This window comes from Vanacampus margaritifer, chromosome 17 (assembly GCF_051991255.1).
Source record: "Vanacampus margaritifer isolate UIUO_Vmar chromosome 17, RoL_Vmar_1.0, whole genome shotgun sequence".
Taxonomy (NCBI): domain Eukaryota; kingdom Metazoa; phylum Chordata; class Actinopteri; order Syngnathiformes; family Syngnathidae; genus Vanacampus; species Vanacampus margaritifer.
The window spans coordinates 7,087,194-7,207,272 of NC_135448.1; the positions used below are offsets into that span (position 1 = coordinate 7,087,194).

The following is a 120,079-nucleotide window of genomic DNA, read 5'->3' on the forward strand; positions in this document are numbered from 1 at the left end:
AGAATAGACTATAATTAGATTCTCCCCCTTTCTGGTGATTAATGTATTTGGTACCAAAGTAAGAAATCAAAAGAGAGCTTCGATATGGGAAAACTGTCATTGTCTCAGTTCCTGTAGTCTCAAAGAAACACTAATTCATCATGTGCTTTGCAGAGATGAATAACATGAATCACGCCATGATGGATTATAACATAATGGTGATTTACACCACTGTTTTACATTCTATCAGGCAACATGGAAATAAAACAGGGTGGTATATAGCTCCAAAGAGGTAATTGACTTCTATGAGAAACTATAGCATATCATTCACGTTCTTATCGAGATGAGCAGCCTTAGCATATTCACAAAATAAAAGTCTTCCCTTTTTTTGGCATTATAGAGAACAGCTGTGCCATGTTCACATCAGGCTTGAACTACTTCCCTGAGCCCCATTGACTGTTGGGAGAAATGAGGCATGCTTTGAGTGAAATGGGCTGTCACTGATGAGGGTGCACAGGTAACCCCTGAACAACAACCTCACCAAGTAGTAGCTCATTACTCATTACATGTGTTTAATCCTTTGACTCGACTCAAGGCACAGAGAGCCATTAAAACCTAACTACAAATTACTTTGCGGCAGTACTGACAAGACATTTGATTGTTAAAATGTCATGTGCAGTGGAACCCCTACAATGGAACCCATTGCCATGCTGTAAAATTACTGCTCCGGTTGGGATGAGAAATTGTTGTTGTTAGCTAAGGCAGTGTGTAAGCAGGTGTAAAATCCTACACTCACTTACCATGCCACTTTGCATTCAAAGCAATTACTGTTTTGACATAAGTTGTTGTGGTACTTTGTTCCTAGTGCCAGGTCATGTTGATTGGGGTCTAAGCGTACTATTATATGCATGAGAAAGGCGGGGTGCACCATGGACTAGTCACCATTGCCAGAGGTGGCAAATCCATGTCCAGAAAGTAGAAACCCAGCCACAGTGAGGCTTTAGCCCCAGGTGCTAGCTAGCGAGCTCCTAGCAAGCTAATTGGGTGCGCATTTACTTGCTAGGGAGCTAGCTAGCTATCTAACACCTGGGGCTAAAGCCTAACTGTGGCAGGGTTTTTACTTTCTGGACTTGGATTTGCCACTTCTACCAATTGCAGGGCACAACCGAACCTTCACGTTCCCAATTATGGACAATTTAGAGCAGGGGTGCTCAAGTTCGGTCCTCGAGAGCCTCTATCCAGCCTGTTTTCCATGTTTCCCTCCTGCAGCACAGCTGAATCTAATGATCAGCTAATCAGCAAGCTTTGCCTGATAACGATCCTGATCAAAAATCTGAATCAGGTGTGTTAGTGGAGAGAAACGTGGAAAACAGGCTCGATAGGGGCTCTTGAGGACCAAACTTGAGTACCCCTGATTTAGAGTCTTAAGTTAACCTAAATTGTGTTAAAATTGCAGAGTTAAATTTGCGAGAGTTAATTTGAACTCACAAAGTGTAGTTTTAACATGTTTGGGTGTCCAGAGTAGACATTTTTCCAGTTTGAGACAGACAAATCAGGTTTTGTTAAATGACAGATATACTTTTGATCACATTGAAGTTATTTACAAAGACTGAGCCGCCCGCGCTGGTTGGATGGCTCAGTGGGTAGTGCCGCTGATTTAGGATGCATGGTACATTGATGGTACATTTTTTAAGGAGTCAAGCTAACACTGACTCAGAGAGAAAACAGATGTGTCTGAGAAGAGTTACTCGTCTACTCCTGTAGCTTAACTCTGCTTAGTGAGTTCAAATGTACTCTCTCTGCAGGGTTGAAGGTGGACGACATCTTGAAGACATTGATGACTATGCAGCCTCTACCTAAAAATGTAGATCACGTTATTATTGTATGATTCACAAACCATTTGTGTATTTCTCATTGCATACGGCACTTCAGGGTATTTGACTGGGTTGAGAGGTTTAGGTTCCAACACATTTTCTTACATTTCCAAACAAACTGGCTAAAAATCTTGGTGAATTACATCGCAAATCCTTTTGACCAACTATTGCTCTTCCGTGTCTGAGAAAGAGCTACAGAGCAAAGTGCAATGAACATTTCTTGCCAAGTATCTTAAGGTTTTTTTTTTTTTAAAGAACTGGCCTTTGGCAGAGTAGAGCAGTATAAACACCTTAGAATGCCAAGTAGAAAATTGGCTGGTGTTATATGCTGTTGGGGTGCAAGCACAAAGGCAAAAACCAATGCAAATATTCAAGTCTTTGCCTTGGAGACGGCGAGGAAAGACAAAAGAGCGACGCTGCCTTGCCCATTAATTTTGCCAGACTTTCATCTGCGTTTGGCATTTTGACAAAACACGCTTGAAGCAACTGTCGTATTATAATCTGAATCTGTACAAGCATTCATGTATTTGTTTCATGATCACATTTTATATTCACACTGTTAGTATTATCTGTGTCTGTGTGAGAATAGGCTACCTTTTGTCTCCGTGAACTGTGAACTGTAAACTCCAGACTTGTATCCACTTTTGCCAGTCCTCTCTCCGAGATGACCTCCATCAATTTTCATAATCACTCTTATCCGCCTTTCATCTCCCCATCTCTGCAAAAACTGCGTGATCACCGTCTTATCTCCCCGTACTCTCTCCAGACTATAGCCCCAATCCACAGCTCCGTTAAGCCGACTAACTTTAGTGCAATTTTCTCAACATGAATATTTCATTTTAATGTTAAATCATTTCGTTTTTGAGGAAAGGGGTTGGCTGTAAATATTATTACTGCAAAGTAACGATGGGTGAGCACATTGAAAGATTAATGGCATTTTTGCTGCACAGGAAAGAATGTAACCCTACACGCTGCTGTAGTGGTGCACATTTGCACAATTTTGAAACCAACTGGTGTGTTAAAAGTATCAGTACTATGGCGTATCAGAAAGCGTTGCAGCAGGCATCATAAGGAAACTAAACAGCTGCTTGGGGCTCGCTGGCTACTAGGGGGCCCCCAAAAATCGTGAGATTATTAATGTTCACATGAAACCGACAAAAGAACACTTGAAAGGACTCAGAGGATGACATACATAGGTGGTTCTTTCTAGAATACGATTCTTCTTACAACTCCATTTTAAAACAGTACAATCTCATCCGTTCCCACAGTCAGCATTTATTTTCAATGTTCAAGAAAAAAAAACATCGTCCATTATGGCCTTTAAAACCTTTAGGAAAATTGTGAATGTATACCCCGATGAATTCTGTGTTCTTTTATGTGCTGACAGGCATGATACATGGTGTGACACATCAATCTTTATTACCAATCCAATCTAGAGCATCCAAGGGCACCAAAATTATTGCATTGCGGGAGAGAGCATTTATCTTCACATGACTGCTAAAAGGATTTGGTGCGATTATTAATATTTTTATCTGTGTAAGTGGACAACTCGTACAAAAAAAAAATCGTATTTTCCATTATGTTTAATTGAATGACAAATGTCTTTATTAGCAGAGAGCGCCAGACTGACACAAATTCAAAATCCTCAAAGTTGGCTGTCAACGCTAAATTTGCCTCCATTTCAAATGGTGGACTGATTCTGTCAATCTAATCAATGCTGTTCTCCCATTGGTCAAACGGCGCACGGCCCCGCCTTTTAATACCTGTCGATTTGTGACAGGCCGCGACTGCTTCCGGTAACCCCGCCCATCACATCTCTTTTCCCTCTTTCCACCGGTGCTGTGGTGTGAAGCGTCGTGTGTGGATTGACTGTTGCGGTTTCAGTGCGTAGCAGGCGTGTGCATCACGGGATGTAACGGCCACCAGTTCAAATCTCAATCGAAAACGATTACAAATTCCAAAGTAGGCAGCGGCTAGGGTGGGAACCAAGGGAACTTACAGCAGCACGGAGCGGAGGGAGATACGGTAGTTTTGGCTGGAGGGGACTCTCTAGCAAACCTACTGACGCCGCGCGCAGAAATGGCGGAGCACCACGCAGTCAGCGACGGCAAGCACAAAGCGTCCGCTAATGCCGGCAGTTCGGTGCACGGAAACAGCCGAGCCGGCGCCGCGGGTGCTGCGGGCGGCAGAGGAGGCCTGTCGGGCGGACTGACACAGCCGGCGGGGTGGCAGTCGTTACTCTCGTTTAGCATTCTCTTTCTGGCCTGCCTGGCCGGGTTCAGCTCCAGACTTTTCGCCGTCATTCGGTTCGAGAGCATCATCCACGAGTTCGACCCGTGGTAAGTCAAGATAGTGTTGGTTATTATTATTATTATTATTATTATTATTATTATTTTAAACACTATTAATTGTTGCACTAATGTCATGTTTTAGACTGTTGTCTCGTTGTCATAATGGCCAAAAGAGGCATTTGCGTTTGATGATCACTGTCTGGACGTGTAGCATTTAAAAGGAGCGTTGACATTTAAACATGACGCTTCGTCTTATTTAGCTAGCCAGGCTAGTTTAGACTTCTTGTCTCGTGCTGATTTTGCAGTTTTCTTCCACACTCGTGGCCCCGTTGAGTCACACGAGGACTGCACTTTACTCAAATAGGAGGCGTAAATAACCGTGAGAAATGAATGAGTGTTTGCTTTGTACCTCTTGAGTTTTTATTAAGAGGGGGAGTATGACGTTGCACAATGTGGAGAGAAATCGCTACGGCCGTGACCGCTGTGATTGATAATAAGCTGTTGAGTCCCCGGGGCGAACTCTTATCGTATAATTTGTTTGTAATTATTCTGTGGAATGATAAAAGCACCATGGATACAAAGCTTTCGTTGACTTTTCAGCCGGCGCTCGTCACCACTGCGGACGGTTTGTAACCCGGAAGCAGATGGAGTGGCTGTGACCTGTCATTACAAAGCCGTATTCAGTCCACTTGTGTCACGTGGGTCCTGCACAGAACTGACTTCCTCTCTGCGTTCACAAACCCTAACGTTAAAATAACAATGTCATTAAAAAAAGTTAAACTATTAAATTACTAATTAAATATATCACTGATATCCACAGCGTGTTTGAAAGGGATATATTATGGAAGTGAGTGGCAAATAACGGCTTGCGCAAATGTATTGGTATGAGAGCTGCAGATCAAATTATAATTTATAGTATTTTTTTCATCCCTGTATGCTATATGATATATTTCATAACATAAATTAATGAAGATTTAGTTACCAGTTTAGTCGATAGCATGTCAGTAAATGGGCAAAAATGTTGCTCATTGTTTTCCTAAGTATAAGCAATGTTAGCAAATGTTTTATTTTGGTTCAACACAAAGATAAGAAGTCGGCTTTCATGGAGGACTAAAGAAATCTGAGAATATTTACTGTTTAGGGGCAGAAATTCTGTTCGATTTGGACAATTTGGAATTAACAAAGGTCTCTGACGATGAATAGATTATCGATTATTTTGAAAATTGATTAGTTGTTGATCATTGAACCGTTATCATTTTATTGTAAGAAACAGTGCAAAGAAACTGGCTGTACGTATGAAGATTAATTACTGCATTTCCCTTTTAAGGGGCGGAGACTAGGGAGTGACCTCAGGAACTAGGCGGTTTAGTCTGTATGAGTCTCTGAGCGTGAGTTCAGCCTTACTTTACCTCCTTTTTTGTTTGAGGTGTTCAAGAATTGAATGCCAATTGACCTCTGAACTGTGACTTTTGAAACATCCTACTAGGAAATGTTTAACTATAGGCAAGGTTTTTAGCTATATCACTTGTGCAAGTTTTTACCTTGTGTTTGAACAACTTAAAAACAAATCAATTATGTAATAACATGTACATGACCAAAAAAGAGGATCTCAGTCTTCTAAATCTTAATCTATGTTTTGTAATTAATATATTGATTTTAACAATTTTGTACTGGGCATCCAGGACAAGAGTGCTTTGCTGATATACCACTACTCCTAGTCTCCTACTTTTTTTTACTTCCGGTTCTGTGGGCATCATCATCACATAGTTCCCGTTTGCCCTCACTGGTATGGTACCCTTTTTAAAAGATTAGCAGTGGACAGGCCAAGTATGTTGTTAACTTGAAAAGAGTCTGACCATTTCTACTTAGAGCTTGGAATTTGCCCCGAGGAATGACCTTAGCATTGTTTCTGAGTGTTAAATACTGGTCGGTGGCTGCTTTCTCTCATTAGAGCCTGTCCACGTAGCATCTGGGTGGTCACACAAGTAGTACACTACACTGCATAGTGTACAGGTGGATTATTATTTTGTTTGCCCCACTTCAACTCTTAACTCTTTGACTGCCAAAAACGTTAAATAACGTTTAGTAAAATCCTACGGAGGAGCGCCAAAGACGTTAACTCTTTGACTGCCAGACGTTTTCAGAAACGGGATGTCGCCAGTGCCAGCCGATTTAAGCATTATGACTGATCTTTCAAGGTCCACAGAAAATGTTGTTTGGACTATGGAAACACACATACTACCAAATGAAAGATTGAACTCTCATCTTTCATCAGAAAAAAAAGTTTGTTTCTACCTTATTCCGTTCTTCAGTAATCAACAATAGGAAATGGTTAGTTTCACCGAAATGCTCTGTTTTGAAACAAAAAGCGGAGAAAAAGAGCTTTTTGTGAAACGATGTTATTTCATGCACTCTAGTGAATTCTACACTTCTTTTTGTCCATGAATGATGCCACAAACACCTAAATAGTGCTTTACTTCTGTAATGCACCACCACCAACAATGAAAAAGTGTTTTTGGATTGCAAAATACGTTTATTTCCATTCAACAGTGTAACAATTTGACAAAACAATTTCGCAAACTATTTACAAATGTGTGCAACTGTGGTACTATTTACAATTATGTGGATGTTTCAAATACAGGTTTTCTTTTTGTAACACTGCCCTGCGTGCAAGGAGAGGGAGCAGGATTTGCACAACAGATACGTTTCACTTTGATTGTCCGTTTCGCGTGCAGACGTTACACTTTCTTGACGGCCTTTTTTTCCGGGGAATAGCAAGTAGCAGACTGTACCCACTCCTCCGATGAATATGCATTGGACCCGGGGTACTCTCCGTCGTCCGATTGAACGTCCGCCTGAGCGTCCGCCTGAGCGTGCTCGGTTGTGCTCCGTGTTTTCCGGTGTTAGCATCGCTAGACCTTGAACCTTTATGACGTCGTCATAGCCGCCGCGTCAGCGCTTCCAACTTCGGCGTCAACCTCTTGAGTCACCATCATCATCGATGATGATCATCGTCGTCATCAATGTGCTCTTTAGCGTTGGTCGATGCCTTTCGTCTTTGAAAAAAATTCCCATGTGTGAGCTGCTTGCAACCGCCATTGTTTGCTTCCTCAGCCATCTAGCTCCGCCTCACGTCTTCTACTGCCGCGTCAAAGCTTCCAACCTCGGAGTCACCATCATCATCATCGATGATGATCATTGTCGTCATCAATGTGCTCTTTAGCGTTGGTCGATGCTTTTCGTCTTTGAAAAAAAATGCTTGAGCGTGAGCTGCTTGCAAACCGGTCGCCATGTTCTCTTCTCTTCTCTTCCCTTCCCCAGCCATTGTCCCCTCTAGCTCCGCCTCACGTCTTCTACTGACGCCTACCCAATCTTGTCAAAACAGTCATCGCTGCCCTCTAGGGGCCAAAAATAGTCATTAGGCTCACTAGACCTGCTTGAAACTTTCACCACAGCTGGGCAAGGCTTTACTCCACCCGTTTAAAAAAAGAAAAAAAAATGGGTGGACGTCTTTTAACGTCTTTGGCGCTCCTCCGTAGGTTTTTGCAGAACGTCATTTAACGTCTTTGGCAGTAAAAGAGTTAAAAGACGTTCACCAAGTTTTTAACTCTTTTACTGGGGGTGGAGGAAAGCCTTGGCCAGCTGTGCTGAAAGTATCAAGCAGATCTAGTTAGTATAATGCCTATTTTTGGCCCCTAGATGGCAGCAATGACTCTCTTTGGACAAGATTGGGTAGGCGTCAGTAGAAGACGTGAGGCGGAGCTAGAGTGTTGAGGGGACAATGGCTCAGGAAGCCATAATGGCGACTGGTTGCAAGCAGCTCACGCTTGAGCATTTTTTTTAAAAGACGAAAAGCATTGACCAATGCTAAAGACCACATTGATGACGATGATGGTGACTCCGAGGTTGACGCCGAAGTTGGAAGCGTTGACGCGGCGGCTATGATCAAGTCATAAAGCCTCACCGGCTAGCGATGCTAACGCCAAAAAACGCGGAGCACAACTGAGCACGCTCAGGCGGACGTTCAATCGGACGACGAGTCCAATGCATATTCATCGGAGGAGTGGGTACAGTCTGATCACGGAGAAGACACTGGTTCTGGACTACGATGCCACCATGAATGTAGTGGATACGATGGATCAGAACATCTCTTACCACCACCCGGTACAGGAACAGAAGGACATGAGGAAGCCAGACGTAACACCACCGTAACGTCACCGTATCATGATCCTGAGAGTAGACTTGATGGCAACATGGCCAAACACACACTGCAGTATATACTTGCTATTCCCCGGGAAAAAAAGCCAGCAAAAAAGTGTAGCGTCTGCAATTGCAGTGGTTTTGACTGGCACTTCTGTCACGTCGCATTCCTCATTTACAGTGCATCTGGAAAGTACTCACAGCGCTTTACCCACAGTTTGTTACAGCCTTATACCAAAATGGATTAGTTCATTTCCCCATCAAAATTCTACACTCGACACCTCTTAATGACGTTTATAAAAAAAAAAAAAAACACCAAATTTCCACTGATCATCCTTGATGTTTGTACAACTTAATTGGAGCCATTTTGTACAGTTATTTGACTGGAAATGATTTGCAAAAACGTACACCTCTATAAGATCCTGCTGTTTAAAAGCACACGTCAGAGCACCAACCAAGCATGAAGTCAAAGGAAATGTCTGCAGACCAGACAGGAAAATTGCTGCTGCTGTGAAGGTCCCAATGAGAGCTCTATGTTCTCAATTAGCCAAATATGGAAGAATTTGAACCACCAAGACTCTTAGTAAGGCTTGACACCCGTCAACTGCGCAATCGAAGGAGAAGCGTCTTATTTGGTCGGGGATGTGACCAATAACCCAATGGTCACGCTGCCAGAGCGCCAAAACGACAACCATCTCTGCTGCAGTCCACTGATCAGGCAGACTTGGAACAAGTGGCCAGACAGGAGATGCTCTTTAACACAAAAGCCCATCTAGAGGCCGCCCAAAGGCACCTAAATGACTTCATGAGGGTGAAGATTCTCAGTTCTGATAAGACAAAGATTGAACTCTTTGGGTGGCAGGTTGCAGGCAAATTTACAGGTGGAAAATAACCCTAAACGTCAGAAGTACTTGATTTTGTATATATTTTCATATTTATATTATTTTCATAATTCTACCCCTGGGCGTTATTTTATTTTGAAATGGCTTGGTCAGAACCAACAAAAAGCCAAAAAATGGTCAAATAACGCCCAGGGGTTAATAATTGTAAATATAAACTTAAGATATTCTGAATTTGTCCCAAAGTGCAATAAGTCTCATCTTAAATATAAGAAAATACTTTTAAATTCATATGAACAGTAAATTTAAAGAAAACAGTAAGATACAAAAGATGCATAATATAAAATGGAAAAAAAAGACCAATATTTTGACTAGAATAAATATTCTCAATGTCAGACGCAAAATGATTTACTTTAATGCATGTAGTTAAGTTTATTGCTCAAATACAACCTGTGCTCCCTTTAACATAACCATCCGCTGTCAGCTAAAGGATCATCTGCGCTCAAAATTAATAGTGTGATTAATCTGTGTTAATACATGATTAATGCAATATTTTTTTGTGATTAATTAATTAGTTAATGCTTTAACTTTGACAGCACTATTCATAAATACTGTGCAAAATGTTCAGACAACAATGCACACTGATTTTAATTCAGTTAAAAAGAAAGAACATTCATAGCTTGCATAACTTGCTTAGAAGCCCCAATTAAATAGTAACTACATAGGATATGACGGGTTATATCTTAAATTTCACCTGTGTCTCTAGACACCACAGTTTTGTTTTTTTCATTCTTTGGGATTGGTAGTCTAGTCTGACGAAGTGAAGATGGAAAAATGTCAATTAAATTGTCTGGGGAAAAAAAGTCATCTTGAGTGATATTCTTAATATATTAATTTGGCCTTTTTAATTTGCAGTCTTTGCCACCTTGGTATTTCGCCTTGTTTATACCTGTGCATTTATTGTTAAGAGAGTCTTGAATATGCTCTCACTTAACGCAGCGTCATGTATTCTTAAAATATATCCTCTCAATGCTATGCGCGGGGCTTCGGGGGTAGAAGTGGGGAAGAATGAAAGGCTTGAATCTGGGCATACTGACAGGTGTCGGCATGCAGCTCCGTGGGAGACCACATCTACATTTGGAGAAAAGATAAAAAGTGTAGGGGGGAGAAATTGTGGAGAAGGGTGGTAGGCGGTGTGCAGAGGGGGAAAGGATTTAATACCTGTCAGGCATCCAATCTAAGGGAGGTTCTGTAGATACAGCCATAGAGATGTCATTGTTTTCATAGATTTTTTTTTTTGTCATGTGTCTTTGCTTTGTTATGACGTTGGAGAGTTTTTATCTGCCTCTCTCGCAACTGTGTAAAAAGTGTGTTTGGCAGTTAGACGTCTTTCAGAAGTGCTCATAAAATAACTGCTGAAGACTACCGGTAGATTGATTTTTGAGCAGCTGGGTCTGTCTTTGGGGGGGGTGGGGGGGTTGAATTCACAAAATTCCAAAGTAATTTTGCTATGTTTTTGGCTTTTAAACATTGTGTCTTAGTGGACATGTGATCGAATGGTCAAGGATGCGATTTGTGTTTGTTTGAGAAGGATTTTGGTGCGACCAATATGTAGCTGTTGTAAACTTTTACTGCTGCATGGAGAGCCGCTCTGCTGCTTATGTTGTCTTTGTGTGGGTCCGCTACTAGATACTAGTGCCAATTTCCTTTGTGGTAAGGTTCTGAAAATACATTGCCTCAAATGATTCAAGTATCAACCGTCTCAGTGTTAAAAGTTTGGGAATCGAGCTTAACGGTATCAGCTCAAGCAGTATCTAGCGATCCCTTTCCCTCCCAACAGGCATAATGGCCATTTTGTCGCTTTCACGGCATCTTTTTTGTTGTCTTAGTGTGTGTTTCGCCTTGCAAAACCTATGGTATGGTCATCACTCGCCAGGATCTTCTGAGTTTTGGATTATGCTGCGAAAGGATTTTAATGGGTCGCGAACTGACTGCGAGCATGGTGAATAATCAGGTGTCCACTGAACACCTGCTGTCTACTCTCATTTCCATGCTACTCCTTGAGGTAGAAGGCAGAGTATAATATGGATACTCACAGAGGGTCAATTGCTTGTGTTAGCGCTGGACATTACTGGCCTGTAAGCTTAACCGGCTGCAATAAAGTCTGAGCAATGTCTGTAATAGAATGATGTTCCAAGCAACTCGGCAGGATTTGCTACTTTTGTTACATGGATGTGAATGTTAAAACATTTTGAGAATGCTTATTTGACATGTTTTAAAGGAATGTCCCAAGTAGGGCATTTCTTGCAGAGGGACACAATTAGCCAGTGAGAGGATTTCCATAGGGGAGGAATACACAAAAAGAAAAAAAGATGCCCAAGGTTTGGGGTCTCTTAGAACTTCCAAAAAAACAAAAAAAGTTTTATGTATGTGAGCTGTGGTCTCTTGGGGACTGGAACGGAACACAGAATTTGTGTGTGGCACTACAAGCTGGTGCACTGCACACTACTAAAAGGTAGTGTGCCTACCATTGCAAGTTAGAATGTCCTCAATTGTTTGTAGACTGCACAGTGTAGTGAATTAATTTTGCAAATGATGTTTATAAGTGCTGCTCATGGTTTGGCACTTTTTAAGTAAACTAGCATGGAAGCTAACGCCTCGTCACCGCACATCCCATCACGACTTTTCGAGCCCTTTTAAACTTGTCTTGGTACGTAGCTTCTTCAGCTATCTTAGCTAATCTTAGCATAGCTTTCTGCCTGTGTCTCTTAGCAGTGAACAAGTTTGTGTGTAAAGTGTCGCGATTATTGTGGAAAAGTGTACGAAAAACAAATGAAGACCCAGCAAGCGTGACAGTCACAGCTGTACCATTTGTTCCACTGCCAACAGGCCGTCGAAGCAGCAATTAACGGACGCAAGAGACACTTGTGAGGCAAGGGAGCGTGACAGCAGATTTAGGTTTTAAATGAAAATGTTGTTTACTAAGTTTGAAGTGAGTATTGGTAATATTAGGCCTGTCAGTCAATTAATTGCATACATGGCCGTTTCTGCTGCGTTGCAACCGGAATTCCCCAAATAAAGGGCTTTCCAAAAAGGTGGCATGTGCTAATCAGGGTTAAAAGAATTGGCTGCATTAAAGTAACAATCAATAGGCAAATTCATTTTAAAAATATTTGTTTTTGACAGCACTAATGCTAATCACGTTGTAATGTCAAACATGTCCAATTGCATCTTTATGCAGTAGTCCGACTCCAAAATAGAATCGACCCTGTCTGTGCAGTCTTAAAGAGACGACAAATATAACATGTTAACGAGTTTGATGGACCATGCACAAGTGTGACAAATGCATGTGACTGAATACTGTTGTGATACATGTCAAAGGGTAATGCTCTCCAATAAACAAAAACAGAATGCCGAAAAGAATTGTACTGTTTTCAGCTAAACGTGAGGATGTATGTATGAAAATGGTGCTATTAAGACAGTCACACAGATGCCAGGTGCTTTCAGCTGTATTCATTGGATCGCTCACAGCTACCAATTACTATTTGTTACGTGATGTGCGTTTATTAAAATGAACTGTGTGTCAATGGTGACTGACATGCAGAAGCTCATTAAAACACCATATTATTACAGTGGCTGTGTCGTTGTCTCTTTTAATTGGTCTTTTGTTTGCTTCAGCTGAGAGGATTCATCACTACTTGAAACCTCAGTTTGAACCAACAATATGTATAATTATTAGTGTCTTCTACCACAATATAAAAATGAATCTCCCAATGTTAACAAACTTGGCTGACTTCTTGATAGATAACTTCAAGGTCGCAAATGTCTGGCGAACGTTTGCGACCTTGATCGAAGTAGTGGTGCAGATTTTGGTGTACGATTATAGTCTGAGAAAAAAATGCGGTTTTACGGTTATTCTTGTATACATTAAAGAAAAATCACATCCACATTCTTTGAAAATGTTTATTTTTAACAAAAATAAATAACTGAAAATACATTTTTAGCAAGTGGCTGCTACAGAATACAGCAGAATAGACAGACATTGCTCGTAGGCTCTTACAATAGGGCCTTGGCACTGTATAACAAGTGAACGGTATGGTATGTACCGTCTTTTTCTTTCATCTTAAAAAAATAATATTTTTCTTTCATCTTTCAATTTCAACTATACTTACAGGTGAAATGTTCGCCCACAGCCTTTAAACTGGCAATTTGTGCAGTTTACTTCTACACATGTAGGCATTTTGCAGCCGAGATAAGTTTTTGGGGGTTCCAAGATGGCGGCCCCGCGCCTTCAAAAGTCTCGGTCAATGGCCTCTCCCGCATGCGGCCGTGGATTAGGGGGCTTGCGGGAGCTCCCCGCCCGGAGCGGAGGCCCTACCGTCGCGCCCTGCGGGGCCGCCGCCTCGTTTCAGCCTCCCTTTCCCCACGCCCACTCCACCTGTTACATGTAGGTTCCATGTTTTTATAGCAATAGAACACAATATTCTGTGGGCCTTGCAAAATCAGTGAAACTCCAGTAAAACAGCTGGGAGTGAAGGGGGTTGCATCAGTGAAAATGGCTAGGAGTGAATGAGTTAAGTGTTACCTAAACACCTTGTGACTCCATGCTGTCTGTGTCTGCTTCAGTAACTTACAAGAGAGCTCGGAGGAATGATTCCCCTATTGTCACTCTGGGCTCCAGTTCAATCAGGAGCCCCAAAGTGTGTAGTCATCGGTCTCTGTCTTCTTTTCAATCATCTCGTCCAGGCTCTCATGAACATAGACTTACATGAACAGGGTTGAATGAAGGAGCGTTCAAAAGAAGTTCTCAGTGAAAGTGAAAATGTAACTGTCAAGATGGTAGTGTACCGGTTCACTAAACTGGCTTCCATGCAGCTGGCGCACGCTCAATTCCCAGTGAATGCTACAAACATAAACGCCCTGTGATTGACTGGTGATCAGTCCAGGGTGTAGTGCACGTCACACCCCAAGTCATCTGGGATAGTCTCCAGCTGCTCAGCGATCCTGAACAGGATTATCTGTTTAAAGAACTAATGTATGGACTTTTATGATTTAAAATCACTTACCGGGATTGTTATTTATGGTTTCAAAATGGCATAAACTGACTAATTGTGTCACTCGCTTAACTATTTACAAATTTCTGCTTGTCAACAGGATTTTTAAAAAAGCTTTTTAGTCCAATTACAGTAATTTCTGGACTACAAGGCGCACCTTAAGCCACGCTAGCTAAATTTGGGGAATACTCTAGTTTGTTACACATATAAGCCGCACCCGACTGTAAGCCGCAGGTGTTTTAATGTTGCCGCTGCTTTCTTTTCCATAATGAGGCCGCAAATTGTCTCTCTATTGTTCTGTCTCTTGTACTGTATTTTGGGCTCACTTTGTTTGTTTTGCCTCTGCCTGATGCTTTTGCGTTTCCTTTATAGTTCACCCCCTTGTGATCTGATGGATAAACCGCACCTTTGTATTAGCCGCAGGGTCGAATGCAAGTGAAAAAGTAGCAGCTTGTAGTCCAGAAATTACTGTACTTAAACCCCCAACCCAAACAGTATTTTCAGTTCTAAATCATGCTTTTTTTTTTTGAGCCAACGTTTGCGGCTAGACAAAAGCTGAATTTGGCTACAAATGAAGCACTCTCACGCATCTCTTGACTCGCTGCAATAGGCTGTTGGATGTGCTTCCCACTCTGCGATTTGGAGATTTAAGCAAGAGGCAGAGGTTAGTCATTCAAACTCTGTAATCTGTCAAGTATGGTGGAGCGTGAGCAGTATGAGGTCATCGTTGCCTTTTGTGCCTTTGGGTTTGGTTGTTTATCATAAGGTTGTGGGTGGAAATTGAAATATTAGATTGATTGATCATGAATAAATTCTGTTGACTTGTGTGGTATTGATTATTGCTTTATACGGTAAAATAGTGTGCACTACTTGTCAGAAATCTGCAGAGCTGCTTGTAATTTAGCCTAAACTAGTTTGCCATCTTGAAGTGGACTGTCTTTTTGGCCTTCCTGTTCATCGTGATACCTAGATGTAGTTCACAATGAGTGAAGCCTTAAAGATATTTTAACATGGAAATAATTCAATTCAAGCCTAAATTCCATTGAAGTTGGGATGTTGTGTAAGATATATATAAAAAATAGAATTTTCAGCCTATATTCAAATGAATACAGTACAAAAACAAGATATTTGAAAAGGGTCTATTTTGCCAGGATGGCCCATTTTTCAATCAAAAACAATTTTTCGATCAGAATAATGAAACTAGCTTGCATTGTTTTGAGAAATCAAAGCCACACCATCCTTTCCACCATGCCTTGATGGGAGTCAGCGGAGGAACCAGACAACTTTTTCATTTAAACCCAGACAACTTTTTCATTTAAACCCATTCTAAGCACATCACTTATAATGTGAAAAAACGGCGATCAGTCGGCACCAAAATGTTTATGGACATTTGTACTTTTGTGCACTTCAACCTCTGGCAATATCACAATGATATAAGCAATTTCATACTCATGTCAACCTTTGAAAATATAAAAGCGAATAATTAATAAAATTCTATAAATGTTTTCAGTGTACAACAGAAAACTGCAGTGCCATTTTTTTCCTGTGCTCCGGGTACAAATTGGGTTATGTCACTGTAACTCATGCTACATTTTAAGACGCACGGATAATTTATATCAAGTTCAACCCCTGTGACTCAGTTAGGACCTTTTTAAAAGTTGTACTGCATGCTTTCTGTCACAGAGAAACTAAATTCTCTGGGTGCTGAGATTAATTTGGGTTTCCTCTGCCTGATGAAGAGCAGAGCATAAACTAGTATCATCCGTTTAGCCATGAGCGATCCTTCATCCTTGCCACCAAAGCCCTTAAGTGTGAAAACTCCCCCATAACTGGGATGATATAATTGGACGAATATCCAATGCTTGATTTAGCACAGGAATTTCGCCCCCCACTAAACAAATCGGTGTCCCTTTTCTTCCACTAAATTATGCATGCAGAGTCACAGTTATAATAGTGTAACTTTGTGTTTTACAAAGACAGGAAAGCCCCCTTTGGAGTTATCTGTATTCTGCTTGGTTGCTCATTAAATTATGTGGATAACGGCTGCTACATCAAACGAGCACTGCTTGGGGCTTTCATGCAGTGGGATCACATTTTTGGTGTCGTTTGTGTTCCTCTCCAACTTTTACACACACACAAAATACTGACCAAGCATGGGTTGCACTCAGTAATATGATGTAATTTGTTTTTAGTATTCGAAATTCCTCATAAATTGCTCAAACTAACCAAGATAGTTGACCAAATTGTTTTTTTTTTTTTTGGCAGGTTGTTTTGTATGGATGATTTAAAAAAATAAATCTATCAATTGTATTCGAAATGGGAGGTGGCAAAAGACTCCCACGCCCTACCGGTTTTTATAAATATGGACAATCATATGTTAATCTGGTCCAATAAAATAAAGCTAGACTTGTAAAAAAATAATTATTGTCAGTAGTTCAATTATTTTAACTCATTCACTCCCAGCCATTTTCACTGAAGCAACCCCTTTCGCTCCCGGCAGTTTTACTGGATTTTGACTGATTTTGCAAGGCCCACAGAATATTGTGTTATATTGCTATAAAAACATGGAGCCTACCAAAAGATTAGAGTCTCTTCTTTCCTCAGAAAAAAAAATATTTGTATCTGTTTCCGTTTTGCATCAATTAGCATTAGAATATAGCTAAGTTTCACTGCAGAGGCACCCTACTAAAAGCTCACTGCTCCTCCAGCTTTAGCTTTTCCGCCAACAACTTTATGGAGTCTTCTGCAGAGACTGTGCAACATTGAGTGCTTGTTAATGGCAGTAAACAGGTTCAACAACAAGCAAAAATTTATAGTGATCTTTGTGTTCTGCAATGGTGGTCAGTGTATTGAATAAGCAATTTTACCATCCATTTGCTGCAACATCGACTAATACTGCCTCTTAGCTCCCTAATCAGGGAAAGGTTGTGTTTAGATCTTCCTGTGCAGTGAAGTCTCTCCACATCTTAAGTCACTACCAGCGTGACCTGTTACAAAACGACAGGCGATGCCAGTCATTTACCATGAGCCCACTTGGATCTTGAAAGGCAACGCGAACGCTTTCGTTCGACACTAGTAAACTGAACAATGTTGACTTTCCTTTGAGTTTTGGTACATAGGTTTTTATACATTATGGTTGTCAACATTTCACTTATTGATGTGGATTTTATCCTGTACAATACATCACATGCCTGCAGCCATGTACTTTAAACGGAACTCATTTTGATTGACCCACTTTTTAGAAGACTTAATGTTGAAATGCTTTGTCACCATTTTAGGACTATTGTTCTTCCATTGTTTTATTATAGCTATGTAGATTAACCCAACTCCAATTTTTTTTTTTTTTACAAAATGTACTATGCAGCCCCACTAGTTTAAATACGGTATTCTGGTTTATAATGTGTAAGTGGAATATGAGTTAAGCAGCAAAATCCATCTGTTTTTATCCATAATAATAATGCATCGGATTTATATAGCGCTTTTCTAGACATGCACTTACACATTCACACTGTGGTGGCGGTAAGCTACTTTAAGGCTGACGAAGCATGGCTGCCAATGTGCGCCTACAGCCCCTCTGACCACCACCAAACATTTGCACTTTCCATAGACCAGTGTGATTAGCACTGGAGGCAATGTGTCTGAAGTGCCTTGCCCAAGGACACGACGACACGTGACTTGGAGAGAGCGGGGATCAAACAGACAACCTTCTGGTTACTGAACGACCGTTACACCCTGACCCACGGCCGCCACAACATCTCAAGGGGGCGGCCATTATGCCACTTGCTGTCGACTGAAGATGACATCAATGTTGCTCAGGGCTCGGGCAACGATCAATCACAGCTCACCTGTTTTCCTGAAGCTGAGCTGTAACTGGTTGCTACTTGAGACCTGAGCAACATTGATGTAATTTTCAGTCGACAGCAAGTGGCAAAATGGCGGCCCCCTAAGATGGATAAAAATGGCTGGATTTTGCTTTATAACTCATATTCCATAAATGTAATATTAATCAAAATGTCATGTTTAGACTAGTGAGGTCTAATACAACATATTATTGTCAAGAAATGTTTAAGGTTGACTTCCACTTTGAGGACACATACAGTATGTTATTGCTCTCTGCTGGCTTTTAACCAAGTCTTCATGCAGCTATTGCAACTTTAGACCAACAGTAACTTGTGTGATTTAACACACCGTCTTTATGATTTAGTTTGCGAGAGGCTGCAAAAATGTCAGTATCTTGACGGTGCTTGCGCTGATTTTCAGTTCATTGGGTTTGAGATATATTTCACACGCTCTCTTAGTGATTTTGCACTACATAGTAAAGCCATTATGGTCAAGGCAAAAACAATAACTTATTTCAATCAATTGCATGTCTGACAGCTTTAAGTGTCCACAGCTGTATTTTCATTTATCGTACCCTTTTATGATCTAATGTGAAAAACCTTTTTGCTTACCCGCGGCAGGTAAATATTTGGACATATAGTCACCATTTTTTTGCACTGTCAAGTCTATAAGATGAGGACTGAAGTCATACTGACAGATGGTAATACAAATTCTTTTGAATGTTCTCAATAGGCGCCACTGTCAACTGATGAATAGGCAGACAACTTCTTCTGTTTGCCTTTGTCGTGTCCCATTAAATAGCCACCCACCCAAACTGTTTTGTGTCAGTAATTAGTCAATTTCTGTGGGATTTCAATATGCTGTTGTCTTCTGCTCCTGTCTGGTTCTCCCAGTGTCTTACCCAATTTTGCTTGATAGTAAAAAAATGCATTTATTTTGGGGATAAAAGCAACTCCTCTGAAATCCATTTCCTTTGAATCGTATGCCACCGGATTTATTTGTTCTGTTAATGTCTTTGTGTATAATTTTCGTCTTATGATTAGAATTGGCTACAATTTGAAAGACACTCACTGACTTGAAACACCATTCGATTTAGCACTGTTTAGAATGAAAATTGTTCCATTTTGTTAACATAATAGCTGCAGTGAATTGTGTTTATTAGATTTTTAATGAACTTATTTACTAACAAAAACCTTAGTGTATCCAATTTAAATTCTGTTTGGGAAATAATTAGCATGTACCTGCACAGAATGAAGGCAAAACCGGCTCAGGGTTGCGTTTGTGCCTAGTGTGCCCCCCATCGGGCTTAGCTCAATAGCAAGCTGTTGTCCATATTAGCCAATAGCCACAGTTGGTTCCCACTCATTTCCTTATTGGGCACACTAACACGTAATAAAAATGATAACCTTGATTTGCTCAGATATTCATTCGGCATTGGCTTTTGTGGCACATAATAAATTAAAATGTATAAATACAGGAATTCTTTTTATTAACCTTAAAACGGAATGATGAAATGTGTGATTCATATAGTGCCATCCATTAGTCATGTTTGCATGTCTGTAGATCAGGAGTGTCAAGCTTCTTTTCATTAGGGGCCACATCAGACTTGGGGCGCGCTCACACCAGCGCCCAAGCACGCTTGCTGCTGTAGTCCGGTAGTGTAAGCGCAATCGGATCTGCGCCTGAGTCCGGTTCGGATCCCCAGTTTAGCACGATTGGGAGAGGTGGGCCAGAGAACGGCACGGTTGGCCGCACATGCGCACTCGCCGAGCCAAACGTAACCCATGACGTCATGTACGTACGTGCAACGTATATAGCGAGGGACCTGAACTGTTGACCATAAAACAACGAGAGCGTCCCTAGCAAAGAGATGGCAGCAGCAATGTGTTAGTCTGATGATGAAGTGCTATCCCTCGTGATGACGTCGTCTTCTTGCGTGAATTAACGTGATGACCACGGTTTTAGTAATGGGTGCGGGAGCAATCGGGCTTCGGTACGGAAGAAATGGCCCTAGTGTGAGTGCACCCTTGTACTTTGTTTCTGAGGGCCGGTTATAACTGTGAAACTCTGTAAATGTGTAACTTTATCATGCATCAATATATTATGGATTATTACCTTACCAATAAATTGATAACCGTTGCAGGTTGCAAGCAGATACTCAAATACGAGTATGGCCAACATATAGGTGAAAAATATGCCCTTAGAATCTGTTGACACTGAATGTTCATAAATGAGATGCATAAAGATCATCACTGTTGAAGCATATACCTAGCCCTAGTAGTAGTAGTAGGGCTGGGTATTGACAACAATCTCATAATATAATGCATATGACAATGCAGGGGTCACAATACAATAAGATACATATATGTATAGCTATACACAATGCATCTGCATACATGTTTTTCAAGGCAATATGGAGAGATTTTACATGCATTTTTATAGAAAGTCATGTAAGTTCAAATGATATTTTTATTATGCCGGATGGCAATACTGTATTTTCTTCTAATGTTAGCACCGCTTTCATTTTACGGTACGGTACGGTCTTTCTGAACCACTGTAGGTTGTTGCATTCTATTAGTTCACCACTAGATGGCACACAATTTTACACAGTGTCACTTCAAGGTTGTTGTTTTTTTCCCACTCTTGCCAGAGGTCTCTAGTCTACCCCTTTCGCCAGAGAATAGTGTGGGTTTACTGTAGCACCATGTTGTTGTTTTGTGCCCACCCAAATTTGCCAACCAGCACTTATTGACAGTACTTAGTATTTAATCTTAATCTCCAGTTATTAGAAGCACCCTTCTAATTTTTCCATCTGGTGTTTGTGTAGTTCAGTGGCTGTCACTTAAACACTCTGTTGCAAATTAATTCTGTCAATCAGGCATTCTCACAAGGAGGATTTTAGCTGGCATCCTCTTTGGAGTAGTCCAGTATGTGATTATGGATGCCTATGTGTCTTGTCATAGGATTATGGATGTGCCCTTCAAATAGTCTATATGGAATTTTAATAAGGTTCACGTCACATTCACAGTACTCCAAATGAGAGACACCATTTTACGTGTGGTTTATCCAATTCTTTTCAAGTTTTTACATCCATTTTCAAAATTATTAGTCCATGTCTTGGAGCATTTTTTTTTTTGTTCCTTTATTTTTATGACAGTCATGTTGTTAAAACACCTGGGCTAATGTTTTAAATGTACAACAACAGCTTAATAATTCCACTGTGAAAAGCTACGGTTTAATTTGCTTACTGTTCCAAGTATGTTCTCTTACAATAATTTTTAATTATTCAAGGTGCTGACCGGACCTTTGAAACAAAAAGTATATTGAACAGGAAATGATCACGTATCTGATCACAGAATTGAGAGTGAACAGTCAAGTCTGTCTCAAGACCTTCCCGTTTGTCATGGTAGTAGCAACGTGACAAAAGGCCACTTAAACCTGAATACAATAAAGCAGGAATGCTTAAAAATTGGATTAAGGGTTTTGGAGAAATTGATCTAAACTACCTTTTACTTTTGTATTAGTTTGCCTATTGGAAATCTGGTCAGAAAAGCACCTTCAAATTAGAGAAACAATTTAACGTCATTATTTCTCAATGTATCTCTACAAAACCAGACTCCCTGTATATGTTGGGATAACTAGCATAACTGAGGTTTAATTACATAAAATTATGCTTGCATAATTAGATGTTTAACTCTTTGACTGCCAAAAACGTTAAATAAAGTTTAGTAAAATCCTACGGAGGACTGCCAAAGACGTTCACTGTTTTTCTTTTTTTTTGGAAACTGGTGGAGGAAAGCCTTGGCCAGCTGTGCTGAAAGTATCAAGCAGATCTAGTGAGTATAATGCCTATTTTTGGGCACTAAATGGCAGCGATGACTCTTTGGACAAGATTGGGTAGGCGTCAGTAGAAGACGTGAGGTGGAGCTAGAGTGTTGAGGGGAGAATGGCTGAGAAAGCGAAAATGGCGACCGGTTGCAAGCAGCTCACGCTTGAGCATTTTTTTTAAAGACGAAAAGCATCGACCAATGCTAAAGAGCACATTGATGACCACGACGATGATGATGATGGTGACTCCGAGGTTGACGCCGAAGTTGGAAGCGTTGACGCGGCGGCTATGATCACGTCATAAAGCCTCACCGGCTAGCGATGCTAACGCCGGAAAACGCGGAGCACAACCGACGACCGGTTACAAGCAGCTCACGCTTGAGCATTTTTTTCAAAGACGAAAAGCATCGACCAATGCTAAAGAGCACATTGATGATGATGATGATGGTGACTCAGAGGTTGACGCCGAAGTTGGAATCGTTGAAGCGGCGGCTATGATCACGTCATAAAGCCTCACCGGCTAGCGATGCAAACGCCGGAAAACGCGGAGCACAACCAAGCACTTCTGCACAGGCGGACGTTCAATCGGACGACGAAGAGTACCCCGAGTCCAATGCATATTCATCGGAGGAGTGGGTACAGTCTGATCACGGAGAAGACACTGGTTCTGGACTACGATGCCACCATGAATGGAGTGGATAAGATGGATCAGAACATCTCTTACCACCCGGTATAGAAACTGAAGGACATGAGGAAGCCAGACGTAACACCACCGTAACGTCACCGTATCATGATCCTGAGAGTAGACTTGATGGCAACATGGCCAAACACACACTGCAGTATATACTTGCTATTCCCCGGAAAAAAGGCCAGCAAGAAAGCGCAGCGTCTGCACGCGAAGGGGCAATCGCAGTGAAACTAATCTGTTGTGCAAATCCTGCTGCGTCCCCTTGCACGCAAGGGAGTGTTACAAAAAGAAAAACTGTATTTGAAACATCCACATAATTGTAAATAGTACCACGGTTGCACACATTTGTAAATAGTTTGCCAAATTGTTTTGTCAAATTGTTACACTGTTGAATGTAAATAAACGTATTTTGCTATCAAAAAACACTTTTTCATTGTTGGTGGTAGTGTTTTACAGAAGTAAAGCACTGTTTAGGTGTGAAAAAAAAGGTGTCAAATTCACTAGAGTGCATGAAATAATATCGTTTCACAAAAAGCTTGATTTCTCCGTATTTTGTTTCAAAACAGAGCATTTGGGTGAAACTAACCATTTTCTATTGTTGATTACTGAAAAACGGAAGACGGTAGAAACAAACTTTTTTTTCTGATGAAAGATGAGAGTCCAATCTTTCATTTGGTAGTATGTGTGTTTGCATAGTCCAAACACAAAATTTTCTGTGGACCTTGAAAGATCAGTCAAAATGCTTAAATCGGCTGGCACCCACAGCATCCCTTTTCTGAAAACGTCTGGCAGTCAAAGAGTTAAAATGGTGCTGAATCTTAGTTTTTTAATCACACAGTAGCTTGCATGTTTACACCAAGGAATCTGATGATTAGTTTGAATTGCGAATCTGAATAAGCCTTGCATCTTTGGTATACATCTCTGGTAATCAACTTCTCTTTATTGCCTTGACATGAGCTTGCTTTGCATGTAATAGCTTATCACATCTGCGGTCGTTTTTATTTGAGCTTAATCGAGCCACCTGAACAAACTGCGTTGGAATGGCAGACTATCTGCAACATATCCAGTTTTTTCCTCTTAGTGGTAATGGCATAAGTCTGCAGTATTTCATTCTGGTGCTTGACTGTACTTCAATTCACTCATCTTAACTTGCGTACTTTGAGAATTAACACTTCAGAATTTATTGTGGTTTCGTTTTTTTTTTTTATATTAAAAAATCTTTTACAATACACAGTATTTCTGTTATTGCATTTGGTATGTTCACTTCAGCATGTGTTATTGATTGCAATTAGAATTGTCTATACAGGATGTAAACTTTATTCTGCTCTCCACATTGCGCATTTTTCGCCGCTTTTTTTCCTGAAGGCTGACCTTAGCAATTGGCATCACCGCAAAGGCTCTGAGTGAATTGAAGCCTTATCTTCCCCCTTCTCACAAGGGGAAGCCACTGCACTTTGCCCATTGTTTCTGCTTCCATAAAACCCATTCCTTTTCGGAAAAGTGCTTTTGGTCTGTCAGCTGAAATAGCAATTTGGCAAGCTACGACAAAGATGAAAATGTCATGTGGCATTATAGCCTTACACTTAACTCGATCCTTTTGTGTCTCTTTAGGTTCAACTACAGATCAACACATCATCTCACAACCAATGGTTTCTATGAGTTTCTTAACTGGTTTGATGAAAGGGCATGGTACCCGCTGGGAAGGATTGTTGGTGGCACAGTAAGTACCTCCATGGCAAAATGAGGTCATGCTCTTAGTCACACATGTCTGCTTTGTCCACATTCCCATTCTTGGTACTCATTAAAACACGTTTTAACAAGAAAAATAATGACACCTTTTTGGCAATTTTTTAAAATTATACCTGAATACCATGAGTTGCACCCAAAACGTCAAAACAGTATTCTATTCGCTGACAAAGGCACTTAAAGTGATTCCTAAGGACACAGTCGGCTTGCTCCATTGACAGACTTGTACTCAGCTAGGTCAATAGACTGTTCTTGATTTGATTGCCATTTAATCATGTCATTTCTATTTAAATAATGACTATGAAAATGAAAAACATCTTGTTATAGTGTACTGTACTTCAGCTAATCGGTCCTAAAGCATCTGATGAAGGTGGTTCAGGAATTAGATCATGAAGCTCTATTTGGCTGGACAAAAAAGTGAAGTATTTACTACAGCTCTTCATAAAAATAAAAATAAAATACACGGAAGGCTTCGGATGCTGCAATTACAGCAGGAAAACTGCAAATGACACCAGATGCTTTTCAATGAGAAATCTGTGAGTAACAAGGGCCACAAAGTTTGAACCCCAATAAAGTGGGGGTTATGTCTTGAATTTTACAAATTCAAGCAAAAATAAACTGCACAAGTAACCTCTCTGCAAACAAATCTCACCACACATTAGGAGGCATGGATGGGTGGGAGAATTTTTATGTGGATAAATGAAGTATATTTATAGCCTTACTTGTCTATCATTTTAGATATTTTTGAAGATACAAGTATTGAATTTCAGAAATTGGTGAATACAACATAACCTTAACTATTTTTTTCTCCCCAAAACAAATAAAAAAATCTATTTTAAATATTCCCATGGTCCCCAAAAATGTATTTATACGTTTTTATGATTTTTTTTATGCTAAAGAAGGCTTTGATGCAGCCTCTGAACTGAAAAGAAAGGTTGAAACAATGGTAGTTATTACACAAAGCGGCCAGCAGGTGGCAGCAGTGTATGAGATCAACCAGGGCCGTGTTGCAAAAAAGCTCTTTTGCCCAGTGTTTTAAACACATTTTTGAATGATGATTAAACTTGTCATATTCTAATGCTAATTGTTGCAAAATGGAAACGGATAGAAATATAATATTTTATATTATATATATTAAATATAATAATCTTTCTTTTGGTAGGTTACATGTTTTTATAGCAAGAGAACACAATATTCTGTAGGCCTTGCAAAATCAGTCAAAATCCAGTAAAACAGCCCGTTGCTTCAGTGAAAATGGAAGTTAGTGAGTTAAAAGCCTCTAATCTGGTATTGAGAAGGTCACTTACTAAGGAAATATGTCATGGTTTTTGGTCAGTAGAGCTGGGCAATATGGCCTCAAAAATCTGATTTTTCTTTCACAATAAGATGATATTGATATGAAAATAAAACTGATTAGCCCTACCCTGAAAACCCTCTCTGATGCGGCACTTGAAGGAGGGATGGAGAGGTATTTTTCAGCTATATTACTCAGGCGCGTGAAGTTTATTTCATGCTGCGCTGAATGGATCAACAAGTTACGAAATCATTTTTTGTTTTTTATTGTACAAATGCCTTTAGTAATGAGTTTGACTTCAATTGCCTTCCATCAAGATCCTTTCTGTCATACACAAAACAATGTAAAAATAAGTCAGCTAATGATTTGTTACTCAGCAATCCTTCTGTCTTCTTCCAAGTCACGCATAAAGGCAACATTTCTCCTAATCTGGTACCTGTTTTTCTTTTTCTAAACCCTTCTTATATCCAGGTGTAGTAATCATATTCATAAACAAATTGTCGGTACAATACATAATTCCTTCACAATTTTGACCTTAATGCTTTGTATTAAATCCCTTATGTTTGTGAGTCAATAACAACTACTTAATCATTTCAAATTGATCTTATAAGAAGTTTCTTCTAAATAAAATTAACTGGTGAGTGAACTGTCCGAAGTGTACCTTTCCTTTTGTCTGCTTAGCTTGGCCTATTCTCCTATTTTTATATCAAATGTGCTGTGCCTAACCGTTTTTGATTTTAGGGTGGCACGGTGACTGGTTAGCACATCTGCCTCACAGTGCAGAAGTCGTGGGTTCCCATCCAGGCTTTGGACTTCCTGTGTGGAATTTGCATGTTCTCCCTGTGCCAGCATGGGTTTTCTACGGGTACCAGTACTCTGGTTTGATCCCACATAAAAAAAGACATGTATCGTAGGTTGATTGAACACTATTAATCTTCTATAGGTGTGATTGTGTAATGATTGTTTGCTAATGTCTGCCCTGCAATTGGCTGGCAACCAATTCAGGATGTACCACGCATACCACACGAAGACAGCTGAGATAGGCTCCTGCACGCGCGACTCTAGTGAAGATGAATGGTTCAGGCAATGGATGGATGGATAGTTTTCATTTTGCTTTTCTTCATCTGTCAAAGCAGTGAATTCTGAGCTCATTACAAAATTCCTCTGTACAGTTGCGACAATGCTTCAAATGACTTTCAGATACCATTATCATCGCAGCGCCCACTGTAGCAGATGGTAAAGGGCAGATGCTTTAAAAATTACAGATAATGTTTCAATATTGTAGTCTGTAATACACAAAAGCACCTAGGAATGCCAAAACCCGTATTCACTCTTCATATGTCACGTGTAGTTATTGTCAGAGGCTGCGAAGTGATAGATGACAAGCCAAGCTTGTAATACTGGATGTGCAGGTTGTGCTACAATGCTCATAGCTTTTGGGTTTAGACCTTGTGCATAGTGTGGGATATGATTAACATCATTACAACACCAATTCACTTTAGTCGTCTGTGCTTCAGTGATGGGATGAACGTAAATCGTGTGATGACATCTGGTTAGAAATTTCTGGTACAGTTTTGCAAGCTTACTGAGATTATTTTGTTGTCTCTGTGTGTCCCTCCATTAGCAGAAAAAATGAAGAATGTCATCCTGTTTCTTTTCACTCTGTGCCTTCATGTTGAGTCGGCTTATTTTCCACCTTGCCTTATTGACTGGATTTTGTAAGCTTACTCAAACTGTGTTTTCCAAATGTAAACATGAATCCAACAATGCTCCACCCAAACTGAATTGAGTAGAGCTGAGATTGTACTGTGCAGTGGAAAAATGTGAGAAAAAAATCAAAGCTACAGTCCTCAAATAATCATTTTAATGATTGCTCTGGTCTGTCTGCAAATATGCATGCATGCAAAAACATTATTTTATTTTACAAAAGGCCAAGAACAGAGGTAATCACCAACCAAAAACCCATCTCCTACATCGTGGATGCGCTCCCAAATAAACTCAGAGCACTTAGTGCTTTACTTCGACTCTTCGTAAACTCGAGTGCTGTTCAATTGCCGTATGGTTATGAACTCATTTGCTCCCAAAAACATATACATTTGTTTTATTTAAAAATATTACCAAACACATATTTATGTTTTTTTTTTTTTTTTTACAATGCTAGAACATACAGAAGTCTTTGATGCAGCCTCTAAACTGAAGAGAACGGTTGAAGCAATGGTAGTTATTACAAAAACTGCCAGCAGGTGGCAGTAAAAAGCTTTTTCCCCCCCACAGTTTTAAACAGATTTGTGAATAATGATGAAACTTGGCTATATTCTAATGCTAATTGCTGCAAAATGGAAACGGATAGAAATATATATTTTTTCCTGATAAAATAAGAGACTCTACTCTTTTGGTAGGTTCAATGTTTTTGCAGCAATCGAACACTATAATCTGCGGGCCTTGCAAAATCAGTCAAAATCCAGTAAAAGGAAGTTGCTTCAGTGAAAATGGCTAGGAGTGAATGAGTTAAGAGCACCCAAAAAAGGAAGTGAAATTCCGTCAGCATTAAGATCTTTTACTTATACCTTCAACCCGTTAGTTAGTTTTTCTGTTGTACAATAATTCCCTTTGTCTATTTTTTTTCAACTTGCAACAAATCTTTTATTAATCTTTTATTAGCATTCCTACAGTGCTGCCACTGCATTTTTCCACTCTTTTCTCATCCTGACAATGCTGCCATCCCTGCCTTTGTCCCATCCTTATATCAAGCTCTGCTGCCTTTTATTTTTATTTATTTAGATCCAGACTTTTCTCATGAATTGTGTATGATAACATTAAGCATCCAAGCACTCAGGTGGTTACGCCGTTTAGCAAATAGATGGGCCTTTATCAGTTAACGTGACAGTTTATTTCGAAACCGGTCCAGCGTATTTCCATTTCACTACCACCCATCATGCATTCCTCAGAGAACTGCCAGATATGCTTTCTCTTGAAACTACAGATAAGAAAGTGTTTCTTTAATGTGATGGTCCAAATAGAGCACAATAAAAGCAATAAACCAAACCTTGTTACTACCCTCAGGACGTTGACACAAGTGCATCTTTGATGAAAGCTTTTGTTTTGTACATTTTGTTTTTGAAATGAGAAACCTGCTTAATGCATCACAAAATGAATGCTTACTTTAGAAATGTTTGTAAATAATGTAAAAACGTTCTTTGCAAATGTGCTGCTATGATGAACAATTTAGATCATCTCAGCAATACAGAACCAGTTCAAATGAGATTAAAACATTGTAGAATAACAAGTAATTATCACAGGTGCTGTCTGAAGGGAAACGGATGCATTAAGTATTTTAAGATGCTGATAAGGTTTAGTTTAGGTTCAGACAGTTTAACTAAGCACTTTAGTCAAGACAACCAGTGTACTACACAACACACAATCAGTTTTGGATCAGACAGGCTTTGCTCAACAAGGCCATAATTCTAATCCGAACTGTAAATTTGGTTATGTTTTTGATGAATATTGAAAATAAGTCACACAGAATTAACATCAGTCATTGGTGTGCAGCTGAGTTGTGCCAAATGATACTGATACAGATGTTATTTCTCATCTATGAAATCCCAAGAAGCTGCTAAATAGATTCCACAATCCAAAACAATTCACGAACAAAACCATTCCTGAAGCTAATGTACTCCAGCACACCACAGTGAGAGCTACTCTCCACAAATGGCAAAAACATGGAACAGTGGTGAACCTTCACAAAACATTACCACAAGAGTGACTACTTATCTACCATGAGCTCACAAAGGAACTCAGGACGTTCATTTGGTACTTGGCCACATAGACATATTTACTGTAATAATAATAATAATAATAATAATGTTTGTAGCTGAGGCTGATCATATATGGCCCAAAATGTACCTTCTCACCTGGGCGGGAATGTTCGTCAGATTATGATGCAATGGGCCAAGATATAACCACAGATGTCAATCATGGCTATCGAAAATACTTAAAATTTCAGTTGTTGCTGCTCAGGGTCGCATAACCCGTTATTAGGTGTGAGGGCCTTACTCTTTACAAAGGGCCAGGTTGCTTTGAAAAGTATAAAAACTGCATTTTACTTGGGCTATCTATCGTTGGTGTTAAACAGTAAAGTGGGGAAACTATTCATGAATTTTAGTAGTGTGCTATACTTTTTTTCATGGCACTGTATATTTTCCATTGTCAAGTTGTGTTCACGACAGCTTTTTATTTCATCAAATTTTTTTTATCCCTCTACAGTCATTCTATTTTTTATTTTTTTTAACCATCTCTTCCTCTCTCTGCCCACCTACACAGGTATATCCAGGATTAATGGTGACTGCAGGACTCATCCATTATGTGCTCAACATGCTTCACATTACGGTCCACATTCGGGACGTGTGCGTCTTTCTGGCGCCGGTGTTCAGCGGCCTCACAGCCATCTCTACGTTCTTGCTGACGCGGGAGCTTTGGAACCAGGGCGCAGGGCTGCTGGCGGCCTGCTTCATTGCCATTGTCCCGGGCTACATCTCCCGCTCGGTCGCTGGCTCATTTGACAATGAAGGCATCGCCATCTTTGCCCTGCAGTTCACCTACTATCTCTGGGTGTGTATGCTTGATTGAATTTTTAGTAATTGGTTGATTAAGAATGTGAGGCGGAAGAGCTGTACTGTAGGCAAGCATGATGTAACAAAGGTGAATGTCTGCATATTGTTATACTGTAAAAAAGGAACAAAATAGAAAGAAAAAACTCCACTTGCAAACCAGATAAATAAAAATTATTAATTAAAAAAAAAATAAAATTGTTTATATTCCATATTTTTATAAACATGCAGCTTTGTCCCTAAAGAGCATCTTCAGTCCTTTGTTCAGTTTCAGAAAACACTCTTTGTTTTACTAGAAAAGTGGCCCCACTTTGTTGTTTGGCCTCAGATGATGAATTATAGATCTGAAGTCTTAAAAGGCATAGAGGGTTTCTATGCCGACCATGTGGCTGCCAAGTAATGGCAGACCCTCACAATAAAACCTTTTGGAAAAGCAAAGAATACAAAAGGAGCATGTCAGGTTTTACCTCAACCAGATGTACTGTATGCTTTTAGTATATTTAGCATTTGAAGTCAACATTCTATCATGTTTTGCTAGTTGTTTAGTCTAATGCCAGATAATTTGTTTTGTATATCAAGCGTGTTAAAAAGTAAACAGTGTAGTATCTTCGTTTTATGCCTTTTTTTTATTATTACCAGGATTATGCTGTACAAAACTGTTGTCACTGTGTTCAAATACCAAAGGAAAAAATAAGTAGTTTAATACATCATGCCACTGGAGAGAAATTCATTGGATGTAATGCAATGATCTTCATGGGATTTACTTTCCATCGTGGCTACTTCATTACATTTTTTTTTTTAAATACCTATAACAGTGCTTGATTATAGGAGCACAGGGACTGTTAGACTCCAAGACTCCACCAAATTAGATTCATTCGGAATTTGAGTCATCCACCATTCGTAATGTTATGGTTTAAATCTTGAAAAATGCAATTTTGTATTATGATGGAGCCACACTTTTGTTTGTTGTCAGCATTGGTGGTGGATTGTGGCAGCAGGCCGCATTGTGGAGTTCAAAATGTTAGTGTTTAAAACCCGCATGCCAGATATTCATTTTATTAAATTTTTTGTAATACTTGGATGTTTTGTTTTTTTACATCAAAGAGAAAGCATAGGGAAAAAACACTAGGGATCTAAATAATCCCCCAGATTGCTAAAACAGGCAGACGTTCAAAATGGCACTGTGCCGTCATTTGGAGTTGGAGATTTTGAGTGCGCAAGGCTTGAATTACATTTTTTTTAAGCCATTGACACTACATATGTATGTATAGGTCTGATGCTAATGAACATTTTGAGACTAGAGACCCAATATATATTTTTTGCGGCTTTTGAATGACACTCAGCCCAAACATAAAACCGCAATAAATTAAAGTAGTAATATTTTTTGTGAGTTTATTTTTGTGAAAAAAAATTGCACAGAATGAGTTCTTGCACTTGATGTCGTTTTGCTGTTCAGCAGTTTACTTTAACAATTTTTACAATTTTTATACACATAAGAGCCACTTGCACGGGGGGAATCACACTATGTGCATTATGTGGCCATTTTTAATTGTTTAAATCCTAGCTTTTTTTAATCTATTTCATTATTGCTCTTTTGTATTCCATTTTTTTCCTCAAACGGCCATAAACGCTTGTTTATTGAAATCCTCAAGTCACAGCCCTCCCTTTGATTCATTATCTGACAGTCTTTCATTTTGTCCACTAATGGCATATTCAACTTGACTCCCTTAATCTGTTTATATTCAAAACACAAGCGCACACACACATGCGCGCGCTTCCATAATCTATATACCAGTAATTGGATCCTTTCACTCCCAGGGAAAGTACCCTCCAATATATGCATGCTCACACACACACACACACACACACACACAACACAATATTCCCTTGTGCTACCTATAAGAACCAACAGTACAACTATTTTCTTTTTATTTTATGATCAACAATAGGGGTGTGAATTGCCTAGTACCTTTCGATTCGTATCACGATTCATAGGTCGCGATTCGATACCGATTAATCCCGATATGAATCTATAATTATTATTTTTTTTACTCTAATTTGGAAAATACTATTCAGTAAACTTGTACATGTACACTGTAAGATTTGTATGAAAATGTATTTATTTATCTGAAAATTCAGGCTTATAACTGAGCATTTAGCAAACAGGTTGCGGTCTGTTTCATGTTTGAACAGCACTAAAATAAAATATTAAGGCTTGATGTTCCATTAATATAACATTCTTCCATGCTTAATGTATGAATCCTAACCCTAAGTAAGACGTTTTGTTGAATATTCCCCTTAAAAAATTGAGAATATTTGATTCGAGAATTGCGCGCTGTAATATCGCGATATATTGCCAAATAGATTTTTTCTAACACCCCTAATCAACAATTGGGAAGACTGTAACAGATAAGGGTGCTAGATCTTTTAACATGAAAGCTGGCCACAGTGTCTCTTTCTGGTTTGTGGTCAGCCATTTTAAAGCAACTGTAATGTATGTGTACTATTTACAGTCAGACTAAACCTCCTAACAGTCCTTGTTAGCTACCTTACAGCAATAGAACTGCAGAGCTGCCAATATATATTGAATAACCACCGATGCATTTTTACCTGTAGCCACAAAGTGTTGTTATAAAAGGTTTTAATTTGAATGATGGGCTATGTTGATGTTGTGTGTATGCAATGCAAAGTCATTATGATGCCTATTGGAATGGGATGTACGTCAAAGAAACTTAAAGCCAATTAAATATTAATAAACACAAATAAGTGGTAGATTCACCTGTGATAACGTTTTTTTAAGTTGCTTGTTATTTTGGCTCGATGAGAAGTTTTTCCCACTGGTCATAGATCAAGAGATTGAATTGAAAATCACAGCAGTCGGCTACACTGCAACAGCAGCAGAACACATGAGGTTGAGCTCGCAGAAAAATATTTTGTATTTAAGCTTGTGCGTATTACAAGTTTCTTAATTATGTTAATGTGTTTGTTTCGTCTTATTTGGGAAGATATATCCCAAGGTAAGAGAGTTGAAATGATGTATTTACCATTATAATATGTTTGCTCTATCTTTTATTTCTTAAGAGATTAAACATCCGTGTAGGTCTGTGGCTATTCTGCAGTAGTACATGTCAACCTTTATTGAAAATCCTCAATAACTAAAGGCGCACACAATGTCAGAATAATCAGATCAGATAGGCTGCAGCTTACCCACGTTCCTTTTGAGGGCAAACGCTGTAGAATATGAATGGGTGGGCAACCAGGAGAAGCATACTTTTTTTTTTGAAGTCCAGTCAGTGCTTCTTTACAGTTTATCGTATGTGGCAAGCCCTCTTCTAATCTATTCAATGTATTTCCCAGGTGAAATCTGTGAAGACGGGCTCTGTGTTTTGGACTATTGGCTGTTGCATCTGCTATTTTTATATGGTAAGTATCATTCCGCATAAACATTGACACTGCTGACATTTTGATATGGTTCACCCCATGGCCACAGACAGCTGATATTTGTTTTATCCCATGACTACTGCTGATGTTTGTACAACCTAACACAGGCACAAACTGTGGTTTAGTCTTTGCAGATAGTATATAACTGACAAGTTTGTTTTTGAGCTCAATAAACTTCCAGATAGGTCAGAATGACAAATGCTTTAGAATGACCCAATTCAATGAAATCATGACTATAGACTTGATCTATTCAATGTAGAGATATAGGAGGGGACAGTAAAGCCATTGTCATTTCCTCCATTAATTTAAAAAATGCTGACTAACTCACCAAACGTTTGGCAGGAGAAACTATAAAGGGATGGGAAGAGATGTCCATTTCTGACAAATTGTATACATATTAATGAAAGAGGGCATGTATGCTGTTTTGCCAGGTCCAGGTAAAAAATCTTTGGCTCAGTTTTTTTCTGGCTCGAAGACAGGCGTCCAATAAAATAAATTCTATTTCTCCTGCTTCATCGATCACAGCATCCAAGAGGGGCCATTTTGATAGATGGGCTGATTGAAAGATTGATATTACTGTCTCAGAATCAATTGAAACTGTAGAGACAAAGGAAAAGAGTTGTGGGTGTCGGAAGACAGGGTATACAAGAATGATAAAGGAATGCACAAATGATGTATTTCTCTGCACATGGCTGGGTTACTCATGAGATGATACAAATTCAAGCCTTCTGTGTTTCTCATTTTTATTATTGGTGTGTCTCCATTCTCCATCATGCTCTCTCTAAATTGGTAATAAGTCTGTGTACTTTTATCCGCAGCCCTCCCACTGTTGTTGATACAGTTGCCCCAGCAACAAAAACAGCGTTTGGTCATGAGGCTAAAGCACAGCACAAATTCAAAGAGCCTTTTTTTGTTTTTTTGGTCACAATCCCGCCAACCTATGTTGACACTTGATCGCGGTGTAACTGAATGTGACAAGTGAGAGAGTCAATGGAAAGCAGAGCATTGATCTTGAAATCAGCTTCATCAGAGAAAATGCGACGAGAAGGGCAAGTTAAAGAAAAAGGATCAAAGCAGCAGGCTTCCCTGACGGACAGGAGCTACAGCAACCACGCTAGTTGCTGTGCAACATCCTACTTCATCCAGTTAGTTGTGTGCGAGGGTGGAGAAGAAGCATTATGCATGAATCTCTACTGCTGTCATGCTCATTCTCCAAGTAATGTATTTTCATTAGCTCTCTGTCTAAACAGTCACTACCCACTATCATCGGGGAGCAACGTAGCTCATTTTGCCCAATTGAGTATTTAAACTGCTCGCACCAGCCGCTCTGTTATTCTAATTCACTTACGCAACTCTGGAAACAATTACGAGAACACTGCAAAATGATCAGTTTCTCTGGTTTTGCTGTTTGAGGAAAATGAACATTTTCTATTCCAAACTGCTGACAACACAACCTCCAAATTCCAAATACTGTCATTGAGATTATTCATTTTCAGATAATGCAGACTGCTTAATAGTTTTAGTAAAGTAAAATTTGACAGTGAAATAAGGAAACGCTGGAACATTTATAAATGATCACACTAAATATGATTTATCGATTTGCTAAAATGCATTCGTTATGCACCAAAACGCACACTACATGGGCATGTTTAACCTCATTGTGCCCAATCACATTATCGGACGGTCGTTCATTCACCATAGTGTTGGCATAGACAGTTTCACAGTGTACCCGGGATTACACCGCATGCATGCATGTGCGTTGCGTCTCGTTTCCATTTTATCAGCTTGTTCAAATTACACCGGCTGCGTGCCGCCGCACGGACGACACATCCGTCAAATGGCAACCTAGTACAGAACATTTCGAGCGGGACAGGAAAACCGAAGCAGTTTCAAAATAAAAAAATCCGGTTACATGTCAGCAAAACGCTTAATTCACTGCAGCGAACATGGACAAGGAGAGATTAAGGAAGTGGATTATATATGACACGGCACATCCTTTTTATTTGGATTTAGCTGTGGGAGTGGATGGTGAGTTCAATCAAAGGATTCCATCTCTATTTCTGCTTCTCTGTTGAGCAGTAAAGACTTTGTGTGTTTTTCGTTGTTTTTAACGCCACAATACGCGCGTGATCACGCAAGACGCAGCGGGAAGTTGTCGGCGGCGGAGCTGCCGGACCGCAGCTGTGCGCAGCCGGTGGGTTTTGTCCATAAAATTGACGTGTCCGGAGCACGCAGTCAAGACGCAGCGGTTTAATCCCGGAGTACTCGCAGACGCGTGTGTCTCTATCAATGATAAATCAAGTAGGGGTGGGGTTGATTTTGTTTTATCACCAGTCTTAAATCCACACAGATTTGAACACATAAATGCGCCAAATCCGCATGCATCAGAGTAACAAACACAAACTAGAATGGGAGCTAACCTGCCAGTATTTCCAACAAACACGTAGGAGATGTTTGGTTCTTTTGGTTGAACAAGAAAACATTAAAACTCTAGCCGCTGTCCTGCCTGTTTTCCATGTCTCCTTCCATCAACACATCTGATATTAACAAGATCATTATCAAGCTTCTACAGAGCTTGCTGATTAGCTGATCAGTTGAGTCAGCTGTGACTCAACACATGGAAAAGACATGGAAAACGGGCAAGACAGTGGCTCTAGGCGAACGTCGAGCAAACGTTGCAAACTTAACTCTTGATAAATCAACATTCGCCAGTGTTGCAAATATTCCCCCCTCATTGGGACACATGCTTAATAATTCTAAGTTTAGCCATCGCATTGTTGAAAATAGGCATGGGTGAGTACTCGGGCCAATACACGGCCTCTTTTCAATGTGTCAGTACTCTCGACGGTGGCCAATACCATTAATCGGCAGCCCTCTTGTAAGTGTTTTACGGTCAGGAGCTAGAAAAGAGAATAGTCATTTGCCATTAATTTAATGCAATTTTAAGTGTTATTGCTATTTTGGGATCTATAGGTCTTCTTTAAAATGACCTGTCATTGTTTTTTAAGGACATTTTATGTATCAAAAGTATTGGGGTATCAGTGACTAAGGCCTGACAGATGTGCGTCTTTTGAGGCTGATGCCAATAGATTTTTGGCATAAAAATACAAGATTAATCTGACAATTATTTAAAAAAAAAAAAAATATATATATATATATATATATATATATATATAAATAATGCTTAAAGCAATGTTTTAAAAATGAAGCACATTTTCTATTTAAATGTACATTGTGTTTAGTTTTACACAGTAAACTCCAACTGGATGTCATTAAGCATTTCAATAGACAATTAGGAGAGACAGAATCAAATACGCTACACGCTTGCTACGCAAGCAAAATGGTGCATTCAGGTTACTTTCACAATGTCGGAAACTTAGCATATTAATTTTTTCAAAGGAAATCATAGGGTTTGCACTTTACACCAATGAGGAAAAGGCAGGCATTAAGCCCCCAAAATAAAATTGGAAAAAAATGGGTTGCAATATCACCTCTGTACACACTGCGAACCACTTTTTCCACTCTGTCATGTTCGCTATATCTCTTCTGGATAGCCCTGCGGGTCAGCCTGTGAAATTCAGAGGGAAAAGACTTTTCTCCAACCACTGTTTGATTCTCGCCCTGAGCTGTTGCCCTTTGGCTGTTGGCCACACTGTTGGCTTTTAGATCCATGTTCTCACAAAAAAGCTTGAGTGCACACTCGGGTAGGACTCTCTAGATTCCTCACGATTCCATATAATAACGATTTAAAATGCTAATTTGATTTAGATTACTGATTTGTGCACATTGCCATAAGATGAGACCGCTCCATGATGTGATGCCATTAATGCGAGTTTGTCATCTTCCTCAGAGCCACAGGCAAAAACTAAACACGAAACTCAAGGAGAAATATCTTATTTAATAGTTTTACTGATTTGTGTTTTTCATGACATGATGGGTTTGACTTAAATACGTATTCATTGTGCTAGTGTGAGGAGCTATGAAAAGTAGAACTTTTAAGCAAGTGCTTATAATTATAAATTATTTTCTCTTTTCCAATTATGTTGTAATATGTCTTTAAAAAAACATCCACTTTTATTTCATTTGTGTTTTCCAATATAGTATATAGCAGTCTTCAGCATGTATACTGTTAAATACATAAGAAGAGAAACTATTGCTTTAAAAAAATGATTGCACTGTACGTTTGTGTCAGATCTGTTCTATGCAAATCCTCTAGTTGAAAGTAATATGAATTTCGGGCTTTTTCCGGCTGTCAGAAAAGCAACAAGTAGTTTTCGCTTTCTGGAATGCTAATGCTGAGAACAAGCAATTTGCTAGTCCGTATAAACGCGCAAAAACATGGCATGATTTATGCATCTTTGTGCCGGCACAGGGAAAGGGGCTCTCAGGGGAGGTACCAAATGTTTCTCCTTCCCCACTGTACACTGCATAACAAGCAAAGCCCGACTGGAAATTAAGCCAAAAAGCGGTCTTAATTATTGCTGTGTATGGCGAGACATTGCTCAATCTAATGCCACCTTTCTTTTTCAAATGCGGATGAGAGTTTCTCTAACCATTGAATTCAGTTATGAATAGTTTATTAAACTGACATTGTTTGTATATGGAAACTTGAATTTAAAAAAATTAAAGATTTGTCCACTCAAAAGTGCACTTGTCTCTTCCAGGTATCGGCATGGGGAGGCTACGTGTTTATAATCAACCTGATTCCCCTCCATGTGTTTGTGCTGCTGCTGATGCAACGTTACAGCCGAAGAGTCTACATTGGTATGGTGCACACGTTTATCGTAATAAGATGTTGTAGGGAATGGCGTGATGTTTACAATTGGATTGGAATCTGAATGTACAAGTATGCAAAAAAAAAAAATGTCTTCCTCCAATAGAACCTTCCATTAGATGCTAAAAACTCAAAATTCCCATTCATTCCTTTGCCCATCTCACAATCGTAAGCAATTGGCCGTGTTTTCTCAAATAAATTCTACCTCCTGCTACAATGTTCGTAGAGAATATATTTGCGGTCCTGAAACAATCCCTTGGCTCAGATCAGCCCAACCTTTCAACATCCATGGAATTAAACCATTTCTGCAAAATGAAGCCAAGCAATCAAAATTGTCAAATCATTTAGAGCTATTGTTTCAAATTATTCAAATCGTTTGATTTCAGCCTCAGCAGTAATTATTATTCTTGGATTTCTGTAGCATTTCGTAAAAGCAGATAGATTATCTCTAGTGTTTAACTCATTCACTCGCAGCCATTTTCAGTGAAGCAACCCCTTTCGCTCCTAGCTGTTTTACTAGATTTTTGAAAGATTTTACAAGGCCCGCAAAATATTGGGTTCTATTGTTATAAAAACATGGAACCTACCAAAAGAAAGATTAGTCTCTTCTTTCATCAGGAAAAAATATATATTTCTAAATATAGACTAAAAAGATTCAGAATTGTCTTAAAGTGCAATAAGTCAGGTCTTTCATGAATAATAGGAAAATACTAGGAAAAAACAATTAGAAAAAAAAATTGGCCTTTAAAATTGTATTTTCTTAGGAGAAAAAAAGAGCGATTTAAATAATTGAATAGGAAAATCGATTCAATATTGATTATTAAATTAGAATTTTTTAAACCCAGCCCTATTATTTACACGTTTGTACATCTGCAACTTTTTTTTTTCTTTATTCACTGTGATGTATAAAGCAGACATCCTTGAGAGTTTTGCAATTAGATCATAGCCATTTCACAGTGAGATGATTTTGCTCCAGCTGTACATAAGGGGGAAAAAAATGAAAGCAGACATGAGTCTACATTTGTTGAAATATCTGGCATTGATGTACCTTTGGGAGTTTGAGCTTGTGGTTTGATAGATTCTAAGTTATTTTCATGTCCTTATCTCTTTACAGCCTACAGCACATTCTACATTGTTGGACTTGTACTGTCAATGCAGATTCCGTTTGTCGGCTTCCAGCCAATCAGGACCAGTGAGCATATGGCTGCTGCCGGTAAGTCAGATGTGACTGATTTGACATTTCCATTTTCCGACAGAAGTGCAGTGCATTCAATTGTTTACTTTGTACATGCCAAATTCTATTATAATTATATAAACCCATACATAATAAGGTGAGTATATGTGCTAAGAAAATGTCGAAGGTGGACAGTATTTCACTTTACAAAACTGTTGTCTTTTGTTATTTTAATATTAGGTGTTTGGTTTCTTGTATTTAAAATAAATAAATAAAATAAAAATAAAACAGTCCTCATAGGTAACTTTTTACATTTCTTTTTAGCAATATTGTGGTAACAGTGATTACATTATAGTTTTTGTCACTAACCATGAAATTGTTGTAGTTTCATTTCGTATAGTAAAATATCTTTGCAGAATTGACAGGCACTCACAGAAGATTTGGCTTTCACCATTCAAGATTTCACATTTTAGTCAATAGCAAATCAGTCACAATAGGTGTCTAAAATTGTCGAGCATCTCTCACATTAGCAGGGTTCACCAATTCACCGGTCCAGAGTCCTGCAGATTGTAGATGTTTCCGCCCACTAGCACACCCGATTCATAAATTCAGCTCATCAGCATGCCTGATAACGATCCGTATCTTTAGTATGAGGTGTGTTGGTAGGCGGAAACATCTAAAACCTGCAGGACTCCCGACCGGAATTGGTGATCCCTGCATTAGAGGTACACAAGGGAAGAAATGATAATCTCCTCGAACTGAAGTGCTCTCAGTGGCGGTTACACTGCGAGCACATCATAAATATCTGAATAATGGTCCTTATTTAATCTACTATCTGCTCTCCTTTACTGGCCTACTTTGAAGATTTAATGATACTCTTGCTTTGAAAGAGGTGCAAAGTTACTGAATCAGTCTTCTTATGTTGTTTTTTTCTTCACATTTAAACGGCTAATATATTACGGAAGCAAAAGGGACCTTTAGTTGTTGTGTAAGTTAATGCATGTAAAAGCTGGGGAATAAATGTTGAAGCATATAAATCGACATATTTTTGTATGGTAGTTTTAGTGTTTATTAAATACAATGTAATCAGTGTCCTGTCGCTGTCATGACCCTTTCAGGCCATTTTACCACCATTTTGACTTTTAATATTATTACATTTAGTCAAATGCCCAGCACCCCAGCCTTATTTGCATTCTTAAAATATCAGTATTGTTTTTCAAGACCGTAGCTAATAGGGGTGGGAACCTCTGGGTACCTCACAATACGATACGATATGCGGTACATGGCTCACGATAACGATTATCTCACGATATGACGATACAGCGATTATCGATATATTGGTCAGGTAATAAATCCTCAATGATCTACGATTAAACTACTCAAGACATAAATTTGTTTTTTTTTTAAATAAGAAAATAGTTTATTTTTGTACCATCACTGAAACAAAATATTAAAACTGGTGTCTTCTTCACGTGAGTACTTTGGTGTATTTTTTATTTTTTTTTCAACAAATACAAATGTCTTAACAGAGACCACTTTCTGTGAACAAATTTGTGTCTTTCGTAAACACTATTGTCATGCAACATGTCAGTCAGTTAGTTACATAGTGAATTGTTTCATTTTATAAACTGTGACGATTTTTTAATGTAACATTGCAAAAGTAAATAAATACAAACATTAAATCAATATTAATATTCCTCAGAAATTATCATAACATGTTTTAAAATGTTACGTATGCAAAACTGAGTCAGTTGCTGGACAGATAATAAATGTCTTACACAAGTAAAAGTAAGGTCATGAGTCTTCTTTGCCTGAAGACTTCCATACATTTCCCCGCCGCTCTTATGAGGCGCTCCCCCTAGTGGCATGCCAAGTAATTGCTCAATAAGTAATGAACAATGGAGCCGTTATAGTGGCTGTATATTAACTACAAATATTGCGATACTTGCGTAGGCGTATTGATCATTTATCAGGAGACAAAGTATCACAATTTATCACGATATCGATATATTGTCACACTCCTAGTAACTAAGCAATGGTGTGGTAACCGCATTGTATTGTTTTCTTAAAATACTGAGCAAAAATCTTGCTATTATTGGACACTGACAGACGGTATTTTCTTTATAAACGTGCACTAGTGTAGAGTCCCTAACAATGAGAATCTTATATATACTTTTTGTTTCCAAGCAACGCTGCAGCAGTATATTCATGTGAAGGTTTTTGTTTTTTGATGCACGCAAACGGCAACCAGCGAGATGTTAAGCAATTCACCACCAGAAATATCTGCTACTCTGTTTTTAGCTTTGCCTTCCTGCTTAAGTATATTTTGTGTTGCCCGTGTAGCAGCTGCTCAGAACATCTGGCGGTAGCATTTAAGAAGCACCACGGGAGACGGTAGAGTGACTGAGCCATGGATTTGTTGGGACGGTGCCCCCTGGGGCACGTGGGGAGGTGGGATAGAATTTTAGCACCATGGCTGCTCTCCAAGAAACATTCAGGGGCTTGAGGGTGGAAAGGACGGTGGGCACGGTGAAGAACAGGGTGATGGTTTGTCAAAGAAAATGCTGGAAAGAAGAAGTGTTTAATTTTTTTCCCCCTCAACAAATTCAGCTGATGTTAAAAAGAGGCCAATTGAAGAGCTCTGCACGATGACTATGAATTGACAAGACAATGCAAACACATTCCCGATTTAGTCTAACACATTTGAAAACTGTTGTTCTCCACCCCCCTACTTTCAGGTGTGTTTGCACTACTCCAAGCGTATGCCTTCCTGCAGTACTTGAGAGACAGACTGACCAGACAAGAATTCCAGACGCTCTTCTTCCTCGGTGTTTCTCTCGCCGCTGGCGTGGTCTTCCTCACCGTCATCTATCTCACATACACAGGTATGAATACAATATCCTGGCTGGCATGGTATCAACATGTACAACATGATATGTAATTTACCATTGTGAGCCATTGCACAGCTTTACATGACACTCAGTAACTAGACAAAGTGCCATTTCTGCAGAAATTGTGTGGGAATGCTGAAAAGCTGAATGCTATTAGCTGAATGCTAAGATTTGAATGCATGTCCTTATGAAGTAAATTGAAAGATAAATCATGTGAACAATTGAATGTACTAAATGTGATCCAAGCGGGGTTTGAACCCAGTTACTCCGTGATTGCAGGCACTTGCTCTCTAACCACTGAGCCAACTTGACTTATTCAAAATTATGGCTAATAGCGTATTTCTTTTGAAAAGTCCCATCTGATGCTGAAAGCTAACATGCCTGTAATCATTTCAGTGTAATTATAATCCATTTCCTGATGGTATACGTGTATATCATTTAGCATAACCGCCATGGACATATTGCAATGTACAGTCAGAGGTGGGATTCGAACCTGCAACCTCCTGGTTACTAGACAATATACTTTACCAACGGCGCCACTGAGCAGTATCAGACAGGTGGTAATGGGAAGTGGGACTTAGAAAAAGTTCAATGTCAGTCCCATTGAGAATGAATGGGGAAACTTTGATATTTAACGTTAAATTGTGCGAATACTGTAAGTACTGGAATCAGCAAGTTGAAATTTGAACGGTGTAAATTTAAAAGTATTGTGTGGGAGTTGTTTCACGGCAAAAAAAGTATAGAGAATAAAAACCACAATAACATATTGCCACATTTATAAGATTTAATTATCTATTGGTATTTAAAACTTATAAATATTAATGAGCAGACAATCTCATAATGAGTCCTCGTAAATCTGTTTATGAATTTGTTAATCTCTTGATCTTTCTTTACAATACTTCCCGTAATGTTCTTTACAGCGGTCATTTGTGCATGAATACCATGGCAGATTAGATTAATAAGCGTGCTCTCAAATAGGTCAATGAACTGATCTGGGATGCTCGCATCAGATAGATTTGCCTCCAATATATACCGTGCCCAGAGGATTCTTGTGCTTCATGCCACACTAAAAGCTCTTAATGATGGCAAATGAGCGTGAAGCCCGATAATGCATGAAATGAAATGCGGCTGTATATAAAATGCAATCCATTTTTATCTGCAACAAACTGAGCAGGAAATGTTTCATGTAACTTTAACATTCTTAGTGTTGTCCTCTTATTATTGTTGACATATTGTCCTGAGCAATCAGGGCAGATAATTTTAGCTACCTGTATGTCAGAATAATTTCCTTTCCTGGTTTTATGGTTGTCATCACATTTATCCACTTTGCATCAGCGGTTAGCCTTTTGTGGGTGGCATGACAAAAGAATGGAGAGAGAAAACTCAAAACAAGCTGATGTCTCGGGATATTTGCTGAAGTCTTGCCGATTGCTTTTATGTGTCATGGTTTGTTTCTGTAGCACATTTTACAGTGCATGGAGGGAATGATGCCGCAAAGGCTTGTACATGTCTTCATACTTTGACTAATATTTACTGTACTTTCGTTTGAAGATCTTAAACAGTAAAGTGAGGGAAACTAAAACAAAAAAAGTACTTTTTATTGTACTGTAGATAGATTATGATAAACATTTTTTCTATTATCTTATTTTAAACATGGAAGTCCCCCTCCAAGTTAAAACACACTTGAACTTATTAAAACACAGTGTAAACGTATTTGAATGCACAAAAAATGATAAGCAATTGACTTGATTGAAATAATGGAAGAAAACATAAGTTTGTTTTGTAGTTTAAGCCTTAAAATACTCCTCTCACATTCTTTAATCACATTGTTTAAACACTTAGAAAATGAACTGAAATGATTAAATCCCACCTTAGACAGATTGCAATTCAAGTTTTCTTTTTATTCATTTGTCATTTAACTACAAATAAAAATGTGTGATTTTCACATAATTTATCGTTCAATTTCCTTCTTAGCAATTACTGTAGCTATTAGCATTCAGCTTCCAGCATCCCTACACAATTTCTGCAGAAGTTGCACTTGGTCTAGTTCATGATGATACGCCCCCTTTGGCCACCATTGGCTATAGGTGATCACTGATCACGCTACATTGCTTGGCCTATCTGTGCTCCATCTGTGCGCTCAGTAGTCGACTTGTGGCTGTTGTGATGGAACGTCATGTGATTGCTTTAGTAGTGTAATCCCTTCTTACTAAGTATGTAAAAAAAAAAGAAAAGAAAAGAAAAAAAGAACGTGGTCAGGCGAATATGTGCAATTTTAATTCACATGTATAACGGAATGTATGGTGTTCCACAAGGTACAAGTCTGGGGCATCTGCTTTTTTCATTGGATCTGCAGAAAGGAAGCAGTGGTGGTTATTTTTAAAGAGCTCTATAAATATAGAATTGGGTGATAGGAAGGAGTCAGTGTCCTAACTGCAAGAATTGCAATGCCAGGTTGAGCAATTCTAAGCTGAAGGGAGCCAGATTTGATGAAAAGGGTACTCTCCCTCTTCATTTTGGTGAATTAAACGGTTACTGTATTACACTCGTAGTCAGTATTTTTGTCTGCATTTCTTGTCTTTTCATATTGTCCTTTCAGTTAATATTTTCTTCTGATACGCAGCTCTGCTTTGTAGTTTATGGTTAGCTGAGCCACCAATGTTTCACGCTTCCTTGGCTATTTATTGATTTCATTTAGATTTTCATCAGTATTTCAATGCCGTAATTTGTGCCGCTGATGGAGTGCTTTTTGTTTATGTGAAATTACGCTTCATTCCATTTGTAGGAATTAGACTTGATTTACCATTTTGAGATCACTTCTTAGAAGAACTCTGTTCAACATCACCCCAAATCACAGCCCTCAATGGCGATGAATGTCATAAATTTACAACCACTCCAACAGTATCCATAAAACACATTGCTCCTTCAATAGATCATCATTAAAGTGGGGTTTATGTCACTGTGCTTATAATCAATTGCTGTACTTGGGCCAGTTAGAGTGAGTGTGTGTGAGTGTATGTTTTATATATAGATAGCGTGTGGCTTTTCAGCACTCACCATCATACATTTAAACTCAACCAACTTGTTGCTTGCTTTCCTCAGTCTTCGGAACCATGCGATGAATTTTTTAAACTCTCCAAACTATTCTCTCTGTTTTAGAAATGAAGTGTCGGTGCTTTGGTTTATTTAGTTTATTTTAGATGGTAGCAAATGAGTCACAGTTCGAAAATGGGCAACATTGCATTTAAAAATATGCAGCTGAGCTCATTTGTGTTGTTTTGTATGGGTGTTGGTTGTGCACATGTACGACTGTGAGAGCCCCCCAAGCAACAATTCAGAACTGTAATATATTCCAGATCAAAGCTTAAAATATGTATGCACATATGAAATGCCTTGTGCCTAATTTGCAGTTTAAATGTTTCCTCTTATGTTTATAAATAAGAGAATTCCCGTAATTAAGATGTCAGATTAATATTCTTACAATCAGGAGGACTATGATTACACATGAGCCTCACATTTTCTGAACCTTTTTGCTCGTGTGATTTAAGTGATTAAATGTCTTATATCATTTTTATAGCCAGCACAAAATGTGTAGCAGGAATAATACCAGCACAATGGGTAGTTTGTTGGTTTAAAATAGTATGCAAATATTGCTTGCAAACGTTACTTGCATCGCATAGATGACTAAGACACATTGCATTTTGTATGTTAAAAAAAATAAATAGAACTCTTCCCATGCATCTAAATAAATTTAGATGATTTGCTACAATCAATGCAGTACACTTAATTGACTAAATTGATTAACTAAATTAATTCAAAGCATCCACTGTATTTTTACTCGAGGTGCTAGTTTGCTCAGAAAATTCCATTGGTTGTTATTTCTTATTTGATATTTGTTGATATTTGGGCAGACAGCAATTTTTCATATACATACATAGCAATTTAAACACCTATGCCACAGAAAGAATCTTGTTGCTAAGCCTCTCTATGGGCTCCTATGCTTTATGACAGATCTCTGGGTTGTCTAAAAATGGCAGGGATTGGAGTGGTTGGACTTTTGGAATGGAAGTTGGCCACACAGCATAATGCTACGAATGAGCCAAACTACAGCTGCTAGAAGTCATATTTGGCCAGAGGCACAGAAAAGCCGCTGGCCAAATTGGCAGTGGAAATAAAAGGCTAACGTAATCTCTGGTGTCAGCCCTGCGACTGACTGGTGATCTGCCCAGTATGCTGTATGCTTGCTCTTGCATTGTCAGCTGGGAAGTATCTACATGTCCAGCCACTACTTTGACCACTTGTACAATATAATGATATACAATAGCAGAGATGTTCGATACCACTTTTTTTCCCAGACCAATTCCAAACATACTAAATATTTTCACTTTACAAAGATGATAATCAAGATTAAATGACAGTCAGAATTCTTCTTCCTTTAGCATCAGGTTTTGTTAGAATAAATGTACATACGTTATCCCATCTTTGCTCTTATATTTTTGCAAAGCATGACTTGCGTTCTTTCAGCTGCAGAACAGGAACTTTGCCTTTATCACAAGATAAGTACTGAAACAACTGAGGGCTCGGGAGAGTGCGCCTCAGAGCGGGTCAGAGATTGTAACTGAGCACATCTTTGTCCGTTCTCCTCATGAGTAAAAAATAATCTCTTGTCTTTCTTCCTTGTCTATAGTTTATCAAATGTTCTAGGTTGACTGAACCTGGCGTTTAATGGCACATGTCTCACATTCTTACTCCTTAAGGGGAAGTCAACCCAAAAAATGTCTTCACAATATTTTGTATCCTCCCCACTCGTCTAAACATGGCATTCTGGTTAATATTAAGTTAGTGGAATATAAATTAAGCAGATAAATCAACCTTGGGGCGGTCATTTTGCCACTCGTCGATTGAAAATGACATCACAGTTGCTGAGGTAATGACCAACCACGGCTCACCACTTTTCTGAATTTTGTCATGTGACATTCCCAAGCTGAGCTATGATTGGTCGAGCCTTGAGCAACTGTGATGCCATTTTCAGTCGACAGCAAGTGGCAAGATGGCCGCCCCCTGAGATGGGTAAAAACAGGTGGGTTTTTGCTGCTTTATTCATATTCCACATACAAAATACTAATCAGAATACCGTGTTTAGACAATGTTGCTGTTGTGTCATAATTATGGTGGATATAAATGTGCAGATGAATCAGCAGGGGACAGAGCTGGACATGGTTTACCTCACCTAAGCGCAATACTAAATTGTTTGTTAGCCATTCAATTTAGTAGTCTTACACTTACTGAACCACTAATTGTTGATAATCATGGAAGTTTGCGGTTTTCAGTGACTGGAGGGCAACGATCACATAGTGATTCATTTAATTCAGATTTTTAGTTGGTGAATAAATAGTGAGTAATGTTTCTCATTGTCTTCAAGCAATTTCCATGTTTATGTCAAGACATGAAGATCAGATAGCGTTAAGGATTGTTATTGCTTTTGAATTGCAATTTAAAAAGATTATTTTCTGTCTGTAGGGTACATTGCTCCTTGGAGCGGGCGTTTCTACTCACTCTGGGACACTGGGTAAGTGTTGCTAATGTGTGCTAAACAATTGTAGAGTTGAACATTATGCTCATCTTTTATAACACAGCAGAAAATCTTAACTTGTTCCATGACGAAGCGGGTTAAACTCTACAACAGAAATATTTCTTGTCCCACATAGCAGCATGCTCCCTGTGATCTCCAAAGACGTTTGTGACAATCAGTCTGCTGATTGATGCCGTTTCCTTTGGATACAAATTCTTTTTGTGGCTCTTTCTCCTCCCCATCGAAATCAGTAAAAACTTCAGAAGGAAATATTTCAAGCTGTATGGTAAAAAGCCGTAATGAATGAACAGAGAGCATAAAACACAAAAGGAAGAGCAAAGAAAGCGCATAACTCATGTGTGGTGATATATCTTAATGTTTCATTACAAAGATACTGTGGGTGTAATGGATCTTTCCACCTTATTATTCTGGAGGATTTATTGTATCATTTGTCAAATTGCTCATGTCTGTCCTTCCCACTTTCCCCTTAGCTATGCCAAGATCCACATCCCCATCATCGCATCGGTGTCGGAGCACCAGCCGACGACGTGGGTCTCCTTCTTCTTTGACCTTCACATCCTAGTGTGCACATTCCCGGCAGGCCTCTGGTTCTGCATCAAGAACATAAATGATGAGCGAGTGTTTGGTAAGTCCGTTTGTGAACTTCAAGGTCATCTAATGTCCCGGTATGTTTTAAAGACACATTACCTAGTATCACGCAACAACTCAATGAAAATATTTTTAAAAAAAAAACAAAAAAATAAAAAATTAAAACTCAATGAAAATATGAGTGGGCTGATGTGTTCACCGATATTCATATTCAACATATTTGACATGTTTTACCACTCATTGGATAGTCATTAAATGAATGAGCTTTAATTATTTGATCATAACAAAAGACACTAAATTCTTGAAGACTCTGGAGGACGGGAAGAGATTTTGGGACAGTGCGCTTCAGTTTCAAGCAGTTGGCGGACATCCAGGGTGTTATAGCATCGGGCCAGTTTGATAGTGGAAGGGAATGCCAAGAATGTTTTGTTTGTTACTGGAACTGTAATCCACTGCATCTTTTGATGTGGCTGGCAAGAAATGAGCAGAAGGGGACCTAACCCCAAGCCTTGCGGGACACCATGGTTTAACCTGGTGGGCCTTTGTCCACATAAGTAGTCATCCTTTTCACACAGGAAAAGCTGTCCATGCCAGAATAATGACGCAAGCAGACATTTACACAGACAAGATGGACAGAAATATGAAAATGGAAGGCTGAACTGAATGGAGCACAAAAAGTACTTCTGAAGCCAAATGTAATTTCTGCTGAAAGTGAATGCTGACAGTTTCATATTATTCAGTAGAGTCATGAAGAATTGTGAAGTCTGCTTCATTCAGATAAGGAAACGCAATTCACTCTGTATAAAAAAACTGTATAATGTGGGTGAAAGAAACATTTATAAATGTTGGTCCAGCCCCCCAATTTTTTTTATTTTTTTTATCAAATTAAGTATTCCCTTGACAGTTATCCAAATGGGTGTAGCCGTCGCATTCAACTCTGTTGCATTATTGCCGTCTAATTTGAAACAGATTCAGCCTAAAGATAACGGAAAGATTTTTGTGAATAACAGACTAATACTGAGAGAATGTAATGTTATGGAGAACAGGAGGGGTATGATCGGGGTTTTATCCTGCTGATTCCAATCACATCCATGAATTCCGATACCAGTCGCATGGATTAGCTGCACAGTTTTCAGTTTTAGAGCTGCTCGCTAATGATTATTGAAATAATTGATTTATCTATTTTTTTCAAGTAATGAATCAGATTTAAAAACATAATTATCCAAATCCTTTTTAATACAAAACTGAAAAGCAGAGGGGATGCTACACATATAAGTGCATAGTCTCTGACAACAAATCTACGACTTAAAAATAAATAGATTAGTAAAGATATACTATAGAAACAAAGAATGAAAAGAGTGAAAGGGAGGAGCAGGACTGCTAGTCAGGTGCCTTCTAACTGGATCATAAAAAAAATACACTCTTTTACCAGTTCATTTTCCTTGCAATCAAAATCCACCCTGTGAAGGACATCACAGGGCTAAACTTACACAAATATTACTTTTAATGAAAAGAATGGGACAACACTGTCTCGATAGCAATAGAAACGCCCTTCAGCAGTCCGTTTCTCCTACAACTTACTGAAGCCAATTATTGCTATTGATTAGGCACTCACTTGTTGAGCCAGGTCGGTGCTTTTGAAGGACTGAAAGCTACCAGCCTACTTTTTATTCCGGGGCTGTAACGTGGAGAACTAGAAAAGCCTGATTAGCTGAGCCTGAGGCTGCCTTCTTTTTTGTCTTTATTCATGGGATTTCTTTTACTCTCAACACCATTTTTGACATCCACCGTATCTTTTCAGTCTGCACTTATTCAATGAGTCATCTGTGTTTTTTTTCTTCTTCTTTGCAGTGGCCCTGTATGCCATCAGTGCGGTGTACTTCGCCGGCGTGATGGTGCGTCTCATGCTGACACTAACTCCGGTGGTGTGCATGCTGTCAGCCGTGGCTTTCTCCAGTGTCTTTGAACACTACATGGGAGATGACACCAAGCGGGAGAAGCCCCCCGCTGAAGACAGCAGTGATGAGGACGACAAGAGGAATTCTGGGAATCTCTATGATAAGGTAGGGTGGATGAATTGTCAAGCTGTACTGTACAAATGGAAATTTTTTCGACACATGGTCACAGGAAGCTGTCTTGTTTAGACTCTACACGTGTCGAGGTGTATGATACCACCTTGGGTTGGATTTGCATTTCATGGTTTTTTTTGTTTACTCTTCACACTTTTATAGTTTTTTTGGGCAAATGTTGGGCCTTTTTTCAAATTTCTAGCGTTTCTATTTAGATTTATTTTCTTAAATTCAAATGCATTTTTTTATAATGGAAAAAAAATTATTTATTATAAAAATAATATATATTTTTTAATAAATTACATTTTTGTGGAGAACAAAAGCTTATAAGGCCATATCACCCATTCCTAAAGCACTTGCATTTTGTATAATGGGATTTTATTTTTATTTTTTTTTTAAATAAATTAGATTTTTTATGGAGAACAAAAGCTTATAAAGCCGTATCGCCCATTCCTAAATCACTTACATTTTCTATAATGGGGAAAAAACTAATTTTATTTTTTTAATATATTTTTTTAAATAGATTCGATTTGTGTGTTGAGAACAAAAGCTTATCAGGCCATATAAGTAAAAAATTACTTAAAAAATGTATATATAGATATATATAAATTAGATTTTTTGTGGAGAATAAAAGCTTATATTGCCTGTTCCTAAATCACTTGCATTTTCTAAAACGGGAAAAAATAATTGTACTTATTTTTTTATTAAATATATTATTATGTTTTATCAATTATATTTTTGTGGAGAACAAAAGCTTTTAAGGCCATATCACCCATTCCTAAAGCTGCTATGATGCATATCCGAATTGAACGACTCGAGAGCCAAAAATTTAAATTGTCTCACTTTACCATACAGTGTAAATCCATCTCTTGAGTCATGAAGTCACCGTGATATTGCTGTTGTTGTTCGCGCTGAGCTCAACACCCTTTTGTGAGGCTTCTGTGCTCCAAAAGGCAAGCTGGCAGCTTTCATCTACACATCCCACCAATATTTTGAGCCGTTTCAGATAACTGTGATTCATCTGTGATTCAACTACAGCTATTTGATACGTTTACCCAGTTCTGAGCACACTCTGAGCACACTCGCATGATGAATGAGTGGTTCGGTACCGTTTATTCTTCGCCAGACAAAACATTCAGTATAAAGCAAACACCTCATTTACAGAAATATTCTTGAAATTAGTGTTGTTCCGATACCGATACTGGTATCGGCAGAGGCCCCGATACTGCTTTAAAACAGTCGTATCGGTATCAGTGAGTTCTAACAAGTAACATGCCGATACCATTAATTCTGACGCTAATATAGGACTTTGGGTGCAGCATCTTGTGTCTTGCTCGTGCACGACATTCACTGATGTGTGACATGTTCACTGCATGCCTAGCTAAGATATCCTATTGGCCCTTGCATGCTCTGAACCAATGGCAGTACAGCTTTTTCATGTTGAGAAAAAACTTGGTTATCGGTATGATATCGCATCGGCCGATACTGATTGTAAAGCTGGGTATCGGAATCGGTATCGGGGGCCAAAAAAAACGCTATCGGAACAACACTACTTGAAATGAATATCCTGAATGAACATCCGCACCAATGGTATTTTCATCAAATCACTTTCCTTCCGGCAAGCACATGCACTTGAGATCCTCTTCAGGTAGTCAAAATCTTGAAAATATTAGCAGCAGCATTTTTTTGTCTCACATTTGAACGCCGCCGTTCAATAGTTATACCAACACTTCAAGGTCAAGGTGCATGAAATCAAAGTGGCTCCGTGTAAGACAACATTTCATCACTGTAATTATAGTTTTCTATGAGAGTGGGTACGGTTTATTTTTATTGTCTTTAGAACAATGTGTGGCCATTATCATAGTGGAACACGTTTGCAAATGTGTATTTTTTTATTTACTTGCAATTGACTTATTTGTTTTGTGAATTATTACTTTTGGTTTTGTATTTATTTTAGTTTTACATGCTGAAGTGTTTTGTACTACGCATGTCATGAGAGGAGAGAGAGAGGTGTAACCGAGCCAGCCTCGTTGGAGAAGAGCGTTAAATAAGAGAGACGTGCTTGAATCCTGTCCTGCCGTGTCTGGTTAATTTAGCAGGAAGGCGCCAGAATACATCAACTCTAAACTATTTGTAGCCAGCCTTTTGCCCATCCTCCGGAAACGACAACAACATCTTACGGTTACAATAGCATAGGGGTTGAGACTGGGTGAGGGGTGGGGGTCATTTAAAACAAACACACACCATAGACCTACTCTAAAGTATAACAATGCAGGCTCACTGGAAATATATTGGGGTTAAAAGTAAAATGGTTATCTTTAAAACGTATAGGATCAAAAGTTACTTAAAAATTCATCAAAAATCCAATTTTCTTTTTTTCATGTATCATTTTACGAACATGCAATATCGCGCAGGCATATGAAGGCATTTTGTTCTAGTGTTGTTGGCGATCCAAGATGGCCAATCTTCTGCGCATGCGCGGAACAGATCGTGCAGGGGTCACAGATAGCGCCTTGACAAGCACCATGGGCGCTAGCTCGCTAGCTACCTAAATGGTGAACAAGCTCCATGGAAGCTAGCTAGCTAGCTAGCACCTGGGGCTAAAGCTAAACTGGGGCAGGGTTTTTACTTTCTGGACCTGGATTTACCTACCACCTCTGCCCCAGGTGCTAGCTAGCTAGCTCCCATGGTGCTTGTTTGCCATTTAGGGAGCTAGCTAGCTAGCATCAGGGGCTAAAGCCAAACTGTGGCAGGGTTTTAACTTTTTATTTTCTGGACCTGGATTTGCCACCTCTGGTTGTCACTGACAAATATATATATATATATATATATATATATATATATATATATATATATATATATATATATATATATATATATATATATATATATATATAAAATGATATAGAGGTATATATAAATACCCACAAACATGGCCTTGATAGAAATGGGGGAAGGGTGAGTCGTATGTTTTTTGTATTTTATCTTACTCCCAAGTATCCTCAAAGGCACATAACATGAGTACTCTATACCATAGTTTCCGCATTTCATCTGGTAATTTAATCAACTTTGTTTGTACTCTTTATGTAACGTCAGCATCAAAAATCTTTGTGCCCCCCTTCAGGCTGGCAAGGTGCGAAAACATGTGTCCGAGCAAGAGAAAGCTGAAGAAGGTTTGGGTTCAAACATCAAGTCCATCGTCACCATGCTCATGCTAATGCTCCTGATGATGTTTGCCGTCCACTGCACGTGGGTCACCAGCAATGCCTACTCCAGCCCCAGCGTGGTGCTGGCTTCATACAACCATGACGGGTACCAGTTACACACTCCCGCACGTTCACACACCTCCTGCTGTAATTTGATAATGGCTGTAAAATTACCATACGGAGGGGCTAAATCAGTGGTGGGGAAAAGGGGGCTCTACAAAAAGCAGGAAGTACATGCATATTTCATACAACATTTGTTGAAATATTGATGTGTGCATGACAGTGCACGCTTTGATATGGCTACTTATTTTAGACTTTCTAGGTCATGTAAATGTGTTTGTGTTAAGCATATGCCGCAGTTATTGCCCGTCTTCAGAGAGTAGCGTAGCACTCATTCCAAACTTTCAAAAATACTTGCAGCGAGATGTAACAAAGTTGTCATATCCCTTATACATTGCATTTCTGGTCGCCTTATTTAGGACATAAATGTTTTTTTCCCCCAAAAAATCTGAATTGCTATTGTAAAACTGATGTTGCTCTTCTTTAGATAACTTTCTGTACTGGCCATTTTGCCACTTACTGTCGACTAAAAATGACAAGAGTTGCTAAAAGTGGAAGTCATCCTTAACTCATTCAAACCCAAAATAATTTAAATAAGTTTTTTAATACTTTGTCCTTTACTCCCAGAAACATATTTACATGTTTGTTTTGTTTTTAAATACTTTTTTATGTAAGAACATACAGAAGGCGTTGATTCGGCTTCTGACCTGAAGAGGTGGCTTAAAGCAATGGTAGTTATTTAATAAAACGCCCAGCAGGTGGCAGCAGAGTATAAGAGATAAGCCAGGGCCATGTTGCAACAAGCTCTTTTTGACAGTGTTTTCAACGGGAATGTGAATAATGATGAGACCTAGCTATATTCTAATGCTAATTGCTGCAAAACTGAAACCGATACAAAAAAAAATTCTGATGAAAACAGAAACTTTCATCTTTCTTTTGGTAGGTTCCTTGTTTTATAGCAATAGAACACAATATTCTGTGGGCCTTTCAAAATCCAGTAAAACAGCCAGGAGCGCAGGGGGTTGCTTCATAGAAAATGGCTGGGTGTGAATGAGTGTTTTGTGGAAAACACTACTTCACTTTTATATTTTTATGCAGGATCGTGAGTGATCGGCGGCAACAATGAATACACAGAGACTGATATACTGTGCTAGAATAATTGTGTCCTTTATTCCCCGCAAACAGCAATCAACACACTTCAACGCTAAACAGTATAATATAATCTCATCAGCGCCTCACCTTGATACTAGACCGGAGAGCCGACGGTCCGGGTAGAATGAGCTGCTTAACGGCTGGGCGAACGTACGCTTCCCTCAGCTGACTCTACCCAAACCGCGCGCCGCTCCGTCTTTTATTCTTTAACAAGTAGGGATGTACGTGAGAGGCCGGGCTGGCCAAGCCCTCTCCCAGGCACCCTCCCTATGAGTCGTGTCCTGCTTCGAAAACATGTTTTTGAAATGGGGAGGACTGCAGTATAAACAATGCATTCAACTTAAGAGTTCCCAGGCTCGATTCCGCCCTTGTGCTTTACAACAGTTCAGAACAACAACATATCCTTAGAGGTTACATGAGGACATATCAAACCATGGTTATTTTCCATTCAATGAGTTAAACATTTCTTGACAATAATGTGTTATATGTGACCTCACTAGTCTAAACATGACATTTTTAATAATATTCCATTTGTGGAATATGAGTTATGAAGCAAAATCCAGCCATTTTGCCACTTGCTGTCGACTGAAGATGACATCAATGTTGTTCAGGTCTCAGGTAACAATCAATCACAGCTCATCTTCAGAAAACAGGTGAGCTGTGATTGGTCGTTGCCTTTTGCTGCTTAACTCATATTCCACTAACGCAATATTGAACAGAATACCATATTTAGACTAGTGGGGCAGCATAGAATATGTATTATTGTCAAGAATTTTTGTGTGGTTGACTTCCACTTTAAGTAACAACCAATCACGGCTCAGCTTCAGAAAACGTAAACTATGATTCGTCGTCTCTCTATTTTGGTCTTCCCTGGCATACACCTCATGTCGAATTGAGTCATGACATCGTTCCACTGGTTTAAGGTAATCCACCATGTACTACTTAAAGGTCGTCTCTTCTGAGCAGCAAAGTGACAAGTAACAATAACTAAATCATTAATTTCAGCATGAGGAAATCTTGTCAAATGACCCGACATTTATTTGACGACGTCCCTCTATTTTATCTTTGTCTGCTCAGGTCACGTAACATCCTGGATGACTTCAGGGAGGCCTACTACTGGCTGAGGCAGAATACAGATGAGCATGCCCGAGTCATGTCATGGTGGGACTACGGTTATCAAATTGCCGGGATGGCCAACAGGACCACGCTCGTTGATAATAACACGTGGAACAACAGTCATATAGCGCTGGTGAGCTCTTCTTTTTCTCCCTTTCTCTCTCGCACTATTTTTAATACAAACACACCGAGAAGCAAATGATCTCTTCCAGCAGCCACCAGGTGATCATCAAGAAATAAAATTGCCAATTCTATCAGCTCTCTCTTCATAAGCCTGATAATGTTGTTTTCTTAAGCATTTAATTTAAGGGCACTACAGTGGGTCGTGTTGATTTCTCCCTATCTGCCACTATGTTTAAAAATGTTTTACTTGACTCAGTCTCCACTTTGATGCCCTTGCTGCCCGTTGGCTCCTCATCTGTTCTTGGAAAATAGAATCCCGACGCATTAGAGGGCGTAATTGACTGGTGGCTACTGCTCTGCTTGTGACCTGTTGCATTTTATTTGCGCTTTCCTTCTCACAGCGTCAGAGTTGACTGTGACAGTGGATGGTGATGGGAATACTTCCTCTCACAAAGCAAAGAGGAGAAACTTTATAAGCGTCATAAAACGTTTAATCCCCAAGGATGTAGCCAACTTCCGAGATTAAAGCCAACACGCTGGCATGTGTTTGTGTCTGGTTAGAAACCAGTGTTTTTGTTTTTTTCTAAATTTGATGGCAAAACTTTAAGCGCTAAGCTGTAAACGCGAGAAGAGCAAAAAGAGCATTGCATAGATATACTAATACAAAATATTTGGGTAAGCCTTTGTACCAGAATTCATTTTTGTTTTGTTTTTTTAGAACGTGGGTGTTTTGAACAGGGTGACCAGATTTTCAACAGGGATGTGATTTTTCCGCTAATTCGCGGAATTCCGCTTTTTTTACCCCCCCCCCCAAAAAAAATCCGATTTTTTTTTTGTAGTAGTAGTTCATTGTGTATGCACATGACTCCGACAGATAACATCTTCTGCTATAACAAAGACATTTGTGGTATGCTCTAATATGAGTTACTTTTCATTTGGTCACGATACAATTATTTGTTCATGAAATTTGAACTCTTCAACATTATTTATGTGTTAACTTAGTAATCACATTAGTTAGATATGATGATATTCTCAGTGATAGTTTTTAAAAGCAAAGGCAGTCCAATGTTTTTGAATGTGACTGATTTTGAGTTGACTAAAACTGCCATTTTATATGGGATAGTTCAATATACATTGAAAATTTATGCTGTTGTTTTGTCTATTTCTTTGTCATGTGAGTGCATTGAAAGTACTTAAAAACACGGAAAACCCATGAGATGGACCTAGCTGGGTGCCAGCGGCCCCCAGACCCCTGGCTAAATTTTCAGATAATTTCACTTTGGTCAAATCACATCCCTGTTTCAAAATCAAAAACTATTGCACTACAATTTTGCTGAAAATCAATTATACAAAAAACTCTCACCTGAAACTATTTATAACAAATGTCGCAAGTCAATCTGGTAACTTGAGGTTGTCACTTAAACTAATACTAAATGCTATCTTGGTTGACAGTTCAACAAGCAGTGCTGTTAACCTCATGCAGAAAATTGGAAATATCGTAGTGCTGTCACTATCGAATATTTTTAGAATCAATTATTCAATCGATTAATTGACTAATCGGATTCATTTGAATTTTGCATAAAAATGTATTGCAAAAACATTTTTTTTTTCCCCCATGATGAGTGTTTATTAACCACTGATGGGTGTTTATTTCATACTTCATATTCATATAGTGATTAAAAAAAAAAAGGTTTGATGTACTATGTTAGCGGTTTGGTCATTGTTTTCCAAAGTAAAAACAGATGTTTCCAAATGTTTTATTTTGATTAAACACAGAAGATAATCAGTCTTCTTTCATGAAGGATTACAGAAATCAGTGAACAATTACGGTTGATATACTGAAATAAAAAATAAGACAATTTTAAATTTAAAAATGGATCCAAGCGATTACTCTATTATTAATAGTTGTCGATTAATTTGATAATTTATTACTTGTCGATAAATTGATTTATTTTGACAGCTCTAGTTATGTTACCAGAAATGCTCATCTTGCATTGAGTCTGACTGCCGACTGAAGCATTAGGCTAATAGGACTACATTTCCCAAGATTCTTCGACACATAAGCAGGAAGTTGTTCTAGTTTCGGTATGACAAAAACATGCCTGCTAACAATTATGTGGATAACTATGTGGATGAGAATGAGAACGTGAATGTGAAAGTAAATAGGAAATAAGTTAAGTATTTATATATTTATTTATTTATTTACTTGATTTATCGTATGAATCACTATGACAAGTGTGTGATTGACTGACACGTGACTCAAGACTCAAAACTGGACTGGGATGTCTGGCCATCCTTGTTTAGAAGGTAGTGTAGGTTTGAGGGTGTTTCTGCCTGAAGATGGAGACTGAAGCGTATCCTCCATTTTGGATCTGGTAAAGATAAGGAACTGTGAAGATATTTACAGTTCTCAGTGACAGAGGTGACAGTTAGCCAATAATTGTTTGAGGGAAGGGAACTGGTCAAGATCTGGACTATATGCTGGCAAAGTCAAATTAATAATGTTGCACGCATTCAAGTGCGTATCTCTGCAGGGACCTCTGCAAATATTTACTTCAAGTGTTTTTCATTCATTACTGTACAAGTAGGGATGTAACGATGCATCGAAAATTGATTTAATTTTGATGTCAACTGCGTAAAATGTACATCGATGTAAAAAATAAAAGCATCAATTCACAACGCTATGTTAACCGTTTTGCCTTGCGCAGTTTTCATCGTTTCTAGCCGGACCCTTTTTGAGGACGGACACGTTTTGCAGAAATCCGGTATTGTTTGACTGGTCTTTGTAGACGCCGTAAAAACTTGTTTACTTTAGATCTTTGTAAGTAATCACATTAATGTTTCAAGTTTTGTAAGTGGCTCCTCGCTTACTTAATGAGGCAATTTATCGTCTGGCCGCTGTATCAGATTACACTCGCGGTAAAATACGTGTCAGTGATGTAGTGTCTTAGTCGTCCAGTAGAGGGCCACGTTACACTTGTTGAACAGACATTTGTTCAATCTTAATTTAATTTTGATTTGACTAGTCTCAAACAAGCACAGCAATAAAAAACATAACACAGGAAAGAAAAAAAAGCACAGTATGCAAGTTTGAGAAGGGCAGAAAGAAACAATTTAACAATTTGGCCCCCTTGACACAATTTAAAATCAGAATTCATCCACAAGTATTTCAATACATTTTAAAAGATTAAAAGACGTTTAAGGGCAAACTTTCTTGTGAAGGAAAGAATCAACACGAATCCTCAACAAAGCTTTTCGAGCTTCATTCTTCGTACTATCTGTCTTGCTGCACAAAGCTGCGAACGGGTTGCGAGAGCAGAATATACACCTTAACCACAAAACACTAATAACAAGACAAGAATGTAGTAAATGATTCGTTCATTTTCAACTTGTTTTTTAAAATCAAAGTTCATGTTTGTAACAAGGACAAAATGTAGATATTAAAATAAAGACATTTTTGGTTATCAAATGAATCATTTTGTGTTTTTAAAAAAAGTGTTTAAAAAAAGACTTTACTATTCCCTATTAGCATTAGTTGGTGATCAACTATTGTGTGACTTACACTTCAAATCTATTGAACTGATCCTTTTGCCACTCTCTAGGTGGGGAAAGCCATGTCTTCCAACGAAAGTGCCGCCTACAAAATCATGAGGTCCCTGGATGTGGACTATGTGCTGATTATTTTCGGCGGCGTCATCGGCTACTCTGGCGACGACATCAACAAGTTTCTGTGGATGGTGAGGATAGCGGAGGGCGAGCACCCGAAGGACATCAGGGTAAGTGGCAGCTCATCCTCCAATGAATTTTCCGCACATCTCCAAAGCCACATGACATCAATCTCTTCTCTTATTGGTCACAAATATTACAAAAGGAGCTTTTGTGGCTAACGAAATAGTCTAGCAATCTGGTTTCCACACAGCTAATAAAACAAATGAACACTACAAAAATGATGCAAGTGAAGACGAATCAGTTAAGCGAGAGTAATCTGTTTTAATGCTCCCTGCAGCTACATCACCATAATGATTTTTTGAGCAAGGTGCCAAGCACATCAGTAACACCGATAGACTGTTAGCTGCAGATGCTATTCGAATACCAAGCAGAACCAGCGGCGGCAGTTTTCTCTCTGAGATGCTAAAATATAGTATAGTAGTATGGAGTTGCATCATCACTGTTTGGGGGACAGTAAATGTCACTTCTGTGTTATAAAGGAATTATTTGGAACAGTTAGCATAGTTAGCATCTTTGTCTAATTCATTAGGAAGTGTGTTGTGTCGCTAGGTGGAAAGGTTACAGTTGTGTACTGTTTCCACCTTCCGATGGTTTTTCCGACAGCCTAACCCTCTGCACAGCTCCGTCTTAGTACCTGATCCTTTTACTAAGCACCCAGTCTGGATGTTTCCCATTAAACACTCGCCTCCCAATAAAAGCCAGGTGCAGTTTCCCTCTCCCTTTTTTCCCCACTCTTCCTTTGAGTGTAATCCTTGAGATTCCGCCCTCAAATTTGCAACTTTGAGCCTCGTACAGATCCTAGACTGACTGGCATTTGTCCACTGTTTGGAGAGGGACAAGCAATTTTACATGTTGTCTTCCTACAATCGCGTAGTCTACATTTTGAAGATCGGTATCAGCCTTTTTTTCTTTGTGTTTTTTTATTATTATTATTATTTTTTTTTTTTTTTATCTGACACTGGTAAGAGGAGTTAACTATAGGCAACTATTTAAAAATAAAAATAAATAAATCTCTTTTGTTGAAAGTCTATATATTATTTACTGATTTTAAATTGACAGTGAAAAGCACATGTAATAATAATAAATCAGCTGTGTAGTGTTATGATGAGAAAGGTAGCAATGAATTGTAGTGTGTTTGTATACCGGTAAATGAACTTATTTTAAAATAAAATACAGTACAATAAAAATATAGTCAAATTACACAGTGTAATGAAATTTGAAATAAGAGTTAGCCTACAGCTAAATTGTGAACTTCAATGTAGTGAGGGGTGAGTAAGTAAATATTTTGAATAGGAGCGGTCAGAATTAGTGCATACATTTTGAGTTAATTTAGAGTTCCTTTAACGGCACAAAATATATGTTTTTTAACACGATTAATGACACTGCCCCTTACTTGGAAAGCCTGCACTGGGGAATTCCAGTCGCAACGCAGCAGTGTCCACATCAAAATTTAGCGGTAATAAATGTAAGATTGATGCATATTTTTGTGGAGACTGGGTTCAAGTTATATTTTACAATTTTAAAAATGTGCAGAATTTCACAAGTAGCTCTTAATATGAAAAGAAAATGCACTTAGCTGTCACCAATGTCTTACAAATGTAATTATGCCATCTAGAATGACCTCAAATCAATATCAATATCACACTACAGTACATCTTTTTAATTTTAAGTGAGTTTTATGAATTATGAAATTCTGTATCAATGACTAAAAAATGCAGCCATATTTCTATTAGCTTAACATTTTTCCCACTTATGTTAACAAGGTATGAAAACGTATATTTTATTGTGCATTTAAAACAGATATAAAATTTACGATTAATCGTGAGTTAACTATTGAAGATGTGATTAATTACGATTAAAAAATGTAATCGCCACAGTGCGTTTTTAGTGGTATCTCGAATGGTTGAGTCGGGTACAATTCAATACAATAGATGTTAAAAACAAAATAATCTATTGTTGTCTTGCAGGAGAGCGACTACTTCACTCCTCAGGGAGAGTTCAGAGTGGACAAGGCTGGTTCTCCCACTCTGCTCAACTGCCTCATGTACAAGATGTCCTATTATCGATTTGGTGAGATGCAGGTGAGTTTGAGCTAATGGCCGCTTCTTTTTGCACCCAACTCCAATACAGTAGAGTATTGGATCTGTTGCACATCTGGAGGGCAAGTCGGGTCTCGTTTGAATCCTCCATATTTCCACCTGGCGCTCTGATCCACTTCAGGGCCTCGGATAATGAGTCGCAGTTGTGTGCAAAGACAAAGTTCACACAAGTTGTCTTATCCCCGGAACAAGTCACTTTGCAGACAGTAAGCAGCAGCTGCCGCCACGAAAGGTGACTGACTGGCTGGTTCAAAGGTGTTCGCAGGTGCCTCGGGAGTCCCCGGTGGTGTAACGGAAGAGTTCAAGAATTTTCACATGCTTTGTGCCGCGGGATTAGTGGGCGTAAGCAAAGGCAGGTTTGGAATGATCCTTCTGGAGATGATACGACTGCTGTAACTGCTGCCTCCAGGTCGACTCAATCAATTGCAGCCAAGAGATGACAAAAACAAAAAGGATGTATTATAGAAAATGGCGGTGGAAGGTAATCTATCTAGTGGTCTATCTAAGTAAACTACATTTGACCTTACAAATTGGGGTTTGTTGGTTGGTTGTTGACACATAAAAGAACAACAGGTTATGCGTTCTACCCATCACTATATGTTACAGGCATAGATAGACCAACAAACATAGTTTTGTAATCATTCTCAGACCAATTACGTAAGACTGGATAATCCCTCGCAACGCACAGAATCATTTTTATACCAAAATCAGATATTGCCCAGCAGCCTGCAGCTTCCACTGTTTTTCTCATTACTCTGCAAAATGACCTCAAAGCCTTTTCAAGTTCCCCCGAAGCATTGCATTTGTTTGTGTGTTGTAGCCTTTCTCTGCTAGATTCCTCTAAATCTTACACTACTTCTTACTGAGACAGGTTGGCTAATGAGGTTTTTTTTTTTTCTGTTTTGCCCCGGGAAGCTGTGTTTCTTCTGACATTTTACTCCCCTTGCCTCCATCTCTCAGCTGGACTTTCGAACGCCCCCGGGCTTTGACCGGACGCGCAACGCCGAGATCGGGAACAAGGATATCAAATTCAAGCACCTAGAGGAGGCCTTCACCTCAGAGCACTGGCTGGTCAGGATCTACAAGGTCAAGAACCTTGGCAACAGGGAGCCGCTAGACCGCAAACTTCGCAGCATTGTGCCCAAACAGAAGCACACTTCCAAAAAGGTAATAACAGCATGTAACGCATGTTCATATTGACATTTTTAAGACCTCGGTTAATAGCTACTGCTCAAAAGGACAAAATCATTTCTCCTTTGTAGACAACAGTTCAAACAGCCCCGGGATGTTTCCCTGTTGGCCACCAGGGGGCGCTGTTTATTTCGGCCTTGCGACTTCGTTTCAAAAGCAGCTTTTGGTAGAGACCTAGCCTAACTTGAGTGGTCTGCATTTTCCCGCTTGGTCGGCTTGAATTATGGACCTTTTGGCCGCTATTTTGTGCAGAATGGATCATATGCATTTTTGAAGCAAGCGCCACGCCCTCTCCCGTGACGTCCGTCTCCGATCCCTCACCCTAGCCAGGCTGCTGGCCGACACACAGCCAAACTAATTAAACAATACACTGAGTGTCCAGACTCTCAAAAGTGAAGAAAGTCAGATAGCAGAAAAGCGTCACTTTGTCGCTTCTCTTTCTCGCGCTCTCGCAGGCCGACACTACAGCCAAACAAGACACTCCTAATAAAGTCATGTCAGATAGCAGAACAGACTGAGAAAAGGCGATAAAGGAGTGGAGCTGAAGCGCCAAATGCGTAAATGTTTGGCTGATCATTTTTCCACAAATCGTTTAATGTTGTCGTATTTGTATTTGTTGGGAACAGTAGGTTACATTGGGCGGGACATTCTGCCCGACTAGAAGGAAGAGATAAATAGCAGGGCTTAACCTGCTTTTGGAGATTTAAAAGAAAATATATATCGTAATTACATTAAAAAATTTGTAATTTCTATATTTGTTTTTAATGTGACTGTAATTAACTTTTGCATTTTCTCCCTAATTTTGTAAACCCTGCCTTTGCTAATAGTAATTCCAGCACACGGAAGTTAAAGTGTGATTGCACTTCATTATTTGAGCTCTTAAAAAATATCAAATTTGTCTTGTACCTTGCCTTATTATCTCCTTATTTAGGCTTCGTCTTTAGAGAATATGTGTTCTAGTACGTATCATATACAACATAACTATTGACATTGGTTACTTATTCTAATGTTCAATCTATTTTAGATTGGTACATACATCTTCATTAAAACACTGTAAACTTATTTTTCTTTTTTTTCCCTTAAGAGCTCAGTATTGTTCATTCGGTAATTTTACCGATTTGACATGTCATCATCATTGCTCTTTTTTATTTTTATTTTTGTTTTATTTTTTATTTTACTCATTAGTTCACCTAAAACCTATTAAAAATCCCATACCGTTCATACCATCCACCTAAACCGAATACTTCAGAATCCAGCTAGAGTCGTGAGGTTGTCAGGAGACCCGAGGAAGGATCAAAGAGAAGAAAGGAAAGTGAAATCCAGCACCGACCAAACATTACCTACTACCCACCGGGTTACCAACCAGAGTCTTTCACCAACCCCAGAAACATCTAAATTCCAACAAATTAGGGAAACCTCAAGAGACTATAAGAGAGACTGAGGAAAGGAAGGAAGGACAGACGAAGCAGAGTGAGATCCACAGACATCAATCAGCCTTTACTGATTCATCGACCAGAGGAAGAAGCAGATTGTGTTTGAGTTTCGATAGATGCTGATGTGGTGGATCTGGCATGCATGAAAACCTCCACCAAAGAGGGGAGCCGTCGACCCCGACCAGGACAGAGCAAGCAAAACCCCCCCCCCAACATTTGAAGCTGTTAGCAAACACTACCAACATTAGCAGCATTTGAAGCTAATGTTAGCAAACACTTTCAACATTAACGCCATTTAAAGCTACTTTTAGAAAACAATGTTTGAGGCATATGAAACTAATGTTAGCAAACACTATCAATATTGCCGTCACTTGAAACTAATTTTAGTAACTAATTTTAATTTTATCAACATTAGCGCCATTTGAAGCTACTGGTAGCAAACACTATCAACGTTAGCGCCATTTGAACTTAATGTTAGCAAACAATATCATAGTTAGCGCCGTTTGAACCCAATGTTTAGCAACCACTCAACATTAGCAGCCCACTCTCTTGTGTGTTATCAGTAAAAGATAGATACATTTTTTTGTTGATGTTAAAATTAAACATTTGATGGGGGTACACTGGGCACACCAGAGATCAACTAGTACACTATTTTTAAACAAGCAGTCAATAAATTAATTTTCCATATGTCCACTTAAAGCTGCTCAATGTAGAAATTTGCCCAAAAATATTATATGAGACATTAGCCCCTTTTATAGAAGTTAAGAATAATAAAAGGGCTTTTTTAAACATACCCTCTGAAAATACAAGTAAAAAAAGTAAAAGTACAGTTTGTTACATTTCTTTAAACGCAGTTTCAAATGATTTTTGACGTACCGCCAAAAGCATATTGCTAGCTAGCTATGACGTCCGCTAGCCCAAGGCTAAGTTGCACTGTTTACAGACTAGCTAGTGCGTAGGACCTGACAAAAAAGAAAAAATTTTCACAAATAATGCTTAGGTGACCCTTGTAAATTGTGTGGAGGGATTGTGACTATTTTACACAAAAATTAAGTTGCGTTTTGTTTAAAAAGAAACATGAACAGAAATGTGACACAATGTCACCCAAAATATACATAACAAGGATTTCATTCTGGAAAGCGAGAGAGTTTTATTTGCATTAATGACTCTGTTGTTTTGCATTTGCTCCTTTCAGACGGCCAAGAGGAAGCGAGGCTACGTGAAGAACAAGCTGCAACTGAAAAAAGGCAAGAAAGTACAAAAAAAGTAACCCCGACGAACTCTCCTAGAAAAACAAATGCGAATGCGAAAAAACCTCTGACAAACAATGAAGAAGAGCACCAGGGTGTGGATTTATGTCTGTGGCACTTGGGCGCAAGCGTTTCTCATTAAGAGCACCCCCGTGTGGCCAGAAAGATGAAGTGTCAAATTCAGGTTTTCTCTGGAAAACCTTTGTCCATTTTATCTTGGGGGACATTTTGTCTTGCTACTTACTTTTCTCCACTTTTTTTTTTTTTGATTTTGCGATTGATTTCTTTTTTTTAAACTTTGTACTTGAATGTGCGGTGAGGCATCGGGCTGCTCTGCTGTTTTGTGTCATTTAAAACTGTTGTGGTTCACAAACGATGTGATTATCAGTGCGTGTGGCGGGAGGGGGGGGTTGGAGCGGGGGGGGGCAGTGTGGGGAGGGGTGTAGGACCATTTTGCACCAAAGAGCCATTGACGTGACCTCGCTCCATGGCACATGTGAACTCCTGAAAAGAAAACGAAAAAAGCGAGGAAGCGCTCAGGCCTCGTTCCTGACACGTGTACACGCCAACGTATGCGGTATGGAGGGACGTCACCCACCTGTTAGAATTCACCTTTTATCATCATCATCATCACTTCCTTTTTGAATCATTTGCGAACCAATTGGCCTAACATGTAACTGTTATGTAATGATAATGTCAAAGGAATTATAATATATTGGATTCTTGTGGTGATTTTATTTTTTTTTTTAATATTCAGGTTTTTTTCTTCTCTTGTTTTGTTTTGGATGTGTTGTTTTTTGTATGACAGCAAATAGATCAGTGAATGCAATAATAATTCTTGTACAGAGGGCCTTGAGATTTTGTTAATGGATGGAACGAATGTGAATTTTTACAATGCTGCCCATCTTCCCGCCTGACAACCCCCCCCCCCCCCCCTCCATCCCTACTCATAAATAGCCTAGATTTTACATTTTTGCTGCTAGGGCTTCAAAGAGGCAAGCAACAATATGTATAAAAAAATAAATAAAAAGTAGGGATATTATTAAATTAGGCCTCCCTTCCTGCAGAGGGCGCAAGATTTCATCATCATGCAGTTTTTGTCTTGCTCTGCCCATCTCGTAGGGAAAAACACATAATCACCGTTCATGTTTCTCCACTGCAGGGCTGCGTCCAATCACGTTTGCTCGTCCACTCAATTGGGGTGTAAATGTTACTGTTAGGGCCACAACAGGAGGAAAACTCCAAATATCATGCAGATTTTTTTTCCTAACCTGTTCTCCGTTACTTATACTCCCAAAGCATTAGCAACATTGTTTGGCATTTTGGTGCCAAGGAAATGTTGATGTGAGTTGAAGAGATCTGTTTAGACATTAAGTAGTCATTTGCTGCCATCTTATGGCAACTATAAACAATTGCAGTTGCGTACAAACCTCTTTAGGGGATGTTAATAATATGTTTCATATTAGCAAGGAGCTGTTGAAAGTTGTATAAAACAAATCGTCATAGCAATCAAAAAAAAATTCTAGTCAAAAATCTATATGGGATAATAGTTGACATTTAGAGTAACATTGAAATATTGCAAGAAAATAATCTCAATTTAGAACAGTTGCTTCAATAATAGGAAGAAATTGAAATATTTCAAGAGCAAGGTGGTAAATTTAAATGCACTTTTTTATATCACAACCATTTCTTTAATAATTTCACTTTTTTTTCTGAGCGGAAATGCCTGAGCTGAGAATGAAACTCACACACGTATCACACCAATGTCTTAAACCGCATTTTGATTTTTGCGTTTACTTTGATGACGGTTGTATTGAAAATGGTCAATAAAGTTGCAAGTTGAAGGGGTATTCTACAGTTAGTTGTTTCCTTTAAGACATTAAAAATAGTCAGAAAAAGGGTTCAATCTTATGTAACAAGGACGCAGCTCTGACAGCAGTCATTTTTTTGTGTGCTCGTTTTTTTCAAAGACACTGAATTGTTCATTGCGTTGCCATGTCTGAACATTAGAGGAGATTCTCGAAGCTCACGCCTCAACTGTGGTCCAGATGTGACAATGATCACATCTGTATCACCGTTGTTTACATTTTCTTTCCTCACCAGCTTTAATGCTCGTCACATCTTTTTAGGCTTTCAGATCATCGCCTCGAGTTTGCTTTCAAGAGGAGAATTCAGACTAAGCCTTAATGTGATGTGAAGTTGCTTACCCTCCTGTTATTTTTTTGTTGTTGTTTTCGTCTCAGTGTCATTTCCTCCCGGCTCTGATTTCCTTTCGGTTTGTTAGTTTGACGCAATCCTCCTCAGCTCTTCTTCTCCCGTTCAGCATTTACACTGTTACTCTGTTTGTTCAGTCATCTTTAAATATACACCGAATCGAAATGAAAGCATCTTGTGTTGTCATTGTGGCCTCCCCTCGAACAAGTGCAGCCGCAGCGGTTCTCCCTTGCAGGTTTAGTTGTCCACTAGGTGGCAGCAACGACCCTCGCATGACCGAAACACGTCAGAGGACAACTGTTGGTTGGCTTTGACACGAATATAATACTCGGGTTTGAAATTTCATGCTACTAAATATTGCTAAAACCTGCAGAAAATGTTTTAGATTAAAAATAAAATAAAAAAGCCAGTTACATGGGTAGGGGTATGAGTGTGAAAATATCTGAAGGTCATTTTCGGAGAGTTTACGGACTTTGCCAAAGACACAGTGACATCTAGTGGATAGTTTTAGTATAACATGTTTACAAAAAGAATTGACTAAAATAACCTCTTACAGGATAGTCTCTTTTTTTTTTAAGACCACATTGTCCACTTTTAGGGAACCCAAACAAAATTTACTCAACACTGAATATTACTAGACAAATTAAACCCATAGGGGGGGAAAAGAATTACGTAAAGGCAGTTTTACGTCATACCTGCGAGTGTGATGTAGGATGTTTTTACATAGTAAGATTTCAAATAAGGTCACATTTAATCTCGTTTATTATCATTTTTGTTTTAAAATGGTCCTGCTTTTCTTACTGGTCCATGCCTGGTGGAAAAACATAAGCTGTAGGTTTATCGTGACGGCATAGTAATCCTAGTCAATTTCTAACTAAAGGGTGGCAATATTTGTCTTTGACTAAATCATTTTGGAAAAATGTCATCTTTATGTCAATTAAGATGGTATCACTATTTTTTTTTGTGTCAACTATGTGATGTTGTGGCTCAATATCTTAGTATAAAATAAGGGCACACAAGGAGAGGTAAGCATTTATGGGTCATAAACTATGAATAATACAACACAAAAAAACAAAAGATGGGAGAATAAACCATTAAAAATGTGTCTGAATACATTCAAAAGTGTAGACTAAACAATCCAGGTCGTTAAAGATAAAAGCCAATGTACCGTCTAATGTACTTCACACAGTCATTTAATGTAGTGCATTTATATTGGCAATGACATCTAAAATTGTTTGATGTGATCCTATTTCCTGCTAGATGACCACCCTGATTGGCATAAAGGTTATAAAAGTGCTTTGCAAACAACTTTAGTATTAGGTGACAAATATGTGACAAAACGGATGTAAAAACTGCTGACTGACTTTAGTGTGAATGTGCAAAAGGCCTCGGCACGCACAGGTGAAAAATAGAAGACAACTCTAATCCTATATAGACTGTATACAAAATTTTGTTGTCCCACGTGGAGATTCCCTTTGGCACCGTTGCTTGGCTCCTGTCTGTCTCCGTCGCAACAGGGCCCACATCTTTTGCTTTGAAAGTTTCAAGCAGCCATGTTGAACCCTGGAAGTGATGTCATCACTTGCTGTCAAGTGGACTTCCACATATGGTTGTTGTACATCCAGCCGTCTCCCTGCAACATGTTACACTTTTTTTTTTACAGGCAAAACGAAGGATCAAAGGGGTAAGCGCACAGTCTAACCTCCTTGGTGAAGTATTTGGATGTCCATGCTTTATTAACAGCTGCTCTCCGTCTCTCGTCCGCCCTCTGTTGCTCCTCCAGTCCATGTTTGTGCTGCGTCGCCTCGTCCATGTTGCCGTCTTTCAGGGACTTGGTCACGTGTTGCCATAACCGCCTACAAGCGCACAATCCCATCAACGTCTCTCTGAACACGTGTGTGAAGTCTTCGTACCTGGACTCGGTGCGTCCTTGTTTGTCGAGCGGTCGCAGCTTTTTCCTGGTTACGGCCAGCTTGGCCGTGTCGATGACTTTGGTTTCGCCGCTGCTGTAGGTGAACTCCATGGTTCCGTTCCACTCACCCTGCGCTTTGCAAACGATGGTGTTGGTCGGGTTGTGTTTCACCTCTGCAGTCACTCTATGACGGACAAAACGCTTGTTGAACGCCACGTTGTTTACAAGTTCCCTACACTGTGAAAGGACACTAAATGCACCATGTAGCGAGCCCGGAGCGAATCCGTATAATTATGCCGTCCCCGCGCGTCTTTTAAGCTATTTAACGACACTCTAGTTGGAGTTAACTGTAAAGCTAAAGACATGACCAGGAGAATTACATAACGTGTGTATTAAATTATAAAATATGATTTGTTTTTAGCACATCGCGAGCCTAGCGCTAATGTAAGTGAATGGAGGATCCCATTCAAACGCCAACAGGAAGTTAGCGTCCATCTCGGGAGTAATACTCCTTCAAACAACGAATATTCATACACAAATAATGTGGAAATACATACCTACAAAGCACAAACTCTTCACAATTTGTGAAAAAAAAAGAAGAAAAGTTATTTTTAATAGATTTCTAGCGTAATTTTCTTCTCTTCTCATTGTAAGCGTGTACACCATAGATGCACAGCACCACACTGTCCCTAAGAGGCCAAAACACGCAGGAACACCCACGTTTTGCGTTTTTGAGTTTAAGGATTCACATTTGGCTTTCCTCAAAATTCAAAGATACTAATATAATCAATGACTTTTTTGTGTGGTCATACCAACACACATTTCCACATGACACAGCACACAATACAATCAATCCCTGAGGTCCAAGGTTAGCCCACTAAGTCCCCAGATTTGATGAAATAAATATGATAAAGAAGATCATGTAATGCTTAAGTTTGAAATGGAAGAATGAAAATGCAAGAGGCTTGAATTTCATATGATATTTATAAGATTATATTGTACTTAAAAAGAATAGAGTTCAATGTGAAGAATGGGCATAAGGCTATGATCAAATTTTTGAGTAGTTGAGTTTTAGTAGTTATAAAGTTTTCAAATCAAGGAATCATTTTATTAATTGTGATTATTATTTTTCCCGCCCTACTCACCTGTGTACTTTTCCGCCATAGAAAGGTTTGGTGTGGAAAGTGACGGTGGCCGAGTAGCCGCTCTTGGCGCAGTTGATGGAGACTTTTCCTCCCAGTTCCACCCAGGGCACGGTGAGGATGGAGCGGGCGTAGGCTGAGGGCAGCGAAAATACGTACTCCTCCTCGTGCTCCTCCAGACACAGCACGCCTGGCAGAAGGAAGTCAAGTATAATGCAAGTTCAAGTGCCCATCTTGCATTCAACTAACATATTAATTGGATCATAAACGTTTTAAGGGGCTAATAGTTCCTTACTTGTTAAATAAACAACCTTAAAAGCAGCATTCTTTGGTCATTAGCAACAGCAATAATCTTTATTACAATAATGAAGTTGAACTGCCATATTAATTGAATGCTCAATGTAATCCAAAATGTACGACCAAGAAAACATATTACAAGGAAATAAGAGTTTTTGCATCACATTTTGTGCCTCGTATGCACGGCTCCATACTGCCCCCAAAAGGCCAAAACACACAGGAACAGTCAGTATTTGGTACTGTTTTTTCAGTTGCTATTATTTGAGTATATTCTATTCTTATTTCACTTTCTTATTGTTTTATTTTGTCATTGTCCTTTCAAGTTATATTTAAAGTATTTTATATTTCAATGATTCAAAGACTTTTTTTTTCTAAAAATTCTAAGTTTTTTTTTTTGTCTAGCACACATTTCCACATGACATGGCACGAAATAAATCCCCGAGGTGTACCAGGTTAGCCCAGTAAGTCCCAAGACTTGTAAAAATATACAAAAGAAAAGGTTACTTAAACTAAAAATGAGGAATAAAAATGCAAGAGGCTTGAATTTCACATAATTTGTGCGTAACAAAAACAAAGTGCAGAGATGAATGGGCATGATTTCAGCATGACATTTTTATGTAGTTGTGCAGCCTTAGTTTAAATTTATATTAGTTTGAAAATCTTTCTAGAAAATAAAATAGTTTACTGCTCAAAAAGGTGGGTGGTAAAAGTAAAACCCAACATCAACGAACTATGACGCACATAACAAAGCCTTCAAATTCACAGGAAAAGGGAAATGTGTCTACATTCAATGTGTTCGTTCTGTTCTGCTCTACACTGATTACAAGTGCGGTGTCACAAAGGCAGTAATCAGTTGTGCGTGCGCTGAACGGCATCAGCCACCCTTGTACTTGATTATCTGCTTTGTCATGACCTAAGCCAAAATAATTCCATTCAATGCCATTGACGGCTATTCACGTCAAAGATCCATTTTTAACAACAACTGGAAATAAATGGTCAAGACTCACCTTCCCCGACCATGGACACTCCTATAGACATGCCCATGAATTTGCTCTTGGTCCACACATGCGCGTTGACACACACCCGCCTCTCCGAGCACTCGCAGTAAAAAGCCGAAACGGGCGGATGATGGGAAACCTGCTCGGCCACGAAACGGACTCTGTAGCAGCCTCCCGGCGCGTCTTCCCCTTGCAGCGCATTATTGGGGCTCCTGCTTGACTCCTTGGCACACCCCTGGTTGGCTCTGAGCGAAGGTTTGAGTTTGTCCCGGGGTACTTCCCACGAGCAGTGGAAGGTCTCCCCCAGTACGGGGTTGTAGGGCTTCTTGGCAACAGCCCCCTTTCGCCCCTCGTGAAAGGAGGTCAGGTAGTACTCCACAAAGCGGACGATGCGATCCTCGGCTGTGACTCCGCCTGTTATTGACAGGAACAAGTCCGGATGCGCCATGAAGTTGGCGTACATCTCCAGCAGTGAGCGCTTTTCCAGAATAAACGTCGGCAGCACCACCTAGGAAAATCCAGACCATGAATATTTTCAAACCTTAAAGGTCTGATTGGGAAACTCACCCGTGTGAGGTCCATTCCCAGTTTGAGCTGGGACAGCAAATGGAGAATGACGCTCCTCTGGTCATCCAGAACTCCCAGGTCCTCCTCCTCGTTGTCCTCCGTGTCCGTCACTTCCTCGCTTTGGCTGATGTCTCCCAGCGCTGCCTGGTGCCGTCCAGACAAAAATAAAATATGACTATTTGAATTTGTTGCTAAACACAAAACCTTCTTTCTTCAAAAACAGGATTTTTAAAAATGTTATTTAGTTTTGCTCCCTAGCTAGTTGTGCAGGCTGCAATAACCACCCCCATTTTCTTAAGATGGAACCCAGGAGCACCAGATAAAATGAAAACAGCAGAGGCCCCAGAATTGAACCGTGTGGAACACCATATGTAATTTTTTCTGTGTAAACAAGCCAATCGGAAAGGCGTAAGGTGAAGCAACAGCTTATCAAGCCTACGCTCTTTTGACATTACATAACATTTCAGCAACAAAATCAATTACATAAATAAATAATAATTAACCACAACACGCAAACACAAGGCTTATCATGAAGACGGTGGTAAAATGAAATGAAAACTTATATAGAAGCCATTCATTGAGACGATGACAATAACTAAAATTGACTGACAATTTCATCAATAACTAAAGTGAAAACAAAATCACAAAATCCAATCAGAAGAAAAAAAGGAGACACCAGTGGGAGAAAACCACTCAGAAACTGTTTCTTAATGTTCAAACATGTTTACATTCATTAAACAACTGTAAGATTAATCTCCTTAGGCAAAAACTAAGTTTTAAGACGTCATATTATTGTCAGTTCAACATGTTTCATTGAAGCAAAGTTTAATAAAGACACCGTTGTTAAATGTCTTGCCTGTCAAACTACAATTACAAATAGGTGTGTTATAATTTTCTATATAAAGATTGAAAAGTATGCTGAAGAAAAACATCGACTCGATTGCCTATTTAGTCGACTAAAAGACTAAAACTTGAATTAATTTTAGTGAAAAGACTATAACTAAAATTAAATAAAAATATATCATCAAAATTAACACTGCACGAAGAGAAACAAACACTTTTTTAAAAACAAAAACAAACTTTTTCCCGCAAAACTACAAAATATTAAATTGTTACGCAATCATCTAGCCAGTGTATCAACAACGTCGTTACTTGGCCTCTGACGACGTCAGAGCACGAAGGGAGTTCGCAAACTAGACGCTGGACCGAAGCGGTTAGCTTAGTGCTATGCTAGCTTGTACAACAGGCATGGATGGACGGCATGGACACATTTCAAACTCTACCAGAAGCGAAAAAAACACCCTGGGTTCTCTGCCGTTGGCTACCGTACGGTGAGGGATCCTGGAGGCTAAAATACGTTAATTTAAACTAAAAAGAAAAATCTTTTTGTAGGTTGACACAACGCCGCTGATTATTGGCTAACAATTGGCCCTTTAAACCGTTATCATCGAAGAAAACCGAAGTTGCCGACGCTGTGAAAGTATCCTGAAGGCACCATTTTGCTTGCGTGGCATTAGAAAGTAGCAAATCTGTGTAGCCGCAGCGGGTGTTATTCTGTTGTCCCTAATGCCCTTTAAGATGTTTAATGACACCTCAGTTGGAGTTAACTGTCAAACTTAACACACAACAATAATTACATCCAATAAATACAAAACATAATTTGTGTTTAAAACATTGCCTATTGCTAATGCTAAAAGCGAAGGGAGGATCCCATTCAAATGCTGACAGGAAGTTAGGTAGTGTTTTTCCATCAAATAACGAATATCCACACACAAATGGTGGCTAGCTTGCTAGCTCTCTAGCTAGCTCCCAGGGTGCTCGTTTACCTGCTAGGGAGCTAGCTAGCTAGCATCAGAGGCAAAAGCCAAACTGTGGCAGGGATTTTACTTTCTGGACCTGGATTTGCCACCTCTGACGAGCAATTTGTTCAGCCATCGAACCACTTTTTCAGCAAGTCGTAGAACAAGCGCATGTATTGCTTTCAACCTCTTGTTTGCCTTCAGCCCTGATACACATGACTGGTCAAAGCCGAGTGAAGATGTGTGCTTTCTTTTGTTTCCCGGCATTCAAGTGAAGGCCGATAGAGCGTCGTTCAAACGGGAGCTGATGCCTTTGATATCTCCTGCAGTAATGTGACGAAGGCAGGAAGAAGAAAAAAAAGAAGATCCTAATGTATAATGCACAAAGTGCTCTCAAGCCTGTGGGCCACAAAATCCATGGCTGCTTTTGTGCAATACCTAATCTTAGGGATCTTATTTGAATGACAATGCCTCTGGAAATAACAACAAAATTAAAAACAACCCAGGATGAACGAGAATATAAAATTCCCTGCCGTTTATGTGCAGCGAGGTGGAAACGCGTGCCTGCCTGTTATCTGAATATTTCAGTGTATGCATGCAAAAGGCCCGCAGAGTGCACACTCCACACGAAAGACCTGAGCCAGCGCACGTGTGCCGGGATCCCGATGTATTTATAGACGTGTGCGGGCTGGAAGCAGTCTGTTATGATTCCAGTGGTTCGAATTAATTAAAGGCTCTTGACTGCGGCAGGAAGTTGATGCTAAGGGGGTCACGGCACTTCTGCTGGAGATCTTGAATGATAATATTAGAATGGAGTTACCAGTTCAAATATGTTCATCAATTTTTTTCCCTTCAGTTTAATCTCCAGTGAGTGATCATAATTCCCTCGCCTTTAAAAAAAAAAAACTATTTGGTTGCGATTGTAGTATAGTGTCGTTTCAGGTTATTGTCCATCTGCACTGTGCTGAATGTACCGGTAAGCAGATAAAATTGCCGAAAACAGCTCAGCGTAAATTTTCTGAGGTCACTGCCTGGGCCAACTAAATTTTAAACTTTCCCCTTTCAGTCTGTTACTGAGAAACTAGTTTATACTGGTTTCTAATAAATAAAAAAAATTGGTAGGCTTGAAGATTTATTTAGATGTTTCTTCTCCTCCCACACACTTGATTCAAATAAGTCAAATCAGGATCGTTGATAATGTTTCAGATGTTTCCCCTCCTCCGACACACCTGATTCATTAAATCATGTCAGGGTTGTTGGTCATGTTTCAGATGATTCCAATCCTCTAACACGCCCGATTCAAATACGTCAAGTCGGGATCAATGATAATGTTCAGTCAGGATTTTGTTGATCATGCTTTATAAGATCCCCCTCCTCCAACATACCTGATTCAAATAAGTCAGGATTTTGTTGGTCATGTTTTAGATGATTCTCCTCCTCCAACACACCTGATTCATATAATCAAGTCAGGATTTTTGGTCATGTTTGAAATGTTTCCCCTCTTCCAACACACCTGATTCAAATGATCAAGTCTGGGTCGTTGATCATGTTTTAGATGTTTTCCCTCCTCCAACAAACTTGATTTTTGGTAGTCTTGAAGTGCATATCCCAAAGTCTAGTTTTGCAATTTGAATACAACTAGGCTCTACTCCGCCGGCACTTAAAGGAAAATGAAATTCATGTGACTCAATGCATCTTGTGCTTCAATGTGCCAGGAAGTAAGGTTCTCTTTACAGAAATTGACATTTCCGCTAATTTAACAGATGGCGTCATTTTCCTTTATTGCCATTGTTTTTTAAATGTACAAGCTATCATAAAACAACTATTTCCACTTCAAAACATGTTAGCTGGCTAAAGTGGTCAATAATTTATGAAGGAGCTCTATTTAGAAAACATGCAAAAACATAAAAAGTGCACTCACGTCTTCTTGATGTGCAGCTAAATGCTTGACTGGCATACAACTGGACTTCATCTCCATAAAAAGGCAACAAAAAAGGACCAAAGTCAAAGTTGTGCTTAAAGCCGTGCTAAGCAGCCATAACAACACATCTTCATCTCTTCACGCTCGTCAGGCGGTAGTGAGCAGCTGCTGTGCCCACCACCCACCCTGAAAAACAAGGAAGTGGTGAAACAAAGCTCAGGGCTAAGTCCCAGTGACGTCTCCTCCTGCTTCTTCCCATCATCCTGCACTGCCCCCCCCCCATGCTTCTTACTTCCTCCTCCTCCTCTTCACTTCTGCCCTCCCTTGTATTTTCTCTCCTGACATCACTTTGCCTCCTCCCCCCTCACTTGGTTGACTCCTCCACTGATTTGGGGGCTGCCGGCTAAGAATAGAATAAGCCTTTATTAGTCCCTATATGCCAAGGTCAACTTTTTTTTTCCACATTCATTTCATTTCCTATTCCTTTATAATTTGTCCTCCTGAAATCCTTCCAAGTCCAAATTCTGTCGTGTTTTCCTCCCGTAATCTTCTGCTTGCCGTTGTTTCCTTCATCCACCCTCCTTTCCTTCCTCTGCTCATTCCTGCCACCCTTGTTACATCATCTGTCTCCACATCCATTCCCAGGCTTTACGCGTCATGGTCTAGTTTTGTAATTTGATGTCAGGACATTTAGCGCAGATGGGGCAAGTCTTCATCTTCTTCATTCTCAAGCTCACTTCCACTTCAGCTAGATAAAAACTTTCAACTATTCATACTTGATGTCATTGAGTGTGACTGTTTTGTCTGGTGCTTTAGATTTGTCCCGCTTTTGCTCCTTGTGACCCTCAACAGGGGAAGTGGTACAGCTAATGGAAAGCTATGTCATATATAAATATAAAGCATTGTGCTGACCTCTGCTGGTGTAATCCAGAAACAACGTGGAAAATTGTTTTACACACAACAGTAAAATGCACCCAGTAGGATCCGGTCCAATAATAGTTGCCTCCCTCCAACACATATGATACAAATGATCAACTCAAGTCAGGATTGTTCACATTTCAGCTGTTTCCCTCCTCCAACACACCTGATTCAAATAGTCACGTCAAGATTGTTGATCATTTTTTAAATGTTCCCCGTCTCCGACACGCTTGATTCATATAAGCAAGTCAGGGTTGTTGATCGTGTTTCAGATGTTTCCCTCCTCCAACACACCTGATTCAAATAATCAAGTCAAGTCAGGCTTGTTGATCGTGTTTTGCCTCCTCCAACACACCTGATTCAAGTCAAGCCAGGATCGTTGATCTGTTTTAAATGTTCCCCTCCTCCAACACACCTGATTCAAGTCAAGCCAGGATCGTTGATCTGTTTTAAATGTTCCCCTCCTCCAACACATCTGATTCATTTAATCATATTAGGATTGTTGGTCATGTTTTAGATGATCCCCCTCTTCCAACACAACTGATTCAAATAATCAAGTCAGGATCGTTGATCATGTTTCAGATGTTTTCCCTCCTCCCAACACACCTGGTTCAAATAATCAAGTCAAGTCAGGATCGTTGATCATGTTTTAGATGTTTCCCCTCCTACAGCACACCTGATCCAAATGATCACAATCGTTGATCGAATGATTCAGGCAAATGATTCATTCAAATGATCACAATCAATCTTTTGGATCACAATTGTTGATCATTTGAATCATCTGTGTTGAAGGAGGGCACCGTCTAAAAGATGCAGAATAGGGGCCCTCGAGGACTGAATTTGGACACGCCTGATCAGGGGTGGGCAATTCCAGTCCTCAAGGGCCGGAGTCCTGCAGGTTTTTGAAGTTTCCCTCCTCCAACACAGCTGATTCCAATGAACAGAATGGGTTATTAGGCTTATGTAGAGCTAGCTGATAAGCTGATCATATGGTTGAGATATCACACATAAAAAAGCAAAATCTTTTCTTTCTTTTTCGACATTTGTGACGCCAATCCTTCTTCCCTTTAGACAAAAGTACACAGAGTCCAAAGTGACCTGTCTCACCTCGGCTGCGTGCGACAGGCTCCTTTCCCTGTAGGCCGGCGAGGGCTCGGCGGAGCGCAGGGGAGTCAGGCCGCCGTTTTTCAGATGCTGCCCTGAGGGTGACTTTGGTACCGTCCACACAGGAGCGCCATCTGAGTGAATGACAAGGTGTCAGCGGCAAAAGTCAAAGGTCATCATTGATTTACGTGTATTGATGCCCAAGTTGGCTTGCAAGGAATGCGAATGACAAGGAGGATGGAGACGGCGCCAATCACTTCGGATTTACTTCTGACACTCAGTATTAGATTTCATAAATAAAAGTAAAAGATGAGACAACAGGATATTGCATGTGTGTGTATTTGTGTGTGTTTGTCTTTATATCTGACCGCGTCTCTTTGACTTTGTATCAGAAAGATAAATACCTAAACAGAAAGTCAGAATGGTGCTTTATTTTGACTTGTGAATGTGGCTTCCTGACATCTTTTTACCAAGTAGACACTTCACAATAATTAAAACATTCTAATTAATTAAATAATTAATCAATTAAAATTAAGGACTTTTGTAAAGGCAGATTTTGTGTGTGTGTGTTAGATATGCGTAATGAAGTAGCCAAAGAGTGTATATGCATATCATACATATTAAATGAGAATTCTATATGATTTCATTTAATTATATTGCAACATTTAGAAACAATTTATGAAACATTAATGCATTGCTATTAATTAAAATAAAAAGCTGTACTGATTGAAACTTGAGTGGATAATTCAATGTCATGTAACCTTTGTGTATTGTGACATTGATGCACTAAATACAAATATTAAAATAATAATAATAGCTGATGTAAAAAAAAAAAAATCTACACACCCCTGCTTAAATGTGTCCAAAAATAGTTTGGATTTCAAAACGTTTTCCTTCTTATAACCTGTACAATTAAATGTTGTTGTTGTTTTTTTATGAGAGGTGATGTAAAAATAAACAACTTAGATAATGTGCATTTCAAACAGTTCATAATTCCTTTCTGTACTTTGACCCCAGCTGAAGATAAATAACTGCAGGTTGAACTTTTTGGCCATAATTTCAAAATGCATATTTGTCATAAAAATAACATTGTTTATCATTAAAAAAAAAAGAGTCAAAGGTGGAAGAAATTGTGAACAGTTCCAATTACCAGTTCAAGTATTTTCACATCTATCCGTTTTCTGAACCAGTTTTGCAATTTGCTACTGAGCAGGGGTGTGTAGACTTATTATATCCTCTGTATGTAAAAATTCCGGTAGATCTCATTTCCAAGTAGTCCTGATAGAGTCTGACTGTCTCCCTTTCAAATCTCCTAACAAGCTCTCAAATTTGGTTTAAAGCAGAATCTTCCAAGATGCGGTTCTTTGAATTTCATTAGAGAGAAGCACTCAGTCCAAAAAGCGCTCTCCATGTTTGTAGGTTTGAAACCCTGACTCGACCAAAATGTCTAAAGGAATCTGTTACACGTTATTGCAGGGGTTGAAGCCAGGACTTCACGTTGACAGTCCGTGTGTCCATCTTCTCATCCAGCAGTGACCCGAGGGTGACTGTGGCTCCTCCTCCATATATTGTCAACAATCTGACTTTAGGGAGCACTCATCTTTGCTTCTACTTTGGCCTGGTGGTCAAGCAAGCGGACTGCAGTTCTAACATACATGGGTTCAAACTCAAGACACATCCATTGCAAAACTAGGCCTGCTTTAACATTTTGACCTTAAAGGCCAAGTAAAAGAAAAAGGCAAAGGCGCACGGGGAGCAAGAGCCTTCGCTCCTACAGTGGCCCTGTGGTCAAGCAAGCGGACTGCAGCAATGAAGTACCTGGGTTCAAATCCAGGAGAGGCAGAGGTAGGTTTTCAAGAACAAAGTATATTAAGGCATTTCAAAACAACGACCATGTATATAATAAGGTGTTTTTTTTTAACCCATTAAGGGTGTTTTATTTAAAAAACGACCATGTACGGTATATAGTAAAGCGTTTAATATAAAAAAAAAATCCATTATAGTAAGGCGTTTTTTTTTTTTTTTTAACCGACCATGCATAGTAAGGTGGGGGGGTTTTAACGTCCATGTATATTACGGCATTTTTTTTTTTAAACGACCATATAAAGTAATGCAATATTTTTTTTAAATCGACTATGTATAATAAGGCTTTTTTTTTTACTACCATGTATAGTAAGGCGTTTATTTTTAATGACCATGTATAGTAAGGAACTTTTTTAAACGACCAAGTACAGTAAGGAACTTTTTTGTATAGTAAGGCATTTTGTTAAAAAAGTGACTATGTATAATAATGCGTTTATTTTAAACGACCATATCCAGTAAGGAACTTTTTTAAACGATCATGTATATAAAGTAATGCATTTTTTTAAAACACCATGGCATCATGGTGAGGCATTTTGTTAAAAATCAACTATGTACAATAAGGCTTTTTTTTACTACCATGTATAGTAAGGTGTTTATTTTTAAGGACCATTTAAGGAACTTTTTTAAATGACCAAATACAGTAAGGAACTTTTTTGTATAGTAAGGCATTTTGTTAAAAAAAATTACTATGTATAATAAGGCGTTTATTTTAAACTACCATGTATAGTAAGGCGTTTATTTTAAACAACCATATCTAGTGAGGAACTTTTTTAAACGATCATGTACAGTAAGGAACTCTTTTAAACGATCATGTACAGTAAGGAATTTTTTTGTATAGCAAGGCCTTTTGTTAAAAAATGACTATGTATATAGTAAGGCATTTTGTTAAAAAAATCAACTATTTTTAGTAAGGCGTTTATTTTAAACGACCATGTATAGTAATGAACTTTTTTAAACGACTATGTACAGTAAGGAATTTTTTTGTATAGTAAGATTTTGTTAAAAAATGACTATGTAGGCATTTATTTTAAACGACCATGTATAGATAGTAATGCATTTTTTTAAACGACTGTGTACAGTAAGGAACTTTTTTGTATAGTAAGGCATTGTGTTAAAAAAAAATTCTATGTACAGTAAGGCATTTTTTTAATGACCATGCATAATAAGGAACTTTTTGGCATTTTGGCATGGTAAGGCATTTTGTCAAGAAAACGACTATGTATAGCAATACGTTTATTTTAAATGACCATGAACAGTAAGGATTTTTTTGTATAGTAAGGCATTTTGTTAAAAAAAAAAGACTATGTATATAGTAAGGCGTTTATTTTTAACGGCCATGTAAGGCATTTTTTTTAAACCACCAAGGCAGGTTTTTTTTTGGGGGGGGGGGATAACCATGTACTTATTTCGCAGCGTAGTTTGAGTAGGTCGCTGACAGATTTCAAATCTGAACATTGCTGTTTGTAAACACAACATTCAAAACTGACCCTCGGGGAAGCAGCCAACCAGGAACGAGCATGAACCCAGTCCACCAATCAGGAGGGGTACACACAGCGGCATTTTGAGACCACTGTTGATTTGTTGTTGTGTTTGAAGTAATCTAAAAGTAGATTGCGGTGGAAAAAAGTTTGGAGATCCCTGCTTTAGATTATTATTATTGGATGAAATTGGACCCAGGGGAGAAATTAGCGTGTGTGTGCGCGGGAGTGGCGTCACAATAGATTTTCTAAATGTATTGAAAAATACATACTTTATGATGTGTTTACAATAGTATTTCAAGCAGGTTCATCTTCTGTTATACTGTAGGCCACTGGCTTGATGCATGCTGGAAGTGCACAATGCTGGTGTAAATTAAGGGGAAAGATATGCATGCTCCAGACGTTATGTTATACAATTGCATGGACAGCAAGATTTAGATCAATACTCCATAATTATAGAATGTTCACACAAAAAAAAGTGTATGACTTTTCACTTCATTCACATTAACCCTTTACTCATTAAAATAGAAGAATGTTCAAAATTTCATACTTACACTACCACATAATTTTATTGTAGAAAGCATTGGAAATAAGACATACAATCATTATATTAGATTATTTTTGTGGGGAAAATTTTCTGTGGCCAATATATAGAAAAATATGTTACTAATATTTGAAGAACTTTGTATGTCATGATTGTTGCTTTTTGCCAATTGGGAAAAATAAGCATTAGCATACAGGGTCCATTTTAATTAGGGATGGGTGAGTACCGATCACCTGCCTTTTTTCAAGGTATTGGTATTTGCGACGATGACCTATACCAGTATAGCCATAGCTTAGCATTTAGAAAAATAGAAAGAATAGAAAAATTTAAGGAAAAATGCTATGTTGGGATATATAGGTCTATCTTTAAAATTATCTGCCATCCGTTTTAGGAGGTCAATTTCATTTATCAAGAGTATTAGTGGTATCAGTGCCTGGTATCGGTATCGTTCGTGACTACTCAAGAATTGAGTACCCGTACTGCTATTTGGGGAAAAAAGTGGTTTTGAACATAAGTAATTTGAAATCATTTGCTCCCAAAAACTGATAAATACGTTCTATTTAAATTATTACCATGCTCTCAAAGACTTATTTATAATTTTTTTAAATGTTTTTTTTTTTTTAATGCTAGAGCATACAGAAGGCTTTGAACTGAAGAGAACGCTTGAAGCAATGGTAGTTATTACAAAAACGGCCAGCAGGTGGCAGCAGAGTATAAGAGCTCAACCAGGGCCATCTTGCAAAAAGCTCTTTCCCCTACTGTTTTGAACGCATTTGTGAATAATGATTATTAATAATAATAATAATAATAATTAATAATAATGATGATAATGATAATTGCAGCAAAATGGAAACAGATACAAATATATATATATTTGTCCTAATGAAAGAAGAGAAAATGAGGGAGGGATATCATCCACTCGAGAAAAAAAAATTGTGTTCAATCCCAATTAGCCATAAAACAATAATAATACTAATAAAAAACATTACCTGAGACAAAGTTTTTACGCTACATGTTTTAAGATACGAGCACGGAACGATTTAAAATGTGTTGAGTAGTCACATTATTGCTGTCCATGCAAATCACTGTCCGCCCATTCCTCTGCATGTACGTACAGTAAATCAAGGCCCTACTTTCAAAACGACTTGTGTCAGGCTGTGAAGGGACTCGTGAAATTTGATCTCCTTTGTGGGTTTTCTTTTCACTTCCTCACAGGATTTTGAAGTTCATGGAGGCGACACAGACCATCAGTCCATTCACAAGCTCGACGCCATGCACTGCCAAGTTATTCATTAAGCGCTTTTTCTTCATATTGTGGATCATTCTCATGCGTCGCACAGCCCAGCATTCTGCTTAGAAAATTCCTCACTGTATTAAGGGGGGCGTACGCTGAAGGTGAGGGTGCGGTTGGAACCCCACGGGGCCTATCAGCCAGGCAGCGGATACAAAGTGGTTTGTACTTGCAGCAAGGTGGTCCCACTCCACAACAACGCATGGCGACTGTTGGTGCAAAGAAGTCAGGACTGACTGTAAATTTCAAAGGTTTAGAAACAACCCGAGAATATCTAGTTGGCACTTTTGAGGTACATTCTGCCATATTGGACATCCTCATCCTTTGTTTGAAATCCAGTGAAGCACCCTCAGGCTGCAGGAGGTTTCAATCCAAATAACTTTATTGGCTCCATTTATGATCAGGCACAGGGAAGGAAAAATTCAGCAACATTTGCTACACACATTGAAGTTGATATTAGCCATCAGGCAGGGACAGGAACTAACGGGTTCTGAACACGCGGACACAAAGGACAAAGAGGAAGGAGACGATAGAGAAGTTGGGGGCTCCAGCAGTACAAGAATGGAGCCCAGAGACGACTCACCCGTGGAGGCTCCGTGGTTACGCTGAGTGGCCTGAGACTGAGGCGGCACCTGGCTTTGGCTGTGTTGGAGGATGTTCAGGCACTCTCCCAGGCAGCTGAGCGTGGCGGCCGACGTGGCTTTGAGCAGCAGCAGGTCCTGGTCCAGACAGGAGATGGGGCCTTTGGCGGGCAACGAGTCGATGGACTGGACGAGGTTCTTTTGTTGGCCCTCGGCTTGCGACATCATCTGGAAGACACGTGAGCGCATTCCCACATACGTTATTGGGATTTTTTTTCATCACTCTTTTTTGCCGTGTAAAAACTCCCACATAACACTTCCGATTTAAACTTGCTTCAAACATTCACACCTCCCGGTGTATAAGTATCATCTGATTCCACATTACTTACAGTATTTGCACAATTTAACATTAAATATCGACTTTTCAACATTCATTTTCAATGGGACTGACATTGAATTTTTTTTTAAGAATTTAGATGTTTCTGGGGTTGGTGAAGGACTCTGGTTGGTGGCCCGGTGGGTGGTGTCTGGTCGGTGCTGGATTTCACTTTCCTTTCTTTTCTTTAGTCCTTCCTCGGGTCTCCTGACGGCCTCACGACTCTGGCTGGAAGTGTTCGGTTTAGGTGAACGGTATGGGATTTTTTAATAGGTTTTAGGTGAACTAATGAATGCACACTCACACGCACATGCACATACTCCCCCACATAAAAAAATAAAAATAAAATAAAAAATGTAAGTCCCACTTTAAAGCGCATTTCCATACATATATTGCATTATCTAGTAACCAGGAGGTCGTGGGTTCAAATCCCACCTTCGACTGTACATTGTAAATATATCAATGGCCATTAGCCATTAGCCTATGCCTATAAGTGATATACATGTATAGCAACTTGCTACCATATCAAGAAATGCATTATAATTTTACTGAAATTATTAAATACATGCTAGCTTTCAGCATTAGATGACACTTTTCAAAAATAAATACGCCATTAGCCATGTGCTCATTGGTTAGAGCAATTGCCTTCCACCATAGAGTACATGGGTTCAAACCACACTTGGACCACATTTTAGTACTAATTTACTTCATAAGCACATACATTCAACTCTTAGCATTTTTACAGAAAATTGCACTTTGTCTACTTTAACTTTTAACTTCCACTTGAGCCAGGCTTGACTCGAGCACGCTGGTACACATTTAAAAATGGAAGGTGGATAAATCCTGGTAGTAAACTGTAGATGAGAAATAAGTGAAACTGGCAGAAAGGCAGAGCGGAGGCAGTAGCAGGATGAATTGCAGATCTTAATTCAAATTCTGAAGGCCATCTTGGATAAATATCAGCCAGCTGTCAAAAATGCCTGAGTTCAATGATTTTCTAATCTTTTAAAATGTCACAATGACAAGGTACTGTGTTGAACTCTGCTACTTATTCCACAGCATAGAAGCAACCGTCTCTAAATAGGATGAGTTCAACTTTCTCTTAAAGATGTACCGTACTTTATAATCCATCTATCATCGAGATCTGTCAAAATTAATCGATTAATCGACAAGTAATTGATTATCAAATTATTCTAATTATTCGATTTGGAGCCATTTTTTGTGTAAAATTGTCCAAATCCTCTGATTTCAGCATATCAACAGTAATTGTTCACTGATTTCTGTAGTCCTTCATGAAAGAAGACTGATTAACGTCTGTGTTTAATCAAAATAAGACACTTGCAAACGTCTGTTTTTATTTTGGAAAACAATGACTGAACCGGTAACATCAATGCCTTTTTTAATCACTATACGAATACAAAGTACGAAATAAACACAAATCACTGGTTAATAAACAGTAATCAGGGAAAAATAATAATTGTAATACACTTTAATGCAAAATTAAAATGAATCCGATTAATCAACTGATTTAATATTTAAAATCCTCAAAAACACATAATACAAGCACATATAAATTACATATAAATAATCTGTTTGTTTTTTTAAAAACTAACAAACTTAGTTTATCATCTTTTAATATGCATCAATAATCATGCCCAAAGATATACATTGCAAAATGAAGCTAGGATTGAAGGAGATTAACATTTAATATTCTTGAGCAAAAAGTAGGAGGATCTTGAAATACTGGACTTCCTGTTTTCAATCGTCTTCTATAGTCAAATTCGCAGTGTCAAAGACAATACAAAATAGTGTGTCGCCATCTAGTGGTCAACAGTGAAATCCAACCAGAAATAAATGAGAACAAAATAGAGTTATAAACTGTACAAAAAATCCTCAAAAATAGTGAGACCACGATCCCTCTCATTTTGCCTGTTTATTACATGATATTGAAAGTGAACGTGCATTGCAATTGACCTTTTAATTTCATTCTTCCATCACATTCTTCTGTGCTCACATGCCATTTCTGTATCATAGCTCTTAATAAATACGAGTGCATTCTCCTATATCCACCTCATCTGCACCAAAAGAGGAGTATGAGAATTATTCCTGTAGGAATCACCTATTTGGTCGAAAGGCATCACAAAAGGGAGGAAGAGAAAGTTGCATCTTCCTTGTGGATAATAAGCTTTTCTCAGCACTAATGTATGCGGGTTGCTAATCTTACCTTCATTAATATTGTATATGTTCACAGCCCACACCTCGTGTTCTGCACGCACTTGACAAGCCCTATCTGCAGCGGCGCGCAAGAGCTATTTTAGAAGCAGACAAAGCTGCCGGATGAGCTTATATGCATCTTCTATAGTCAATGGAAAAGACTCAACAATCATTATTTGGCTTTGCATTTACTTAGATTGGATCCACTGAGAACTGATTGTTTAGTCTTGTTACAGAATCTACCTTATGGAGGACCAATAATACAAAATTATAAATAAGTAAATAAATACATGTGAAAATAAAAATGGATATAAAAATATAATTAAAAACTTAAATATAAAAAATGTAAATGGTAATAAAAACTACAAAATGTATATAAATATGTATGTAAAAATAAATACAAAAATTAAAAATGAGATAAAAAAAAATACAAATAAATTCATTTGGAAATAAATACAAAAACAAATATATAAATATAATTAAATGCCACTCAATAAATAAAAAGGCTCTGCTCTCATATTTATTTATTTCATGCTGCAGATGCTGTTATGGAGGACCAAAATGACAAAAAATAAATAAATAAAAGCTGAAAATAAAAATGGTAAAAAAAAATTTAAAAAAACATAATTAAAAAGCAATATAATATGGAAGACCAAAAATGCCAAATATTAAAAATAAATGTGAAAATATAAACGGATATAAAAATATATTTCAAAAATTAAATAAAAAATAAATAGATATAAATGGAAATAAAAACAACAAAATATATAGCTGAACATAAATAAAAAAGTTAAATAAAATAAAAATTTAAAAAACGTGAATATATTTTTTTTTAAATGGAAATAAATACAAAAATAAATATATAAATATAATTAAATGTCAATCAATCAATAAAAAGGTTCTGCGCTCATATTTATTTATTTCATGCTGCATACGCTGTTATGGAGGACCAAAAATGCCAAAATAAATGTCAAAATAAAATTGGATACAAAAATAGAATTTAAAAATTACATAGAAAAAAGAGACAGATGTAAAAATATAAATAGAACTGAACATAGCTTCAGGGTTCCTGTTAATGAACATGTGTTCCCATGAATTAGTAACACGTCATGAATAATGTTGAAGTGACATGATCACTAGGGCCAGCAAATGTTATTTTGCAGATGACAAAAGGCTCACAAGAGAGGTGTGAGATGAAAAAAAAAGTGACTTATTACTATCCCTTATTTATAACATTTAGTTGACTGTTATTAAAGTACTTGTAATGTGTAATCTATGAATTTTCCACACGTGACATGACTAAAACCAAAAGGGAGCAGACTGGCCCGATTTCCAAACACAGCAAAAGCAGACTTTCTCTCTGTGGAGCCAATGGGATCAGCAATGTTTCCAGAAATAGCCTAACCCCAGTGATCCAGCTCCAACATGGCTGTGCGAGTGAGTGCCCGCCCGCGCCGCCGTTTGATGAGCTCACATCAGTCGGCTGTGACAAGCTGGCTGAGGGGAGACGCTCATGTAGTCTGACTCCCGCTGCCACACACTCAGGAGATGGACAAATAACTATATGCGTGCGCGGACGGACGGACAGATTGAAGGTGACAAATGTGGCAAAGACCAGTTCTTTGGGAGAGTCCATCTCGACACTAGACGGCTCTCAACGAACAAAAATCATGCACTGAATCATTTTTAGCCTTTTGATCATTGAGGCGTTGTGATTTATGATCAAAGCTTTTGCCAATTTCATTCAATCCAAATTGTTTTTAATCCTTCATTGGAAAAAACTCTTTGAAATACTAATTAACATTTTAATATGTTAAATTGAGATAGACCAATGTTTTTTTTTTCAGGGCCGATACCTGTTATTAGTAGTCAAGGAGATTATTATTATTATTATTATTATTATTATTATTATTATTGTTGTTGTTATTATTATTATTATTATTATTATTATTATATTTTGAGCTGATATTCTTAAGCTTAAGTGATGCCGACAAGACAAATCATGCATAAATTCATGCGCGTGTGAGCCAAGAGTGAACTATTACGAATGACCAGAAAATGCATGTGCCATACAACGTGACGTCCTGTCGTAAAGTTTGCCCATAAATCTCACCCATATCTGCATGCAGCAGCGTCTTTGTCTATCAAATGTGCCCGAGGATATAAATCACAGTACAAGCAGTCTCCTGCACAGTCAGCATCAACATCCTCCTGCCGTTAGGAATGAAAGAAAGATGACAAATTGGGAAGAAGTATGAAGTAGAAGCTACTGTAGCAATCAGGTCAGATGAATGTGAAGCCAAACAGAGAATGAATCACAAATCACAGAGGGTTTTGTTTTTTTTGTTTTTTTTTCATTCTGACGCGGAAACACAAGCACCAGAGGAGTGTTTGTTTTACTTAATGAGCACGCCATCTGCTCGGTATTCGCTAACACTGCAGCAGGTTGACTCGAAGAAGGAGAGGTGAGAATGGATTCTCCATTCACTGACGGCAAGATGCTCTCTTTCTGTCAACGCAGTAGATGAGATATTCTTAGCGAGATGATAGCGTGGCGCATCGGAATGGGGGAACTGCACGACTTGAAGAGGGCCCACACGGAGGCATGAAAGGAAGAGCTTTGCACGAAATGCAGTCAAAATGGGAAACTTTCAAATGTTTGTTAGTGATCTTGAAATCCATTTGGGGTATTGTTATTCTCATACAAAGACGAAGGCCCTTTCTTTACACCCTGGATTCATTGACAATCCACCATACACTCTCACAAATGACTGAAAAATGGCCAGTTAAAATCTGTTGTGTTTTTAAAATGTCAGAGGAAACCGCCCTTGATCCAGATGTCTTAGCCAACTATAGAGAGATATCCAATTAACAGTCCAATTATTCAGGAAAACTGTTGCAAAAAAAAAAAAGTCAAATTTTTAACACAAAAATTTGAGCCCACAGGTATAGTATAAAATAACCTAAAGTACGGTAGTTACTTTCATAATTGAATAACTAGTAAAGTAATTAGTTACTTTTTTACAGAAGTAACTATAACTCTTTACTTTTCAAAAGTAACTTGAAAAACACTGCTTATGGAGGACCAAAAATGCCAAAATTAAAAATAAATAAATAAGGAAAATAAAAACGGATATAAAATATAATTCAAAAATGAAAAAAATAATAATAAAAGGAAATAAAAACAACAAAATATATAGATAGACATGAATAAATAATAAAAAAATAATAAAAAATAAATTAAAAACGAGATTAAAAAAATAAAAACAAATGTGGAAATAAATAAATAAATAAATATATAAATAGACAATCGCAAATTACAGAAAATTCTGTCATGTTTTTGGAATGTCGGAGGAACGAGCCCTTGACCCAGATGTCTTAGCCAACTAGATATTGTTATCCAATTTATTGTCCGATTATTTCGAGAAAACAGTTGCTGAAACAACAATCTGAGCCCAGATGTTTAGTATAAAATAAACAGAGTTGTCAGTTACCTTGAAAAAGTTAACTAGTTACTTTACTGATTACTTTATTTAAGTAACTAAATACGATTACAAATTACTTTAAAAATGAAAATGACACTCGGTTTTGTCACTTAATTGGAAGTGTTTTTAACAGTAAGGTTTAGGAATAAAGTTTGTTTTTATTAAAAGTAAAATGAAAACAGCATCTTTTTAACCTATCATAATTATTTCAAATTGAAAAAAAATACCGGTAATGTCTTTTCAGGATTACACTTAAATCTCTTACTTGTTTTGGATTTTAAAAAAAGACAGCTTTTCTAGATTTCATTTTAATAAAAATAATTTCAAAAAATAATTTCAAAATTAAAGGCATACAAATGAGACATGGTTTTGCCACTTCATTGGAAGTGTTTTTAACAGTGAGGTTTAGGAATAAAGTTTGTTTTTATTAAAAAAATTGAATTAAAACAGTATCATTTTTAACTCATTCACTCCCAGCCATTTTCACTGAAGCAACCCCATTCGCTCCCGGCTGTTTTACTGGATTTTGACTGACTGACTTTGCAAGGCCCACAGAATATTGTGTTCTATTGCTATAAAAATTGGCATAAGAACTCGCCACCAAATTGACTCTTCCGTGCTCTCATGTCTGTCCTCAGTCAGGTCCGCCTTTCTTGTATATAAGTAATGTGTGCGGGAAGTCCTCTCACACAGTCAGTCAGATTTTGGACCTTGGTCCACACACAAAGCCCTCCTCACTATTAGGCGCACCGTCGATTTTTGGGAAAATTCAAGACTTTAAAGTGTGCCTTATAGTCGTGAAAATATGGTATTCTACAGAGGGACAAGCCTTGTTTCTGGCAAAGTCTCTTCTAGCAGCAAAATGTTTAACGGCAACAGAGGTAAAAGTTGAAACGGCATAATTTGAAGTTAGTCCCCTCTAAAATTATTAGAACAGTAAGTTCATTTGGCTTTTATTTCATGTTATTTAGAAAGAACTGAAAGAGGCTGCAGTAAAGGCCTGGGAAAGTATTTCAAATGAAGAATCTGGTGAAATCAATGGGTGACAGGCTTGATGCAGTTATTGCAAGTAAGGGTTATGCCACCATATATCAAATATTGTCCACTTAAAGTTAATTTAATCATGTCTGTTCCAACATTTTTGCTCACTTGAAAAGTGGGTGAGTTCAAGCTACAACTTTTGACTCAAAATATCTTTTGATATGAAATCCAAATATCCCCATTATATAGAATTTTACCATGTTTTAAATTACTGCTGCACATCTGTCGTTGTAGTCACATTTTTGGCACCCACCTCTTTAACCTCTAGCAGCCGTCCTGGGTACTGACTCTTGGCCCGGCGCGCTGCTGCCGGTGACTTGTGGTGTGTTATTGTGACGATGTTGCCCGGCGAAGACGTGTGGGCCAGTTGCCTCTGAGAAGCCGGTGATGACGTTGGCGTGAGATGTGGGAGGAGGGAGAAGCTACGGTTGCGACCAGACGATGACGAGCCCTACGGAATGCAAAAGTATACATAAATAAATATTTCAGGATATACTGTATATAGGCCTATATAAATCAATATATGAATAACATATATACAGAGGTCCCAAATCCAAGTCCAGAAAGTAAAAATTGTGCCACAGTTTGGCTTTAGCCTCAGGTGCTAGTTAGCTAGCTCCATAGCTAGCTCCCATGGTGCTTGTTTACCTGCTAAGGAGCGAGCTAGCAAGCTAGCACTAGGAACTAAAGCCAAACTGTGGCAGGATTTTTACTTTCTGGACCTGGATTTGCTATATATACATAGGTAGCAAATCCAGGTCCAGAAAGTAAAAATCCTGCCACAGTTTGGCTTTAGCCTCAGGTGCTAGTTAGCTTGCTCCATAGCTAGCTCCCATGGTGCTTGTTTACCTGCTAGGGAGCTAGCTAGCTAGCTAGCATCCATGGTGCTCATTTACCTGCTAAGGCGTGAGCTAGCTAGCTTGCCAGCACCCACGGTCCTTGTTTACCTGCTAGGGAGCTAGCTACCTAGCTAGCAATAGAAGCTAAAGCCAAACTGTGGCAGGGTTTTTACTTTCTGGACCTGGATTTGCCACCTCTGCATATACAGTCTCATTATTATATGAATAACATATATACAGAGGTGCCAAATCCAGAAAGTAAAAATCTTGCCACAGTTTGACTTTAGCCCCAAATGCTAGTTATCTAGCTCCATAGCTAGATCCCATGGTGCTCGTTTACCTGCTAGGGAGCTAGCTACCTAGCTAGCACTAGAAGCTAAAGCCAAACTGTGGCAGGGTTTTTACTTTCTGGACCTAGATTTGCCACCTCTGCATATATAGTATCATTATTATATATAAAATGTAAAAATGTAAGGTTATTGCGCTTTCAGATGAGATTTCAGTTATCCTCACAGGTCTGCCTTTCTTTTCGATTAATGGACAGGGAAACGGCACCAGAGATGATTTGCCCCGAGATAACAGAGGTCTGGTTACAGTGCCGGTGAAAACAAAATAGATCAAACTTTCACAACAGAGCACTGCCCACTGAAAGGCAAACAACCAGCTGAGGTCATCCTACTTGCTCTGTCGTAACCAAAAAGCACGTTGCTTCTCCGCGGTCATCAGATGCATCCAATTTCTGAAGAGTGAGATTTATATCACATAGGTCCCTTGTGATGTTTTGGGGCAGGACTTAATCAGCTTACAGGAGAGAACAGTGTTGCATTGTGCAAAGACAAGCCATGAGCAAGCAGAGAAGGAACAGCATTAAGAATTGAGGTTTTGTCCTCTATAACTGGAACAGAGCCCCGAGCATTTCATTAAACTGCAAAGAACTTATTGAACCCAAAAATATGTCTGGACAAGAAGGGGAGGGTGAAACAACTCAAAGAAATAGGTAATACTGATTTTTAAATCCCCACACATTACCTTATTTATTATTATTTATTTCTTTGATACTTTATTGCCCTTGTTCGTGTGTGCCTTTATTGTGAGCGTTGTTCATGTTGTACACAATTTGGCCACTTAGGAGCCGTGTGGTCCAGATACACTCTTGTGGTCAGTCGGCCACATTAAAGAGTAGAAGAAAAAAGTTACAATTAATTCATGTCAATACAAGTTGTTTTTGCAACGTAGGATAAGCCTGTGAGTAACGCTAAGATATTTCTCTGTATACATTCCTGCAGCATTTTGTATAAATAGCTGTTCTTTTGAGTGCCGCGAGTAGTGCGCTAATTAGCGTTAGCGAGTCGATGGCGCTTTTCCATTGTGCCTAAGAGAGCATTGAGATAGCTACGTTCAGAAAACAAGCTAAACAAAGTTCATTTAAGTGTGCACTGTGTGTAATTCTCTTTGTTTTGTGTGTTTAGTTTTACAGTTAACCTTAACTGGAGTGAAGCAGCGACTGAAGCAGAAATCATTTTGAATCAAAAATTGATTTTGAATCGCATCGCATAGCCAAAAATCTGAATTGAATCCAGTGGTGAGACCGTCAAAGATTCCCACCCCTATGCCACAGTGCATTCATTATTTTGTCATACTTTGACAAATAAGCATACAAAGCAAAGAAACTATAGTAGTATGGTTTTGTTCTGGGGCTGCTTTGCTCCTCAAGCACTGGTTATCTGTGTATGGTTCAATGAAATCTCAAGACTAGACATTGTGGAGAAAATGTGTGGTTGAGGGTTAAAAAGCTTGATCTCAAGCACGGGCCCTCCACCCACAACATACTAAAAGAAAAAAAAAAGAAAAAATATCGAAGGATGGCTGGAAACAAATCTGACAACCATGAAAATAGATAAATAAATGTCTTTGTGCAAGACATTCTTTGTTAGTGTTACCATTTATTTGGATCGGGGAAAACAATTCCAATACTGTCACTTCCTATCTTGCTGGTTCTTTGCTTTCACTCAGCTGTAGTCAGATATGGCCCTGCAGCGCGGGCGTAAGGTCCAACGGTCAGATGCTGATCTGTCACATTTTACACCACAGGATACATTCATTACCTCCACATTAGATCCTCTGTGAGCACATACCTTTACCATTCCAATGTCCACCATTGCTTTTGTGTGGGGGTAAGAAAACTGCTAACCAGACAATATAAATGACTTGTTTTGTCATATTTTATTAAAGAATGCCACTGTAGTTTAACTGACTACATGTTCAAAGAAAAAAAATCTAGCAAAGGTGTAACAAAGAAGGCAAAGAAATCCTGTTTGCTTTATGCTATCAGAAAGTCAACAGTCTGACTCTTCCTACACTTCCTGTTAGGATGAGACCACACTTGTTAATCATCATGAAAACTGTCCGCTTTGCTTCTGTGCCAACCTGGGTTTTCGTGTGCAATCAGCTAATAAACTGTGGGTGCAAAGTGGCACAAAGAACAGGGCCAAATGTTCTGAGGAAAAGGATTATATTCAGTTAGACAACCTGACTGCTCATGCATTTGTATCAAATACAGTAAGAGGTGACGGGAAAAAATTAAGCTCTGGCTCCTTCAAATGTTACAATGCGCAGGTGTGTTGCTCCTGGAAATGTTTGGAGCAGTGAAACACATGAAATAAATGAGGTCCTCAAAACCTGGAGATCACAAACATTTGTCACTTCACTGCTACATTTAACAGCTGCGTTGCCGTTTTCGTTCAAATCAATTAGCTAATGGAGTGAGATACTTGGATAATCCATTTAATCGGTGCTGTTTGAAAACAAAAGTGCAGCTGAGGCTGCTAGCTAGCTAGCATGGCTAAACGCTGTCCTGTCATGTCACAAATTTCCACCTCCGCCTCCATTACATTATACTTCTGAGTCTGGCACACACGTTTGTCACTATAAAACAGGGGTCACCGACCGTTCCTGTCAAAAGTGCCATTTTAGGCCAAATAAAAAAACAAAAATCTGTCTGGAGCTAAATGTACTGAGGGCATAAAAGGTCATTACAGATGCACCATAACAAAAATATGCAGCATCCAATAAGTAATTAATTTTCTTCTACTTTTGGATATAGTTTTAGTAATTTTTAGTACTTTTGGCACTTTAATGGGCATGTTATGGTCATTTTCTGCATTTCTTCTTCCTTTTTTAGACATTTTATGGCTATTTTTTTTACACTTTGTTCTGCCTTTTTTCCTATCAGTTTTCTGGCATTTTGGGCAATTTTGTGGACATTTTATGGTAATTTTCAGAAAATCATCTTTTGTTTTTGGACATTTTATAACGACTCTAAATGTTTTCTTTTCTGTCTTTAAAAAATATATATATTCTGACTTTTGCCAATTGTGAAGACATTTTATGGAAATTTGGGGGATTTCTTCTTTTGTTTTTGGACATTTTATGATTACTTCTTGAACATTTTCTTTTCTGGATTTTTTACTCAATTCTCTGATATTTGGGCAAATTTAATGGTCATTTTATGGTCATTTTATGCTTTTCCTCTTCCTTTTAAGACATTGGACAGTCACTTTTTGGACATTTTTTGGTAATTTTAAAAAAATTTTCATCTAGCTTTCATCTCTTTTTCTGACGATTTAAAAATGTGGACTCTTGACATTTTTTGGAATATATAATCTAAAAAATAAATATGTAAAAAACCAAACTAGCTAATTTTAAAAAAAAAATTAAGAACCACATGGAGCCACAGGAGAGGGACTAAAGAGCAACATGTGGCTCCAGACCCCTGTTATAGCAAACGATGCTAACCGCTAAGCCAATCTAAAATAAGAAGTATAAGTGTTTACGACGTGGTACAGTCCGAGTAGAAATATGCCTGGAACCACTTTACAGTAAAGACTAGTCAACTAAAAAAGCAATTAAGACGGAAACTTACGAAAAAACAAAAACAAAAATTCAAACGAAATAAAATGAAAATGAAAATGCTTTTCAAAAAACGAAAACTAACATTTTATGTTTACCAAATTAACTAAAACTAACTATAATTATATCAAAAATCCCCTTCGTTTTAGTCTTTGGTAATTAATTTAATGCATGAGCCTTTGGGGATGATTTTAAATGTGATTTTAAGTATATTTATTTAACCGGAATAAGGACGTTTGAAAGTGTCACAAGTGATGTCATCTAGCAGCAGCCAATAAAAAAGCACCTTCAGATACAACGCTACATAAGAAATTTGTTACTTTTCTCATTCCCCATGATGTTTATTAAATATTGCGCTCAAGCAGAGGTGGCAAATCCAGGTCCAGAAAGTAAAAACCCTGTCACAGTTTGGCTTTAACCCTAGGTAGCTAGCTAGCTCCCTGGCTAGCTCCCATGGTGCTAGTTAACCCTGCTAGGGAGCTAGCTAGCTAGCTAGCATCAATGGCTAAAGCCACACTGTGGCAAGGTTTTCAGGACCTGGATTTGCCACCTCTACGCACAAAACAAAAACCAATACTGAAACGAACTAAAACTAAGTAGAACCACCCTGAAAACTAATTAGAACTAGCTACATAAAAAAAAAAAAAAATTAAAACTAAATAAAAACTAACTAAAATGAAAAATTCCAAAACTATAATAACCCTGGTGTCTAGAAAGAAAATAATACAACAGCTACATAATAAACACAGTACACACATGCACCAATATTTTCCGGAAGGTCAAGAGTATAGTACGGTATGTTAAATATTTCTGATATCAATAATGTCATTTATAGTTTTAATTTTGAGTTTTGAGATCTCCACAACAAGTTGTATATATTTTCTGTGTGTGTGTGTTTTTTTTTTTTAAATCAATTTAGCTACCTATCTACAAGTAACTCATTTAGAAATACGTCCACTATATATTGTTTCTTTAGTTTAGTTTATATCATGGTACATAGTTACTGTGGGGTGAATTAAATTTATACCGTGATGTGAATTTTAGCAACCATTACTCAGTCCACGTAACCAGAGCAGCAGTCAACAATCAGGAAAAAGTCCACTTGTGCCGACAGCAAGACAGAAGCACATTTTGATTTGTGTTTTTCCGACTACTTCAATCCCATCTTTTCGATTTATTTCCTCTTCAACGTTCACCTTTGTCATGCCAGCAGCTGTCTGGCGTGGGGAAGAAGAGCTGAACAATGACGCTTAATAAGCACATGGCAGGTACACGCTGTCACAGAGGAGTACATCTCCACTATGAAGCACCGCACATCTTTAATAAGATGGCCGTGTGTGTTTATTAGTGACTCACCAGCACGTCTTGTCCTCCCCCTGATTCTTCTGCACTCAGGTGTTCATCTGAGCCCTTCAACTTCCTTACCTAGTAGCAACACAGACATTGGTTTCAGAAAGTAGAATATAGAAAATGAATTCAAGTCATATCCATTATTGTAAAGTTGTATTCATATTAGGGGTGTCAAAATTAGTGTGTTCATTTTGAGGTAATTTAAAGTTCCTTTGACGCCACTCATTTTTTTTAACGCGCGATTAATGACTGCCTGTACGAGGAATTCCAGTCGCAACGCAGCAGACACGTCCACGTAAAAATTTTGCAGTAAAAAAATGTAATAATAATGCAAGAATTGTGCAGAACTTCACAAGTTACTTCATGTTAAAGATTAGATAGCTCTTAATATGAAAAGAGAAATGCACTAAGCTGTCGCCGACGTCTTACAAATGCAATTATGCCATCTAGTGGCAGAAAATGACCTCAACACAAATCAATATCACACTTATTTTTTATAGTACACTACAATTTTTTTTATTTTAACTAAATTTTATGAATTATTATGAAATTGCTGTATCAATGACTACAATATGCAGCCATATTTATATTAGTTTAACATTCCACTTTTATGTCAACATTTTATGTTGTACATGTACAACAGATATAAAATGTGCGAATAATTATGAGTTAACTTTTGAAGTCATGCAATTAATCACGATTAAAATTTTCGTTTTAACAGATATAAGAACAGATGTAAAATTTGCGATTAATCGTGAGTTAACTTTTGAAGTCATGCGATTAATTAAAAATTGTAATCGCCTGACACCCTAATTCAGATTAATGTCCTAGATTATGGGATTTCTCAACCGACTAAATTAACACGTGTAAACACACATTTATTGACATTTGGCAATATTCAAGGTATAGAAAAGGAACTTGACAAAATAATGGCATATTAAATCGCAATCACAAAATTGAGGTGGGGGTTAAAAACAATTGCAATTTCACTAAGCATCCCCGGTAATGCAAAAGTTAAATATTCTTGAATTGTATGTGGCATATAAGTATATTTGAGAATAAGTATTGACGTCTGCAACAAAACAACAACCTTTCGTCAGACTTGATGTGGTGATGGAGGACAGGCCAAGGTGAACACAACATCAAATTGACGGCGCCTGGCTCACATCAGAGAACGCCGCTTGTTTATGTTCCTTTTTAGTTAGAGAGTCATGCAGCTCTCTTCATTAGGAGGCATTATTGTTATGATTGAAAGTAAAAAGTACTGCAATTATTGTTCATATTCATCAAAGTGCTGTTTCTGTTTTCACAATTGCTGTTTTTTTGTTTTTGTTTTGAGATGTGTGACATTCAACTGTTATTTACCACAAAATGAGTCCAACCAAAGAGGCGGTGCCCTGTTATGGGGGTTTGGGATTAAAAATATAATCTCATTTTTATTTCATCCTACTGTACAATTCCGTTTTAGACAATGTGATATTAATACTTATGAAAGCAGATCACATTTTTAACTTGAGCCTGAGCTAGGCTTTTTTTTAATTTTTAATTTTATTTTTTATAAATAAATAGAGGAAAGGGGGAAATACAGATGACCTGATAACAATAAAAACAGTAATGGAAAAACATACATACATGGTATACAGTGGTGGAGCAACAATTAATCAATAACTAATCGAGTATTATTTTTGACAATCGATTAATGGTTTAGAGACATTGTTTGATTTAAAAATATCCAAATCCTTCACTGACAATTTGAAATAATGTCTTGTTTATGAATAAAAGAATAAATAGTTTTTTTTTATTTGATCACCAACATAATTAGTCTGATTAATCCAACCATCCATCCATTTTCCAAACTGCTTATCCTCACAATTATTAACTCATTCACTCCCAGCCATTTTCACTGAAGCAACCCCCTTCGCTCCCGGCTGGTTTACTGGATTTTGACTGATTTTGCAAGGCCCACAGAATATTCTGTTCTATTGCTATAAAAACATGGAACCTGCCAAAAGAAAGATTAAAGTCTATTCTTTCATAACGAAAAAAATGTATATTTCTATATGTTGTTGTTTTGCAGCAATTAGCATTATGGCTAAGTTTCATCATTATTCACAAACCTGTTTAAAACACTGGACAAAAGAGCTTGTTGCAACGTGGCCCTGGTTGATCTCTTATACTCTGCTGCCATCTGCTGGCCGTTTTTGTAATAACTACCATTGCTCCATGCATACTCTTCAGTTCAGAGGCTGCATCAAATGCTCTATCATAAAAAAACACGTTAAAAAAACAAATATGTCTTTGGGAGCATGGTAATATTTAAAATTGAACGTATTTATACGTTTTTGGGAGCAAATGAGTGCAAGTCGTCTTGTTTTAACTTCACATGCAGAATGTTGAGCACTAAAAACTATCTGTATCTTATTTTAATTATTTATTTATATTTTTTACCTTGGCACTGCAGTCCGAATGTCGCCTGGCACACGCTTGGAGCTGGCTAACCCAATACTGCTGCTCTTTGGCATCAGATGCTGGAAAGATACAAAAAAAGAATAACCAAAAGTTAATTTACAGGCTCTCTTCCTATCCATGCAATAAACTCTTACAGGAGTTCACAGTCGGGTCAATATGTAGTTAAAAGAGTCTTCATGTCTACTGAGGGAGGCCATTCGTTGCCAGTCCAATTGCACAGATGAATTTGATTAAGGTTGCTAGAACAAGTCTCGCCATCTTACTCTTAACATTTAATCCCTAAAATGCAGGAGTGGCATTTATTTGTAAGGTTCCCGCATTGAGACCACCAAATAGATCATACGTTGTCATCTTTGAAACAACATACATAGTTTGAGGTACTTTCAAAGTATTCAGGTGCTAATCCAATGTTTTTACAAAAGCACAATTTTTGTTACTAGGCTCTCATGAGAAGAGGCTGCTTGAGTGCAGAAAATAAACAGTAGAGTCTGCCGCAGAGGTGTCAATCAGATCCAAACTGCTGCACCTGACTCCTTGGCTGTTTGTTGTTCTTCACTTGGGAACTCAAGCCACAGCAAACTAACTTTGACAGGACGTCCCTCATCTCACATTGAGAGATAGCAAACTAAGCTACAGTACTGAAAATGACACTTCACTGCAACATTTCAAATTCAAATTTAAACAATTTCCCGACGATTAATCGGCTGGTATTAGCTCTTTTGGAAACAGCAAAAAAAAAACACACATTTTACGTAGTTTTGCCTGTTGGACTCGTTAAGGGACCAAAAAAGATGATATTTTATTCATTATACTGTATATATGTTTTGTAATTAATTAGCGAATTAATCGTTTTTTTGAATTTTATCCTGCGATATGTCGGAATCAACAACAGCCTAAAAAAAATCCATATTGGTCAGGCCCCTGAAAAGAACTTTCACATTCAAATTACTGCTGTCACTATCAAATATTTTTAGAATCGATTAATCGACTAATGTGAAAACAAATGTTTGCAAATGTCTTATTTTGATTAAACACAGAAGATAACCAGTCTTCTTTCATGAAGGACTACATAAATCATTAATGTTGACATGCTGAAATCATAAGATTTGGACAATTTTAAATGAAAAAATAGCTCCAAACGATGACTCGATTAATAAAATAGTTGCCGATTAATTTGATAATGGATTACTTGTCAATTAATTGTTTAATTTTGCTCTAATTCAAACCTGAATGATTAGACATTCACAATGCTACCATGGAGATTCTCATTAGATGCACTTTACAAACAAAGGAGCAGAATTATCAGATTTGAATATGCAAATAAGGTGAACTTGATTTCATATGCTAATCAATAGTTTATTTACATGTGAAAGACTGTCGTAAACATGTTGTGCAGCATTTTGACCAACTAATTGTGGAATGAAGAAACCCTCACCAAGAACTACAACAAACAAAATCTGTCAGTTCACATTTGTACTGTATATAAAAATGTGTTTTGTATATTTTCTTCAGGTGTTTGAAGTGGTTTAGGGGGGTTGTTTTTGTGCATGGCGAACTACCGCACTCGTCCAAACACATAAAAGGGCCACTTGGAACAGGAAAGAAGCACAGAAACTGACGCGCTACGAAATCTCTTGACAAATGCAAATAAAAGCTCACTTTCCACCAGTCGCCCCAGGAATCTCTTCCTCAAAAAGAGCCAATTTCAAGGTAGGACTCAGTATCTTCATCATCTGTTCATCTTGGCGGAGCGCACAAGCCTAGCTGGGATTTTTAAGATAATCACAGTGTCTCTTTCCTGATGTGCGCCTGTTCACAATTTGCTTGCTCGAGGCGAAGAACACAGCATGCTGGCTCAGACATTGGGATGGGAATTTAGAACGATAGCTGTGCCATTCTTACGTTAAAGTTACATTTTTAATGAGACAAGCGTAGAGCAGTTACAGTTTTATTACAATGTTGTGAATCATATGGACACCATCCATAAAACCTTTAATAAACGTTAGGCAATGTTGGCGGAACATTTTAACATTGGTAACTGGCATAGCCTACATCTATTTCCACTTTAATATAAGAACAAAACAACTTTTTGGTGGCAGGAAGTCGATCTAAACTTACGCCTGCTAGACCAGGTCTAAGGCTTGGCGCTGGTAGGCTAGCTAACATCTTAGTGAATTTGATTGGAGCACATGCAGACATTTTTAAGTCACCAGCAGTTACGTGCTCATTCTGTAGTTAATAAGGGTACCGTACCCGCTCACATGGTTTGTTGCCACATCATGGCCAGAGCAATGAGAAGGTTTTCACGTATAGAATGGTGCCATGTCGCCGTGCGAGAGAAGAAATGAGAAGAGCCGTTTTGAAGATTAAATTTGCATAACCAGGATTTTCTTTTTAAATTTCCCAAGTTTAAAATTTTTTTTTTTATTTTTTTTATATATATATTTTATATGATTTTTTTTTCAGGTCTATGCAGGAGTTCAATTTTCAATTTACGCATTGCAACACCAACCAGCACTTGCTAAGTCACCATCAATTGTCGTATGAATCCAAACGTGGTGCGGTTTATTTCTGAAAAACATGTTGGTAATTTACTAGGGGTGGGAGTCTCACGATTCGATTTGATTCGTATTTTTGGGTCTGCGATTCGATTTGGAATCGATTTTTGATACAGAAAGTTTTTTGATTCAAAATTATTTGCCTGACAATAATTTCTGCTTCAATTTATAGATGTGCAAAGTATTGTCATGGTCTACTCCAGTCTGACTCGCTAATGCTAATTAGCGCACTGCTCGCGGCACTTTTATCACTCAAAAGAACGGCTATTTATACAAAATACTTCAGGAATGTATACAGACAAGGATGTTAACATTATTCGCCGGCATATGCTCTTCCTACACTGCAAAAAAAACAACTTTTATTGGCATAACTTGATCGTGACTTTTTCCTTCTGCTCTCTAATGTGGCTACAACCTAACAGTGTATCAGAACCATACTGCCCCTAAGTGGCCAAATCGGGTACAACATGAACAGCGCTCCCAATAAAGGCACACACAAACAAGGGCAAGACCGTATCAAATAATTTAAATAAAATTGATTTTGGGACATTTAAAATCGATTCTGAATCATACTAATTTAAAACTGTGATTCTTATCAGAATAGATTTTTTGGCACGCCCCTATAATTTACGTTCAAACATCCTCGCAAATAGCTTCAAACATACTCACAAATACATTCGAACATACTCGCGAGGACGTTTAAAAGTACGTGTAGGCTAAATGCTACAAACAGCATATTTACCCATAATGCCACGGGACATTACTTGTGCATGCACGAGTGGAGAAAAGTAGCTTAGCCTTTGTAGCATTTAGCCAACAAGCATCAAATGTGTATTTAAATATGTTCGAACATTAACAGAAATATGTTCGAACGTACGTACCGGCCAGTCAAAAATGTTGAATCAAAGCTGCCCTCTAAGAAGCAAGATTGTCCACGTTTGATAGTAAAATGGTCTATTTTCAACCTTAGTTACGAAGCCCGACAAACCCTCAGGCTGTTGGAGACCATTCATGGATACGATTACACGTTCTTACATTCAAAGTGAAATATAGTAGAATGGCGGTCGGTTGTTGAAACCACCAAGGGAGACAGTGCATGTATCCTCTTACAACGACACAAGTGATAAGAAAAGCACGTTAAAGGAAAGAAAAAAAAGAAAAGGAGTGAGACGATACATATGGCAACGCACATCAAAAGCTGCATAAGCCGTGAAAAGTGCAAAATGACTCCTTGCTGAACTTTAAAAGTTCCACTCTGCCCCTCCCAAGGTAGGATTTCAGGGGGTTCCCATGGAAACCTAAACCAAATCTGAGCGTGCTGGCTAATCTTCATCGCTGATTGTTTAGAGCTGCACATGTGAGCTACTTAAATACTTTCCTGATGTTTGAGCAAATACTTCTGTTTTCTCATTTTCGGACACTTGTTGCTTTAACAATAAGTATCTGAAGTATCTGTAATGCTGATTTTCTTGGGGTATATAAATTACTAAAAATTGTGAACATTATCTTGGGTAAGATGAACTAAACCAGGAAAAAATATGAAAATGAATTGAATATATTTTTGTCTGTTCAGAACCCCAAATATGAGTAAGGCACTTGAAAATGGAAAAGATCTCAGTCTGTGTGTTACTCTGCCGACCTCTCCTCGGTGGGATCATTGATTCCCCTTCGCTCAATACACATGGAGTTATTCAGGGAATATAGGCCAAGTTGTTCTTGTTTTGAAATCCTTCCCCCAAGAGCATTAGGGGGCATACCGGTTCCAGTGGTTAGAGTTTAGCAACAATCAAAGAGAAAAAAAAGTAGAAGAAAAAGCCTCGGGCACAAAGCTCAGACTGTCCTACTGTTACACCGCATCTAATTCAAATGCGTTAAAGACAAATGTTAAAATTCCTTGTTTAAACTCTAGTGGCACAGCATATGCCAACATCAATCCATCTACAATCTATCTTTTTTTTCCGTCACCAGCCAAAGTTCCAGCAAGCGTAAAGTTTGGATGAATTAAAATAAAAAAAGGTGCATGTTCAAGGTCCCACTCTTTGTCTACCAAAACTCCCGACAGGCACAACAAGTCTTGCGTCGGCATGTAAATCACATTTTTATGCTTGAGTGCAGCTGAGCCGTCTACAAAAACAGTTCAATGTGTTGACTGGAAATAGAAAATCATTTCCAACGCCAGCAGCATTTGAAAGGCGCATCTCCCTCCTAATAAAACACTCTCTCCTCCTTGAGAGTGGAGTAAATAAACAAACGGATCAAACAAGAGTGGCGTCATACCTCTGAGTTTGTACAGCTCTCCATTGACGGAGTTGACAATGAACATATGCGGAACCTCATCACTCTGAGTCACCGTGGCGCCAATCAAGGGGAGGGACCCTCGTGGCTTCTGGCTCCTTCCCTGCTCGTTAACGTAGTACAGCAGCAGTCCCAAATCTGGATCCAACACAAAGTACCTGAAAAACAGAGATCGATAAACAGGTTGGGAGGGAAAATTTCACCAGGCCAAAAACAGACTATACCATATCCAGTAGGGTTGGGAATCTTTGAATGTCTCACGATTCGATCCGATTTTTGGGTCTGCGATTCGATTCAGAATCGATTTTCGATTAAGAAACATTTTTGATTCAAAATGATTTGATTGACAATGATTTTTGCTTCAATCTATAGATGTGCAAGGAATTGTAATGATCTACTCCAGTTTGACTCGCTAATGCTAATTAGCGCGCTACTCCGGGCACTTTTATCACTCAAAAAATGGCTCCACACTGCAAAAAAACAACTTTTATTGGAATAACTTGATGGTGACTTTTTCCTTCTACTCTCTAATGTGGCTACAACTTAACAGTGTATTAGACCGCGTGGAACCACACTGCCCCTAAGTGGCCAAATTGGGTACAACATGAACAGCGCTCCAAATGAAGGCACAGACAGACAAAGGCAAGTCAGTATAAAATAATTTTAATAAATTCGATTTGGGGACCTTTAAAATCGATTCTGAATCGTACTAAATGAGAATCGCGATTCTTATGAGAATCGATTTTTGGGCACACCCCTAATATCCAGCCATTAAAGTGTCCAAGACATCTTACGATGTCTCTTAAGACACATTTTTTAGATGTCTTAAGATGTCTTAATAAGTCAAAACATGTCTATAAGATGTGTCTATAGACGTGAGTCTTAAAAAGTCTTTAGATGTCTCTACATGTCTTTAGATGTCTTGAAATAATGAAGATGTCTTTAGATGTCTTGAGATGTTTTGGAAATATTAAGCGGTCTTAAGATGTCTTTAAATGTCTTAAGATGTCTGAAGATGTATTTCAATGTCTTTTATTGCAAAATCTTAGCCCCCACAAAGCAACAGGACTGATCGACTACCTACTCTATAGGTTTCTAGGAAGTTTTCTACAGATTACACGTACACAAAATGATCATCTCTGAAAGTTGGTTGAGTGATCTAAGCATAATGCTCAATAACCTCATTCAAATTAATTTAAAATTAAACTGAATTTTGCTCTTCCTTTGTAAAGACTACCGACAATAGTTGGCTTTCCATCCACCCCTTTTTATTCGAATTTTCAAGAAATGCCAAACTAAAACTGAATGGAAACGCTAGAAATTCGAAAAAGGGCCCAAAATTCTCAAAAAAAGTTTTTACGCTTAGAGGGGGTGGATTTTGAAGCGTTTAAAAAAAAAAAGAAAAAAAGGAAAATGCGAATTTTGCCTATTGAAGCAGGTTTTGCTGGCAAGACCGGATACACGTTGCACGTTTTGACACGTATGTTTGTAGTCCCAAAGCAATGTCGGACGATAAAGTAAGGTATGTTTGGTGGGTCGACGAAACAGAAATATTTTTGGAATTAATTAAAGAAGCGAATATTGATGCTATTTTCGATAGAAAACAGCAAAGAAACGCTACGGTTTATGAAGAACTAGAAAAAGAAAAGAAAACTCATACGACGTAATCGCACGGCGCAGTCGCTTCCTGGTCTTTTTTTTCTTCTTTAAAATCACTGGTTGATCACATCTCTACGGTTTATACCGCCACCTACAGCGGCAAAGTCCCCTCTCAACATTTGCAAAAAAATGAACAGATGGAAACGGGCATAAGTCACATGTCTGTTTTGCGCATTTTCAGTAAATTTGCTTAAAAAATTCTAAACAGTTGGATGGAAACCTGACTTATAAAATGCATCTATGGACGTGAGTCTTAAGAAGTCTTTAGATGTCTCGAGATGTCTTTAAATGTCTTAAAAATATGAAGATGTCTTAAGATGTTTTTAGATGTCTTGGAAAAACTAATGTCTTAAAATGTCTCTGGATGTCTTGAGATGTTTTGAAAATATGAAGATGTCTTAAGAGCTCTTAAAATGTCTTTAGAGGTCTTAAGATGTTTTCAGATATCTGAAGATGTATTTCAATGTATTTTATTCCCAAATCTTAGTCCCCACAAAGCTACCTACTGTATAGGTTTTGTGGAAGTGATCTACAGATTACACCTTTGCTTCAGCACAAAATTTTAACCTCTGAAAGTTGGTTAAGAGTAATCTAAGCATAATGCTCAAAAACCTCATTCATGAGACCGCATGAATATTGCTCTTCCTTTGTAAAGACTGCTAAAAATGCCTACAAATTTTCAAGACGTTTGATAAAAGACCGAGGCAAAGCCATAATCGCTTGAACAAGATTCTGGGAGAAAGGATGTGACCGTGTTTAAAGCCTTTACTCCTTATGCACAGTCAGAATTAAGGGAAATACAAAATACAATTGCTAGGCTAGGAGATTCCAAAGCCACAGACACATGCCCCGTGATAAGTATTTCATTTCCTATGGTTTGGATAATGGCAGGATGGATGGAAGGCCAAATGACCTGACAAAAATGACCTGTCTGTTCCATTCAACACTTTTCAGTTTCTACTACCCAACACAGGTCAGAGTGTCACTGGTGTTTTTCTGCTGACCTATCCATAATTTGAAGAAACAGTAGTTGTCCTTGCGCTCCTCCTTCTGCCATGCATTATCTTCTTTTGGCTGAAACTGATAATCAATGCTCTCCCTCCACGTCCAATTACAGCATTGATTTGCAATCCAACGGCACATCATGGTTGCACAGAATGGTTGAAGACGTGGCTCCCCGCCAGTACCCATAAAAATCCCAAAGTAGGTGTGTCCAAACTTTTTGCATCAAGTGCTGCTTACAGAAAAATCCAAAGATACTTGACATTTTTGGGCTTCCGCTTGTTAAAATGCTGCCTAAAATGAATCCATAAGTGTAGTTATACTATTAAAACATGGCATGTTTTCTTCAATCTGCTTACTACCAAAGTCCCAATACAAGTATAAAAACCCAAATGTGACAGTTTTATCCCAATGTTGTGTGATCATAAACAAACTCTAAAAGAGGACGTCTTCACCACCACCTGAATATTGATCCCTATTCACAATCTTGTTGGTCCATGCGGAGTGTGAATAATGTCAACCTCAGCAAATCAGTGAACAATCTGCCTACGTCCAGCCGTGCCTTTTTATCACACACATCCATATGTACACACGCACACACACATGCACACTAAGTCTAATCCCATGTTCAGTCAGCAGAGCGGGCCTTTTACCGTTGAACCCCTCTGGGCAGTCTTGCCGTAGCAGCTAAACAAGAGTACAGGCCCCTTTAACGTGATGGATGGTTCTGGATAATAAATACAGGGCCATATGCCCAAGCTCACATGTAACAGAGCTGAAAATGCTGACCTATGAGATGCAGGCTGTGTGTTACCTGAGCTTTTGACCTTTATTAGAGGCTACAGCGAAAATCTGCGCTAACAATGCAACAACACAGGATAGCAAGAGTGTTACCTGTTAAAATGCTTTAAAAGTAGTAGCGGTATCATAAATTCTTTTCACAACAATACAATTTGATTCACTTTTCCATATTATCCAAAAGGGGGGGGGATTGTGTATTTAACAATTGAACATTTGGCTGCTGTGCTACTCTCCATTCCATTTGCTAGCTAGCTAGCTAATGTAGCTACCGGAGATAATGGTACCAATAATTGTTACTTGTTTAATTAACCAAGAGAAAATAATAGTCAGGTTTCCATCAAATTGTTTTGAATTGTGTGTTCTTTTTATGCAAATGTTGAGAGGGGACTCCGCCGCTGTAGGTGGCGGTATAAACCATAGAGATGTGATCCAACAGTAATTCAAAAGAAGAAGAAGAAGACCAGGAAGCAACTGCGCCATGCGATGACATCGCATGAGTTTTCTTTTGTAATTCTTGATAAACCGTAGCGTTTCTTTGCTGTTTTCCATCTAAAATAGCTTTAATATTCGCTTCTTTCATTAATTCACCCAAAAAAATCTGTTTCGTCGTCCCCCAAACATACCTTACTTTATCGTCCGACATTGCTTTGGGACTACAAACGTACGTGTGACGTAATATCCGGTCAAAACGTGCGACGTGGATCCGGTCTCACCGTTGGTTATTCGCTGGTTTCCATAGCCAAAATTTGCATTTTCCTTTTTTCGATACGCTCGAAATCCACCCCCTCTAAGCGTAAAAACGTTTTTTGCGAATTTCTAGCGTTTCCATTCAGTTCTATTTTGGCATTTCCTGAAAATTCGAATAAAAATAGGTGGATGGAAAGCCAACTAATGGTGGTGGGTAAATTACATTTTTTGTTTTGAGCGTTGGTGGACAATGGAGGTGAATTTTCACTAAACCAAGTCTTAATTAATTCAAAACCAGGTGCAAGTACTTAGATGGGTGTGACAATCAGTGGATCTTATCTTATCTTATCTTAAGTAGACAATTTCTACATTTAGCCTTCATTTACACAGATATCATAATTTGGCTTTCCAAACCAAGTGATATCATCATTGTTGGAAAATTATCATAAGGATTTCAGAAAGACCATGTAATGCTGCAGAAAAGTGTTTTTTTTTTTTATATATACAGTATATACATAATTTTTCCAGGGACGTGAAAATTGGTAGCGCATGTGACTGACGACAGATGCACAAAAAATTACAGTACAAAGCCAAAGGTTTGGACATACCTTCTTATTCAATACTATGCTTTCTTTTCATGATTATGTACAACTATGACAACTATCGAACACATTTGAAGTTATGTACTGTACTTGACAAAAAAAGGTGAAAATAATACAATGAATACATAAATAAATAGCCACCCTTTTCTCTGATTACTTTTTTGCGCATTCTTGCCATTCTCTCGATGAGCTTTAAAAAGGTAGTCACCTGAAAGGGTTTTTCATCAGTCTTTAAAGAGTTACCAGATGTAAGAATGCCAAGAGTATGCAAAAAAGTCACCAGAGCAAAAGATGGCTATTTTGAAAAATCTATAATATAAAACATGTTTTCAGTTATTTCACCTTTTTTTTGTGTCCAGTACATAACTCTACATCAATTCATACATAGTTGTGATGCCTTAAAGCAAATGCATTGAATAAAGAATTGTGTCCAAACTTTTGGCCTGTACTGTATGTATTCCATAAAATCATCACAAATATAGAATTGCATATTTTAGTATAAATAAAACTGGTGTCTCATCAGTAAAGTCATTAATTGAACGCCAAATTTACGCTGTTTGATATACAGCCCACAAAACCCTAAAAATGGCTCCAAATCCCAAATTCAGTCCAGGGGAAATGCAAGGTGTCGAGTGCTACGCTGAACTGTCTATCATGTATAAGTTTTCTTCCTCGAGTTTGCCACCGAGACACCTCACTGAAGCTGCACTTTTTCAATTCACACCTTCAACTGAGGCAAGTGAAGCAATGTCATGATTCATCCCTCAAAATGTGCCCCGGCCACCCACCTGCCACCTCAACATTATTCATTTGACAGCACAGAAAAGTCTGAATTTAGAATCAACACATGGAGGAATCTGCACTTCTATTATCGATTTATTTTCTACCTTATAGCAGAGGTAGATGTTTCTTCAGCCAGTAATACAGTAAGTTAGCCAACACAAACTCTGGATTTATGTTAGTATTGCATATTTTGCACAAACCTACTATTGGTTCAAAAGACAGAACAGGATGAATTTGATCATAAACACTACTCACATCACTAGAGTCCAAGTCAAAAAGGACAGATATCAACTGACGATCCGTTACGATCATGCACATCACTTACACAACATATCAACACTTCACATTGGCAGAGGGCCACCTACACAGCATCGTATTTAGCTCCACTCGGGTCTGTTTTCTCGCCACCACAGCGCCTGCCCAGCACTCTCAATACACTTGTCATTTGAAAATTCACTGATGACTGTAATTACTCTAACACGCTGTGTCACCTGCAAGGCATTTCTATTAATAAATCCGTTGTGTGGACAATTAAATAAACATTGCGGAAACACAACCTATGGTCATCTTATCTACCAAACTGATTTTGAGACAATTTAAGATTAAAATGCATTTATTACTGCTGACCTTTAATTCAATTGTTTAACTATTCCGTGTTTCAGTACTTTTTCACATCTTGCAGTTAGTAACAAGGACCTGAATGCCAAAATTGTCAACATGTGTTTGATCCAAAACAATTTCCAAAGATGCCTACCTACTTCAGTGCCTTTCTGGGAGAAAAAAAATCTCACCCAACATCAATCAAATTGTGCTTGATTTTAGTGTTTCTACAAAAAAAAAAAGCTAGGTAGCAGGGAAGGGGAAAAAAATTCTGTCCCTCTTTGGATCCAAATCACAATTCACCTTCACATTGACTTGAATAAAGTTTTATATCATTCACTCCACTTTTTTTCTGAAAACTCTCAGTATTGGCTGCATTGTAAGAAGAATAAATCAGAACGAGAAAAGGGGGTAGTCATAAATGCTGAATGAATCACACAATAATGCAATGCTGGGATGTCGACTTCTCCGTGGGCTCATTATGAGAGTGTCCAAAGAAGAAATATTATGACTAAATAAATGCACATAAAAACTAATTTGAGATAACAAGAAGGCATCAAGTTAAGACTGGTCAAAACTAACTTGACAACAGAGACATATGAAAAAGCAAGTAAAATGCTAATTGTATTATTGTGGCTGTACAATATTTTAAATTTTATTTGCCATACTTTTTTAAAGAATGGTTTATGGTTTTGTTGAACATATAAACATAAAGAAAACACATTACAAGTTTAAAATATAAATTGAATTAAAAAAAAGAAAAAACAAGAATAGGAATAAAGAAAAGAGTTTATATTTTCAAAAGGGGTAGGGGGAAGTTATCTCGTCCTACCCCTTATTCGTTTTATGTTGATAAAATAATAACAACAAAAGGAACCGTATAAACCTAGTCATATATACAAGTGCACTTTAACATATACTCACATATACAATTTTCATTACACTCATACCGATACATGCAAAGAAATTACAGCATATATACAATTTTAACAGCTCATGTCTGATGTAAGTTTTTTTTTTTACTTTGCTTTTATTCTTTAGATTCAGCAAGTGAATGACATCTTTTCAGGTCAGTTCCAAAATCATTCCACAAATTAACACCTTTTACAGAAACCCACCTTTGCTTAATATTTGTTATTTTTTATTTATTTTTTGTAGACACTTGTACCCCTTATGTTATAAGGACTCTCTCTAATTTCAAGAATGAGTACTATTCCCACCTTTTTGTTTAAACAAATACAGTAGTTCAAAAGTCACATGTAAGCATTATGTCTACAAAGATATCCAAATATAGAAGTTGCACTGTAGAGGCAGCAAAATAATTTATATAGAACAGATACTTGCGTTAAAAAAAAAGACCACTTTAGAAGTATTCAGGTAAGAATAAAAGTACAAACTCTGAAATGTATATGTACAAAATTAAAACTTGCTCAAACTGAGAAGAAAAAGAATCACATGAATGTTACATTTTGATGTTTGTTCAAACCAACCACAGCTAAAGCCAGCTAGCAATGCTAGCTAGCACTGGCTCGACTTTTATGCTAGCAAAACATGTTCCCAGCTAAAATTGTAAACTAAGTAGCAATAAATGTGAAATTAGCTCATGTTAACTGACAAAAGAAACAACTCACCTGTTTTACTTTTCGTTTTCAGATTATTACTATTTTAGCACAAGACAATATATCTGCCACAAATCTTGGAGCCAACAACAAGAAACAATTCTTAAAAGGTCTCTCTAACTGTCCGAATGCTGGCAATTATTTTATAGTTCTAGACTTAAAACTTATATCTAAAGGGGGAGGAATCTCCCAAAAACAGACTGGAAGTAATTTAAGCTTGGTTTTTGATCATTTTTAGACATTTTTTCCTCTTTCTGCAGATTCTCAGATTTTTGATTCAAAATTATTTGATTGACAATGATTTTTGCTTCAATCTATAGATGTGCAAGGAATTGTAATGATCTACTCCAGTCTGACTCGCTAATGCTAATTAGCGCGCTACTCGCGGCACTCAAAAGAACGGTTCCACACTGCAAAAAAAACAACTTTGATTGGAATAACTTGATTGTGACTTTTTCCTTCTACACTCTAATGTGGCTACAAATTAACAGTGTATTAGATCGCATGGAACCACGCTGCCCATAAGTGGCCAAATCGGGCAAGACAGTATAAAATAATTTTAATAAAATATGAAATAATTTAACTAAAATCGATTTTGGGACATTTAAAATCTATTCTGAATCGTACTAAATGAGAATCGCGATTCTTATGAGAATCAATTTTTTGGGCACACCACTAGTTAAAAGGCAATGGCGCTGGCTTTCAAGACAGTAAGAACCAGCTAGCGCAGCACCATGTTAGTACCATTTTAATCAATGAGAGCAGAAGAAATAAGTGATTTTTTAAAAAAGATATTAAATTAATGCAATTGGGCATAATTTTAGGGTGCTGTTGTATATGATAGCTTAGCTTGGCATAAGCAAAGGTTGAAATGAGGACAGCTGGCTCTACTTGTTAGTGACAAGATGGATCCAGGAGAATCTTGCTCTTCTAAATCCGTTGCATCATTGTCGTTATTACTCTCTGGGTGATGTTCCTCCATGTTGCTGCTGTCCTTGCTTGTTTTTTGGCCATATAAGAAACCAATATCTCTGTCACTCAAGATCTCAACCACAGTTGGCTTTATCTCTCTTTTTTTGGTCATAAATTAACCTATTGATGTACGACGACATGCAAACTCCACATAGAAAGGATTCGAACCCCAACTTCAGAACTGTGAGGCAGACGTGTGAACCACTTTTCTGTTTGCCAGGATACTAACAAAAAAGGAGGAAAGTACAGCTCTATTTGAGTTTTAAAGTAAACAGTCAAAAAATTAATAAAGATTCAAGCACTCATCTACAGTAGTAGTTTGTATTTAAATGACTCCCCGCCCCTTCCCCTTCAAGTGCAACGTGGACATTGCAGAATCAACAACGAGCCATTCACAAAAGTAAAGCCAAACTAACTCCGTGTGATTTTTATTTACCTGTTCTGCCAGCCTTGGATGAGGTTGGTGTACTTGCTGAGAACTCCTTCCATTTGTCGCCTGCGACCCTGCTGCGAACCGGTACTGTTCCCCAGGAAAGCCCCGCGGCCGCCTCCTGCCCCGCACTGGGGGCCGGAGCCGGGGCTTGCCGAACCCGTGCGCCCGCCGGATTTTCTCGACGAGTTGTTTCGGTCACAAGAAGAAGAGTTGCTTTTGTTGGTTCCGTGATGTGGACTGCTCGGCGTCCTGTCCATGCTGCTGACGGGACGGCTGAAGAAGAGGAGGAGCTGGATGAGGACAAGGAGGAGGAGACGGAATGGGGGGGACAGGGATGGAGCCCTGCAGGCAGTCGTGGGAATGATTTCACCACCGCCACATTGAAGTGTCGAGAAAGACAGCGAACTGTGGACGTGTCGTGACCGCGCCGTGACGTAGATGCGAGCGACTCCCGCTGCGTGTAAAGACTGACATCTTCCCACAGGCGATGTTCGAGTCCCGGCTGGTTCGTCTCTGCGGCGCGAGGCTGTGTGACACCGATACACTAGTACACTGAGCCAGCGCTTTTTTTTTTGCACTAAGACACGCCCACTTGAGCCGCCCCCCGGAAGTTACAATAGAGTATTGTGATCCACATCATAGTGCGAAATTAACGAGTGACAATTCCGAACATCCGGGCATTTCGGATATTTTCATAATGCAACGCTTCTGCCTGTAACTAGCATACAAACCACAACATTGTATAACATTTTCAAATAAAAATAATCCTCACAAATCAAATGTACTTTGGAATTATTTCCCTGCCCCCCCCCAAAGCAAATAAAGTAGTTGTGAATTTTGAGTAGATTGGGTTACTTTTACCCAAGGTTGGGTTAGTTGTTTTGACCCAGCAGCCTGGTTTGAAGACTGGATTTTGGCCGTCTGCATAATTTGAAGCTGACTTAAGTAGTGGGGCCCTATTTTTGCAAAGCACAAATCAAGCGCAAAGTGCAGTCTGGGTTTGTTTTTGTTTTTTTTGGGGCATTTTCGTAGTCGGGCGCAGTTAGAAATTAGTGGTGGCACTTTTGTAAACCTGTAATACATGATTGTCTTGTATATGGAGAACCAAAACTGTCAAAATTAAAAATAAATAAATTACTAAATAAATACATAAATAAATAAAAGTGAAAAAAACGGATATAAAAAGTATAATTCAAATATTAAACATAAAAAATAAATTTAAATGGAAATTAAAACAACAACAGAAATATATACCCTTAAATAAATAAATAAATAAATAAATACAATTAAAAAATAAATTAAAAAAATATAAAATGTTGAAATAAATACACAAATAAATATATAAATATAATTAATATCAATAAATAAATAAAAACGCTCTACTCTCACATTTATTTCATGCTGCAGACACTCTGTCGGGTTGAAATGTTATTCAAATGAGGGGGCGGTCCTAAGCGGACTTATTTATTTATTATGGGATATTTTTTGTTGTCGTTTTATTTCCATTTATAATTTTTTTATAATTTTTTTAAATTATATTGTTTATATCTGTTTTTGTTTTTATTTTTACTCTTATTCTTTTATTTATTTATTTAGTCATTTAGTTTTAATTTTGGCAGTTTTGGTCCTCCATACTTATATTCCTTCCTACATACTATACACAACATATTGATGAATGAAAGTTCCGAAATCAGAAGCGTTTCTCATCAACTATTTCTCTATTATTAAAAAAAAAAATTAAAACGCTTCGCAATATAATATTAAAAGTGAAAACAATCCTCAATATTGATAGTTGATAACAATAAGGGTAAATGATCAATCATGAATTAGACAAACATGATTTGCCTTCGGCCACATAAAATGATGTGGTGGTCCAAATCTGGCCCCCGGGCCTTGAGTTTGATATATGTGGTCTGTAGGACCTCCTAACAAGATAATAAACTGTTCAGAATGGGTACATTTTTACACAGCAATACCCACCTATTGCCATTCTTACAACAAAATATTATACAGTCATATTTGTATTTGCTTCCTGGTTCATGTAGGACTACAACCAAATTATGTTTTCCATTATGATTCTTATTCAGGCTCAGATCAGATTGAACTTTTTACAAATTTTACAAATGCTTACATTAACTCATTCATTGCCATTGACGGCTATAAATGTCAAAATTTTATTTTAACTATTTTTATTAATGTAACACTTGTTTCCACTTTTGTTAACCTAGAATTTTTTTACTGTACATTCTGAACAGATATGAAATTTGTGATTAATCGCAAGTTAACAAGTGAAGTCATGCGATTAATTACGATTAAAAACTTTAATCGCCTGACGCCCCGAATTTTTAATAGTTTTTCCTCTTGTTTTTAAAAAATTCATTGACGACATTTAGAACAGATATAAAATTTGTAATTAATCGTGAGTTAACTAGTGAAGTCATGTGATTAATTACAATTAAAAAAATTAATCGCCTCTTGCCCCTAATTTTTAAATATATATATACATTTATTTATTTATTTTTAAATGAATTTATGGCAGTGAATGAGTTTTAAAAAGAAGCATCACGGGCTACCACCAGAGACAACGACTGCACTGAGCAATCGACGGCTCGCCTCGATGAATCTCTGCAGGACACTTAGCGGGGCTCAGATAGATTCCCGCCGCATGTCTGCTGAGGCAGCCTCAAAGCTGAGATCAATACGGAAGAGTGGAAAAAATATTCCCTGAGCAACAGAAACAGAGCAATGTTGGTTAAAAGCTTGCATTTCATTAAACGTCAAACCGTTTAGAGCCTTTGCCATTGACGTTTAGTTCCAAATGTATTCATATAATAGATGGATGAAACAATGAATCAGTTACAGCGGTAAAAAGGAATCTGGGGAGAACCAACAATCCCAATCTATTTCCTCATCTCCGCTTCATCGCCTCCTCATCTGCGCTCGATCAAAAAGGCATGCGTCATCTTTCTCCGACCTCAGTGCTGTGAAATATGAAAGAGGCTTTGATTCCTACCACTTCTTCTTCTCTACAACTATACCGAGGCATCAACAGGCAGAGGAGACAACCGAACGCAGGCCTTCTTCCGGTCCGCTCCCAACATCTGTAATCTGGATTACCGCTGAGGAGGAGGTCTTTCAAGAACACGAATGTCATCTTTTCAGAAATTGAGAACATCTGGGAGTTTTAAGCGACAGGTTTTGTTTCTCGTTGTCTGAATTTGAACCCGTCTGCATCCGTAATAGAGCAAAGAGGAGTTATATTATGATGACCATAAAACTGGAAAAGGAAGTCGTTGTGACGCCTGTGTATGATTACAGAAGAACAAAATATACAGTACGCCAGAAAATAAATTTTTAATCTTTAATGTAATATTTACAATATAGCAGTATCACTGTGTACTTTGTTGAGGCAGCTCAGTACAATATTCTTAAGTCAACACTTTAAATTGATAGGGGTGATTCTAAGGACAGAGATTTAGGGGTGCTGAGCTCTCAGGCAAGATAAATGTTTTAAAACAAAAAAATTTAATGTAATTTCATTCCCACATTTCCAAAAGACATGCAACACTTTTTGAGCATGGGCATTCATTCAGTTATCTTGTCAGTAGCACATTGGCTTTAATATTAACACACACACAGAAGATAACGGCTATCGTTTAACATTCCAATTCAAACAAAGGACAGTGTTGCTTTCACCACCTGAAATGTTTCCAAGGTAGGAAAAAAAAAGTCAGCTAACTCTTATCTGACAACATAAACAGTGAGTGAGCTACAATTACATTCAGCAACCATGAGGACCGGAAATGATAATAAAGTGTTGGTAAGGACAAGGTAAGAAACGTTCCATATAAACCAGGTTTAGTCCGAGTGTTTACTATTTATACCACTGTTCTGTCTGCATATGACTGGAAATCTGCATAGTCATCTGTGTAAATAATGATATTAATATATATCCGACTTGTTTTTTTCTTAGTTCTGAACTGAAAGCGTTCCAGGCGGGGAGAAAAACAACCAAAATGGCGGATAGTGATAAATAGTTTTTTTATTTTGGTCCTCAAAACTAATTTTGACCTCCAACAAACTTGCCATCTCGCAATTTTGCGTCATTTATTGTTTTTATCTTATTTCATAAGCATTTCATACAGTTCAGTAGTTCACTGTATAATTTCATGCAGGGAAATTGCGGCAACTGTAATGTACGTTGTGTTACGTAAAGCTATGTCGAATATTTATGAATGAAGAAAGCTATCTAGTTTCATACTCAAGCAAATTGTGTTTCACCATTCAATGGGGTCGCCATTGCAGAGTGACGTCACATTGTAGACCATCGGTTAAGTTGGGGTACTTTTTTTTCCCGACTTCGCAAGTGCAATTTTTGAGTTCAAGGGGGCGTTCTCGTACACACTTCCTGGTTTGAACTCGGAAAGGTCCGACTTCCGACCATTCTCGAATGCAGAATAAGGCGCTAGTTTGGGGAGAGCTGGGAGGAGCTGGGTGGAGCAAATCGTTTTTGAGGTGTGTTGGGGGGTCTTTGCTGTTGTTTTGTTGTATAGGTCTTCCATATTAATAACAAAGTACTGTAAAAATAATAATAATAATAATAATAATAATAATAATAAATTATGTATATAACTCTATAGCTAGTATTTAAAAAAAAGGACATAATGTACATTTTAAAAATAAAGGCGCTAGTTTGGGGAGAGCTGGGAGGTGCTGGGTGGAGCAAATCGTTTTTGAGGTGTCTTGGGGGGTCTTTGCTGTTGTTTTGTTGTATAGGTCTTCCATTTTAATAACAAAGTACTGTAAAAATATATATAATAATAATAATAAAAAAATTATATATATATAACTCTATAGCTAGTATTTTTTATTTTTTTTAAAAAAAGGACATAATATACATTTTAAAAATAAACAAATAATCTTTTTGAATTTTAGTTGGGCTGGGATTCAATTTAGGAGTGCTACTGCAGCCCCAAAATGGGCAAGAAACGCCCATGGATTGAACAATAATTTGTACAAATCTAATAATAATAATTATAATAATAATAATAAATAACCAAAATAAAATTTAAATAAATAATCCTCCAATAGTGTACAGTGGATATATGAAAAATATGAAATTGACCAAATTTAGACTGGTGAGACGGACATTGATGATTTCCTACAGTTATATGTTTAAGTAGTATTATATTAATCAACTTGCACTTAGGCACACTCTAAGATAATACAAAATATGCTACAGTACTATAAATCGAAATTAGGAGAAAGTTTGTTTTTGTTATTTGTATTTGTATGGAGGAATGCTTTTAATGTATGTCAAGTAGCACAGTTTGTGACAAAAAGGGGAAAAAAAGGAGAATAAAACACAACCACTTCACCTTAGCATTAGCAAACAAGAATGAACATTGTCAATATCAACAACTGAAGTGAAAATCAGAAAAAAATGTTAATCAATATTCCAAAATAATGATAAAAATACAATGGAAGATAAAGTATCACAATACAATTAAGTTGAACTCGACTCGTGTAAGTGATCATAAATTGTTGTTTTTATTTATTAAAGTAGTTCCAGAGTGTTACCTTGTGCACTAAACTCACACTTTTTCTTCAAATGCATTTGACATTTA

At 38.2% G+C, this 120,079-nt stretch overlaps 2 protein-coding genes across 2 annotated transcripts; one reads left to right on the forward strand and one right to left on the reverse strand.

Moving 5' to 3' along the window:
* The first annotated feature begins 3,658 nt into the window (after positions 1 to 3,658).
* stt3b (STT3 oligosaccharyltransferase complex catalytic subunit B) lies at positions 3,659 to 68,513 on the forward strand. Its single transcript, XM_077547931.1, has 16 exons — positions 3,659 to 4,192; positions 24,205 to 24,313; positions 29,954 to 30,241; positions 33,598 to 33,663; positions 38,346 to 38,445; positions 39,570 to 39,668; positions 42,368 to 42,514; positions 48,041 to 48,089; positions 48,584 to 48,738; positions 50,553 to 50,764; positions 53,895 to 54,082; positions 56,266 to 56,437; positions 60,030 to 60,203; positions 62,124 to 62,237; positions 63,216 to 63,422; positions 66,075 to 68,513. Exons 1-16 carry the CDS (start codon positions 3,933 to 3,935, stop codon positions 66,147 to 66,149), a joined length of 2,415 nt encoding a protein of 804 aa, XP_077404057.1. The 5' UTR covers positions 3,659 to 3,932; the 3' UTR covers positions 66,150 to 68,513.
* Positions 68,514 to 69,363: 850 nt separating this feature from the next.
* Positions 69,364 to 115,003, reverse strand: osbpl10a (oxysterol binding protein-like 10a). The gene is made up of 13 exons (XM_077547932.1): positions 114,456 to 115,003; positions 105,277 to 105,452; positions 100,421 to 100,500; positions 97,979 to 98,047; positions 92,128 to 92,325; positions 84,761 to 84,986; positions 79,005 to 79,135; positions 73,260 to 73,403; positions 72,702 to 73,200; positions 71,401 to 71,587; positions 70,257 to 70,439; positions 70,046 to 70,199; positions 69,364 to 69,976 (listed from the first exon to the last, which is right to left on the reverse strand). Exons 1-13 carry the CDS (start codon positions 114,707 to 114,709, stop codon positions 69,932 to 69,934), a joined length of 2,346 nt encoding a protein of 781 aa, XP_077404058.1. The 5' UTR covers positions 114,710 to 115,003; the 3' UTR covers positions 69,364 to 69,931.
* Between the last annotated feature and the right edge of the window lie 5,076 nt (positions 115,004 to 120,079).

Coding starts and splice junctions, on each gene's coding strand:
- stt3b (XM_077547931.1), top strand. CDS start 3,933: ATGGCGGAGCACCACGCAGTCAGCGACGGCAAGCACAAAGCGTCCGCT. Junction 56,438..60,029: donor ACAACAGTCATATAGCGCTG/GTGAGCTCTTCT, acceptor GCCACTCTCTAG/GTGGGGAAAGCCATGTCTTC. Junction 62,238..63,215: donor ATCGATTTGGTGAGATGCAG/GTGAGTTTGAGC, acceptor TCCATCTCTCAG/CTGGACTTTCGAACGCCCCC.
- osbpl10a (XM_077547932.1), bottom strand. CDS start 114,709: ATGGACAGGACGCCGAGCAGTCCACATCACGGAACCAACAAAAGCAAC. Junction 73,201..73,259: donor TGGGAATGGACCTCACACGG/GTGAGTTTCCCA, acceptor GGATTTTCCTAG/GTGGTGCTGCCGACGTTTAT. Junction 69,977..70,045: donor CCAAATACTTCACCAAGGAG/GTTAGACTGTGC, acceptor AACATGTTGCAG/GGAGACGGCTGGATGTACAA.